The following is a 143,523-nucleotide window of genomic DNA, read 5'->3' on the forward strand; positions in this document are numbered from 1 at the left end:
GCGCCCAGCTCCCTTGCTGGAAGAACAGGAAAGTTTGGCTTTTTTATGTGCCCATAACATGGAAGAATCATGCTCTTAAAAATGAGGTCGTTTCTCCCCCACGGGGTGTTTGTCATGGGGTGCGGTGCGATGTGGTACGGAGGGAGTGGAGGTGCAGGTGGCGGTGTTATGGGGTGGAGGTGTGTGTGTGTGTGTGTGTGTGTGTGTGTGTGTGTGTGTGTGTGTGTGTGTGTGTGTGTGTGTGTGTGTACTGTGTGTGTGTGTGTGTGTGTGTGTGTGCGTGCGTGCGTGCGTGCACGTGTGGATGGAGGTGTGTGTAGGGTGGAGGTATGAGGTGGAGGGGGAGGCTGGGCCAGGGAGTCCATCAGCAGCTAATAACAGTGTGACAGTAAAACAGCGCGAGTAAGACAAAGTGCCCCTGAACGCGCTGACAGCAGCCAGGTTGATGAGGAGGGAGAGGGAGGTGAGCCGGAGAGCAGGGACTGCCCTGCCCAAGACCATCGCTCCTCACTGCCACACACGCACACACTCATACACACACACACGCACACACACAGACACACACACACATATAGACATGCACGCATGCAGGCACATAGACTCTCTCTGTCTCTCTCTCTGTCTCTCTCTCTCTCTCTCTCTCTCTCTCTGTATCTCTCTCTCTCTCTCTCTCTCTCACACACACACACACACACACACACACACACACACACACACACACACACACACACACACACACACACACACACACACACACACACACACACACACACACACACACACACACACACACAGTACATAGTCTATGCTTTTTGAGCTAGATATGTGTTTATCTATGTGCATTTGTGCACGTGTAGGTATTTGTGTATATATTTTTACGCTCCTCTGCGTGCGTGCGTGCGTGCGTGCGTGCGTGCGTGTGTGTGTGTGTTTGTGTGTGTGTGTGTGTGTGTGTGTGTGCGTGCGTGTGTGTCCTACCTGTGTTTGAGTGTGTGTGTTTGTGAGCATGTAGGTGATCTGAGCACATGCCTGTGTGCCAAACGCAACATAAACCATGAACACACATACGTACATGTTAACATGCAGCGGAGAAAAGCAGGTTGGCGAGAGTGAGCTGTCGGATGCATACCGGACACCAGTGTCCACCATCTTGCCAGTCTACCCTACACACACACACACACACACACACACACACACACACACACACACACACACACACACACACACACACACACACACACACACACACACACACACACACACACACACACACACGTTCAGAGAGAGAGAGAGAGAGAGAGAGAGAAAGAGAGATGGAGAGAGAGAAGGGGTATGAATCACGGCGGTGGCGTCTGGCCGACTTGTCACCGTCACGGCAGATCAATGGTAATTACCGGGCTGACACGGGTTCCGTTATTACTTTACAGGATCAGGGGCCAGGGGAGAGAGTGCTGGGGGGCACCCGCTATGCTAGCAACACAGCACAGCACAACACAACACAACACAACACACAACACCGGCAGCCTCCTCCGCCACCACCACCACCACTGTAGCTATAGCTATGCCTGGCTGGCTGACTGGCTGGCTGGGGCCAATCGATAGCACCTGAATTATGGGTCCGCTGCTTCCCAAATTGGCCTCTGCCACTAAACAAGCCATTTACAGCCGGGGCCGCGTGACAGCTAAGCTGAGGATATGCGCTCTAACTCAGCGGTGAGGAGTTGGTTGGGATTGGGAGGGGCCCTGACTACTGGTGTGGACTGGAGTCTCACACGTACACAGTGGCTAGCGGAATTACCAAGTTAGAAATGGATTGTGGTTATACTTTGTGCTCACACTTTACATTAGGGTACACTGTTACACTGTACTTAGCTCAATAGGTACAGTGGACTAGCTGCATAATAATATGTAATTGTATGGTACGTAGTGTTGCATTTAGTTGTCCACTTCAACATTAGAGAGCCTTGGGCCTCAGTCCAGCCAATTTCCTCCCTGCATGGGAGAATTCAGCACTTATTATGCAAAAGCCATTCATATTACATTTTAATTATGCTATGTAGATGCACAAGAATAGGCCTACATAGATATAAGTACAACACTAGCACATGTTATTACATGTTATTATAAGAAGTAAGTACTCTGTAACGGTGTGGCCTTCAAATAAAGGAATTAAGTGTTACCGCCATTAGTTTACTGTCCCTGTTGCAGTATATATACAGTCTAACAACGTGTATAATAACATGTACCATTACTTGCACTAACTTAAGGTTAGGGGTAGAGGTAGGTAGATATGTACATTATAAATTCAGTACATAATCTAGTAAATCTTGATACATTACACTCCACTTCACCAGTTCACTATCTGAAATTGGGATTAAGCAAGTATGCATACATCTTCGTTCTCGCCGGAGTTCTCGTAGGAGAGCTTTCGCAGGAGAGCAGCTGCCCACGCGGTGGACCGATCATCAAAGTGCTTCACGCGGTCTGCGTGGACCACTGCACTCAAGAAGCTGAGATACAAACGTAGTTGGATTACACTGCGTATTGGGCAAGATCGCTGGCCGTGGTGCTGAAGTACTGCCACGGCCGCTAAATGTTTACGCAGTAGACATTCTCGAGCTCGGGAGTACCGGGCGCCACTGACAGCTCTCCTTCCACGTTACATTGGGGCCGGGTGTTCTAGGAGGGCTTTAGTCTTGTTTCCAGACAAGCAGCCAATCAACAAATGAGGGCTGCATTGGGGGACGCACATTTTAAACTCCAACAGAGTTTAGCCCTCCCACAAGTCATTGTTTTTTATGTCACAAGCCGATGTCAGCAATTGGTTAAAATAAAATGTGCATTTAAATTTGTAATCCTTCCAGTAAATATTTCTCAATTCTGCTGTTCCAGACTCTCTGTACAGATGAAATGAGTGTGACGGTATGGTAAGGCCAGGCTATTGTTCGGTGTTGATGTGCTAACTGAGTCCATCCAAAGCCAGTTCCAAATGGTAATCGAAGCCATGATGAACACAGGAAGAAGTGAAGATACCATGCTCTGGGTACCTCAGTTATGGAGGAGGATGGGGGAGAGCACTGGTTAATTACTTCCCCCCACCAACCTGGCGGGTCGGGAGTTGAACCGGCAACCTTTGGGCTACAAGTCTGACACCCTAACCGCTTTCCCATGACTGCTCCAAGACCTCCAGTAAATGTATTCTCTCTATACACTCCCTAACACTTACATGTATGGCAGTCCAGTGGTGGTGCTGTGTCTTGATGCTCAGTGTTTGTACCCACCTGTCAGTGTCAATGGGGGGTGTTGACAGGCACCCTGTAGGCTTGGAGACAGTAACGTGGTGGGGGAGAGAGATAAAGATGCACGCATGACTGACTAACTTGTGCTGAGACTGTCATCTCATACACAGGCTATATGCAGTATACTGTGAAGGCATATGCACACAGGTGAAGACACTAATATGTTCTCACACATTCACATATGCACACACATTCACATACAAACACACACCTATCCACACACGTGAAGACATTGATATGTTCACACCTGTCTACGCACACGTGCACGCACACACACACATACACACACACACACATACACATACACATACACATACACATACACATACACACACACACACACACACACACACACACACACACACACACACACACACACACACACACACACACACACACACACACACACAAAAACACACTTACACACACACACTTCCCCTACGGCAGGTGTGTGTCGTCTCCCCAATCCCTACGTGGCAGGACTCATCTCCTCAGCTTTGAATACTTTACATCTCTTAACCTGGATCCGTGTTTTCCCTTCTCTCTCTCTCTCTCTCTCTCTCTCTCTCTCTCTCTCTCTCTCTCTCTCTGCCTCTCTGCCTCCCTCTCTCATCGTTTTCTTAATCCAGACATACCTGTAATCGCAACCCGGCGGGGGAAACAGGAAACTTTGAGAGAATCAATTAGGCCGCCGCCTCATCCCGCGAGCGCAAGAGACGATTCCCCTCGACTTGAGCCGCAAACACCTTCTATCACGAGTCATTCTGCCTCCCTAACACCCGACTTTGCCTCTCCTGAGCCTGGATAGGTTTGACTCTAAGCCTCTAAAACGTTGACAGCCAAAAGCGCCTTTCTGGTGGGGTGCTCTCTGTCGCCTGCCTCGCCCTGCCTTTCCTTGCCTTGCGTTGCCTTCTACTTCCCTTGCCTGCCTGCCTGCCACACCCGGGCACCACACCGCACTCTACTCCCCTTTCAAGCCGTCGCTGAAGGAAAGAAAGCTGGAAAGCTGGATTTGTTTCCCAGCCGCAGTCGATAATAGCAGCGCGTTATGGCACTTCATCCGCAATTAAATAAACAGTCCTTTAGAACCCTGACACCCCCCACCCCAACTCTACTCTCCTACTCACTTGCTCTCGCTCGAACACTTGCTTGCTCACACTCACACACACACACACACATGCACATTCATGCACACACTTCCCTCTACCCTCTCTGTCACCTTCTCTTCCCTTCTCTTCTCTTCTCTTCTCTTCTCTTCTCTTCTCTTCTCTTCTCTTCTCTTCTCTTCTCTTCTCTTCTCTTCTCTTCTCTTCTCTTCTCTTCTCTTCTCTTCTCTTCTGCCACATCCCTCCACCCATCCACCCCTGCCTCTCCATCTCACGACCCCCATAAGTCGCAGGCCTGGTTGGGAGAGGGTTTGGAGTTCCAGGGTTTAGGGGTTTGGCATCCGCAGGGGTGTGTGTATGTGTCTGTGTGCATGTGTGTGTGAAAGAGGGAAGGTGTGTATGTATGTGTGTGTGTGTATGTGAGAGAGAAGGAGGGGGTGAGGTGTACGGATGGGACGGGGGGTGTTGAGTGACGAAGCCAACGGCTCAAGGTTTCCTTTTGTCCCGCAGGAAAATTAGCAAGAAAGAAGAAGAAGAGGCCTCATTGTGAGCCGTTTGTTTTTTAAACGCTGCCGCCGCGGCGCTGGGCACAATGGAGGCAAAGCGTAAACCTGGCTCTCTCATCGCCCGCTAGAGCGGGGCCCTCGGCAGCCACAAACACCGCATTCAGGGGTCAAATTTAATCTCCTCCGCCCCCTACCTTTTGTATTCAGATTAGAGACTAAGGAGGATTTGCCAGAGCCTGAAGCCTCTTGTTAAAGGGCTGTGTTCTCCACTTAACTTGCAATTTACCTGTCACTTAAGCCCCGCGCAAGCAATCAGGCACACCTTCGTCGTTGGGAGAGAGTGGGTGAGTTTTCTCTCGCTCTCTCTCTCATACACTCTGTTTCCTCAGTCTCTCTTTCTGTCTCTCTCTCCCTCTCTCTCTCTCTCTCTCTCTCTCTCTGCTGGGATTGTCAATGACTGCTTTGTGTGCACTGTACAAGAGGAGAGGGAAATGGATTAACCAACAAATCCGATCTGTCTCTGAATGCAATCAAAAAACAGCATCGTCGCAAAGGCCCTCCTAAGACAAATGAAGGAATGCACATGAGTGGGTATTTTACATAAATCTCCCCCCAAAACGCAAGCCGTCGCCGCCACTGCTGCGACTGAACAGTGGGCGAAATGAAATGCTTATAATTGTTCCATGGTTTTGCGCATTGTGCTCGATCACATGTGTAACTGTCTCCTGTGTTCTGCATCCCTTTCACCAGCCTAAGCCCTCCCAAATGTGGCCCGGCTACACCATGCTTTCCTTTGTCACTCCATTTTGCAAGGTGTGTTATTTCCTTGTGATCTGTGGTGCATAGGACAGTGTGCAGTTCTTTTTTATGGTACTGTTGTCATCAGCACATTCTCAATACGGTGTACAAGAGAGAGAGAGAGAGGGAGAGAGAGAGAGAGGCAGGGAGAGAGGCAAGGCCAAGAATTTGGGGGAACAAAAAAAAACATTCTTCACGTCAGTCTTTACAGACACAAAGTGATGTTTGATGACTTAATGACTTGTTCATAATCTGTTTGCCATTGTTACTCCATACTCCTAATTATTTCCAGGATGTAATGCAATGTTTCACTGTACTGTTTAAACATTTGTGAAGCCTGAATTGATTTGTTCAGAGTTGTATAAAAGTAGACGTGTGGTTGTAAGTGTAATTACAAAGCAAGTAGTATGATATTACAAAGTTGTAACTGCGTAATATCATACTGTTAGTGTTGTAATTGCACCCATAATAGTACTTTTACTGCTACTTTATACACCCCTGAATAGAGGCTTTTTTTATGACAATATTGCATGAAATATATCATTTGACTTGCTGACACGTCTGAGAGTTGATTACGAATTTTATGGGACAGTGAAAATGTCAAGTAGACATTAACTTGACTAAGTGATGCCAAATAAGGCTGGCAAGTCAAGCCAAGTCAATGCACACCAGTCCAACACATGTTTACTGACCGTTTCAATTAGTCCTCAGTACATCACTCTTAGTAGTTGCCTTTACGTACCTATAATCCACTTTGTGTTCTTGTTACATATATTTTACCATTGTTATATGCCGGTGAGTAATAATGCAATTTTTTTGTGTCTAGAAATTTTTATAGGCGTCTTTTGTTGCCCGTGTTTAGCCGGGGGGGTGTAGACTTCGTCTTCACGTCGCAGCGCTTTATGGGATGATTTGTGCGGCTGACGGCCAAGTGATCTCCGCAGAGCAGAGCAGCGGTAAACAAGGCCATGCATCGCCCTCGTAAGCGGCTCCTGGAGTCAGGACTCCTCCTTATTTCAGGGGCCGTCCGCCACACTGCCTGAATGAATGGGCGATTCCATCTCCCACAGCACAGACCCACCTCCTCCAGTCCAGACGACCATCTCGGCTGTCAGACTATACCTTTTCATGGGAGTGTCAGGAGGGCCGTTAGCAGAGCCTTTGGTTTTAATGGGGAATCAGGCGAGTTTGTTGGGGTGAACTATGTCTCCCTCTGCAAGAGCTGGCAGGCTGGCGGGAGGAGGAAGAGGAGGAGGAGGAGGAGGAGGTGGAGGAGGATGCTGGCTACTGGCTGAAAGCCCAGATGGAGAAAGAAACGAGAAACAATGGTCCCGGCTTTAAGATTTAACTCATGGACTAGGCCTACACATGTGAATATCCTGGCCTGAACTTGAACGAAAGCTATTGTTTCTCTCCTTCTTTCCTCTTTGTTTCCTCTTACTTTTCAAATTACTCGCCAGCCTATATATCATTGCATGGTTATTTTCCCAGTCCCATGGCACACTATATTACAAAGAATTTTTGATCTGATTTTGCTGTTTTAAACTCTGCTCTTGACTGATCCGGACTGCACGAAGAAGAATGAGGCTGCATGGCGTTCTTCTATGGGACTGTAACTTCGCCTACGAGAGGGATTCCCTCCACTGTCAGGTCACTCGAGTTCCTCCCCAAAGCCCCAATCCTCTTAACTATCTCCCACTTCCCCACCACCACCACCACCACCACCACCCCCCTTTCCACAATTATCCATTCCCAGTTTTTAATGACACACAAACCGTGCAACCAACTCAACAACTCAATTTTTAAAAAGGCTCTCCGCATTTCAGGATTTTTTTTGCCAGTTTCCGTAAACAGACTCATCATCCCCATGGTCACGGCCCCCCCAATGGATGGAGTCATTCAGCATAGCATAACACCGGCTCTTAAGGAAAACGATTCGACCCAGTCCCATAACATCGCACAGGGGGCGTCGGTGGTCTGCAGGGCCACTGAGAGCTTTGGGCTGGGCCCGGGACAAAGTCATATGAAGGGCCCACCCCACCCAATGCATATAATAATGTCACAAGGACCCTATTCTGCGCCTCCCCCTATCTCCGTAGGCTGGGACAACTGACCCCTTTGTCCCCCCCCCTCTGTCAGTTTCCCTAGCAGTGTGAAAGGTCAAGATAATGAGGTCATTCATCTGCTCAAAGAACTTTCCAAGGCTTTAGCAACCAGGTTGGGGGGGGGTGTTGTAGACTTTGAGGTAGGGTAGGGGTGGGGGTGTGGGGGGGGGGGGGGGGATCTAGCCGCCTGTTTCCTTGCCGCTTTATTTTTAGAGCCATGTCCTCTCTCCTCTCCTCTCTCCTCTCCTCTCTCCTCTCTCCTCTGCTCTTGCTCTCCTCCCTTGCTCCGCTCTCCTCTCTTGCTCCTCTCCTCTCCTCTTTTTCGCCTCTTCACCTCCTCTGCCTTGTCTCCCTGCGGCGCTCTCGCCTTGGCGAGCCCAGGAGAGTTCCCGCCTTTTATTCTGCGAGCGAGGAGACCTGTCTTGCCCGCGCATCAAGCCCTGTCCCCGGTGGGCTCCCATGTTAAATTCCAGCATTAAAACCCATTACGGAACCATCAAAACCCCCTGTAATTCTGCCTAATGACCTCATTTCCTTAAGTGTCAGCCACGTCAGTCAGTGGAGGGGCCACGGCCCCCATCCCACACCTTCCTGCACACCCACGCACACACACACACATATACATACGCGCACACACGCACACACACACATATACACACGCACACACACACACACACACACACACACACACACACACACACACACACACACACACACACACACACACACACACACACACACACGCACACACACACACACACACACACGCACACTTTATACACACCCATCAGTGGTGCTTGTCAGTAAAGGCCAGGCAGGCAACTCCGACCGGCATATAGCCACTTGGCCTGTGTGATATGAGAGGGTAGACGGAGAAAAAAAAGTTTGGAGGGGAAGAAAAAAAAGAGAAGAGAAGCGAAAAAAAAAAGAACAGGGCAATAACGGGAGAAGAAAATGACAAGGCAAGGTAACTGGGGACTCTGGGAAAAGAGGCTAAAAAAGGCTATTCGATATTCCATTTGCCATCCACTCCATTAGCCGGGCCGCAGTCAATCAGAGAGCCCCCATTTTGATTTGATGGAAAGCAGAGGGGAGAATTGGGACGTGGCAAAATGGCTGCCAGTCACGGCCGGCCCCCCTATTCCTCAGCTCAGCCGAATCAGTCAGACGGGTAGGTGTGTATAAAAATGGATTATTAACTGAGAAGTTCAAAACGTACCTCCTGCCCTGGTTAGGCTGTGTGGAGAGAGGAGGAGAAGGCCACACCGTTTTCATGTGTGTGTGTGTGTGTGTGTGTGTGTGTGTGTGTGTGTGTGTGTGTGTGTGTGTGTGTGTGTGTGTGTGTGTGTGTGTGTGTGTGTGTGTGTGTGTGTGCGTGTGTGTGTGTGCGTGCATGTGTGTAAGTGTTTGTGTATGCGTGTGTGTGTGTGTGTGTGTGTATGCTCCCTCCCTCCCCTTCCCCCATACTCCCTGAGTTCCTATGCACGCCTTCTCCATGAAATGATTTTGTAAATTCAGGAAGGGCCCCCTAGGCCACCCAAGCCCAGACCTCCTTTTTAGGAGTGGATAATTGACTCCTTTGCCTTGATAATTCATTGCTTGCATATGCCAACTAATACATCAGCCAGAGAGCCTATCCAGCCTCTCTTTACCCCCCCAGCCCCCCCCCCTCCTTCGCCCTCCTCCTTCTCCTCAACAACCACCCTCCCCACCCATCCACCTACACATACACACACACACACGTGCACACGCACAACTCGCCCATCTCCACATCAGCCTCCTGGACCCTTCTGACCACCATCCCCACCACCCCCCACCTCAACCCCACAATACCACTATTTCCCCAGCCCACTTCTGAATTCCCACCTCCCTACTTGGACCACCCCCCCCTCAAACTCCCCAGACCCTCCGTCCGCTCCCCACCACCTCACCCGGAGGAGCCAGAGAGTGTGAAAGGAGAGGACAGGAAAAATGGAGGTGACAAATGAGCGCATTTCTGGCGTTATGAATGAATTATGTCTCTGAAATACCTTGAGCAGAGGCAACTGTCACTCCGTATCTATACTAATCGGGGACAACATATTACTAGTTTCACATTAAGAGGAGGCGGGGGACAGGCCCAGGCGGACAAAAAAAGAAATTAATAGAGCAATCAGCCATTAGAAACAGAATGTCGGATTCGGGTTTTGGTGAGCGCGCGCGCATTTATCAAAGAGCTGGCAGAATCCACCCCCGTATACGATTTAATATCCCTTCTTTTCCAGAGATAAATTAGGATTATATTGTGACAAGACAAAGGTGTCATTTGTTTTTTCGCCACCCACATGTCAGTGCTTTCTGTAGCAAATACCTTTGGAAAAAAAAAACATTCAGAGGTTCAGTTCCACTATGCACCAAAACTCATCCTCCTTCTTAAATTTGTCTCAGTCACAATTAATAAATTAAATTACACAGACAGCACCATCACAATTAAAGGCAATTACACAAGTACTTGATCCTGAATAAATTAAGAGATTTGCATAAATGTGCCATAAAATATCTATTATTCTATAATTACACACTACTTGTGGAAGTACAACCAGTCAACCAGTCGGCTTAAATAGAACATTGCCTTGAAAATGGTTAGGAAAATGTGAACAGTATAAAATGCGCACAGCTAAAACGTTACGTTTTAAAGGTCTCTTCTAAAACAAATGTAAGAATTTGGAAAACAGACAATGGCTTTCCATGATTTGTTATTTTTGCAATTGTACATCATTTTTGTATTTTGTTTGTTCTCTCTTTTTTATTATAAAATGTGCATGTTATTGTAGGTCTTGGGTGGTGGTGGTGGTGATGGAGGTGGAGGGAATTGGTGCTTTGGTTTTTAACACTAAAGAGATTTTACGCCTTTTCATGCCTTTCAAACATATGGCCCCACAGCAGATAAGATCTGTGGATCCCACTAATTTCCTGCCTGGCAGACGCATCCTTTAATATCGCTGTGATTAGTCTGATTTTAATTTACACCATATTCTTTAAGTACAAGCTCTGTTCAGTATTCACGCACCAATTCATGCATGCCAATTGAATAAGGTTAGCTAACTATGTTATTAAAAAAAAAAACGTTTCCTGTACTTAATTTACCATGGAATTAATTAGAAGAAAAATTCTTTTGCTAATTTTACGATCCAGGATCCCCCTGGCACCACTTATACCAAAGGCCCCCCAGGAGAGGACTGGCCCCGGAAAAGCCTATTAGAGGTAAATACAAATGCAAGAGACTCCATGGGTTAAAACTGGCGGCAGCTCTGATCCACGCCACCTCAGTGTAGTGTGTGTAGTGTAGTGCGGTGTGGTGTGTGACGGCTGAAGCCTTGCCGTTTAGGTTACACCCTCAACCATAAAAGACATTAGGGGACCTTAATGGACACTGTTTTAGCTCATCTGCGCCGCTGATTGTGTCCACGCCGCCGCCGCCGCTGTCGCTGTTCGGAGATGACGCTCGGCCTTCACCTTGCCATCTCTCCGGCGCCACACTCCTCCGTTCCGTTCCAGCGCCTCAGTCATGTATTTCCCATGGGAAGGAAGGAGACTGTGTGTGTGTGTGTGTGTGTGTGTGTGTGTGTGTGTGTGTGTGTGTGTGTGTGTGTGTGTGTGTGTGTGTGTGTGTGTGTGTGTGAGAGAGAGAGAGAGAGAGAGAGAGAGAGAGAGAGAGAGAGAGAGAGAGAGAGAGAGAGAGAGAGAGAGAGAGAGAGAGAGAGAGAGAGAGAAACAAAGCTGGAAGCTTGTCGTTCGTCGAACCCTTTCAGATTGCTGATGGGCAGACGGCTATTTGTGTGGATGTCCATGGGTCAAACGCCACATAATCCGTAGACATGAGACTGTTCTGGACAGTCTCAGGAAAAAAAGACACCGAAACTAATATTTGGTATTAAGAAAACTATTGTGATTCACACTGAATAGAGAAGACGAGGAAATAAATGAATATGATATAATGTAAATTATAAGTAGCCTATGGGTCTGAAGAGCAAGTAGGGCCTACAGAGTGTGGTGTGAAAATGTATGCATGTGTGCATGTGTGTGTGCGTGCGTGTGTGCGTGTGTGCGTGCGTGCATTCGTGCATGTGTGTGTGTTTGTGTAGAGTGTGTGTGTGTAAAGTGCGGTGTGAGAATGTATGCGTGTGTGTGTGTGTGTGTGTGTGTGTGTGTGTGTGTGCGCGTGTGTGTGTGTGTGTGTGTGTGTGTGTGTGTGTGTGTGTGTGTGTGTGTGTGTGTGTGTGTGTGTGTGCGTGCGTGCGTGTGTGTGTGTGTGTGTGTGTGTGTGTGTGTGTGTGTGTGCGTGTGTGTGTGTGTGCGTGTGTGTGTGTGCGTGAGTTTGTATGTGTGTGTGTGTGTATGGGGCAGGGGCCACACAGGGGTATGTGTGGGGGCCCCGGGCCTTTAATACAGCCACAGAGGCCTCCAAAGGACGTGGAGCAGTGAAAGGAGAAATACACGTGGCCCCAAGGCAAGAGCATGCAGGCGGGGGAAGCGCACGGCACCTCTGTAATGCATTTCATACATACACCAAGGCAGTTCAGTGTGCTGAACAAAAACATAAAGGCAAAGGATAATAGATAAGGGTATGAAAGGACAAGAGTAGAATTAGTTAAAAAAAGAAAGAAAGAAAGTTAATAAATAAAAGCATATCATAAGTAAGACATGGTCACTGTTGTAAATTTGCGGTTAAAAGCCATAACCATGGTGTAATGCATGACTTAACAGTCTTTGTGTAATATTGTAATAGTGTAGTAGTACTATGGTAGTATTCAGTCACAAGGTTAAACTTTGATCGAGTAAAAATTAACAGGCAGAATTGGAGGACGGTTTAGTCCCAAGTCTAGATTTGAAATAGCAGTGGTATTTTTCTCGAGTCGATGATAATATATATAATATATATATATGAGCAGCGTAATGGGTGAAAGCTGCTTCTCCACACTCTGTTCTGACAGCAAAATGAGGACTCCAGGCTCTTCCATTAGATGATTCCATAACCTGGTTTACTCCTGAACAAGCTTTAGGCCCCAGGTTATGTGGCATGAATGCCTCTGAGGTCAGAGCACACACTACACCAGCACTGACCGCAGAGAGATGTTGGCCTACAGCCCAGGCTTCTCCCATACACGCAGCGCATGACGCCACCATCGGCTCCATACATACTGTCCTCCTCTGACTAGACCATGCAACATTCTATATGATCTGTTTTTATGTTTAGAGACAACAACAACAACAACAACAAAAACAACACCAACAGTAATAATAATAATAATAATACATGTATATAGCACAGTTCATATACATAGGCTGCATGCAGCTCAAAATGCAGAGGTTAGTGGCAGTGAATAGATCCCACTCAGAAAGGGAAAGCGAGGACACATTTTTTTTGCTTTCCGTTTTTTATGCATTAACTTGGATGCTTGTAGATGGGCAGACCTAAACATTTCCAGAAGTTATACAGGGAGTGATTGAGGACTCTGTCTTGGTGTAGGTCTATTTGAAAACTGTCTAACCCAGCCGTTTCAGCAGACAAAAGAAAGGATGCACTGCACTCTAGTGGCAATGTACTATTACTACTACATCAAGCTTGAGGAATTTTGCACGATAAGGTCTGTCTGTCTGTCAGTGAGCATTTATTTGTATTCATTCATTTAACAGTGTGTCAGCCTTAAGTTACATATTCATCAAGCATATGCTTTTATATTGGGTAGCCTACAGTAAGATATATTTGAGTGCCTTCTGAAAACCATTAGTTAATATTGTTCAAGGGAAATTCAGGAAGCATACTCATCTGGCTTTGTCTCACACTTTCTCTCACATTCTATTTTTCTCACTCTGTTTCTCACCAAAGCATTTGCGCAAGTCACACCTTTTCAGGCAGAACTCTAATTTTGACTTGCTTGCACTAAATAGAGAAGACGAGGAAATAAATGAATATGATATAATGTAAATTATAAGTAGCCTATGGGTCTGAAGAGCAAGTAGGGCCTACAGAGTGTGGTGTGAAAATGTATGCATGTGTGTGTGCGTGCGTGCATGCGTGCGTGCGTGCGTGCGTGCGCGCGTGCGTGCATGTGTGTGTGTTTGTGTAGAGTGTGTGTGTGTGTAAAGTGCGGTGTGAGAATGTATGCGTGTGTGTGTGTGTGTGTGTGTGTGTGTGTGTGTGTGTGTGTGTGTGTGTGTGTGTGTGTGTGTGTGTGTGTGTGTGTGTGTGTGTGTGCGTGTGTGCGTGCGTGAGTGTGTATGTGTGTATGTGTGTGTGTGTGTGTGTTTTCAGGCAGAACTCTAATTTTGACTTGCTTGCTGCTATCTGCCTGAACCTATAGAGACCATGAACAGATTCTAGCCAGCCTTGCTTTTGCATGCTTTGAAAAGCTTGTCAATTTAAAATGACACTGATTTGGCATGGCTTGATCGAGACAGAGAATAAACAAACTGGTCTACACTCAATATATATCACATGCAGGAACTATTTTAATTGAGTAGCTTTTATACGAGTCATTTGTAACTTTCATTATTTTTTTAAATGGGTGATTTTACTTTTAGACATTTTGAGTCTACATTGGAACCTGCCCAAAATACTGAGTAAATCGAGATTGGTGGAGGAAAGAAAACTGCTGGACATGAAAGAGAATTGTGTGGGCTTGTGAACAGACAGCCTTCTCATAGTTAAACCCATAAATATTTGGCCATCAGCACATTTTTCATCATTTTGTTTACCCCACCCCAATGAATTTGAATGAAACAAACAAGATGTAGGGTAATATAACGGCAGACTTTCTGCCTATATGAGGGTATTTATGAGGGTATTTACAGGTTATTTGAGGGTATTTAGATCCAAATCCGGCAAACTGAGGGATTACAACAGCTTCTACGGTATGTGGCTCCCAATTTTTAAGGGACCAAAAGTAATTGGCCAAACTAACACATCAACCTTTCACTTTTCATTATTGAGTTGCAAATCCTTTCCAGTCAATTACAAACTGAAATCTAGACACCATTAGACACTGGGTTTTATTCCTGGTGATGCTATGTTGAGCCCTCTGCTGCAATGGTCTTCAGTTTTTGCTTGTTCTCTGGGTATTTTCCCTTCAGTTTTGCTTCAGAAAAGTGAAATGCTTGCTCAATCGTACTCAGGTGAGGTGATTGGTGATGGTTGATGGTTTGGTGGCTTTTGCATGAAGCTTTGGTTCATTGTCCATCTGCACTGTGAAGCGTTGACCAGTGATTTCTGAAGCATTTGGTTTAATATAATATAGATTTTGTAGAAGAAGGTACCGCACACTCTTGTCCTTTGTGCTGCAATTTATTGACAAACAACGTTTCGGCCCGTATGGCCTTTCTCAAGTTTTTTTGAAAAAACTCGACCGACATTGAAGGAGAGATCAGGGTTAAGTGTTATCTGCCAAACTGCACAGAGATGCGGATTGGGCTGAATGATCAATTTTGTAGAAGAAGGTACCGCACACTCTTGTCCATCGTGCTGCAATTTATTGACAAACAACGTTTCGGCCCGTATGGCCTTTCTCAAGTTTTTTTGAAAAAACTTGAGAAAGGCCATACGGGCCGAACAACAACAACAACAAACAACGTTTCGGCCCGTATGGCCTTTCTCAAGTTTTTTCAAAAAAACTTGAGAAAGGCCATACGGGCCGAAACGTTGTTTGTCAATAAATTGCAGCACGATGGACAAGAGTGTGCGGTACCTTCTTCTACAAAATTGATCTTGCACCCGCTACCTGCACCTCGAAACCTGGTGTGCGTTGGTTTCCTCTCTCAATTAATATAATATAGCCCAAAACACTTCAAAATCCATCCGGCAGCTTTTGTCAGTGATCAGTATCGTCAATAAATTCAAAATTATTGGTATTTATTGGGAACCAATTCTATTGACAGCCATGCATGTCCACACCATGCCGCTACCAGCAACATGATTCACGAATAAGGTGTTATGCTTCGAATTTCCTTCCCTTCTCTGTACTCTTTTTTTCCCATTACTCTTGCGCGAGCTGATTTTTGTTTTATCTTAGGATCTTGTTCCAGATCTACAAAGTCTTTTTAAAAAATTGTTTGGCAAAGTCGAATCTGGTATTGCTGTGATGCTCAACAATTGTTTACATCTGGTAGTGAACCATCTGTATTTCCTATTGATAAGTGTTCTTGATTGTTCTTGATCTTGTACTTGGTTGTTGATATGGACTCACATCCATGGACACTGTTTTGAATCTGGCCAACTGTTGGGAAATGGGCTTTTATTCAACAGATACGGAATGCTTGTTTAAATCCACATTTGTTTTCCTTGTTTGCCAGGTATTTTAGTGTTGCTCTGGTATTGCTTTTTAACAATCTTCTCAAAAATTAATTAGTCACATTCAGTGTTTCTCCATCTCTCGGATGGGTTTGTTTTGATTTTCAATCTAATGATGGCTCGAATCACTGATGGTGACAGGACAACTTTGGATCTTGTGGAGATTTTGTAACAATATATGGACATGCAAATATTGCAATTCAAATGATCTTTAAGATCTTTTATTTACATATTGTTGATGGGGTAATAAGAGAATAACACACACCCGGACAGGGGAATAGCTGCACAGCCCACTGTCCAATTACTTTTGGTCCCTCTAAAAGTGGAGAGCGCATATAGGCCTACTATATTACCAAAAGCATTCGCTCACCTGCCTTGACTCACATATTGAAAGTGAAAGTGAAAGAAAGTGAAAGCCCAACTGGGAAACTCCAACTCCCACTGTCATTGTGACACAGCACTCCACAGCACACACAAGTGTTCACTGCACACTGCACACAACGAAATTACATGTATGCCTTAGCCGTGCAAGGGGGCAGCCCCCAATGGTGCCCCAAGGGCACGAGACGTACCATCAGAGGTTCTAGGAGTATCCAGTCTCTCTGGTACCTTGCTCAGGGTACCTCAGTCATGGAAGAGGATGGGGAGAGCACTGGTTCATTACTCCCCCCACCACTTAACTACCACCTCATTCATAGCCCATAGGGTTCAATATGATATTGGCCCACCTTTTGCAGCTATAGAGCTCCAACTCATATGGAAAAGCTGTCCACAAGGTTGAGGAGTGTGTTAACAGGAATTTTACCATTCTTCCAAAACCGCATTGGTGAGCTCACACACTGATGTTGATCGAGAAGGCCTGGATCTCAGTCTCCGCTCTAATTCATCCCAAAGGTTTTCTATCGGGTTCAGGTTCAGACTCTGTGCAGGTCAGTCAAGTTCATCCACACCAGACTCTGTCATCCATGTCTTAACCCTATGACGCCTAAGGTACCTGCAAAAAAGGGTGCTGAATGCCTGAGCCCTTTTAAAGAAAAGCTGCCCTCAGCCTATAAAAACCTAAATATCTCAGCTTCTGAAGCACATGAAAATATACACTAAGTTGCATTTAAATGCTAAGACCCTCATATTTCATTAGAAAGTGTTCATTCATCTCAAACAAACAGTGATTTTTAATAAAGTTGTCTCAAATCTCATGAGCCTGAATGTTGCATAATGCAGCTCCAGGCGCCAGGGTCAATGTGCAACGCAATATCCAGCATCAATGGGTTAATGGACATTGCTTTGTGTACTGGTGCACAGTCAGGTTGGAAGAGGAAAGTTCCCACAAGGTTGGGGCATGGGATTGTGCAAAATGCGTCGGTATCCTGAGCCATTCAAAGTTCCTTTCACTGGAACTAAGGCATTGGACCATGCAGAAAGTCGGCCACCTCTTTGCACTACGCGCCTCAGCATCCGCTAACCCCTCTCCATCAGTTTTTACGTGACCTACCACTTTGTGGCTGAGTTGTTCCCAACAAGTGGCATTCTATGACAGTTCCATGCTTGAATTCACGTTTGGAGCTCCTGAGATGTAGGAGATCTCAAATCCACTGTGGTGAATAGCACTGAACGGATTCAAATTGTCAAAATACTTATGGGCCTAACTGCATATAACCCACCTATCATAGATCAATGTGTTGGATTATTAGCTTGGGTCAGTCCATTCTGTGACACTACACGTTGCCCTCTATTTTTAAACTTCTTTAATGAGACGTGTGTAGGTGATGACGCACTAGTGCTGTCACTGACTCACAGGCAGCTAAGTCAGAGAAATTATCGGACTGATTGTAGTTTCAAGCAGCATTTGCCAGACCAATGCTGCCAGAGCTTTGTCACAATAGCCAGGCTATTAGTAGAGAGCGATAGGCAAAACGAATCCACATATTCCAAATGACTTGGTTTTTCCTGTCCAATGCAGCCAGGTGATTGACTGGTTGAATGATCTCCTGGTTCAATTGGACAAGTAATACAAGATCACTTGGAATTTGTGGCCATAGATTATATCTAATGAATCCATTTGTCATTACTGTTGGCTGGTGCCAGGCCAGAGATAGAGGTCACATAGGGTGATATTCAAGAATATAGTAAAAATATAGGCCTATTAACATATCTCGAGAGAAAAGACTGCCAATTGACAGTAACTAAGTGATTATTACATTTTAAATCACGTACTGTACTTTTCACTTTTACTTGAGTAGGAATTTAGATTTGTGTATAGCCTACTTTTAGTTATAATAGAGTACAGACACTTTTACTTAATTACAAATTTTCAGTAATTCTTTTACCTCTGATGGCATGTCTGTAGTTGTATTCCAGCACATTCTTTGCCAAGAGTCCAGACGAGCCTTTTTCATTGAGGCCTGCATGCTGTTATTAAAGCCACCAATCACTGCTTTGTAAATAAGCCAAATAACATCAGGCTCCGGGGGTCACGCCACAGCCTCCTGAATTTATTACAGGCAATCACAATTCATTGTGGCGGCGTATGCAAATGGCGTGCTCCTTTCTCTCGAGGTAAACACATTTATTTGCCGTCATTAGAGCGCTCACCACAACAGATTCATTATCCCCATCATTTTCCCTTCTTTTCATCTCTGAGCACGACTGGCTTTAGCCACAGGGGCTCTGAACAAAAGCCATCCATGCCGAGAGATCCCTGACTACTACTGCTGCAGGAGTGCAGTGGCAGTAGAAGACAAGCAGAGAGAGAGAGAGAGGGGGGGGGGGGAATGACCTATCTAATAATATTAATAATAATGCCAAAACCTTTGTTTTTTTTCTAAATATAGCCAATGTTCTGACTTCCTTCTCAGACCTATGACGGTGGAAAACATCTGAAGTTCAGAGAGTGAAAGGCCATAACACATATCTGTTCTGACGACCACCAACATCCACCTACTTATAAATAGCTCAGCTCCATCACAAGGTACCTAGAGGTAGTAAAGGAAACCACCTGCCTCAGACAAATAGGAACAGCTAGAGTAGGCCTATTATATTATGTATTTTAAGTTGTTTGCTGCCATTCACAGATGCTATCTTTTTTCTCGAATACCGTACACCACCACCATCACTTTCTAAGTATTCATTGTGACTTGGAAATGTACACCACCGTACCGTACACCACCACCATCACTTTCTAAGTATTCATTGTGACTTGGAAATGTACACTTTTCATACATGCATAGGTGGATCATCTCCACGTGTGCCATTTTGAATTAACAGTCATGGGCTTCTTTGTTTGCAAAACGTACTGTGCTTTGGTTAGACCAGTAAATATAAGTTAATTACTTAGTAAATATTTATGAAAAGATCACATTTGTGAATGGGCAGCATAGATTTTGAAAAAGAAATGGCTAAAATGACATACTCTACTTTTAACCTATGACGTGGTGGTTCCCCACCTGTTAAACTGATTGAATTGCCATATGATGACCTACTACATAATGACACTCAAATGTGTCTCATGACATGTTTTGTTTTTAGATGGCAGCAATGTCCCCCTTGCCCTCACCGTGCTGTTACACTTCTGCATGATTCCTATTCATGCTTTAGCATTGGAACATCTGCCCCCCTGGCTAACATTTCTCTACATATTCATAATCAGCTGACTACTACACGGAAATTGAAGCAATTACCCCCGTCAGTGGAAACATAAACACAGCTATTTATATAACACTATAGTTCATATTAATCTGACATGATAATCACTGGTGATTAAATTGGAATTGTTGACCGTGTACTGTGCGCTCTGCTGGGTCCATACAAAGCTGAGTGTTTTGATGACATGCATGCGGTGGGTGGGTGGCGAGGCAGTTGGGGAGGCAATGGTGGATCAGAGGCCTAGTAGCCAGGGTAAAAAATCGGCCCGGGCATTTTCAGCCAAGACCAGTTCACCAGGCATTGAGAGAGTCAAAGACGCCTTTGACAATGAAGACAAGCTGGGCTACTTCACAGTGACTAGACCCAGAGATGACTGGAGCACTCAGCAACTTTTTTAGAGGTTTTTTATTTTGGTGCACAAAATGACTGACGTTTCGGCGCACCTGCGCCTTCCTCTCTCCACTCTGAGGAAGGCGCAGGTGCGCCGAAACGTCAGTCATTTTGTGCACCAAAATAAAAAACCTCTAAAAAAGTTGCTGAGTGCTCCAGTCATCTCTGGGTCTAGTCACTGTGAAGTAGCCCAGCTTGTCTTCATACTGCTGTCCTCGACGGTGAGCACCACCAGGGCTGAAGCGCAGACATCCCCTCTTTGACGCCTTTGACAATCTTTTAGTCGTCAAAATCAGCCAAATCCTTTATCTAAATCTGGCCCTTTCGGAGAGGTCTGCTGTAGTGACATGACAATTGATACTTTGGAGGGGAGGGCCAGGCCAAAATCATCTACACTCCACCGGCTAAATGCCCCGTATGCCCTATAGGCCAACCCAGCCATGCCAGTAGCTTTTCCCCTGTCTCTCAGGCACCGGTGCTTGGTTGCCTAACAGTGTTTGCAGATGGGGGGCTTCGCTCTGCGTAATTGAAGGTAAACACGTCCCTGTGTTTGCTATTCCTGCTGCAGAGGTCTGACAACGATAAGATGAGACTGGTGTAACAACGCTGCTTGCTCTTCTATCCCCACACCACACAATATTCTTGCAACCAAAGCATGATGATAAATGGGCTCTTTTCATTGCTGACAAATTTGATCAGGCAGCATTTTTTTTTGACTGGGCGGAAAATCTGTGTGTGTGTGTGTGCGTGTGTGTGCTTGTGTGTGGATGGCAGAGCCACCTGTGTGTGTGTGTGTGTGTGTGTGTGTGTGTGTGTGTGTGTGTGTGTGTGTGTGTGTGTGTGTGTGTGTGTTTGTGTGTGTTGTGTGTGTGTGTGTGTGTGTGTGTGTGTGTTTGTGTGTGTGTGTGTGTGTGTGTGTGTGTGTGTGTGTGTGTGTGTCTGCGTGTTTGTGTGTGTGTATGTGTGTGTGTGAGTGGGTGGCAGTGCCTCCATTCTGATTTCATTTATACCATCATTCAATTAAGAAATTGTCCATAACACATTTTTTTCATTTCCCCCCATTATTACCTTTCAATATTGACTAGAGATGAGTTCATCTAGTTATGCCAGTCTCATCATGCCAAGAAGCTAGAGTAGTGTTTCTGAACGGGGGCGGTACAGCCCCCCAGGGGGGCGTTGAGAAGGATACAGCTGAGAGGGGGAGGTGGTTAGTTGCCATTGGGGGCATTAGTCTATATATTTTTTTAATACTAAGGGGGGCGTTGTCAGGCTTATTATGAGGTCAAAGGGGTGTTGGGAGGCTTGTGATGAGGCAAAGGGGGCGTTTGCTGCACACTGCACAACAATAGTGGCCAGGCTGCGCCCCCCTAGTGACGCAACACCTTCGCCATTGCTTCTAGTCAGGCCAGGAGCAATACAAATATCATTTCACTCCGGAGAAATCCAGAACTCCACCCGCTTTGTCAGGAAGCAATCAACTTTGAGCAGCTCCAACGGCCCTGGGAAGAAGCGCGTTCAAGGCAGTTACGTGGTTTAAGCAGAGTCGTTGTATTTGGGACTAAGAAAATGTTTGGTTTAAACTTCGACACAGCCTTTTGTGGCCTCGACCAGCAGCAAACCAAGGGAGGCGGGTCAGCCATGCAGTTTGGGAAACGTTAATTGTTATGCTCTAGGTCAGACCAATGCTGAATCTCAAATGGTGCACTTGTGCACTTCGGGCACCATGTTTCAGTGCGTAACTAATACGCCATGCGCACTGAAACATGAACACTGAAGTGCACAAGTGCACCATTTGAGATCCAGCACAAGTCTTTAAGCGATTTGAAAGTTGATGATAATCAGGCTACAACAATAGGGGGGTATTCCAAGAACCTGGCTTAGTAATAAAACAAGTTAACTGAACCAAGAGGTAGTGGTAAATCATAATAGAAGAGCCTGATGCCTCATTTTATTAACTAAATCACATCTGTGGACTATTTTAGCAGATTTACCACTTCCTGTAGGTCAACTTAGTCAAGTTTAGGCCCTACCGCGGTGCTAACGGTAGGGCACTCGTCAGCTATGCGGCCGACCCATGTTCGATTCCCAGCACGGGTCCTTTGCCGGCCCCTCCCCATCTTTCTATCCCAACTCACTTCCTGTCTCTCCTCCACTGTCCTGTCTGATAATATACAAGAAAGGCTTGAAACCACCCCCCACCCACCCCCCAAAAAAAACACTTAAAAAAAATTAGTTAGGTCTATCATGACTGGAATATCTGCCTGGCCTGTCTGATACAATAATCGGTGCTGTTTTTTAATTATTATTATTATTTATTCAAATGTTAAACAAAGACTTCAGCAAACACATTGACATTGCATGCTAAATGTACTTCCTATAAGACATGTTGATATTACTCAATGCATAATTAATAAGAGAAACAGAAGTGCATACGTATGACCATCAAACAATTACAAATACTTGGCAGTACCAGTCAATATACTGTATGTAAAAAAATAACCAAATAAAACGTGACAATAAATAAATAATTCAAGACGAACACAAATATTTTAAGGCAAACAAATGACAAGAAGGAAAACAGTTTCTCACAACAGCAGGCCACTACATCACAACAAATACAAAACAGCAACGATTTTAGAGGAAAGTGTTCAGCTAAAAATAAGCTCTGTTTTAAAATAGGGTTACATTGAACTTTTTTTAAGAATATTTTTTTTTCAGCTGAGAACAGTTTATTTTTTAAAATAGACTTATATTTTTCATTTTTGCCTTCAGACATACAGTATCTGTACGTTATAGCCTTTGCGTCTTTGAGCTTCATTTGTAGTATTGTGTTCATACAGTCGTGTTTTTTTCCAGTTCCTTTCTAAGCAGTGCACTTGCCTTCTTCTGAGCCTATCAGACAGATAATAACATGTCTTCTCAGCAGCCACCTGAACAGCAGCCTAATTTCACTACCCCAATTGCCATCAAGAGAGGCACAGAGGAACCATTCTCTCTCTCTCTCTCTCTCTCTCTCTCTCTCTCTCTCTCTCTCTCTCTCTCTCTCTCTCTCTCTCTCTCTCCCCACACCTTTTTGTTTCCAAGGCGCTCGTGTGTGTTAGATTCAATCACAGCCTAAAAAGTCCATAAGATATCATTTCTGAGGGGTTATTTTCTCCCGAGCTGTGTTGTTCTCTCTCTCCTCCACATTGGGGTCAGGTTGACATGGGGAGCCAATGACTCCCACACAAGAAAATGTCACCGCTCTCTCCAGTGACTTGGTTCCAGTAGCAGCATCAGCAGCAGCACAAAAGATGAAAATGGGCACGTTAAGGCAGATCTGAAAGAGTCTGAAGGTAATTCAAGCAACACCGTCACGTCAACACACTGTCTCTCAGTTGTTTTGCTTTCAAGCAACTTCTGTTTCTTTCCATTTCACCCTGGCCATTTCCACACTGAAAGACTGAATCACAACTGATAGTTAATTCCATGCCATTTTTCCCTTCTTTATTTTACACTTCTACGTATGTGTACTCCCTCACACCTCTCCAAACTACTACTGCTCCTAACCATCACGATGTCCAAAGGCCCACTACAGGGACTTAGCAGAAGGCTCTCAGTTTAAGTTAGACAGCTTAATAGAAGGACAGCTTAATAGAAGACAGGTGTGATCAGGTGCATTGGGACCAGGCTATGTATCTGAGGAGCCGTGCTCATCCTCAGCATGATGATCCTGACACAGTGGCACCAAGGTTGAGTGGCAGTTGTCTCCACCATTCATGCCATCCGATTCCGTTGGCGAACCAATCAGCTCTGGCTCTGAGGGCACCAGCTGGCGGGTCAGGTCGTCGGTACCGGTGGGCAGCTCGTGGGCGGGGCTCGTGGACTTGTGGGAGGAGCTGAAGGAGTTGGTGGGGCTGAGCTGGACGGCGGTGGTGTCCTGCAGCGTGTGCTCGCTGGTCTCCATCTCGAAGGCGGCCGTGCCCATGCGCATCAGGCCCCAGCTGTCTCCGCCGCCACCGCCCCCGCCACCGCCCGATTTGCCGCGGGACGCGTGTGCCGGGGGCCTGCGGCTGCACACACAGCACGCCGCGAAGAACGACAGAGCCACCACCAGCAGCAGGGGCCCGATGATGATGGGCGGGTTCTCGGCGGGCACGAACTTGCCGAAGGCGAAGGCCCCTACCAGGGTGATGTTGATGCCAGCCAGCATGATGCACAGGCCGCAGGCGCAGCAGAGGGCAGGGGAGGGCAGACCCTGGGGACGGAGCTTACGTTTCCGGCTGGAGGCCTTCTTGGAGCCAGACGCCCTGGCTGTCTTGTCCGGGAGGACCATGGCGGACCGTGACGGCAGTAGTCTGCGGCGACCTGTGTCAGAGCCTGCGTCGTGGCAATGTCAGCTACCTGTCGAGCTGAGCTACCAAGCCATTGTAACTTGGCTTGGGTTCAGGCTACGTTAACAGTCTATTGGTAGCTCATCTTGACAAGGCAGCTCATCCCCACAAGAACACCAGGTAGCTTTTCCTCCAGAGGCACTCAGCATGCGGTGATGCAGCCTGTGGCTGTTCCTGAGAGAGACACAAGACAGGACAGTGATGTACGTGAGTGAAATGGCATCCTGCTGGAGACAGATGTGGCAGAGATTTCAACAGCCAACTTCTCTTGACTAAATTATTCTCGAGAGGCTCTCTCTGAGAAGCAGGCATGTGTTGTACTTAAAGTATGCGATATTAAAAGCTGGCAAAGAGAAATCATGATATCATATAACGTTGCAATTTGACACTGAATAAATAGATAAGGATATTGGGAGCCTGACAGACAGGTGTCATATTAGACTGTTTTGGCTGGGTCTGAATGGCAATATCACTTTGGTAACTAAACAAGTTCATATGCAAACAATAGGCTACTATAATTGACAGCTGCCTCAGGTCAAAGTCCTAGATTGGAAAGTGTGTGCTCAACGAGTTGCTTAATTATTGAAGTAGCCTATACTGTAGGCCTATTTCATAGACATAGCTGTATGGTATGTCTATATTGTTGTCACTTTTGTCCAAACAAAAGAAAATAATTGAGTAACCATTCTGTCAGCAAAGACTATCAAAGATAATAGTAAAACGTGAATCCATCGTAGGCTATATGATTTATGTGTCATAAATTTGGGTACTCATTTCACGTCAAAATGATCAGTCGTCCAAAAGTTGTAGGCTACATCGGATGCCAGTTTACATTAGTTATCGCACACCACGAGGACGACAGCCCATTGAATATGTGACTGGCTACTCGTAAATCAATATTTTTATGAACCAACCTGTTATCGTAAACGTCCGTGGTAGTGATAATGAAATTGACAAACTGGCATTTTTACGCATAGTCGTTACGCATTCAATTGAAGGCATGTAGACATCACGGCCCAGTTGAAAAATATCGAATCGCCCTTACCATATAAATATATTCAGCTTACGATTTGATTTCATGAAGCAACAGTTTTCTACCCATTTGTCCACTAGAAGCTCATGAGAGAGAAAAAAACAATCAATCACTGACTTACCATGGAATGGCAAAATGATGCAACCAAGTCGAAGACGGCGCACCGTTTGGCTACTTGAGGTTCGGTCTACAGCATGGCCATCACATTTCTTAGCATGAAGGGGATGGTCACGGCTCCCAATCGTCTACTACTCAACAGATCCTCCGGAATACGGTACGCGCGCTCGCTCGCTGCCTCTGTGAGTGCGCTGGTGCCTTATCAATGCAACGTAGCTGACATCCGCTAGAGGCGCGCAATCTCACAGGCTCAGTCTGCTATGGCATTGGATATCCGATCACCAAAATGATGATAGTCGGACCATAAATTAAGACTTGATTGCGAAAATTGGGTCGCACTTTAAAAAAAGGCATACATAGCATAGACTATAACTCATTTCTCATTAACACCGAGCGTCCAAATCGGGATATTTTAAAGGTAGGCTATGTGATAGTGATAATTCTGTGCAATGTTGTTGGACACTTGAGACTGAACGGACCTACCTATACATAGAGAATATATACCTGCACTGTAAACTGAACAAAGCAACAGTGGTTATATCACCAGTTATAGTGGTCTGTGTGCCTTCAAGGCCAGCGCAAATGTGTCTGTATTTCATTCTGCGTCGTTCTCCGGAAGATTGCAGTCTCGCTGCCCCATCCTCGTGTAGGCAGGTGAGTCATTTCGTGTTCTGGTCCATTCACTACTCACTCATCAGTCATTCATCGCAGTGTGGGCCTACACAACTATCATAGAGTGGATGCGGCTTACTGAAATAGCCACATTCAACAAGTAGGCTAGCCTATACTGAAGTTGGACATTGCTCTACCTGGTAGGCCTTTTGTCCTTAGGTATGACATGGTAGGCTATGGGCCTCTCTTCTTCGACGCTTTTTTAACGCTCACTGCAGTGGCTGCACTTAAGAGTCCATGGGCACATTTTGTTTGCTTGGTATTGGGTGGTAGCTCATTTGGACACGGTGGTTCCATGGAACGTTCCGAGAGAAGATGGTGTGTACCACGCGCGCGCTCATGGTACCCAGGATGTAGCATGCGCGTGCCTGCTCCATCGGCTGCTGTTTTTTTGTTTATTTATTTTTAAACATTACACTGTTTCATTCAACGCGGTGTTTGTTGGAAAGCCTCATGCGCCATAGTGACATCCTAGCTGATAATGCAAGGCTGACACAGCCTTCTCTCGCTGGATTGTGGCTGGCCTGACCATGAACGCCGCCTAGTTGCTATAGGGATTCCGTCTCCATGGCAACTGCGGGAGACATCCGCGTACACACATTTGACATTAGTGGGTAGGCTAATACATGAAAATTAATTGTGTATGGGAAATGAGATTTCCAATCAGTGGCTTGGACAATTCAATCTCAAATGAGGATTTTCCTAAACTTTGCCAAGTCACTCCATCTTTATTTTTTTCCACTGAGGAAAGGATGGCAAACAAAACATTCAACAACACAACAATCCCAAAATATGTGATTTATTGTCATTCCTTTTTGAAGTGCAATACAAGTTCTCATGCCAGCATCTTTCCGTAAGGACGAAGCATTTGTAAGTGGTTTGCCACACTTTCAAACAAGGATGACCTCACTTTTAACTCCCATTCAAAACAACATAGCTTGCCGGAGGCATAAGACTGGACCAGGAAACAAACAAACAAACAAAAAATATATAAAAATGAACAGGTTCAATAAATATCACTTGACCTAATCATTCTAGCACCATCTAGAAAAACTGCTCCTAGTAAGCCATATGCATTTGAGTGACACCGGAGGATGATGTTGTTCACATTGTGAAGCAGAGGGCATAATAACTGACTGAGGCAACATAATAAGACTTGTCTGATTAGGGTGGGTTGAGGGGAGAGCGGACATCCGTGTTTAGCGTAGGGGTTCCTGTTAATAACGTCAGCCTGTCAAAACACTGAATATATGCAAGAGGCAAACTGTTCTTGTTCAAACAGCTTTGACTGCCCCTGCCGCTTCACAAGTGCAAGTAACTCCTGGGTGATGTAAGATGCAGGGGGGCTAACACAAGAAGTCAGAGAAAAAGAAGAGTAAAATGATGTAGGCCTACACTTTATGTAGTCATCATCCTAACTTTGGCACATGTTGGATTTGTGCAACCTGCACTTAAATAATAATTTTTAAAACTCATGTCACAGATATGACTAATGCAGTAGACATACAGACACAGGGAATACTTAACTAGGTGATGACTCAAAGGGACAAAACAGAAAAAAGGGAAAGTAAAACCGTTTAACAGCTTTACACAAGGCTCATATCACATCCATAACTAAAAAAAAACTAAAAACATACGAAACATATAAAACATATACCATCATCTAATAAAAACCCAACATTCCATCAAAAGTGGCAGTCATAGGATCAAGTGTATAGCATCTATTCTGTTTCAAAATAATGTGGTCAAGTCCTTCTTCACAAATATAACCCATTCAGAAAAACAGAAGGCCTGCCTTTCTATGGTGAGCTGAATATCAAAAGGCGTGTGCAAAAACAATTTGTGCAATTTCATTCTGAGGTAATGATTTTTGATTTGCTTGTTTTTCAGCTAGTAAAGCAGATTGGTTATTATGTTAGTTCTGCAACAACAATCTTCAAGTTGCCAAGATAGCTGGTTCTCATCCCACTAACGCCAGGGACACATACACACGAATTTGGCAGAGCAAAGCTAACTTCACCATTCATTCCTATGAGGGAGGCGAAGGCAAGCGAAAATATTCGACCAAGTTTAATATTATGCAAATGATTTCGCCAGCGTCGGCCAATCACATCAACAAGATAAATGTTTCATTCAATTTGATTCACCACGACATCCTGTTGAGCTGTCAGAATGGAACACTGAATTTCGCCTCTCTTCGCTTCGCTGGTTTCGCCTGCGTGTGTCCCTAGCGTAAGGTTTAGGTGATATGACTATGACAAAAGGATATGGACCAGAAACATGGGGTGCTACAGATGGTTTTCAGTAACACAAAGACAACTTAAAACAACTACCTACATACGCAAGTAACAAAATACAAAAAAAAGCTCCATGTTAAAACTGTGCAATTACAATGACCTTCTTTCCTTAGAATTCTAATAAAATTGGCAAAAAAGCTTCAATTTTGTAAATGAATAGCCTGATAAATACTGACCGTATGAAGAATTAGAGCGCTGCTTCAACAGTATGTAGCTTATACACAGACCGATATCAGGTCCTAATACATGGAATTGGCCTTACAGTACGCATTACTGCAGATCGTTTCAGTAAATAATTCCTTTCAGTAACTAATGACAATGCTTGTAAAATAACCCTCAATGGGTATTTTTTAAAATTTTGCTTACGTAGCAGGGAAAGACAATTTCAGAACCTGAGATGAGTGATGGTGGAGATATGAGGTCCTGCGGTCTTTAAAATCGAGCACCTGTTGCTTTAGTCTGTCTGGTACATAACAAAACAAAGAAAAGTCTTTGATTGCCACCTGAGCTCAGCATCAGAGAGGGCATGCAGGGAATTGAGGCAGAGGGCGTCTGAGGGGGTCATTTGGCAGATATAAAAGGAAACGAATGCAGCTGGAGATAGGAGTGGTGAGGCTAGGACTGGGGATGGGGATGAGGATGGACATCAATCAGAAGCCAAAGAGGAGTTCGGTGCTGTGGATGGGGATGGCAATGGATCTGGGGTACTGAGGCTGAAGCTGGAGATGGACATTAAACTGGGAATGGGACTGAAGATGAGTCTGAGGTGCTGAGTTTGAGGCTGGGGGTGGAGGATGAAACTGGGGGATGGCACCAGAGCGGGTGGGCTTCAGGGCTCAGGCTTGTGGTTGTTGTGGAGGATAGGATGATATTTCCATGGGGGTGGGCATTAGGACAGGCTGCTGAGGATGAGGATGGGGGTGAAGGATGATACTGGGGAAGGGGACAGAGCAGGTGGGCTTCAGGCTCAGGTTTGTGGTTCTTGTTGCATTGGAAGATAGCATGGGGATGGGCTTTAAGACGGGGGCTGCTGGGGCTGGGGCTGGGGCTGAGGCATCAGGCTGAGGGCGAGGGCAGGAAGCCTTGGGCGCGGAGGGCGTTGGACTGGGCTCTGCGGCGGGCCAGCCTGGAGTTGGAGGGCGGCGAGAGCTTCATGGAGCACACCACCGTGGCCATGTCCGCACAGTCTTCATCCTCCTCTTCCTCGTGCTGAGACAGCTGGCGGTTGAAGGCGATGGCATCTGCGGCAAACTGCGTCAGGTCTTTGGCGCTGCTGTTCTTCCTGTGAAACGAACAGGCAGACAAAAACGGCAAACCGCAGTGTCAAGGACAAGCCGTTATCTCCCCTTTAATATGTCACACAATGGCTTTTTTTCAGCATGGGTTGGGATTAGTGGAATGTGTCATGTGTTACATTGCTATTGAGATTCCTGTGGAAGTCTACCACCGGGGCCAGATAAAGGTCATGCATGAGATATGTTTGACACATTTGTTCATGCCATTCTTCAGATTTTTCTCTCTTTTTTACACTTATATAGCACTTTGTGGTTAAAAATACCTTTGGAGAATTCTCGGGGTTGGGAGTCCTCTCTCTGGAGCGTTCTAAAAATGAAAAAAGTGACACGTTTTTTTCAAATGAACACATGGACTTAATCTCTGGTGACAGTTATATTTAATGAACACATGGCCAATATGGCTTGCATAAAGCTCCTCCAAATCCACCCTTATAAGCATGTTCATATTCTATGTACATTATAGCAGCTGATCTGGGACCAAATTGATTTACTGATCTCAAAATAAAAACGTAAGATTTCCTGCACATATGCGCGCGCACACACACACACACACACAAAGAAGTGTTTTACTCACCCCCTGCACCCAGGGGTGCTGTAGGACCTGCGCTGCGCTGAGGCGCATGGTGGCCTCTCGCACCAGCAGTTTGGAGATGAGGTCTTTGGCCTCCTCGGAGATGTGGGCCCAGTCCCTGTCTGGAAACTCATACTTCCCCTCCTGGATGCTCTCAAACAGGTTGTTCTGGAAGGGGACACACCAAAACTTGTATAAGGTAATGTTCATTGGGTCTTCGATGACAATACATTCGTTTTCATTTTTAAATTCATGAGACTATTTATTAGCTTCTACCTGTCATGTTTCGAGGGTGACTAAAATCCCCATAAAAGAATAAACATTTTGTCTGAAATGAAAGAAAGCTAAGCTATTATAGGGGACACGGCAGTTTAGTATCAGCACACAGCACTTGAGCAGTTTATAGTGTACAGCTGTACACTTTTGGGCCCCAGGCCTCGCGAGCACCATTTAGGAGATTTTAGTTTGTTTTGCCACTGATTGAAATTGAGAAAAAAAATATATATATTTTGACTGAGGAAAGGCAATTTGCGCCGGATTCACAGCTGCATGTTCTGATGAAACAGTCAAGAGCGCTGGCAAGAGGGGTGTTTGTGGAACCAGATGAGACTAGAGGGAGAAACGCACTCAGCCAGCCTCAGCTCTGTGTCATTTAGTCCAAATGAAGACCAAACAAGGCTGCCTGGTTAACTTCTATTCCTGAATGCCTTCAGTAAGACACACTGCCACCTCATTTCACCTTGGCATTTAGTAAGTAAGTTTAGTAAGTAAGTTTAATTTATAAAGCACATTTAAACAGCAGGAACTGACCAAAGTGCTGTACAGTGTCAGACTAAAATTAAAGCAATACTAAGAATTTGATTAAAAACAAGACAAAGTCAGCAGTAAGAAAAAAACACATAAGATACAAAAGGCCTTCCACAGTGAATAAGATAAAATTACATGGATAAAGAAAAATAAGTAAATAAAAATAAGAGGAAAAAAACAGAAAAAAAGATGAAACTAGGGAACAAAGGCCAATATGTAGAAATTTAGGTAGCGTTACAAATGATAAAAAGGAAAATATGAAAATCTCATTAACCTGATAGCATTCTATCTGCACTTAAAAGTCAAGGTTTTCACTTTTTTGTAAAACTGACTTGTTTACCACCACACATACTTGACACCATCTAAAGTAAATTTGTTTATCTTGGTCTCTTCAGATCACACGACATGGTTCCAGTGACCCTTACCCTTGGTCTGTTCATCTCTCTTGAGACCAAGATAAGCAAATTTGCTTAGATGGTGTCAAGCATGTTTGGTGGCAAACAAGTCAGTTTTACAAAAAAGTGAATCCTCGCAATAGCCAAGCATGGTAGTGGGACTGACATGGTTTGGGGGTGCATGAATGCTGTCAACATTGGCAATCTGAAATATACCTAAAAGAAACATGCATGTCAACATGCACTGTGACTACTGAGGCAGATCATGATATTCTCCATAGGATTGCATTCAAATCTCACACCAATCTATTTAAGCCAGGTGCACACTCAAAATGTAAAAGTTCAATGAAAAGAAAGGTTGAAACGCACACCGATGACCTCCCTTTTAATCCCTTTTCATTTCGAGACGATTCGAGCCAACACTTCCCCTTCTCTACCGAATTTCAATCTGGGGTGTACTCACTTTTGTGGTTCAAACATTAATGGCTGTATTTTTTTTTTTTTGATTGAACAAGAAATTTAAGCGGTTAAATATGTTGTTAAAAGGTCACTAAACATTGTGTCAAAGTGAAACAATTTTTTGACGCTTTCCCATGAAAAGATATACTCACAAATCTGCCAAAACTGTAAGGGGTGTACTCACTTTCGTGATATACTGTAATTAACAACACTGACGTGGATTGCAATAGCAAGAGTGGCTGTGGTGCCTGGAACCTTCACATTTAAATAAACATCAGCTTTCAGCCCTACATCTACATCTATGCGTAACAACCTCATAAAGGGTGGATCACGTTCTCCTCTATTAAACAGTCTGTGCCGGTACCTGGCAGGTGAGACAGGTTACTCCAAGGTGATAGAACACTAGATGTAACCTAGCAACAATGAACAAACCTTGACAACAAACCTTTTGGCAGGTGATATATTTACAAATATCAGTAATGCTCCTCACTCTTTGGAGGCAGAAAAAAAACATTCCAGTTTGAACGCCACCTTATTCTATATCAATAGCCGTACCTGGCAGGCGCGACAGGTCTCCCCGCGGTCCCAGCCGCAGTCCGTCCCACAGTGGCCGGTGAAGGGCGGGCTGCCGCTGAGCAGGATGTAGAGGATGACCCCCAGGCTCCAGAGGTCGCAGCGCTTGTCGTAGAAGGAGGCCTCGTCCGTGAAGACCTCCACCACCTCAGGAGCCATGTACTCTGCAGAGCCACACTGAGGGAGGAGGGAAACAGGAGTAGAATTATGAAATAAGGAAATGGTTGAGCAAGAGTGTGGTTCCCTCCAAATTCATATGCACATTTATATAACAGAGAAATTACTGATATGTATCAAGGTTCTTTGCTTGAACATTTCGGTAAACTCTGCTAGTTTAACTCTCAGTACAAATGTTACCTGTAATTACTCTGATACATAGCTATTTCAACATTTGTAAAAAAAAAAAAAAAAAAATGCTACGTGCAAGGCAATGTATTAAAGGCCTCCTCATTTTATTAAGCACTAATGTTCTTATTATCAGTTTACACCATTATAATTACAGATTACATCACTTAATATATATAGCTGCTCAGCTGTATATCAACTCTTCAAGTCACCTCGGAAGTGTGATATGAAACAACCAATAGTAAAAGAGAGTGTGTAGCCACAGTGAGACTCTTACAGGCGTGGTGAGTTCCGGGGTGGTGATGGGGGTGCAGGCGCTGCTGAGCTTGACGCCGCTGCCCAGATCAAAGTCACAGATCTTGACGGGTGACACCTGCGGGTGAGGGGGGGGGGGGGTGCCACACAGAGGTGAGTTGCATCACTCCAGCTTGCACTGCACTTGCACTTGCATAGCATTACAACGCACTGCACAGCGTTGCATGCTGATCAAGGTCTTGAGCATGTGTGCAAGAGCGAGCATCTGGTTGCAAATGAGGATGCAGCACTTTGTCTGTGATGTGGCGACTGTGGTCAGCCAAAAGAGGAAACCGAAACTCTGACGGCTCTAGAAAGTTCCTCCCCAGCGCAAATAGCAACCTACACAGCCAACCTTGAATGAAAATGTGTCACACCCAGCAGTGTCACACTTAGCACAAACTGATTGGCATCATGATCAAAATGACATCAAAGAGCAACAGTTACAGTATGGATATAGATAACAAATATACACTGATCACTGATTTAGGAATGTAAAGCACCTTACCTGATCAGGATATTCACACAGAATGTTCTCTGGCTTTAAGTCACGGTGAGCGATGCCTGTGTGCAAGACAGAAAGAAGATACAAAGCGGTTGAATTAGTGATTTTCCATGTTTTCTATTCCACGAATGAATGCACCCAAATCTGTAGGATGGCATTTTCTACGACCCTATCCCAACTAGGCTACGTGATTGTGCAAATATACTGCATCTTGTGCCCTGAGGACAATTCTGTCCCATCTGTCGAAAGATTAACAGTGGGGAAGCCTATGGCCGAATCTGAGTTAGGCAAGATGCTGGGTCTAGTTGCAACACACCGACTGTGTCCAGTTCACACGGGAAACTTGGCAGCATGTAGTTGCGTGTTGGGTTCTTAACTTCTTTACTGAAAATGATTTTGTTGTGATCCAACACACAGACTATAGTGAGGTATTATAATCATAGACAAAATGAGGAGATAGAGGAGGTGGGTTCCTACCTTTGGTGTGAAGAAAGTCAAGAGCCTGAGCTATATCTCTGACCACTCGACTGGCCTCCAGTTCATCAAAGTGCTTACGGTTTTGGATGTGGGTCAGAATAGAACCTTGACAGAGTAAAAATAAAAAAAATAAAAATGTTTTACACTAGTTAACAATAATATAAACAACAACAGTCCAAAATGCTCCGAAATAACTCCTGCTGTCTGCTGCATTCAGTTTACATTCAGACATATGGTGTTTGTTTTCTGGGTGAATTGAGGGTTTCTCAACAGGATACAAATGTAAAGCCTACGAGGGTCAATACATGATTAACCCCTCCATGCAGAGCCTCCATTATAAGCCTGTTTTTGCCAAAATCACGGTGACCACGTCTTAATCCAGTGCTTGCCAACCTTTTTTGTCCTGCGTACCCCCTTAGCAACTTTTTCATATGACGAGTACCCCCTCGCCCTCATTCAGGCTCTGTTCCTCTATCCCAATGTGACTACACTCAATATATTTGTTATTATTACATTTTTCCGCGTACCCCTTCAGGTGTGCTCACGTACCCCTAGTGGTACACGTACCCCTGGTTGGGAAACACTGTCTTAATCTGTGACTTAACACTCCAAGTAATGTCATAGCAATGTTGTTGTGATGTAGTGTGCTTACTATCTTACTATCCCATCTTCATGCATCTACACCAAGCTTACCTCCTTTCAACTTCTCAAAGACCAGGTAGAAGCAATTATCGTCCTCGAAGAACTGATTTAGTTCCAAAATGTTCCTGTAATGGGACCACAAAAAAAACACATGAGCAAACACTCAAGAAGTGTCGCCGTTAGCAACACCTTCAAGGGCAGCTTTATCTGGGTAACCAATTAAAAAGCCCTTACTTGTTTCCCTGGCACTGGTACAGCGTCTCCACTTCCCTGAAGACTCGGCTGCGACTGTGGCCGGCCTTCTTCTCAATGATCTACCGGGAAGGCAGCGATCGCACACTGATTAGTAACCGGATCGAGGGTCAACTACAGTTTTTAGTGTGCTGCTCACAGGCACAAACACTGACACAGACACACACACATGCACACACACACACGCACACGGCAGGTGTTAATTTTGAGCCCTGCACTTGTGAGTGCACGTACACATACTGTACGGACGATCACATTTTATCAGACCAGACAGGCTTTCCAAAACAAACTCACCTTCACTGCGTACTCGTTTCCATTCCTCAGACTAATACAGCCCTGGACCTTTGCATAGGCTCCCTGTCCCAGCAGCTCATCTGTCAGCTTATAAAGATCTACAAGAAAATCAACATAGAAAAACTCTTAGAAAAAGCCGCACGCGCACGCACGCACACGCATACACTTAACTTTTGTAAATATGTGCCTGCCTGCCTGCCTGCCAATTCAGTTGGTATCTAGGTCATTTTGGACATGTGTAAACCTTGTGTCCACTTCGGGCTAAACAGTGTCTCTCTGTGCGTGTTCTAAGCCCGGTGTTTGCATTGCAATGAGTAAGCTTACCAGTAAAAGATCCCGCGAAGCCATCTGTGGCCCTGGTCCTCCTCTTCTTCTTCCTCCTCATGGGGTGTTCTGCGATGGCCACCGGCTTACTCACCTCCATGGCTGTCAGGCAACATGGTAAGACAACACCATTAGCTTTTTGCCTGAGATGTGTCTGGGCATGTCAGAGATGAGATGTTATTTTTATGACAGGTGTTCTTGGATACCCTACAGCTATAGAACATAGGGTATTAAATACAAAGACTGCTGTATGCATATTGCCATCCCCTTGCCCAAATACTTGATACTTGACACTTAATAATAAACTTGTCTTCGCCACTTTGTGGCCTTGCTAGTTTGGTGTTGTTGTATAGGAAACATTAAAGGTGTTTTGTGGTCAGGTTGTACTGCAGTGTTCTACGTATATAGGCATCTATGGGGATTGGCTACCTGTGGAGGCCTGGGGGTAGCAGTGGGAATCCTGTGAGGAGGGTGTGTTGGCCTGCGGATCACCTACTGAGCCTGACGATAAGGAGTCGCTCTGAGGATACAGAAACACCAGCACACGTTACACACACATAGGGTTTAAAAATAAACACCATTCACAAAGTATAAAAGTCAGCAAGCAGAGTGGAAACAATTGTGAGTGATAATGTGAAAACAGATAGTAAACCCTAACTGTACATGAAGAGCACTGTGCAGTGGCACACAAATTAAAATAAAACAAAACAAAAGGGACAAAGTTCCAGTGCTCTACCCCAGGAATCTAACTATATTCAGGATACAAACAGCAGCCAGTCAACTGTGTAATTTACAAAGAGCGGCCCAGTTCAGGCCAGGCCATGGTGTCAAAAGGAGACCTGCTATTTACATGGCAGTTGGCCAAGTGCAGGAGCATGGCCAAGGGGAAACAAACTGATATATCAGCCGAGAGGACAGTGAGTCAGCTGAGCGTGGGAGATTCCGGGCAGTATTTGCACTTTGAAAGTTTCCCGACTAAGGTAGTGTGATTACACCTTTGCACCGATATGGCAATGACCTCTGCTATGCTTGTTCCTCTCATTTATGTTATCTGTGGTTTACTACAGGAAGCAACAAGCAAGTCAGACGTAGGCCTTTTTTGAGAGAAAACAGCCTTTTCTCTCTCTCTTAGAAAGTGACTGTCCCCTAAGGTTATACTCTTTGCACAAAAAGGCAGGTCTATTTAAGTTTTACCAAGACTGACAACACGTTTAACTGGCTTCGTTTTGAGTCCTGCCATTAAATATATCCTTTAAACCTAGCTGACCAACAATTAAGTGTGATATACTATAGGCATGTCAAAAATGCACAACATGAGAGAGGATGTAACTTATTACCTGAAAGGAACACTGGAACACCTGCAGGTCTGCAATTTGGCTGTGTCTCACCATGTCTGCTAACTGAAATATAGAGAGAAGAACAGTCTGGAATCAGCCACAGGCAGTGGGAGATGTGAAGATAAGATATGACGCTGAAAGGCATTTGCTTGCACGGTATTTCACATCTACCGGTACTTCTTTTTTTTAACCCGTTCACGCCCCCTTCTCTTGGAGAAACGCTACAACTTCAAAACAGTATAAAATAGGTCATACTTGCATACAGTGGGCTATGGTGTCCTGCTATGGTTTTTCTTCCACTTAAGGCAAACTGACCTGTGTGTTTCACATTACTGAGAAGTGACACAGGAACTGCAACACATCTTAGCAAGTAACGTTAGCTCAATATTTATTAATAGCCACGTTAGCAAACATATCGTTAGGGTTGGCCCTGTCAAAGCCACAGTTAGCTCACATAGCGTTGAGGATTGCTACAGTAGCGAAATTACATGTGTATCATCCTGTTGTTGGAAAAATGCGGAACTATAATCGAGAGAAAACAGCCACTTTGGTGATCCCGAAAGGCTTTACCCTTACCAGTCAGTCACTTTGCTTCAGTGCACAGTCCTATTGGCTAACATATAACTCTACAACCATCCTGTTTACTTTTATTTAAAAGGGGGGAGGGTTCAACCCAATTCAATGTCTAGTTTCTTCATCTAATCCCCCATTTGAACTAAAATTAATCTGTCGTGATCTGATGATAGAAGCAAAACCTCTTAACGGACCCTAGAATAACAAAGCTTATCAGAGCAACACAGATATCAGTCGCCCATCGTGCTGTAAACAATGATACAATAGAGAGTACTGTTAATCATTTAACGACTATTTAGATAACATAATAAAAACAAACCTGAGATATTGAATGTCCATATGAATCGACTCTGAGCCCCGCTGCCATTCCCTTTGCATAGCGCCTCTCTGCTGTTGGTGATTCTCCGCGCGCTCTCGCAGATGAATGACAAAATCATAAACACTGCTTAGTCCCGCCCAATGTGCTAAATGCTTGATGTCTATTGGTTCAACACAAGGAATGATTCTGCGTCATCAAGTTTTGGAAAGTCCACCACCTCGCTGTCACTCGATGTCACTAGAAGGTTGCAAGCTGAGCCTACATTACATCACACAGTTTTTGGGAGGCATGTATTCAGACAGAATGCGACGCCGTCACTACTACACAAAAGGTAAAGGTGTGCACGTATCGCACGTAATTGATGCCGTGCAAATTATCCTAGGTAGTAAATTTGTTCTATTTTTGGCTTATTTTCTAAGCAAAGGAGCAAACCCTGTGCCTCAGTTGTCAGAGGATGCTTTCAGTTTGCTGACTGCTGCACCTGCAATGGCCAGTAACTGACTATTGACAACTATATCAATAGGCTATTCAAAAATAATAATAATATACACACTCTCTCACACACACACACACACACACGCGCGCGCGCGCGCGCACGCACGCACACACACACGCGCACGCACGCACGCACGCACGCACACACACACAACACACACACACACGGCTACACAACACAGACTCTCTCTCTCTCTCTCTCTCTCTCTCTCTCTCTCTCTCTCTCTCTCTCTCTCTCTCTCTCTCTCTCTCTCTCTCTCTCTCTCTCTCTCTCTCTCTCCTTGAAGCCTATCCTCTTACATTTCTGTCTTTAAGATGTTAATCACCTGCAGTGACTACAGTGGAAACTAAAATAATGATAAGGATTACACCCTGTGGTGAAATTGTTTTTCCATGGCCTCCATTTTCCATGGCCTCCCCTTTTTGTCTCGTGTCAGATGTGGTGATATGTGCTGTTGTTGTTTTTTCATGTATTTACTATTTTATAATTAACAAAAATATCTCAAACTTTAATCATAATTAACAAATATATAACTCAAATTGGATGCGAGGCAGCCTAACTTCTGGTGGTGCGTTATATCTGGAGACAGGCCTACATTACGTCAAGAACCTGGCTAAGTAATCCAGTTAAGGATTAACTGGAAGGTTAACCTAGCCAGGTTTATCACTAAACCATGTGGATGCTCCCCTTATGTGTGCTATCAGAGGAAAGTGTGTAGGCCTAAATATCTTTCAGCACTGTCTTACAGCAGTGCTGTTTCCTAATATGATATGGATTTAGCCAGATAGATGATAGCCATATAAAAGCCAGATCAAAGAGCTTTTGTTACTGCATATTCAACTCTACATGTGAAGAGGATATATACCGGTAACACATTTTAACATTTTATAGTAAAATTCTGCTGGAGGTTGATATGATATGAATGATGAGACAAGCAGCGGCTAAGAGGGATAAGAATCTATTACCAATCAGCGTGCTCTTTTGGGCAAGAACCATATATGATATATAGTCTATGGGAGGAACAGGACAAGTGCTGCTCGAGTTCTGTGTCTTTTTGTGTGTGTCTTTCTCACCATTACAGTATGTACAATACACTTAGTTTACGGGTTCATCCACAGGGACTTACACTTAGGGTATTGGTTACAGTGAGCAATGTGAGTTTGGTGGCGCTTCAACATATGGATGTGATTGAGTGCAGTCCAGCAGTTCATTCAGACTTCCTATATGACATGGTATAGATAGAGAAATGTAATTGAATTTACCTTGTATGACCTGTGCACATGGGTGCCGCTATGGGGGGGAAGGTGTTACATATTCTAAGGGCCCAAGCACTGACAACACTGACAGGGGCCCTTAAGGGGGCCCAAACTGTGAATCTTTCATGGGGCCCAACATTTCTGGCGGAGCCCCTGTCTGTGCATATGAAGAAAGTGACAATAAAAGCTTACTTGACTTGACTTGACTCAAGCCTCAGCTGCCACAAACAGGTGGCATGAAAGCCCAGCTTCCCATAAGTGTGTGTCTGCCCAGTATACCAGCTGGGTTTGCATGAACAAGACAATATCTGCACATAGCCTACGTCATCAGCTACCTGTTTTCTTAAAGAGATAAGAAACGCTCATACGTAAGCTACACTGAGCACATGGGCATGACAACAAAGGGTGTGGACCTGTCACTGCGGATCTTATGTCACTGGTGGCCACAATATCCAGTGTGACCGGTTTGTTTGGGTGTGGGTCCAGTAATGTGTCCCGAGGAGTCATTGTTGTAGAGGGGACAGGTCTAGGATGGTGGTCGCCAAAGGCTTCCATGGCGTGGCGAAAAAAACATTATGGCTACCTTTAGGCATCATTCAAAATGCTCTTGGCATTTATCTGCTAATGGGACTTTTCTGACTCCTGCTGAGATAAAATGTGGTTTAAGTGTCGGGTCTGGATTAAGGCATTAATATGTTAAAAGGTTATCACTGCCTACTTGATTACAGTGTGTCCTTGTTACTGTGTAGAAATGGCTCCATATTGTATGCTTTTGATTGCATATGTGTTTCTTCATAATGCACTGATTATGGGTTGAGTACAGGGGCAGGTGTTGAGAACTGTGGTAAAGGAAATTGTGGTAGTAATCAGGAAAAATGTTTTATAATCAGCTTTTAATCAACTACCAGTCCACCCTCTTAACTCTTTAGGGTCTGAAGCCTCTCAGGGACTTTGAGGCCATCTGTTAAGCCTAACCATTTTTTTTTTCATTTTCAGCGAACGCTTTTTATTTAACACATACAGTGTTCACATTCCGTAAGACAGTTTCAATAAAGTTCAATAATAATATGCAAGCAGAGTAAAGATTTTTTTCCTGTAAAATTTTGTAAATACAACCTTATTTAATAATTAATTATTTTCAAATGGGTCCGTAAACCTCAGAGACACTGAGTCGTTTTTTCAAGCTTCAAATAACATTTTCAGAGTTGTTCCAGTGACTCATGAGTCATTTGTAACAGGGTGAAATGCTTCTCAAATGCTTCTCTGCTATGTTGCCCTCCATGGGTTACAGTGTTGCCAGATAGAAAATGCTGAATTATTGTACCAAAACGTAAAACAAAGTAGGCCTGTCGTACAAGACCCAAATTGTTGTTTAAAGGCATCTAAATGAACTGAATGACAACTCTGAAATTATCGTACATATTGTTTTTTGATCGTACAGAGGACAAATTGGACAAAATTATGGTACAAAAACGATAATAATCGTACATCTGGCAACACTGATGGGTTATAACCTGAGCACATTCAGCAGTGCAGATCCCATAACAAACACAGCATTCATGATAGCACAAAAGTGATCAAAGCTCTGCATGTGTGCAGCACACATGCATACCAAAAAATGACAACATATTCTGGAGATAATAGACATTATGGAGGATAACAATTTTCCAAACATACAGTCAAACACTTTATTTATTGTATTACTGTAAAAACATCCATGTCAAGACAATGTCAACAATACACTTTTTTGAAACATGCTACCAATATGTACTTAGAGTGGTTGAGATCTATTATGATCAATAAATAAACTTTTTTTTCTAGACAACGGTCACCTCTAGAACAAGGATTGTTTTTCTTTATTAAATATGTCAAACGTGTTGTGGCGTGTCAGCATTTGACTGTGCCTACTATCTCAAATTGCGTCTAGAGTTCAGTCATATTTCCCCCCCAAAAAAACACAATACTGGTCCTCATGCTGGTTCAAGTGAACAAAGAAAAAAAAAACATCTGGCTCATTTTTTCCCTGCTATGCAAGTCATGCAGGGAAACAAGGGAATGTAGAAGCAACAACAACAACAAAAAACATCTTGCCCGAAACTGTATTGAAACTTGGCATGCATAATATACATTTTTTAAAAGAGAGAGCGAGAGCATGGGTATCAAACATGGCTACTGTTCATCACAGAGCAGTGATGGGCAGCCTGGAATCATTAGCTATAATCCAGTGTCACATATTCCAAATGACCTGGTGTTACCAGTCCAATTCAGCCAGGTGATAATTTAAGCAGGCAGTCACCTGGTTGAATTGGACAGGCAACACCAGGTCATTTGGAATATGTGACATGTGAATCTGGGTTGTCTATCACTGTGAATTAGGGTCTCTTAAAATAGGCTACAGTCCTCTGAGTCTGCGTAGCACCAATGTGTCATCGGTGTGATGTTGGTGGTCAATTGGTCCTTTAGGGCTCCACCAATAAGCTCTTCAGTTACAGATCTTCTCTGTCATTTCTTTCTGTTATTGGGAAAGAAAGCATTAGATGACATTACACTTAGCAGATACTTTAATCCGAATTGACTTACAATTATAAGATGCAGAGTCCCTGAAACAGTGTGGGATCAGGTCCCTTGCTCAAGGGCACTTCAGCCATGGATGAGGATGTTTCGGGATTCAAAACTACAGTGTAACCTACTCTCGAGACCAACTCCCTAGTCATTTGCCATCAAACCACAAGTCCACATTATTACATTTTAAAGACAATACAACAACTAACTTAATAAACTTAATAAACTGGTTGTAGATGTTGTGATGTTTTGTCAACTATGAAATGACCTGCCAACCTCCCCACTGCCGTCAGAATCCCTTCTTCACACAGACACAACATAGTTACCCATCCCTTCGGCTATTGCTGACTTCATGGACATTCATCACCTTACATTCTCCCAAATCCTCATGTATCACACTGTCAAATATCACACACATCCAAATTGGAAAAGACCTAAGACAAAGTCATCTGAAAGGTACCTCTACTTAATACATAATTGAGGACCCAATTCTGCCCACTCACCCCCCACTCCCAACCCGCTGCATGGGCCCTGGACAAGACCCAATCGGGTGCCCAGTTCCCAATCCCCGTGGCCAATAGCTCACCAGAGGCTCGAGCTCGGAGTGTTCGATGAGGCTGAACTCGGAGATGAAGAAGAAATAGTGTTTGTAGCAGGTGTTGATGTGTGCCTCCGCCCCCATGCTGCAGATAACATCGAAGTGGTGGATGTAGACGTGGACGAAGACGCGGAACAGCCGGCTTAAGATCTTCTTACACACCTGCTGGAAGTTCTTTGGAAATGGAACACCTGAAACAAACAAACAAACAAAAATGACACTATGAATATGATGGCAGTATACATTCATAACTTGCTTTGGATAAGCAGGCTACTTGAATCTTCTTTAAAAAATGTTTTTGTTTATTGGATAGGATAGGCGAGATTAGACAGGAAACAAGTGCATGGGAGAGAGAGAAGATTGGTAGTGCAGGGAAACGACCCACACTGCAACCTCAACGGACACCATTTGATGTCTTTTTGGTTTTCCTTGAGTTATAGGTGAGGTGACCAGTAAAAAGCTGTTTAGAGGTACATGGATATTTTTTGAAAATGCATCGGTTTTGACCTCTCACTTATATGCAAAGATTTTTCAATCTGCTTTTGAACAATATCCCTCTTAGGTGGCCAAAGTACACCTGTCACTATGGTATTTTTATTGTCATCCACATGCTGTGTTTATGCGTAAAGAAGGGATACAAATCTGCATTAAAAATATCCTCATGTATAACCATGGCCTAAGAATTACCAGGTAGACTATTAGCTTCAGTGCCACCATAGCCAGGGTAGTAATATATATTGTGTATGATGACAAAAACATGTTTGAGGGACAGTTTTGAACCATACTGGTCTAACATCTTTCAAAGGATCAGCGACAGCATCCGCCATGAAATCACATTTGTGATAATGAAACGAGACACTGCCACTGTAGACAGAGAAAAACAGCTTTAACACCAAGGGATTTTCTGGCTAATACAGGTTAAGTAAGGTGAAGATCTCTTTTGTCTGTGCTAATGGCCTCTTTTATATCTGTAATCAATGTTGCAGGTAGGCTATGATCTTTGTGAAAAAAAGACTGATGTTTGCTTGACAGCAAAGTGGCCCATATTTTGCCACACAATTAGTTTCAAATGTCATTTGAACACTGTGTAATTAACCTTTGTGTGACTCCTCTTTGACATGCAGACGCTAGCCATTTACCCTGCCTCCCACCCACGCACCCACACAACACACACACACACACACACACACACACACACACACACACACACACACACACACACACACACGCGCGCACACACACACGCACGCACGCACGCACGCACGCACGCACGCATGCACACACACACACACACACACGCGCGCGCGCGTGCACAAACACACACGCGTGCACAAACACACACACACACACACACACAAACATACACACACACACACACACACACACACACACACACACACACACACACACACACACACACACACACGCACGCACGCATGCACACACACACACACACACGCACGCACGTGCACAAACACACACGCACACATGCACGCACACATACACACACGCAATACAATATGACTGTCAGTCTCAATTCCTTCGTTGCGTGGCCGTCACTGTTGGTCCGAGCAATGGAAGTAATTTACATAAGCAATCTGGTGTGCTGCTACCCTCTCTCTCTCTCTGGACTGACGTGACGTCAAGCTCCTCAGAGCTGTGAGCCTGAGAGTGGGGTCTGCCTCCAGGGCTTTGGCCCTACAGCAGTTGATTTGCCGGCCCCGCTTGTCAAGTGCTATGATACGCGTCCAGCCCCAACCAACGCAGCCCTCCAATCCCCCGTGTTAATTGGTAATTTCAGACAACACTGTAGATGACAGATACTCACATGCATATGTGCACGCACACGCACACACACACACACACACACACACACACACACACACACACACACACACACACACACACACACACACACACATGTCTACATGTACCCATACATGTTCACATGCACCCAAACACACACACACACATACACACACACACACACACACACACACACACACACACACACACACACACACACACACACACACACACACACACACACACACACACGCCCCTGCAGCACGCACGCATGCATGCACGCACACGCGCATGCACACACACACACACACACATACACAAACAGTAAATGCACCCAATGACACACTTGTACATACATGTACATGCACATAAACCCACCCACAAACGCACAAACAGTCCATACCCATCCATCCACCTACGTACACACTAACCTATCATTGTGGGGAAGATCTCCCCATTGGTGATAAGTGTCTCAATCCAGTCCATGAACAGTTTCACACACACACACACACACACACACACACACACACACACACACACACACACACACACACACACACACACACACACACACACACACACACACAACACACACACACACCTATTCTGGTGGGGAAGATATCCTTGTCTTGCAGTTTATGAGCAGGTTCATGTACACGCAGGCACACACACACATCCACCCACCCGCCCCCATTCACACACACACCAACACATCCACCCACCCGCCCCCATGCCCACAGACACCCACCTATCCTGGTGGGGAAGATGTCCTCGTTGTTGATGAGCGTCTCGATCCAGTCCATCATCAGGTTCATGTACATGAGGGCGGGCAGCTTGGTGGGCCGCTTGTAGTGCTCGCCGTCCTGCCAGCGGTACTCGTAGCGCGGGCCGCCCGACATGATGGGGCACGTGCGCTCCGAGCAGAACTCGCTCACCGTGCCATAGATGAGGTTGATGCGGTTGAAGAAGTCCACCACATGCACCGCGAACCAGTCGTTGATGTTCTCGCCCTCGGGGAGCTGGACCACCTTGCGCAGGTCGAGGCCGGACTTGAGCGAGGCCTGGGCCTTCTTATACAGCTCGAACCTCTGAGTGCCCGGCTCGAAGCGCTTGCGCGGCCTAAAGGTCTTGTCCTTGCTGAAGACTTGCCCCAGACAGAAGTTCATCTTGGGGTGTTTTTTATTGTTGTTGTGTGTTTTGCTTTGTTTTGTTTTGTTTGGGTGTTTATATTTGTTTGGGACAAAGTACTGTAGACCAAGAAGGTGGTTGTCAAAAGAGCTTTTTGAGAGGTGTCATTTCATTCATGCTGGAGGATGTGTGAATACAGCAGGGCCCTCCCTAGAGAGGAAACAGACACATCATGATACTGTTTAGATGAGAACAGTTACATTCAAATGGAGTGCATTCTGTCTGTATCACAATGTGTTTGTGTTGCCATTACTTCTCATTCCAAACAGCACAAAAATCTGAAAACATGAATGGATGCATTGCAACTTCAAGAAGGCAAGAAAATACTAAATGGTACAGATAGTTAGGACTGTGGATAATAGTGAAAGCCCAACAGGGAAACTCCATCTCCCATTGCCATTGTGACACAGCACTCCACGGCACACAAGTGCACACTGCACACAACGACATTGCATTTATGCCTCAGCCGTGCAAGGGGGCAGCCCCCAATGGCGCCCGAAAGGGAACAGGTCGGCGGGGCGGTACCATGCTCAGGATACTTCAGTCAAGGAGGAGGATGGTGGAGAGCACTGGTTTATTACTCCCCCCACCAACCTGGCGGGTCAGGAGTCAAACCGGCAACCTTTGCCCTAATCGCTTACCCATGACTGCCCTAATACAGGTAAAATTCACCTCAACATTTTTGTCAAACAGTCTCTTAGGTAACTTAGGGCACAAATAGGCATAGCCTAGTAGCAGACAAAGAGCCAAAGACTCTTCTCCAAAAGGTTTTGTGCGTAACATCGCAAATTAGAGACACACTGCCGTCTGTGAATAGTCATCGTGAAGTAAGCTGCTTAACCTTCTGTATCTTTTGCACACAATGCACCCTTTGTTTGCGTTGACCTCCCTCCTTCAGCGTTGGACTGTCAGATCGCACACATCACATAGCAGAGAAGTGGCAAGACCTTGGATAGTATCATATATAGCTTTCCCCGTCCATGCTCCCATACTGTAAAATCACATCACAAGCGTGCGTACTCTACATGATTTTACAGGGAGCACAGCTTTGCAGTTACTGTAATTCATGCAAATGTATGTTGGAAAATTAGCGTAGTGTTTAAATAATTAACTGCACTTTCATCTGGGAATAACAGGGGGGCCGTCACTGACTGATATTAAACACTTTCATTTGCACTGCAGATCTCAGCAAAATGAAAACCCGGCAGTGCCATCGATGCCAAGTGGCACGGGAAAGAAATTAGAAAAGCATGGTGATGCGCTACAATGTAGAGGCCCTTTCTCTATGACAGCAATTAGGCAGAAGTCCATCGGAAAGATAATGGGAAAACATTAGCCTTCCCCAGGGATCAACGGCAATCAAATCGAATGGGGAGCGGCCCTGACATTTCTGCATGGCAAAGCAAAGCAAACGCTCAGGATGAAAGTGACTCTGTGATGATGATGATGATGATGATGATGATGCTGCTGCTGCTGCTGCTGATGATGATGATGATGGCAATGGGTAGAGGGGAAGGGAGAGATGAAGAATAATCTAATTGTTTTGGAAAGAAAATTAGCGTGATTCTAGAGGGGCTACATTTAATTGCCCATTTTGGTTTGCTGGGTGAACACGAACACACTAATAGACAGTAAATGTGAGAGTTTAAATTTAACACTTAGAGAGTCAAATTGAACACTTTTCTAGTTGATTCTACAAGTGTTTAACAAACACTACAAAAGAGTGCACAATTAAACGTATGTAGGCCCGTCAGGCAGATAGTATAAAATTGCATGACATAACATTGGACTAGCGTGATAATAAACAAGCAGGCAGGATGTCACTAATCTCAGTGTAAACAAGCTACTGTCTTACATCCCGACAATTGGAGAGTCAAAGTTAACACTACTAGTGTACCACTGGTCCTACTAATGTTGAATGGAAACTTAATGTACACTACACTTTATATGGAGGGGGGGTTGGGGGGGCTTTTAGATGACTTTGTCTCAGGCCCCCCACCAACGGTGTCAGCTGCCCTGTCACCAAGATATTAAATAAACAAGCAGGCACAATGGCACTAATCACTGTGTAAACGAGCTAACCACATCCTGACAGTCTGACTGTGACCTGACATGTTCCCATGGTGCTTTGCTAGAGTTACATCCCTGTGTGGGACCCATGTCCTGTTTTACACTGACACTTCCTGTGTTTGTTCTCCCACCGCCCAAGTGTGCGAGGCGAGCACTACCACCACCACATTTCTCAGGAGGGTCTTGCAGACACTGCTCAGTATTGACAGCAATATACACTTCCCCTCTGCTCCAGTAGCAGGAAGTAATCTGACGCAGGTCTGCAAACCAGACGTGTCATACGCATGCAAACAACAGCACAGCAGCATCAGACATGCTTGTGCAATACAAGAAAAACTTCATTAGACACTTTAGCCTACCATATGGTATCACTTTAAGGTTTGGAAAAGAAAATGGTGTCTCCCTTTGTCTGTTCTTAAAAAAAAAGTTTACACACATGTGAACTTGGGGCTCTCTTCTCATCTGTGCAATCCATCTGTGCTCTCCAGCTCCATGCAGGAATGTTTTTTTCCCCTTGACTTGAACTTTGTCTGCAACCCTGCACTTCAACTCAGACTCCTTCATGAAGAAAGGACAGCCTTCATTCCTAATGCTGGAATCTCCAGATATAAGAAACTCGAATAAACCGCAAGCCAGAGAATGATACTTCCTTTTAGATGAGAACTCTCCCTATTCGGTTCCAATGCTTTGTGCTTCTTCTGCATATGAGGATAAAGACGATTCCTGTGACGGGTAGCCACTGTTGCTGTCTTGGGCTGTACAAAAGAAAGTCTGATTGGACTCTGGTATGCCTTTCAAGTTCCCTTCTTTCTCTTTCACTTTCTTCAATAGTATCATAGTGTTCAGTCATTGCACTATTGACATCGACATCTAGTTAGCCATCTAAAAGAGTTGTATGAACTTTTTCTTTCATGCTGTTTGTTGCCATTGTCTCAAAAGTCGGCAACGTTAAAGAGGGGTGGAAAGGTTACGTGAAACAATCCCATCACAGAGAAAGTGAAAGAAGATGAAAGAAATAAGATTTTTTTCCCTACAGTACCTGGCTGGAGTCCCACTCCGACTGGCTTGGAATGTTATGGCGAGTCGTGGGAAGACTCCCAGAAGAATTCCAGAGTCAGTGGCTCAAATAGAACTCCCCTCCGAGAACGGAGTCTGATTTGATTTGTCCCCCCAGGGTCTCCACCGGTCACTCCCTCTCTCTCTCTCTCTCTCTCTCTCTCTCTCTCTCTCTCTCTCTCTCTCTCTCTCTCTTTCTCTATCTCTCCTTGGATACCAAGTCCACGCCACACTGCAACAGATCACACTAGACCGGGAGACTCCTAACTTGCCTAGTGCTACACAACACACACAGCAGAGAGAAAAAGGGGGAAAAAGATGAAGAAAAAGTTCAAGGGAAAAAAAGTTGTTTTGCCTTTCTTCCTGAGAATGATGTCACATCCTGATTCTGTCTGGTTGGCCCCCTTCTGCCTGTGTGTGTGTGTGTGTGTGTGTGTGTGTGTGTGTGTGTGTGTGTGTGTGTGTGTGTGTGTGTGTGTGTGTGTGTGTGTGTGTGTGTGTGTGCGTGTGCGTGTGCGTGTTTGTGTGTGCACATGTGTGCGCATGTGTGAGCGTGTGTGTGCGTGCAATGCATGCGTGTGTGTGTGTGTCTGTGTGTCTGTGTGTGTGTGGTGAGGTAATTTGAAGTTTAAAAGGAACCATGAAAGTTTTGGATAAGGGGGAGGAGGAAGAAGTCTTCAGTTGTGGTGAAGGAAACCAATAGGGTCGTCCCACTCCCACTCCCTCTCCTCTGCCCCTCCCTCTGTCTTCCCATTCCAGTGCCCCACTCAAGCACTCCTCCCCGCCCACCCTCCTCTTCTTGCATGCCCCACTGTTCCAAGAGAAGCCAACTTTCAGTTGCGGACTGCATATTTTAACTTCGCCTCAGGCTCTGACGGTTGTTCCCACAAGCTTCTTGGGCATACAGATAAAACAGATACAGAGTTGTTGTCACTCCTTGTTAGGTCTCTGAGCCAAGATAGGATACTAAAATCTTTCAACATCTAAATTGTATTTTAAATCTATTTTGGTAAGATTTGGTTGGTTTTGAACTGAACTGAGTTAAAGTGAATAGATTTGATTTGATTGTGTTTTTTTATTTCACATATAGAAACACATCCTGAGATAACATGCATTCAAATGGTGTCAAAGGACATGCCCTTGTACCAAGGTTCAAAACCCCATAGGCCTATTTTTTGTTTTCCATAGTTGCATGTGTGGGTTCCAGGAAAGCTTGTGTCCTGTTGATGGGTTTGGACAAACCAAGCCTATTCACAGCTATCACACTGGAGGCCTGCTAGGGGCTGATAACCGCTCTGTCAGAGCTGCAAATGAATGGAGCTGTGGGGAGATAAGAGGCTAACCGGATGCCTAATTTCAACTAAGTGGCCTGCATGCTAGCAGCTATACCGACATTTCATGACACGGACATGGTATCATATACAAACACATACATTAAGTTATATTTCAATATTATACATTCAAAAGAAAAGATAAGCCAGTGTTGTATGGATTTTTTGAGCATAACATCATTGGAAAAGAATGACTGTCAATCTGGCACTGATTGTTGCAAAGCCTGACATTTTCACTAGATGGCGCCCTTTTCTCATCGTGCACTTGATTGCATCAGTTTCAGGCACTTGTGGCTTCAAATGCTAATGATCATCCCTGAGGAGAGTGGCGCTTGGTGACTGTAAACAGGCCCGGCTGTATGTGCATGTACTATGAACTGGTCCATTTCTAACACTCTAATGACACTGTAGTTGTAACATAGCACACAAGCCGATTAGCCCGGATAAGTTTCTTGTTCTTTACTTATTTATTCTAGTAGCATTTATCATATACATTTTATATAAAAATGGAAATGCTTCTTTCATCAGTATAATCAGGGTCCCAGTGACTAGCCCATATGCCAAAAATCAACCATTTTTCTCCCTTAGTACTGCTAAATTGTACTTTCACATTCACAGGGGACAGTGGATACATTTCTCAACTGTCCAACAATACTGTTATGAACAAACTTACAGAATGGTGTGAACTGCCCTTCTCCCTGTGACCCCCCTGCAGTGCCACCACGATCCCTTGAGCCCCCAGTTTGGGAACCAATGGACTAACCCAGGGGTTCCCAAACTTTACCATGGCAAGGCCCCCAATATACCATTAGATTCCAGCCAAGGCCCCCTTACATGGGTCGTGCTATATCATTGTTTTTGTCCACCCCCTGTCACGATCATAGTGTGTCAGTGTCCCATTGGGATTTATAAAATAACTATAATGTTCATAGCTGCAATAGATAATTATGCCGTTTTTAACTAATTGGAATATCGTTTAGCTGATTGTGGTTTATTTTGGTGCACATTAATTAATAAATTATTTATTTTGATGTGCTATACTTTTTCTGCCAACCTTCCGCAGCCCCATTAGCATCCCTTCGCGGGCCCCCAGGGGTACCCGGCCCCCACTTTGAAAACCACTGGACTAACCCATACATTGGAATGACAATGCTGGTCTGTCTTTTCAGCTAGTGAGGAGCAGAGCATTGCCAAACCTAATTCTTGAATGAGCATACATTACAAAAAGAATATAAATATTTCATATGGATGTCACATTAGCAGAACCCACAGACTAGATGTCTACAATAGACATCTGTGTGTTTGTTTGCAGACTGTGCGTATACAGTATACACTGTATACAGTGTTGTTTGTGTTGTGCCTTTGCACACATGACTGCCTTTGCATGCTCTTTCTACCTGGCCCACATTGTTGCGTAACCTTTATTTGTGTGTACACCTGACCTGCGTCACATTACCTTTGGTCTAGATTTTTGTTTAGTTCATTTTTTTTGTCATGAGGAAGGCCCTTGGCATCTCAAGCCGCCACATCTCAATCCAGCTGTCTATGTCTCTCGCATACTCTCCCGCCAGCGATGCAGGAAGTGAAACCAGTCAGCCTTCTCTCTCTCTCTCTCTCTCTCTCTCTCTCTCTCTCTCTCTCTCTCTCTCTCTCTCCTCCTTGACTTAGTCTACGACCTCTGACCTTCAGCTTATCCCATCTGGTCCCACCCCCAGAGCAGCGTACCATGTGTGCCCACCTCGCTCGATTCCTACCATTGTTCACATTCCACTCCAACAGGGGCCGACACCCCCCACCCCCAACCTTCAGTCCATCTCCATCTCCAGGGCCTGCCACATCGGCAGAGAAGCTGACAGGATGGAGGCAAAGGGGTGATTTGCCCTGGGCTCAGGGAGAGAGGGGGCCCAACACTGGGTCCTCATTATATTGTATGTATATAGGTTTGGGGTGGGCAGTGGGGTTTTAGGTGACTTTGTCCCTGACCCAACCAAAGCTGTCAACGGCCCTGCACATTGTCACTTCTGGCATACACAAGATGCCGAGAGCAGAATAGCCTGGATACCTAGCAGTGTCTTAAAGGTGCGACATACTACTAGCAGGGTGCAATAATTCATATACGGTTGACATGGTAACTTCTATGGTATTTTTGGCCCACTCAAAAAAAGGCAAGGAAAGGGCGGGCCTAAATTGACAAATTGACTTCCGATGCTGCTGCTAGAATTCTAACTACATCAAAGAAGAGATCACATCACCCCAGTACTTCGGTCATTACACTGAACACCAGTGAGATTTAGAATTGAGTTAAAAACTCTTCTGATAGTCAGTAAGTCACTAAATGGCATAGGCCCTAAATATTTTGTAGATATGCTAGAGCAATTGTGTCCTAATAGATGTCTTAGGTCTTCAGTCTCCTCTACTGGTTGTGCCTGGGGTCCAACCCAGACAAGGTGAAATGGCATTAAGTCATTATGTTGCCAAATGCTGGAACCAGGATCCTGTCCAAATCAGAACTGCCCCAACAGTATCATGTTTTAAAGAAATAAATAAAAAACAGCTTCATTTTCATCTGCCTTTGGTGATAGTTATCTACAATATCCACAATAGCCTATCTTTTTCTTCTCTCTTCTCTGTCTTTAGCACATTGAATGGCACTTATGTATAAGAATGTGGTATATAAATACTATTGCTATTGCTATTGGGTGGGGACCCTTTCACCTGGACCTGTCTCCGGCCAAAGCAGTCAGCTCGGCGGCCCTGCCTTTAAGGTTGCATCTTACAGGCACACAGCCTCTGGGAATGCCTCATTCAGTCCTATTACAACACTCAACCACTTACACAATGAAGTGGCTTGAGGTTATTGTGCTTTTGAAATGGCACCTCACTCTTTAAGTGAGTGATGGTGACCTACTTCAAGAAGTTGTGGAAGTGATACAATTAAAGTACACAGTGTTGCTGCATGTGAAAAAAATCTCTACCGATTGCCAATTACTGTATGTATTAAGATAAATACATCACAATGAATTTCAAGCAGTCAAGCCGTGAAATTTCATTCATTGTGATAAACATTGCTTTCAGGGGGACAGTCGAAACATGTCTCAAAACTGTCTGCAGGGCCACTGACAGCTTTGGCCGGGCCTGGGACAAAGTCATCCGAAAGCCCCCCCCAAACCAATACACATGTAATGAGAACCCAATTCTCGGCCCCCTCTCTCCTTGGACCCGGGACAACAGACCCCTTTGTGCCCCCCCTCCCAGGGTATTAGGCCCTGAATACAAACACCACTTGTTGCTTTTCACAAAACACAGACTCAGTGGTTCTTAATTGATTGATTACAGTACGACTGAAACTAGAGTGCAGCAACTGCACACTTGTGACATTAAATTCGGAGGAAAAGGGCCCTACCGTGGCACTAATGGTAGGGCACTCATATACTACGTGGCCAACCCAGGTTCGATTCTGGTCTGGGTCCTATACAGCCCTTCCCCGCTTCTCTCTCCCAATTCGCTTCCTGTCTCTCCTCCACTCTACAGACTCCACTCTGCAGACATGTCTCATTAAAAAAACTAATAAAGGCTTGAAAAGCCTCAATAAATATAATATAAGAGGCTATTTAAAAAATCTGTGGAAAGGGTGAAAAGTTCCTCCACTGCTTCTGGGTCTGGGCAGTCGGTTGAAAACCAGCCAGATGAGAGCGTTAAGGTGATTTGTGACTGACAAACAAAGTCACTTTTGAGTTGTTTGTGTCAATAACCATGAAGAGCTTGTCACACTGGTTGTGAAATGGGCTTACACTTAAAAACATGTGACCCACACAAACATTAGGCATAATCAGAACTCAGAAGATCAAAGGCAAGAGCAGGGCCGCTTGCCATTTACCATCAATAAATAAATATAACAATACAAAAAAAAAATAGATCAATCAATCAATCAATCAATCAATCAATCAATCAATCAATCAATCAATCAATACTCCCTTCCTTCCTTCCCAGAAACTTGGATATCTGCATGTAGGCCTAGGCCAAGTGACACATCAACTCCTGAACAATTCACAGATGTGAAAACATTACAGATGTTAGGTAGCTTAAAGGTCCACATTGTTGTCACATTATGGAAAGGTGGTCCACTGAAATGAAGGGGTTAATGGCTGTTGCGTTTCCTGCTTTGACCGCCTTTTGCTGTCTCGAAGGGTTGAGTCAAAGAGGCAACGAAATGTAAATAGTGGTAGGGAGGGTTGAAAGGGGAATCAGGGGTGAGGAAGTGAGTGAGCCATTATCAACCTGTCGCTTCTGTTTCCCCTCTACCCACAATTGTGTTTTGGCGTGTTAAACAGGTACGTGTTTCACAATAAATGTTTTTCTTCTCGTTCTTTTTATTCGCAGAGTGAGGCTACATGACGTACCCTACCCTCAGCAATTGGTTAGATTATATTTTAGGACTGATGATAACTCCGTTTCTTCAGTGGCGTTGACATTCTGCTCTCTTTGATCCATGGCAGAATTGCTAAGCTTTCAAACACTTGCAGCAGAACAGAGTAGCTAGACGTACTTTGGTATTTTTTACTTCTTTGTCACAACCAGGTTACAGAATCAGATTTTCCACCTGCTGTGTTTCCACTGCACACACCGAGGTTTGGCCTTGAAAGAGGGAGCACCGCCGAAGTGACGAGGTAAGTACCACCACGCGCCACAAACAAACACTGCATAGATGCGCAACCTTGAGCTTCACCTGTCGCCTCGCCTCGCGCTTTTCGATAAGCAGCGGTAAAACCATATTTCTCCCAGGGATTAGTTTTTAAAACACTAGGCCTACGTTAAAGGGACAGTTTGGTCAATTTCAACATGCAGTTGTAATGCTCACACTACCCTGGACTTGTCATTGCCTGAGATTTTTTTTTTCTTCTTCTTCAACCGTTTCCAAGATCCAGGTCATTGTAATGGGGGCAGCTCTTTGTTTACATTCCAAAAAAACAGTTTTATTTATTCCCAAAAACATCCAAAAGGTTGTAAAACATCAGCAGACAACTAGCAAACAGCAGTACCTTTTGGGAAAATATTTGGAGTTGGCCTATGTTTCATTTTTAAAAAATGTAAACAAACGCTGCCCCCATTAGAATTGCTCATATCTCGGAAAGGGCTGAGCCAAAAAATGTGGCATCACCAGGTACTGACAAGTCAAGGGTAGCGTGAGCAATACAACTGCATGTTGAAATTGACCAAACTGTCCCTTTAAGTCACTGGCGGTGTAACAGGCTATCTGGGTCCCCCGTATCAACTGGCGACTCCAGGTGATTGAAACACAGCGACTGGTCAAAACGATCGTCTATCACTCTTAATTCAGGGCGCATTAATTCATACCAGGATTCACATTTACATTTCACATTTACTATTACGACCAATCACTATTGCTTCTAACATTGGCAGTCGCAGTTGTCACGGCTCAAGATTGTCTTTTACACCGGCATGTCGTTTATTTTACAACTGTCTACGAACAAATATTGTGAGTTCAGTGTTCTTTTGAAATTCAAAACACATGCAATTCATCTTTATCTCTATCTTTATCATGCCATGATCTCAATGTTTGTTTATCCTATAGGCCATCACTGAATGTGTGACTGTTATTTTTTTCCACCCTTTTTAACAATTTATTTAATCTGTGGCACAATGGTGAAGAGGATTGCTCGGGTAGGTAACACTTCACAATAAACTTCTGCGAAATGATTAACTAATGGTTAACTAATGTTAACTAATGGTAAGGTATTATTAGGTCACTGTGGAAAATTGGGGGTGGTAGGCATAAGCTCTGCTGCATAATCATGATGAATAATCGTGATCGTGATTTTGATCTAAATAATCGTGATTATATTTTTTTCCATAATTGTGCAGCCCTAAATGTGATTGGCAACAGCAAATGTTTAGTTAATGTTTTACAATTTATTTACTAATGATATATCAATGCTTATAATAGTATTATAGATGCACAACAAACCATTAGCTAGTTAACCATTTTTGCGGAATGTTATTGTGAAGTGTTGCCCTGGGGTAAATAATGGTAAATGTAGGCTATTCAATGTATTCTGTATGTTCAACACACTTGCATCTTGATGCTAAGTGTGCAATTGTGGAAATATTGACATCAAAGTGGTAAGACAAGTAGGCCTATCGTACTTTGGAAAGGTGCAGTATCTTAGGCTATAAAAAATGGAGACCACCTCGAAATTGGCAGTTGTTCTGGGCTTACTACTTATTTTGGCTACCCATGGAAAACCCCTGAAATGTGTTAAAAAGGAGGAAAGGTGGTCACAACAAGTAATCAAAGCTCAACAACTTCAATCTTTGCACTGGGGTGGAATTAAGTCATTCAAGACCCATGTGAAAGGTTGGTGGAGAGCATGCCAAGATGCATGACAGCTGTGACTAAAATTCAAGGTTATTCAACCAAATAGGCCTATGATTTCTGATCTCTTCCTAAATTAACACATTACTATTATTTTGTTTTAAAGTTAATATAATCTTGATTTATTTGGATTTTTTAGGTATAACATCATTGCATTGTGCATCCTTTGTGTTATTTTGACCATTTTTAAATAAATGCTCTAAACGACAATATTCCATTCGAAATTTGGAGGAAATGTTGTCAGTAGTTTATAACATGAAACAACGTTAATTTTACTGAAACACAGGCCAATAAGTAGTAAGACCAGAAAAACTGCCGATTTCGAGGTGGTCTCTCAATTTTTCCGCAGCTATTTGTTAGTTGAATCCTAAGTTCTTGTAAATCAGTTGTATTGTGTGCATTCTCTGCATCAGTAATGGTCATGGTATCTATAGGCCTACTTCCACAATTATGCCGAGGAACTTGGTTGTGGGTTAAAGTGACTCAATTTGGGCCACTCAAGACTTCTCTGTGTGTGATCATACCATCGCTGCAATTCAGCCAGCACATGTTCCTCAATCATGGGATGGAGAAATTGAATTGGCTCATTCCTCTAAACTCGTGAGGTGGAATTGGAGGTTGCACAAAATGGGCCAAGGACTGCCTGTCTTTTTTTTCAAGACATTGGGCTTATTTGAATGTGTTTTGAAATTGATTTGTTGAGGTTTTTTATTAAACCATCGCTATCCAACCTTCAGTGTGCCATATGGATACCTGAAAAATCTCCATTCGCTTCATGCTTCTCTCTCTCTCTCTCTCTCTCTCTCTCTCTCTCTCTCTCTCTCTCTCTCTCTCTCTCTCTCAGTGAAAAATCTTTGGTCTGTTGATGGTAGATGAATCGCCTGACTTACTTTGTAGTCTAGCCTAACGCCTCATTGGCTCCAAGAGGATTAGGATCACCACAGAGTTGAGCGGAGGCATGTACAAGTAGCTGCTCTTGTCTAACTGGGTTTGGATCATTGATGTTTTTTAGTAGCAGACGCCAGGTGGTACTTCCACAGCTAATGCCCATGCCCCTTGTAAAAGCAAAAAAAAATGTAATGCATACAATACCACCCTGATGTCTGATGCTTAAAAAAAGTCAATGACCTGTTTATATTCGACTTATCTCTTATATGGTTTTGTAGAATATGACATGCTTGCTTTTAATCCAGAGATTTGTTGGATTCATGGGATTGGGTGCCCAAGGTATTGTAAAAGAAGAGACAAATGAGAGAGAGATGGGGGGAGGATCGACAAATGACCTGGGCCGGAATCGAAACCGGGTCGCCGGCTTGGTAACCTAGTGCCCTACCATTAGGCCACGGCAGTGCCATTGTTTGTTTTAAACTAGTTGACATGTTTCATTTTCTTCTGTTTTTTTTGTGATGAAAGTTGCGTGTGTTATGAAATCAAAGGATTCACTAATTTCACGGGAATTGCAGGGTAATGTTAGCCTACATGAGGAGTTGTGTGTACTAGTGTATCTTTAGTTCCATTGGTTGAGAAGAATGAACAATGTGAGCAGGGAAGCTGACAGGGGGGGTGAGGAATTGGAATCCAGAATTGGATCCACATTACATTGTTGTATGTATTGGGTTTGGGGCCGTTTCAGATGTCTTCGTCCCGGGCCCAGCCAAAGCTGTGAGCGGCCCTGAATGTGAGTAATAACGAACTTGAATCAATTCCAAAACAAAGATGATGCTGGAATGAGGAACACTTATCCATGACATGAGAAATGTGTCACTTGACCTATCACTGGTAGATCTCAAATACTTCAGCATTGGGTTTGTTTTTCTTTATATTTGTTTTTTTTCCCTTCTAAATTGACCGTAGTAGGTAAATCAGAACAGCCTTGCAATTGGACAAAGGTTCACACAGTGACACACAAGTATACTGAACATGTCATACTCATAGCTGCTGACCTCAAGGTCTGAGTATACAGGGCCGCTGACAGCATTGGACTGACTGGGCCCAGGACAAAGACATCTGAATGGGCCCCAAACCCAATCAATATAATGTAATGAGGATCCAATTCTGGGCCCCCCTCTCTCTCTCTCTGGGCCTGGCAAAAGTGACCCCTTTGTCCCCCCCTGTCGACTTCCCTGACTGGGACAATGGCATAAAAGCTGGGTTGCGATTTGGTGGCAAAAGCCATAGACTCAGTCATCCCACATGATGCTGTTTGGTGCTGATGCTCCTTTAGCTACTGCAAGATGGTCAAGTTAGTCCTCCTACTTGTGTTCAAATTGTTGCAGGGTTTGTAATGTAGACCTACTGTATATGGCTGGAGGGAAATCAAACGCTTAACCTCTAAATGTTTTATAATGCCCGTGTGTGACTAGGTTTGTGTACAAGAGAGTGTGTGAGCAAGCATGCAGTGAATTGGGTAGCAGCACAATTTTAGTTTAAAAAAAATGAAATGCTGTATTTCCGTCATCATTTTTTGATGCACCTTTCTTCTTGCATCAACATCTTGTATTATGATCTGTGTTTTATAGTTAGCACTTGGATTGAGATGAATCTATTAAGGGTAATTATAAAATGCTATTACGAATTCACATTGTGTTATTATTAGTTGAAGCACTTTATTGTGCTGGGCCCACTGGCTCAGCTTGGCTGCCGTGAAGGAATTTAAAATATCCTGCAAGAGTTATTGAGTGTTCCTTCCTCTTTGTTTGCTGAAAGCATGATTCACCTCTCAAAGTGACACTATTGTGTTGTGGCTCTAATGCTTTTCATACCACAGGCAAGACATTCTTCTTGACAGACATGGTATCATTGCCTGCATTGTGCATGTCGTGTTAAGCAACACCTGATGTGCACTTACCTGACATGTTAAGTTTGCCTCTTCAGCAGCTTGTTGTAGTCATTGGCCTGTTTGAAGAGATGTAGATTTCTATCTACATTTAGTTTTGTGTCTAGTCTGTGCTTATCAGATGAGCAAAGCATTCTTCTTTTTCGTCCGGATGAGTTCTGGTGTAGATAAGATGTAGGCTAATTACTATTAGAGCCAGCTCTATACTTAGCTCAATGCTGCTTGCTATCCTCATGCTAACCTTGGACTTGACTTGAATTTGTTCAGATGTGGGGAAAGGTGTATGCTTTTCTTCATTGAGAAAAATTACTTCTACTACTGGTGGCTTGCAGTTTGTACGTGCATTCACAGGGACGTAGCACCAAATTCCATGCCGTATGTACAATCCACTCCAATGGAGCCCTTTGTGTGATGTATGTAAAAAAAGAACCCTGACTTTATGGGGCGCTCTTATTTGTGGGGCTCTTTTTTATGGCAAGGTGGGAGGTTGGTGTTGACAAAATATTGTAATTCTATTATTTATGAGAAGGAGCTTAGTGGATAATCTTCATTTGTTCTTCACAAAAAACAGTATAAAATAATTTAAAAGGGGATGAAGTCATGCCATAGGTTACTGTGTGTTGTATACTGTATTTTTAGATCTTGAGCTTGCGTCACTGCGGCATTTTTATTATAATCATTTTTGCGGAAATCCCCTCACCCTCTTTCCATTTTTCTACAACTTTCTCAGGTGAACTTCTGCCACACCTATAACCCGATAACTCTAAACCACCCAGGTGCTCTTTTGTTGTCCAACGTTTAAAGCATGAATATGTTTACCATCTCCCACCCACCCATAGAAACCTTTTTTGGAAACCTGACCTAGGAAACTTGTTGACTGACGTAGCGAGCAGGGTCGAATAGGAGCGTGCAGACGGCGGAGTGTGTGTTTGTGTTTGCTAGGCATGCGTTTTACACCTGTTTTGCACCAGGAGCCCTGAAAGAAAACAAACGCCCTCCCCCACCACCAACTCTCCTCCACACCTCATCCTCCCGTCTAACCAGCACTACCTGTCCCGGCCTGCAGGGGTTTGGCAGCCACAGTTTCATTCTCAGCATTGTTGCATATCTGTCAGTCAGCAGTTTTGCGTAGTTGTGAATTTACATGCGTGCTCTGCAATTACAATGTAAAGCTTTGGCTTTGACTTCAATTCAAAGTCTTGTGACTTCTTCCTTGAGGGGGGCCCTGAAGTCCATGGCAGAAGCAAGCATACTGTATGTGTTGGTCATTTGTCAACCACGTAGACAGGTCTGGTTCCCAAACAGATTTCTTGCAAAACATAACTGCAACATCTAGATAAAGATTATGAATGGCTTGACTTTGTAATTGTTGTAAAGACTTTCAATACTTTTATTCTGAAAGGATAGTGAAGATGTGACCTGGGAAGTGGTGGGGGAGGATGATGAGGGAAGGGTTGGGAAATGACCCAGGCGGTACTGCAACCTGAATCCCCATGTAGGCCTATGGGTGCCCTAGTACGCAGTGTGCCACAGCATCTCCCCCATGACTGGACTTTGACAGGGTGTGTGTATATGAATGTGTTTCACCATCTTGTCGCCTGTCTGAAGAGTTAGTTGCGTGCACATACAAACCTTGCCCTGTCTATTGATTGACTGTAAATAAACATGGGTGGGATGGTTAACCATAATGTTGTTGTGGGTGGGATGTGGGTTATAAGGACTTTGAGGAGAGTGTAACATTACTGTGCCATACATCTCTCTTTTTTTTCGTACATTTCTTTTTGAAATAATTCAATTTATGTATTGAAAAAGGATTGACTGATTTGGGCAAGTTTGAGTCATTGCATAAGATGCATAAAAGGATGTGCTAATTAAAGTAGAGTAACTTTATTAATCGATGAGGGACGGTAGAAAGGAGACGGTGAGAAACATAGTATTAAGTACTGTATATTGAAGTCCTAATCATTCCTGTGCAAAAATTCCTGTGGATTGGTACCTTTTTGCCACTTGACTTTTCTTTAATTGCAGACCATGGGATTAAGATCATCCTGATCTGTGAGGCTCAGGGGCACGTCTTGTCACCAGCCTAGGCAGGCAGCCACTTTGGGGCCCACAAGTCTATAGATGGTGAATAACAGCTAAGACTTAAGGCCCTGCCGTGGCCAAACGGTAGGGCACTCGTCTGCCATGCGCCCGGGTCATTTGCCGACCCCTCCCCGTCTCTCTCCCCATACACTTCCTGTCCACCTCTCAAACTGTCCTATCAATGAAGTCGAAAAGATACCAAAGAAATGTAAAAAAAAGTCTTAAAACTACAGTAGTGGCGATTTGTTGCATATGTTCATTCTTTTGAATTTGAATATTTCATTTGGGGCCCCAACGTACCCTAGAATCACCTCTGCCCCTGCTCTATACATTAGTCACACAAGTGATGAGTGGCTGTCAGATGGTTACACAAGTCGGAAATTGACTTGACTGACAGATCTGCCTCAGTCAAGCAAGTTTTTCCATCCTTGTGAACTGCTTGGAATGAGGTGTTTTTTTTTTTCTTTCACTTCTCACTGACACATTATTCATTTACGTAATATTTTAACACCGCAATGGCATGGAGGAGTACTGTTGGAGATTGCATATGTCAATAATGTTGTTATGCTTTTGGCTGTGTAAACCACTGTCACTTCAACTACGCAGTATGTTGGGTTCAAACAAATGTACTATTCTGTGTATAGCAACGTTATGTAGCATGTTTCTGTGGGTGTTTCATCCCGCGTATCTCTCTAGTGCAATCCTCACTTGATTTACTACCCAGCATGTCTTCCATTCAGATACTGTTTCATATTTTTGTACTACAAGGGCTCTAAATTCACTAAATTAACTTTTTTCATCACTATCCAAACACACGCTCACTAATGGGTCATCAGCCAAACAGAAATTTCACCAGCATTTGGCCGGTTGGCCTGAGTTCATTTAGAGCCCTGGGTACCACAAACACTTTTGCACTTTTTGATTAAGCTAACAGCCTGGCTTCCAAGGTGGAAACACTAGCCTCTCATATGAAACTTGATGTGGCATTCTGTGCAGCGATCAGCAGTTTGCAAGGCTATGCCATAGCAATGGGCTTGCACTACTCTCACTGTAGTGTGAGTGGATAAATGCCAAGCCTATGAAATGCATTAGATTTGACAGGTGTTTGCACTACTTCAACAATAAATGACTTAAATGGAGGTTTGTCCATGTAGTGGGCTTGTTAAAAGTGATTTGCCATATGCTGGTTCTGCATTGGATTCTTCTGAGCTGTCTTGAAACAATATTGGAATAGGCCTATTTTTTTCTTAAGCCTGTGGTAGATTTATAAATTGGCTGTCTGTGAACTGTGAGTGTTAATTGCAAGAGTCTGTGGGCTTTACAGGTAGGTACTGGCTTTCAGCAAAAAGGATTTTTCTGGGATTATTCTGGAACGTTTTCTTTGTGTACCCAATGTATTTAGTTCCTTAAAAGTATAAGAACAAATATTTAATATAATTTTTGAAATATTTCCCATCCTCATTTTCTATCTATGAATGCTGTCCATAGAATACCCACGATAGATCAGTCAAAGCCTTTGACTGTGTGAACAACTATTTAAAAGCATAATTCACACTTTCTTGCTTTCATTTTTTCCCACTTAAAACAGCATTTCTGACAATAATGATTGACATATTTCAGAGCTGTGCTGTCACTGATGTGGAGTATCCAGTTTAAAAAACAGATGAGACCAAAGATGAGAGAGAGTGAGTGAGTAAGTGAGTGGGCGAGCGAGCGAGAGAGTGACACTGAGACTGAAACGGAGACGGTGATTGAGACGGTGTGTGGCAACCCCCACCCGTAATAACCCTCTCCACCCACGCTTTTGGTCTCATCCGCTTGTCCCCCTCCTCCTCTTATGCCCTGCTGAACTAGTCAGACAGGCTCTACACAGGCTGACGGCATTACGACCTTGGAACAAGTTCGATTGTGTTTCTGCACAAAGTTGTAAAGCATGCATGCATGCTAATCTCTGTACAGAAGCAAATGTAAACTTCCGCGCCACACAGTCTGATCTCGATATACATAAAGGTTGAGGAGCACCTTGTATGGTGGATAACACTGGTCTATTTGCCTTGTTCTTCTGGGGACAAACATGCATGTCTGTGTGTACATTTAAAGGTGCACTGTGCAGGAGATAGTCAAAAAAGGTTCTGCAACTATGCTGCTCATTGAAACTGGGTTGCCTATTGCCAAATTTGATCTTTCATGAAAGTTTACCAAGTAATAAACTATTATTTTCTAGTGTGGCCCAAGTACAGTCATTTTTGCAGCTAAATGTAGGAAAAGTGCAATTTTCCCAGTCATAATGAATACTTAGAATAGTGGTAAGTATTCATGAAAAAGGTAACATTAGTGAATGGGTAGCATGAATTCTGGAAATAAATGGAAATAATGGAAATAAAAATAATAAAAATGGAAATAAACAACTACAAATCTTACACAGGGCACCTTTTAAAGCTAAGTAATGGCAAGTTTATGAGCGTAACTAGTGTTTATGCTGTGTCAACAATTTTTAAAACCCTCCCTACTATACCCGTGGAGTTTTGGGAATTTACCTAGACATCTCACATCTAGTCTAGCTCCCTTTGACATTTGGTTGGCAGGATGTAGATTCCAGACGAAATAGCATATTTGCACAGGAGGCATGGCAGCAAGGCCATAACTTGGTTACTAGCACACTGCAGGGTGTGGTGTGTGTGTGTGTGTGTGTGTGTGCGTGTGTGTGTGTGCGTGCGCGCGCTGTGTGTGTGTGTGTGTGTAAACACCAATTCAGGTTTGAGTCAGTGTTTATATGTCTACAGTGGTAGAGGCGAGGTTGGGTTTGTCAAATGTAATGACCAGCCTTGAGTAAACAGCACATTATAACGTTTTATTGAGCTAATGGCCTTTTACACAGATAAAGACATTACCCCTATCTTGCTTGTTTTTCAGTTGTTAGGAGTGGGGGGTTTGTTTTACATAGAATAATATTGCCACACCGTGCCACACCTTTTTAAAGGAGATTTTAATATGGTTCTTAGGTCAATGCAATATTATGGTAGCACTTCTTGGTACTGTTCCATGTGGGTTGGGGTGTTTTTATTATCGAAAGAAGAGTAAGGCTAACCAAGGTGATGATGAGAGCGAGAGATGGAGAGAGCGAGAACGAGAGGGAGGGAGGGAAGGAGAGGGAGAGAGAGTGGTGGGTGGGGGTGAAGGAAGGGGAAGGGGGGTAGAGAGAAAGATGGAGACAAAGACAAAGGGAAGAGGGCAAGAGGGGCAGTGAGAGGGTGGCACCACAATGGCTCCCTTCATGATAACAGAGTCGCTACTGATTTCTCGCCCTCTGCCTGTGAACAGTATAATGAGGCTGAGGAGAAACTGGGGTGGGGGTGGGGTGTTTCTGTGTATAGTTGCAGTGTGTATGCAAGAGGTGAGGGGGGGGGTTGCTGCTAGTCCACACTCAACTCACCTGACACCGCCCACCCACCGACTACAGCCACACCCGAAGTCGGTGGAGGGTGTTTACTCTACCTGCCTGCAGCCAATCACTGTGTGCCTTTTTTGTTGTCACTCGGCAACTTTAAATTCAGAGTCTGCTGCATGGCACATTGTTCCACCGACGGCAGTCAGCGGGGATACTGTACCCGTCAGTCTCTGTCTGTTTGCTAGCGCTTTGGCTCCCTATCAGGGCTTGCTTGCCCTGTTGGCTGACCCTCTCTCTCTCCCTCTCTCTTTCCCCCTCTCTCTCTCCCTCTCTCCCTCCATTCTGTATCTGACCAGTTATTCATCTCAGTCTGGTGTGAGTCAGGGAGGGTGGGGCACCGGAGGACAGCAGTACCAGTCACACTTCACTCAGTGTGTTCTCTCTCTCCCTCTCTCTCCCTCTCCTGCACTCTCCCTCTCCTGCACTCTTGCTCTCCCCCTTCTTGTGTGTGTGTGTGTGTGTGTATGTGTTTCTCCTTTCCCCTCTCCCTCTCTCCCTCCCTCCTTTCTCTCTCACTTTAGCTCCCCCTCCTTTCCTCCCTGTGCCGGCTACCGCTCTGGCCTCTCCTCTCGTCAAGGTTTTGCGAGAGTTTGGTCGTCCTTTTGGCAAGCCAGACTTTTTGACTTGCACAGCAACCGTTGGAGCTCACCTCACCTCAGTCCACCGTGGAAGAAGTGTGGAGGGAAGGGAAACTCGAGAAGGCAAGAAAGGTAAGTTTTAAAAAATTTCACTTACAGCACTTGCCTCTCTCTCTGCCTACTGGGGATCTATGTGATGAAACTTGTTCCTGACTGAGTGTTAGGTGGTTTGTGTGAGGTGTATTTTTTTCCTTCTTTTTCCAGAAACTTTTCCACTCTTGAGGTCTGTGCCAAGTCGGTGTCAGTTTAAGACTTGCTGGGCCTGTATAACACAAAACTGTTTTGCCCCCATCCTTTTTCACGGCAGTTTCCCAGGGATGGTGGTGTTGGGTTTCTGTGTTGTGAGGAGTAGGGCTTCTTACCTTACAGTTCACATGAGTACCTTTTAACACTGAGGCAGTCAGTCTTTTCTGTTTTTGCAAAGAAATGGTTAAAATGGATGACAGGCTGCTGTGTTTGCCTAATGGAATACAACAACCAAAGGGTGGAATGTCTCTTTCTCTCCTCTTGTGAAAATAAATATTTTCCGTTTCCTTCCTCACCCACCTCGCCTCACTTTGCTCTGCGTTCATGATTAACTCCTACCTCGTGAACGTGTTCCCTATTCTCTATGATTCATTTACAGGACGCGGGTCTTTACAAATTCACACTCACACACACATACCTCTCGTTTCCATTCATTCACTGCGGGCCCTCCCCCTCGTACCTCTGTCGCAGTCGCACTGTTACTTCTAGCTAACATTTTATATTTTGGAAATGTATAGCATGTTAGCAGTTCATTTTCCACAGCCCTATCGATTACAAGCCATAAAGTTGAACAATATTTGCATCAGTCAGATATGCGCTCTTTTTTTCTCCCAGATACTTTTGATGACACAAGGTGTGTGTGTGTGTGTGTGTGTGTGTGTGTGTGTGTGTGTGTGTGTGTGTGTGTGTGTGTGTGTGTGTGTGTGTGTGTGTGTGTGTGTGTGTGTGTGTGTGTGTGTGTGTGTGTGTGTGTGTGTGTGTGTGTGTGTGTGTGTGTGTGTCTGTGTCTGTGTCTGTGTCTGTGTCTGTGTCTGTGTCTAGTATACACTGTGCCATGCCCTTATTTTTTTTCCTATTAAGACTGCTGACCAAGTGCAGATGAGGGGCTGAGCACAGGCAGTGTTTAATCACATGACTCACATGGTCTATGCCTGAGGAGTGCTGTGAGCATTCCCTACAGCCCCGTCAGCTCAGCTCAGCTCATCTGATCCCTGCTCAGCTGTGTGGGGTAGCCACAACACTCAAGTGTGTGTTTAGGGAGATTTTTTGAAGCATGCCATTTCAGGGTGTCTACGGGTTGGGAAGTGTCTTTGTTTCGCAAGCAACATCCCCCTACACAACAGACATAATGGACAACCCCACCCATAGACGGGATTGCTGAAATGTGTGGTCGTGCATGTCTTGTGAGAGATGGCTCATTTTAAAGGGATGTTGAGTAATTCAGACGTGGAGATGTGTGGCGAGGCGTGGTTTTGGTAACATGATTAGACATCACAGCATTTTTAATTGTGAAAGATGATTTATGTAAAAGCTGTAATAGTTTTGGAATAAGTCAGATACTCCTGCGTTTGGTCCTTTACTTGATGTCTAACTGAGCCTTGTGGAATGATAACGGGCCTCAAGCGGCTAGGTGGCATTCCCTGGCACTTCAAGCAGACTGGTTGGCATTTTGATTGGTGGTGCCTAATGATTGCTTTGATTTGCACAATAACTAATCGCTTACTTGAGAATGGCTGTTGCCATTGTATGACTCTTGGCTCTTAAGGCACAAAAAATATTTGCGATGAACCTATGAAAATGTAATAATTTGCATGCTAAATGAAGAAATCGTACTGTAGACCGTTTATTGAAATGCTGTGCAGGCAAATTATTAGAGCGTTATGCAAACCGTTACTGTGACTGCTTGGGGTTTTGCTCCCAGGTGAGTGCTCTGGCATATGGTGTTTTTTCCCTGAATCGGTTCCACACTCGGGTCTTGTTGCCTCTCTCTTGCGTGAGGGCTGGGTTTTGGCCATGCCCTCTAGCTGACAGCGTTGGCCAGGCCCAGGACAGTCATCCAAAAGGGCCCCCTAACCCGATAACATACCATATGAACCCAGGGCTGGACGGATAATCTGGCATACAGGGCATTTTCACAGTGGGCCGATAGTCCTCCGGGACGGATGCTATTGTTGTTTTCCAGGGGATTGGTCCTCAAATAAGAGGGGGAGGCCCATTGTTCCATCGTCAATGTAGACCGTGGATTCAGCCAGGCAGGATATGATGAAAGTAGCCTGTGGATGTGTTAGGGCTCAGTCTATGCCAAAAAAATGCCTGGGTCATTTGTTTCATCCCAGATGTACCACATATCCTCTGTTCCTGTCCAATCCCCCCTCCCCATCAGCTTTACCCTCTTGATAGTTTACTGAGGGCACTCTGTAAGGAGAGAAAACTCCCAACAAACAAACAAGAACACATTTCTATTTCCTGGTGAACCCCATACCTAACTTTCCACCCTGCATCATTATATTCTTGCTACTTTAACACAAGTCTTCTATGACTTATTCTTTTGGGTTGTGGATTTATTAAGGAACCGTTGAATGTATTTTTGTGTGTGCCGATCTGTCTCTCTGGTGTCATGGGTACAGCCACCAGGCCACATTTGATGCAGTGTAGAGACCACAAAGATCTCCTCTGTTCTCAAACTCCAGGTGTACGTAACATGCTGCACTGTACAAGGCAGCGACAACTCCGAGTGGAAAATATATGATTGGCAAAATGCAAATCCTGCGTGGATATTATTTGCTCTATTTGGGACAGACAGGGAATCTGAATTTGTAACATGATTCTCTTTCTCTTCAAAAAAAAAATGTATGCACAAGAATGGGCTCAAGATTTTAGTCTCTACTTTTTCGTATGCATTTTGTTTTTGAGACTGCCACACTGGATGTTTTTACTGAGCTTTTTATATCCTTTTTCTTCCTCACTGAAATTACTCACCCATTCTCACCTCTCACCCCCACCCCTCCAAAGTGAAACTGTGGCGTGTGCCAGCCATTTCACCTTGACATGGAAGTGCAGACAGGTGAATGGAACGTACTGGTGTTATCTAATCTGTTTAGTGATGTCTCTCCTCAGAACAAGATTGCTACCGTGGTGGCACACTCAATGCCTGTATGATTGTGCCACTGGCTGCCGGGCACCGCCCGGGGCTGGGGCTGAGGCGGCCGCTGAGGCGAGGCAAGGGAGGCAGCCTGCTCCCGCGCCCTCCCGCCAAGCATGATGGCGGTGCTGGGCTTCAAGTGGGACGGGCAGCGCCATCCCATCCGCCTGCTTGCCTGCTTGCCTGCCTGCATGCCTGCTTGCCTGCATGCCTGCTTGCCAAGCTCAATGGGCCCATTCTCTAGTTGCCCTGGATCTGCGAGCTGTTTGTGTAAGAGCTTTCTGTTTGGGGTGTCATGCACACAGTGCACTTGTGGGTTTGTCTTGTGTGTGTGAGGTGTTAAGGTGGTATTTTATTCTGTGTTTATTGTTTTCATTTTCTTTGTTGTACATGTGGTGGTTGGAATATGGAATTAATTGTGGTTAGATTCATAGGCATTTCTATGATTATCGTGTTAACCTGTATTCTCCATAGCCATTTTGTCAGCACACCATCAAGGCGGATCTCTGTGTTTGACCTTGGTGATGTCAATGGAATGCAAAGCCAGTGGATGCCCCTACAGATCCTATCCAAACACGTTTCACGAAAGTCACACGTGGCTGTGTATCCGCTTAGTTTGCGCATGTACATCTAGGAATGTTCAACATCTCTACTCAATCACATATAGGATCTCAATGGAGCCGTAGAGGAGCAAAGCAGTTCAACCTGATGACCCTGTCATTGTAGAATGTCCTTATGTCGAGGAGATTTCAAGGAACTGGCCAGTGTAGCATGTTGCGTTTGGCAGTAGGTTTGTCTTCGTGTTTTGCCTTGGATAGTTCACATGTGGGATATTTTGGAGTTGTCTTTTCATTACCCAGGTGTGTAAATGTTTTGTTTCATTTTTGTTGGTTTCAATGAGTATAAGGTGTCCTGTGGATATTTAAAAGTCATGTTTTTATGTCAGTAAAGCTTTACTTTGTGTTGCAAGGGTGCCGTCTGTATGAACAACAGCTCAGGGTGTTGAAGTTGACAAGAAAAGGCACAGGCTTGAGGCTCAATAAACTGATCTCTAGCTCAGTAGATTAACTGGCTTTTGTGACTTGGCAATGATTGGCCTGCTATTAGATGATTGGACAGAAATAATTGTTCTGTATTCCTCTGGTGGTGTTTATTCCAAATATGAATGCACTGTGACAGTCAGATGGATTTGGTTTTTGTCCTTGCTGCTCTCAGAACCTGTTGTGTGATGCTCTTGGAAATTAGCCTGCCCAGTGCCTAGGGCTATGTTGTTTAAACACGGTCACCTTGGCAGAGCATTGTTCTTGTGTTTTGACGCCCATGGCAGTGTTGAATGAGTGCGGTACTCCGTGTGAGATTCCTACTGACTGATGATTGGAGCCACCCGTGACCTGACTGATGTACCCATTTTCTTTTTTTCCACCAAATGTTTTACTCCAGTTGCCATATACTTACACACACACACACACACACACACACACACACACACACACACACACACACACACACACACACACACACACACACACACAGAGCCGCTGACAGCTTTGGCTAGGCCCAGGACAAAGTTCTCTTAAAGGGCCCCGAGCTCAATACATACAGTGTAATAAGGACCCAATTCTGCCCCCCCCCTCTCCCTGGGCCCGGGACATCTGTCCCCTTTGTCCCCCTGGTCGGCACCCCTGCACACACATACACCCACTTGCACACATACACACCCTCATATGGAGGGTTGCCCTTATGCCCTCTGGCCTGGTTTTCCAGTGGGCCACACCTGAACCCCTCCTCTGTTTGCTAGCAATTAGCAACTCTGTGACTCACTCAACTGATGCAGAACCCAGTAGGTGATAAGTGGTCCCTTTCACCAGCCGCAAAGCCTGGTCTTATCAGGACATTTTTTTGTCCCCTCCCTTCTTGGCATTGTGCCCAGTGTTGAAGAGCGTCAGTGTGAAAGGGTGCTGAACTGAGTTTATGTTGATAACCGATCAGCCCGTGTGTCCCTGACCCTGATATTCTACTCCTGCTTCTTAGGATTGTTCCTAGGTGGACTTTTTGACTGTGATTGTGTAGCTGACTGGACAATTATACAGTCACTGAACAATCATATAGTCACTTCCTCTCTTTCATTCAAGATATTTCCACTCCAATGCTAAAAAAACAGATGTAGTAACATTCACCTTTTTTCATATTTTAAAGGCTAAATGTATCAGGGCAGTTCAGGGCACAACCCTCCTCTAAAGCTTAAGAAGCAAGTGTAGCAATATACTGTATACAGCTGCCTTTGCAAGTCTGTGGTTGAAAAATGCTTAGTTGGTCTTTAATGTGGGCTTCGCCACACCCAACACCTACTCACTTTGCTGTGCATCATCAACATAATTGCTTGCAGTTAAAGTTTAGATTCCCCCCCCCCCCTGTCTGGCTGACCCAATGTGTTGTGTGAGTGCTTGAGTGTGTTGTGCCCCGTTGCATCTGGAGGAAAGCCCCTCCCTGTGGCCCTAGACCCCGCCCACCCATCATCAGGCCATGTCTGTCGAGGAACCAGCTGACCTGGAGCTGAGGAGAGGAGAGGAGAGGAGAGGAGAGGGCTGAGACAAGAAGGAAGACTATCCCACTCCTCCTCCTCTTCCACTCCTCCTCTCCCAGGGGTCATACGGGGGTGGCCCCTCATCCTCAGCAGCAGCGTTTATGACTCATAAACATGGGTGACATCACATGGTCTTACCGCGGTCTCGAGACTTTTTACCCAGAGTCGCTTCAGGAACTCCCAGAACGGTCTCTTGTTTGTGCATCGCCCAACACACACACACGGTCATTGTCCTTTTTTTGTGCTCGTACCGAGGCCTTCTCCATTCAATATGTACAGTACATTGATGCAACTACTACTGCCAATAAAACTAAAACGAAAGTGGTGCACCGTTGGCCTATACTACAAAGCTGGTTCAGGATAAGGTAAATCTTCTAATAGAAGAGTCTGGAGTCCTCATTTTCTTAAGAAAAGCCCTTCTATTAGATGATTTGCCTCTCAACTTAACCTTAACTTATCCTGGACCAGCTTTGTAGTATAGGCCCCGTGCCTGTATCTGAAGCAAAACAGGTGTTGATGTCAATGTTGTGTCTGCAGGTGCTGCTGCTGACGTGAGGGCAGATCAACATGCTTGATGCAGCGAGGACGAGGATCATGGAGGTCTACGATGCCCTCTTGGCGGGAGCAGGTAAGGACGCGGCTGTTACTCAATATCCCTCTTCCAGTTGCTTCCTACAGCCTCTTGCCTTGGTGTTTCCCCATGGCTCTTCCATAGAGAAATTAATGAAGAAATCAAGGGAGGATTCATGGTTTGAGATGACCTTGATGACTTCAAGGCACCAGGCTTGAGGAAGCAACTGGAGTAGGGATGTTGGCACAGTATATTTACCCTCTGTTGTGAGGTGAGAGGCTATCAAGGCCTCTAGCATGGACTTGGTACATTTTACTCAGCACAAGTTACTATCAATCTTTACTGTAGGATTTTTACTGACTACATCAAGTTATGCCTGCCTTAAGTTCTATAAAAATCCACAGTAGTAGCAGGCTGGGTCTGACCAAAGTTGAGTTTGACACTAACTTTCTGGCTGTTCCTGGAATTAAAAAATCTTCAATAAAAACCAACACTATACATCCAGTACGTTATGGGAATCAGTGATCTGGTTGATTTTATCTTGGTACACTAGAACATGTAGACATGTACACACCCGATAAATTTGCGACAAATGAAAGAAAATTGTCTGCACATTTGGATCGTATTTGTGTTCTTTAATTTGCCAAGCTTTCGGTTGACTGACCTTCCTTCCTGGACTGAAAATTGAAGAAAACAAAAGGCTCTTTTCCACTACCAGTTTTCTGGAAGGCCTACAGCTCGACACAGCGTGACTTGGCCGCAACTTTTTGCTTTTCGATTGGGCATGATTCAGCTCAATCGCAAAGCAAAATGTGGTGGCCTAGTCCCACTGTGTCGAGCTGTAGGCCTACCAGAAAACTGGCAGTGGAAAAGAGCCTAAACAGGATCTAAGCATCACAGTTTTTGTTTGTTTGGCACCTTTTAATCAAGACTGCGGTGTAACCCGGCTGAATCTAGGAGCTTGGTGCACAAGTTTTGCTAACTAATAGTCTTCTGAGTGGAAGTTCATGTGCTGCAGAAGTTTACCATTGTCTGCTGAAGTTCATCATTGTTTGACCTTTCTTCTCCTTGTGTCTCCCTGTGTTCCTCAGACCCCCGGGTGAACTCCTACCCCCTGATGGGGAGCCCTGTGAACATGTCGGCCATCTTACTTGCCTACCTCGCCTTCGTACTGTACATCGGGCCGCGCTACATGGCCAACCGCAAACCCTACCAGCTCAAGGAGGCCATGATCATCTACAACTTCTCCTTGGTCGCCCTGTCCATATACATTGTCTATGAGGTGAGCACTGAGCATCCCAACAGCCATAGCCTGATAAACCAGCCTAAATGTGAGATTGGATGTGTAATTTACTCTGGCCCCGATGAATAGTACATCCGAAGATTGTTGATGAGAACAACCTGTTGTCTTTCAAACCGTGCCTGTGCCTATAGGCTGGCGCTGGTGGCTGGTGTCCAGCGGGTGGCGCTGATTTATTAGGCTACAACAGCCACACACTCCTCAAGTCATGCAAACTGAGGTGGAGATGTTAGTGCTTCAGTGGCAGAAAATACATGATTAGTATGTTTTTAGACAGTTTACAAATTAGACTTCCCATTAGAGATGAAAAGGAGCCATGACTAGGTTGATTTCCAAGCTTCGTCTTAAACCGTGTTTGGAAACATGTGGATGTAAAAATGTGATCGTTTGGAAGCCAGTGAATTGGAGCATGTATGCACAGTAGTACACGCACTGTAAATACAGTATGCAGCAATACATTGATAATTAGTGAGGGACGTTGGAACACTCCCTACCGTGTTTGTGTGAATTTGTAATGACTAATAATAATAATAATACCTACATGGGCAGACTAACACTTTGCTTAGCGCTTGGCTATGGAGAGTGCCAGTCTGGCTTTTCCCATGGTGGTGGGGGCACATGGTGATCCTCTCAGCGGGGAATGTGGCATCTCCCTCTAAATGGGTCAGTAATGTGGAACAGCTACTAGACAAGGCCAGGACACAGGCAATGAACCCTCTGAAATGTCCCATGAATTGCTCTGGAGAGTTTAAAGTCTCTTATTATGCAGTTATGATTAGGTGATTTGATACAGGTGTTTTTGTTTAAAGGTGCATTGTGTAGGATGGTGGCCAGAGTAGGTATTGCAACTATGCAGCTCGCTGAAACTCTGCTGTCCATTGCCAAATGTAATCTTTTATTGATTATTTACTAAACTCATTTTAACTAGTATAGGGTTTCTCAAGGGGGGCGATACAGCCTCCCAGGGGGCGTTGGGGAGCCCCAAGGGGGCGTTGAGAAGGATACTGTTGAGTGGGGGCGGGGATTAGTTCCCATTGGGGGGTACTAGACCATTTTAATTTTTAAAACTAAGGGGGGCATTGGCAGGCTTATGATTAGGTCAAGGGGGCGCCGGCAGGTTTATGATGAGGTTAAGGGGGCACTGAACTGGTATGACCAAAGTATGGTAAGTTTTGCAGCCAAAAACGTCTATTTCTGGAAATTCAAAATGGCAGACCATGGAGAAGATACCCCTTTTCATGTATGAAAAGTGCAATTTTCCCACTCATAATGAATACTTGGATGGTTATTTGATGGTGGTGGTAAGTATTCATGAAAAAGGTAACATTTGTGAATTGGCAGCTGCGCACCTTTTAACTATAATGGTGTTGCATTCTTCTGTAGTTAATGATGGCGGGCTGTATTCATGAAAAAGGTAACATTCGTGAATTGGCAGCTGGCAACATGAAGTTTGGGAAGAAACTGCTAAAAATATTACACAGTGCACCTTTAACTATATGGTGTTGCATACCTCTGTAGTTCCTGATGTCAGGCTGGGCAACCACATACACCTGGAGATGCGACCTGGTCGACTACTCTGACAGTCCTCAGGGAAATAGGGTAAGTCTAACAGCCTGATCAATAAGACGTTACAATGAACCAAATTGCTGGTAATTAAAAATATATATGGTCTGACTCTAAACTAAGTTTGTAACATCCTTTTAAAACCCTCTTTACCCCATCAAAGATGGTGCAAGTCGCCTGGCTATTTCTTTTTTCCAAGTTCATCGAGCTGATGGACACGGTAAGATCTCTCACCCTTCTAATTTGTGGCCTTCAGCCATTTAATTTTAAAACACTCAGGAGCTGTGGATGTCTATCGACCCATTTGAACACCCTGCTTTGTTTCCTGTGTTCTTTAGGTGTTCTTTGTGCTGCGTAAGAAGCACGGCCAGATCACCTTCCTGCACATCTTCCACCACTCCTTCATGCCCTGGAGCTGGTGGTGGGGAGTCAGCTATGCCCCCGGTAAGTTTAGCGTCCATATTTAAAGGTACACTGTGTAAGATTTTTATTTCCAGAATTCATGCTACCCATTCACTACTGTGACCCTTTTCATGAATACTTACCACCACCAAATTCCAAGTATTCATTATGACTGGGAAAATTGCACTTTTCATACATGACAAGGGGGATCTTCTCCATGGTCCGCCATTTTGAATTTCCAGAAATAGACATTTTTAGCTGCAAAAAGGACTGTTCGTGGGTCATACTAAAAAAATATTTCTTTATTACTTAGTTAGTACGCTTTCATGAAAAGATCAAATTTGCCAATAGGCAATCCAGTTTCAATGAGCAGCATAGTTGCAGTACCTTTTTTGACCATTTCCTGCACAGTGGGGTGCACGGTTTTAAGGGTGCATTGTGTAGGGTGGTGTCCAGAGTAGGTACTGCAACTATGCTGCTCATTGAAACTGTGCTGCCTATTGCCAACTTTGTTCTTTTCATGAATATGTACTAAATAATAAGCTAATATTTACTAGTATGACCAAAGTACAGTTGCAGCTAAAAATATCTATTTCTGGAAATTCAAAATGTCGGATGTGGAGAAGATCTCCTTTTTACATTTGAAAAGTGCATTTTTCCCAGTCATCATGAATACTGGGAATGATGGTTGTGGCAAGTATTTGTGAAAGGTAACGTTGGGCAACATGAATTCTGGAAATAAACTACTACAAATACTACACAGTGCACCTTTTAAGCACTGGACTACACAAACATGCACTTCCTTGTAAAGTTACCACACGTAGTTGATGTATAGCTGGTCCACATGTTGAAAACAAAAGAACGTTGTGCAGCCACCTGAGAGGAGTGCTCTACTGTCCCATTTAAGATGTTGATCTACATTCTATTGGTCTGCATTTATGAGTATTGTGAAATGAATACAAACACTGTGGCAAGTGGAATAGCTGAACTAGAAAAAGAGGCATTGTTTGACGATAAGTCATTGGCTATTTGGACAGAACTCAAGTTTTCACTGGCAGGCTACCATGAAGAACCCTAGGTATTTACAACTACATTAAGAAGACATTCCTTCAGAGACCTTTTTGAAGTAAACACCGACGTGTGTTGAAGGAAATACTTGTGAGTGACTGACACGCTCAACTTATTTTCCCCTCAGGTGGAATGGGCTCCTTCCATGCTATGGTGAACTCCGGCGTTCACATCATCATGTATTTCTACTATGGCCTGTCTGCTTCCGGACCACGCTTCCAGAAGTTCCTCTGGTGGAAAAAGTACATGACTGCCATCCAGCTGGTATGGAAGTACATTTAATGAATATGGGCACTCATTTATGACTTGACGCAATTGTCATAATTGAATGATACAAGTAATGCTACAAGTAATTCTTTTTTGTGTGCCAAATGACTTGAAATATCATTGTACACTGTATACTTGGTTGAAACTCAAAGTACCTGGGATTTGAACGATTATCTATAAATATTGTATCCAATAGAAGTACTGCATTTCAGAAATCACCCACATTAAGCACACAGCTAGAACCAAGCTATTTAGAATATGTGGCATTGGAGTGTATTTTGTTACCCCAGGTTGTATACGCCTACAAAACGTAGGCCTTGGAACCTTGGTTCTCTTTTCTCCGCCCAGGCCCAGTTTGTGATGGGTGTCACACAGCTAGAAGAAAACTATTTGGAATATGTAGCCTTGGATTAGCTTCTTTATTCATTGTTGCTAATCACAGTACGGTACAGGATTTTGATGTGTTCTCCGTGTCTGCCCCCACCCCCAGGTCCAGTTTGTGCTGGTGTCTGTGCACGCCACCCAGTATTACTTCATGAGCAGCTGTGGCTACCAGGTTCCCATCATTCTGCACCTCATCTGGGTGTACGGCACCTTCTTCTTCGTGCTCTTCTCCAACTTCTGGTACCAGGCCTACACAAAGGGCAGGAGGCTGCCCAAGAACACGCCAGAGCTCAACGGCAAGACCAAGGCCAACGGCACGCTGCTCGCCAACGGTGCCACAACGACGGTCTCAAACGGCAGCCACAAGCGTATGGAGAACGGCACGGCTCACCACGAGAACGGCATCACCCACCACGAGAACGGCAGCAGCCACGGTAGCAAGATGAAGAAGGCTTGAAGAAGATCCCTCACCTCACCACACACTGACAAAGAAGGAACACCCCAAAACGCATGAAAATGAGAGCCTACACAACCATCCGTGGATTCCAAAGAAATGTTTTGGTCGTGTCTCTTTTATATGGAAAAAAAAAATATTTTTGTTTAATTGTTTTATTTGTGCACAGAGAAAAAAAAATGTGTGGAGATGAGTATGGGACCCCACTTTTTGTATATTTATGTTTCTATTATTAATCTAATTATCCTTTTTTAATTTGGAGGGCATATATAGAGCACAACACATGAAGAGACGGTGGGTTTAAATGTTCACTGAAGTTGCCACGGCCCTGTTCTTTTCACATACCCTCCTTTTCTTCTATGCCCTGCTCAGTCTCCCCCCACCCTTTGCCACGCCCACCTCTCTGCTTTGGGCAAACTACACTGTACAGTCAGATAAACTTGAAGACATCCTGTAAATAGTTTTACTCTTCATGACTAATGGAGATTCAAGTCCTGCAGATTTTTTTGTTTTGTTACAGTATCTATGCTAAATTAAGTTTGATGAATAAAAGTTCAGTTTAAATTAAATGTAACTGCTTGGTGATTTGAAGTGAATTGAAATGGTGGGACAGTTCCACAAGCATATTGGAGTAGCTTTTGGGATTGGGAAATAAGTCTTTGGCAATTCATTTAATCTCATAATATACTGTGCTTTAAGACAATACCCATTTTTTTGACAAAGGTTATTGAAATCTTATGCGAGTCACAGCCTTTTACAGTTTTTCTCAATTGGTTTTGTACATTTCTCACAACATAATAATAATCCTCAAAACTTTTTGTTCAATTGTCACTTCCTGCCGTTACCTGTGCACATGATAAAATCAATTTTTCATAGTTTTTAGCATATAGCAAATGCTTTTGTCCACCATGCAATGGTTGTGCACAATTCTCAGTTTTTTCGTACATTATCAATTGCTTTTGCCATATCACTCAAAAAGCTTTGTCACTGAATGCACTGAACTATCTCACACCCTGAAAAGGTGACCTAAGGTGACCTAGGCCCTAGGTCATAATTTAAGTCTTGACATGCAAAATGATTTACCAAGCTGTCATAATGTGTTAAGCACTGTATAATTTCCATCGTATTTTTGTCTATAAATGTGATCTGAATTGGTAAATTGCTCGTAAATTGACTCTCTCTAATCAAAACCAGTAGAAGGGAAAGAGAAAACAAGCATGCAATGCAACAATAGGCACTGTACTGCATTACATTACTCTATGCCTCATGTGCCCTTTATAATTACGCTCCAAGCTAAATGACAATATTTCCCTTGAATTTCACAAGACAGTAGGTGCACTTTATACAGTATCAGTGTATTGTTTCAAATGTATTTTACAGATCTATATTTTTTCACATGGTCCTGCAAGACAAGTGAAAAGGGGTGGTAGAGGGCGCATTTTGACTCCTCAACCGAGTTGGCTATTTTTTCCATTTTGCAAAGAGAAAACCTGTCAATAAATAGTTCATACTCTGAATGTACATCTAGTGCAATTTCATCTGAACAATAATATAAAGTCGAAGTTACAACATTTCCCATCCAATCTAAACAACATTTCGCTTCAGAAAAGATCCTCTAGAGTGTACTAGTCAATAGACAACATGACAAATCGATTTGACGAGTTTGTCCATACACTGACACAATGACTAACCATTCTGCTGGCACTGACACGTTCATTGACACAAAAAAGACAAACCAAGGGTTTTGAGCAAGAGACTTGGTTTTGCAGGTCATCCACAGTGTTTTGCCATTTGTTAAAGCTGTTGTGAGAATGAATATTATGTTTTACAAATTGCAAGAGATTCGAGAAATGTACAAAACTAATTGAGAAATACTGTAAACATAATAGCTGAAGATAATTAGCCTATTACACATGCCGCAAATTCCGTCATGAGTAACTCCCGTTGTGTGCATAACCATAGGAATTTAGACACCCAAAAGTGTAAAACATCCCTCACTGAAAAACTGCAAGAAGGCTTTCACTTAATGTTCCGAGTTTGTGCAAAGCGTGGCCCGTGGGTATTTATGCATACTGTGCAGTGTTGGGGACGTTGCGATCCGAAAAATGCAGAGCATGTTGGACGCAAACAAGGACCCTATTCTGCCTTTGTCAGAGGAAGACAGGCCGGGGCTACAGAGAGACGAGCCAGAGAACAAGCATCCTGTAGATCCGCTCTCCCCCTTCACCCTCCTCACCCCCCAGCCCTCCGCCACTCGCACTGGCCTACACCCGGGAGCGTGCGCGTGGGTGACAACCACCACTGACAGGGTTGCATAAGGTCAGTAACAAAACCAACTTGTGAGTCAAAGTTATTTTCTTTGCAGATTTTCTTGTTTTGTTTCCCCCCCCCCCGCCGCCACCATCCAGAGGTGTTTGAAAGAGACATTGTTTGTTCATGGCCTGTATCAGTATAGGCTGATGGGTTTGACAGTAGATGTGTTTTCTTTGCCCTACTGTGCAAGCACGAGTTGGCAGGTCAAGCCACACCTACGTATTTCCATTGCAGGCACTTACAATAATTCATTTACATACCCACCACATGCATGGGATTTAAGACATGCGCTCAAGTCCGCAGCTTATAAGTCACATGCACAAACTGGTGCCTATGATTCACGGCCATTTATTTCGTCTTTGTTTCACCCATGGCCTAAAGTGTGCAATATAATCCTCCAAATTTCACAGTCAAGAAAGTTGTACTTCAGCATGAGATGTTACAATACATGGATAACAGACAGACACAGACTGTATTGCATCTGAAGTCCGTTTTTTTTTTCTTTTCAAGGAACTTGGTTAAATCGAAGCTGTTTTTTTTCTTATGTGTTCCCTTCAAAAAAATGACCATGTCTCTTTCACTTTTCTCAGAGAAAAGAATGGAATCCCCCATTTCTCCCCGCCCGCCCACCTACCCACCCAACCCTTTATTATTATTATTTTTTTTTAAAGGTTGAGTACTGCAGCTGGAAGGTCTATTCAAAATACTGGCAATCGTGTATCAAAATAAAAATCAAAGGATGGCCACCAGTCATGCGGCATCTAACATCATGGGAGTAATAATTGTCGGGGATCAGGGGGGGGGAGAATGACACCATGCTTGCGATGTTCTCTGCCACCATGGGCAGGGTGGTTGCCATCGATGAGGCAGTTGGCACTAATTTTTAGTTCTATGGGAGTAGGAGGGTACAAATGAAACAAAGGGTCCAACTCAATATCTAACCTCCTGTCCTCTCCTTTTGCTTGTAGCCTAGTGATGCAAGACAAGACGTCATTAAAAATAAATGTCTTCTCTTATTCAATATCTCACAAAAACAAAATTCAAAGGTCGTTTTCTCATTTTCAATCGGGATGTTAAATGGGGAAAAGTCCTCAAAAGGTTGTCCCCCAAGGTTGACAGTCGGGAAACTTTCTTGTTTTCTCCACGAAGGTGGGGTATCAGCAAAGCACCAGGTTACAAGCAAATGGAGAGGACGGGAAGTTAGATATTGAGTTGGATCCAAGGAGGAGGGGGAAAAAAGAGACGTGCAGGATTACAGAGTGGGGAGGTCCCTTTTTAGGAGCTGCTCTCCTGGATGCAGATGATGGCCTTATCTGTTAGGAGCGTTTCTCCTAAATGCAGAAGATTGCTTTATTTTAATCCATAGGTGCTGCTCTGCTGCATGTAGGAGATAGGAGTGCGTGTGCGTGTGTGTGTGTGTGTGTGTGGAGTGAACCTTCTAGAATGTCCAGGAGATGAACCTTCTAGAATGTCCCGGAGATGAACCTTCTAGAATGTCCCGGAGATGAACCTTCTAGAATGTCCCGGAGATGAACCTTCTAGAATGTCTAGGAGATGTTCTCTTGTATGTAGAAGATGAACTCCATCTCCAGGGGCCCCTCGCCCTGCTGTGGTGTGCCAGCCTGGATGACTGGCGTCAGGGCACTGTCCAGGATCTTCATGTACTGAGTGGGGAGCGGCTGCCCATTGCTGCCTGCCAGGTAATGTGTCTGAGATGGGGCCATATAACAAGTCAAATTAGTTCAGCATTACAAAGAGGGGCAGATATGTTGCTCTTAGAGGACATCACAATGGATGCTCTCTAATGACAACTGAAACTCTTTACATGATTCATGATCTTCTTATTCCATTATTGGACTGTTGTAAGTGACTGTACACCTGTTTATAATTAACAGATTTGACTTTTCTGGATAAAGTATTGTCGTCTGATTACACAAACCTCGCTGCCTGGATCTGCTAAAGACATGAATGTTAAGTACAAATAACGTAAAATAAATAATAATTTAATTCTACATACTATACGCTTGACTGGCAAGTAAAACAATGGAGAGACATTTGATTATCTGCACATTTCAAATAGCAGGACTGTAGAGTACACTTTAAAATTGATGGCAACCCAAAGAAACCTCAGCTGGTTTGTGGGGTTCCCTGAAGAACCCCAAGGTTCCACAGAGAATCCTTAGGGCATCCGCACATCGGTCCCAACAGTCTCTGTCTCCTCCGACACAATTCCAACCCAAGCACCCAATCTCACCGCCGCAGAGAATGGATAGTCAATGGGTGGCTCCGACAAAAATAGAACTCCATGGACATTGGCGCCAGTGTGTGGGGTTCTATTGAAAACAATGGAATCTAACTTTTGCAGAGCAGTGCTCTGCACTTTGTCGGAGTGGGTGTGCGGAGGCCCTGAGTGGAAACGGAAATGGAAATGGAAGGGTTCCTCATAGAACCTTTAGAGGTTCTTCAGTTTGCCAACACTAATGCTTTTCTGGAGACCCTTCAAAAACCTTGGGGGTCTTCCAAGCACATGTGGGTTCATAGGGGAGCGGTTAGGGCTTCCCCCATGATGATGGCAACTGGGTGTTCTTAGAGGACCCTTTAGTTTCAGTGTATGTGTAGCTAAATATCAGGGAGTCTCTTACCCTCTGTGCCTCCAGGGTGACGCGCAGCCCCAGCTTGGCCATGCCATCCTCCTTCAGCAGCTTGAGATAGGGGCACAGTGCCAGGCAGAAGGCCCGCGCGAGCCTCTCTGTCAGCCGGCTATAGCTGGTGGGGTTTGCTGGTCTGTTGGCCTGCTTGTCCCGCTGCAGAAAGAACACCTGAAACGAGACCGGTTTCACACTGAGACCAAGTAAGCAAACGCAATAAAATGCTGGCCCTGCTGTGACCTAACAGTAGGGCACTGGGTTACTGCGCCGTTGACCCAAGTTTGATTCATTGGGTCATTTCCTGATCCTTCCCCGTCTCTCTCTGCCCACTCATGTCCTGTCTCTCCTCCACTATCCTGTCAAAAAATAAAGGCAAAAAGCCCTAAAAAAGCAATGAAGTGCTAGGTCCTATGAGAGGATACACTTATATAAGGATGATGGAGGCCTCGTAAGCCGAAACACGTAGGCATAAAGGGTTTTCTACCGAAAGAATAAAATATTGTCAATCTTAAGTGCCTTGGATAATTCTCTCTTATAATCTGGAATCCCCAAACCAAGGCGCATTAAGACAAGGGTTTACACCCATGCAGCACTCCAAAATGCCTGTTACTTTTTTTCCACCAACAATTTTCGAGATCTCTACTTTTCATATTTTGATATTGACAGTGGGCACAAGGGGCCATCTGCTAAAAACAAACCCTTAGAATGATCCAAATAACAATTTCTACACCCCCCTCTCATTGAGTCACTGGGACAAACTGCGCCACAGTGGACAAGGTCATTTCAAATAGAGCATGGCAAGAGAACAAAAACAAAGTGGTTGGGGTTGGCTGAGGCTGCCTCACGTGCACAAGGTACATGAGGGCATGGCACGGGTAAGATGTGTAGGAGAGAGCATGGCACACCGCTGTAACAAGACCTGAGTGAGGCCAGGTCACGCCTGTGAGCACAGGAGGGTCACACCTGCTACGCCACACAAAAGAGTGCAAGGATAAACATCCTGCTAGCTAGCGCTAATAGCCTTCTGCTGACAGATGCTACACGCCTGTATGATGACCTTCTACCGGTGACACGCAGTCTTAAATTCAGAATGACGAAGTGAATGATGCCACCGGAACACCTTAACCACAGCAAAAACATCAAATGGGAATTTTAGTAGTATTAGCATAGGTGCACTAATGTCATTGTCATCAAAAGGAGCTTCCTGCCTCCATGAGGTAACACATTTTACAACAATAAATGTTAGAACTATAGCATGCAGTGTGACTTTGCATCTGTTGAACCTCAATTCAAATCAAATCAATTCTACGATCTCCACAGTATTGCATATTGTGACTGCTGAAAAGGGTCAAAAGGTCAAGTCACCTCTGTCCAGCGGATGACCTTGCCGTTGGCTCTGTACTCGGAGCGCTGGAACATCTTGATGCTGGTGATGGACTCCATGGATTTGCCATCGATGGGGCTGGAGATTCTGGAGAAGAGCACAGCAGTCAGACAAATACAGTATGGAGAACAGAGAGGGATGCAGCTGAAAGTGCTATATGCTGATGTATTAGTGTGTTATTACTGCGATTATTAGTATTGTTGCCAGATTTTTAAAATTATGTGATGATTATGATGATGCTGATGAGGAGGAAGAGGAGAATAATGATGATGATTATCACTATTATGAAAAGCGTCTGCCATGGGTCTGCCATAACCTTTCTGAACGAGACTCCTCACCGACATAACGGACTGTTTGTGAGTCACTGTTAGGAGCTGCTCACCCTTTGTTGAAGCGTGGCTCCTGGTCTAGCCACTGAATGTAGACGCACTCCTGGTTGTCGGACTGGTCCAGTTTGCCGCAGCTGATGGTGAAGTCCTTCATCTCGCGCAGGGCACGCCGCAGCTCTACCATGCTCTCCATGGTGATCTGAACCATCAGGCCATCTGGATGACAGGTGGATCAGGGCTTAGAAATATCACACTTATACCAGAGATTCTTTAAGTATAGAGATATGCCAACATCATAGGTTTCTATGGGCACCTAACATGACCAAGTTCCGGTCTGCCTAAAGGGGCGTGCCATAATGCTCCTAGCATTGAATAGAACAGTCCTCAGGTCTGCCTAGGTCTGCCTAAAGGGGGATTTCCCCCCCAATAATAGAACCCGGAAACAATGGGCCAATGGAACCTCTCTCTCTCTACTCTCTCTGCTTATACCTGTGGATACACTTGTTTTGTTTACGCTGTGATTCTGATGCAATGTAAGATTTGCATTTGTAAAATAAAAATAAAAACAAGATCCAGAAAAAAATAATAACATCACAGAAGAATACGCCTCCATAAAGTCAGTTAAAGATGAAAAAATAGAAAAATGAAAATCAAGGAAGACCTTAGGGCATACTATGTAATTCACAATGATGGTGACAGGGAACTTGAACGTCTACTTGATCTGGAGACAGGAATGGAGACAATAAAAGACACATCACACAATATTACCTTCCACGATGCTTGATTTGGCAAGATATCCAGAGGATATTTTCAGAGCTCCACTAAACACAAAGAAGCAGGCACCAGTAACTGGAATAAATGAAAAACACATTAAATAAATCACAATAATGTTGAAGTCAAGCTGACCCCCAACACCTCTACTAGACTACTAGTCATGTATAAAGATCACTACATGCAGTTGCTGCCCTCTGGTGACTGCAGCTGGTAACAGCATTCGCTAAACATTGTGTTCAAAAGGGCTTTTTCAGACAGATGTGAAAATACAAAGCAAAAGAATACAAACATAAGAAGGGAAAAGGCTTTCAGGAAAATTAAACAGAGAAAATGAAAATGCCTTTCATGATGTACTACAAAGGCAAAAATGTACAATTAATAGTGGTGAACAATGCTTTTCATTTGCTCTCTTATTAGCAACAAGTAACACATTTCAATGAGCCACAGCACAAAGCAGGTGTTATGAAGTCAATTAACAGTCTAATCTCAATTTGAAAAAATAATGTAGCTAATGTCTTTTGCCTTGTGTAGTGCCGTTGCTGTATTTCAACATGCACTGTGATTAAATCTATTCACGAGTGGATATATCATTTTCTCTGGGGCTGTTGAGTCACTCTGTGTGTGAAAAGTGTGTGGGAGTGCAATGTAGTGCGTACTGTAGCATACCTCTTCGTGGCTTATTGTGGATGCTAATCGCTTGCGTCTGGTACTGGCCATTCTCGCTCTGGACACAGATCAGGTGGGAGTCTGCATTCTCATTAAAACATGCGCCCATGGCCAACACATGCTCATTGGACTTGTTCAAAGCCTTTAACAGCTGTGGATAAAGGCAAAAAAAAAGAAAAAACAGAATTAGGCAATTGAACATACTGTACTTTTTTTCTCTCATTTTAATACATTATACAGTAAGCATAACTGTATCAACTCATCAATAAGCAGAATTACAATGTTGGCACAATCAATGTTATCTTTATACACTAGTCTCACTGTTGTCACTTTTGAATACTGTAGAATGCCAGCATAATAATGACCGAGTTATGGTAATAACTTCAGACAACTGACTACGTCACCGACTGCCACCAACTTGGCATGTTTTGGTCAGAACAATGCCATCAGGTGAACGCAATCTACAGCATATAACACTTGATATTCAAATAATGACTGAGTAATAATGAATGCATTAATAAACAAACAAGTAATAAACAAAAATACATTAAATTAATTCAATTCAATTAATACAATTAATAATGACTGAGTAATTATTACTGCATATGAACATGTGCATCCATTTTATAGTAAGTATAAAGTGTATTTGTAGCATGGTAAGTGCTGATGTGTCGTACCTCGCTGTGGCGGGCTTTGGGTATTTTGATGCAGGTGCTACGAGCCTCCATGTCCACCATCAGTCCGGTCACCACCGGCAACGTGTAGCGGTAGAAACGGAAGTCCTTCAAGCCATACAGGGGACCAGGACACAAGGAACAAGACGCAGCCATACAGGGGACAAGGACACAGGGAACAAGACACAGCCATCTGATTTACAACTTCCCTCTTGCAGACACACTCAGGGACGCGCACACACACACACACACACGCATGCTCATGCAAACGCACACACACACACTCTCTCGCTCACACACACACAGACACAATCACACATACAAAGAGGATCTCTCTCTCTCTCTCTCTCTCTCTCTCTCTCTCTCTCTCTCTCTCTCTCTCTCTCTCTCTCTCTCTCTCTCTCTCTCTCTCTCTCTCTCCCACACACACTGAAGTTCAAAGACGGTCAAGATCAACGCAATGTCTCACCACAAGCAATCTCATGATGGTGTGGCTGGTCTCCCCGAACAGAGCCTTACGGAAGCGGACGCTGAACAGAGGACAAGGGTAAACTGCAGACAGGAGACAGTAAAATAAAGGGTCAGCTTGCAGGTGACTTTCCATCTAGCGAAGAGCTCCATTTAAGATTTGTTGTTTCAATCATAGTGAACACCATCGGGAGATTATAATGGAACTGGGGGAAATTTTTTTACGATTTAACTGAACCTACTGTCGCATGGACTGGTAGGATTAATATGACTACTGACTAAAGACAAGGATTGTCCAACAGCACAGCTCAGGTGAGGGGGGGCGCGGGGGCTCAGTGGGCTAAGGCAACATGCCACTAAACCAGGGACTTGGGTTCGAATACATTTCCAGATCCTTCCAATCTGTCTCCCATTCATTTCCCATAACATTCAATGTGCTATCCAAATAAAGTCATAAAAAGTCGGCCCTACCGTGGCTATAACGGTAGGGCCCTTTGCTACTACGCAGGCGACCCGGGTTCGATTCCACCCCGGGTCATTTGCAGACCCCTCCCCACCTCTCTCCCCATTCGCTTCCTGTCCACCTTTCATACTGTCCTATCATTTTTATTAAAAAGCAAAAACATTATAAAAAAAAACCCTGTTCAGGTGGTTTGTGTTGCCATTAATAACCCCTGACTCATCTATCTACATTAAACATCCTGGTCAAACACAGTCCTCTGACCACCATGATCTGGATAAATGACAAATCCTCACTGACACATTACACGCATTATTTGTTATGCAGCAGATATTTCTCCCCCAGAAGAGCAGAGAATCTGCAAACAGTGCAGATAACACACTGCACCAGAAGCCATTTTATGCTGCCAGGCAATAAGTGATCTGGCTCTGACACCAGCACCACCTGGACACCTAGGCTCAATCTGAAATATTCATTTGCTCACAGCATAGTGCACCAAACAACGCAGCTCCTGCTCTTTGCAGTGAACACGCCAACATTTTCGACACAACCCTGGATCTCTTAGTACCACAGTGCTAGACATGTAAGGAATCCAAATCATGTTTCTTACTGCCTCAGACAGGACAAACTTTTTAACAACAAACAAATTAGTCAAGCAAGCTGTTTGCCACTAAAGCTGGGCTTACACTGTGCGACTTTTGCCCCGATTTTGCCCCGATTTGGCACTCGCACGACTTTTTGAGAGTCGGGCCGATTTCTTGCTCAATCGCAGGTCAATCGTGAGTCTCTCATCGTGCAGTGTACATGGGGTAAGGACAAGCGATTTCGCCTCACGGTCGTGTAATCGCAGGGTCGCAAGAAAATCAAAACGGTTTGAAATTCTGGTCGTGGCTCGTGCGTAAATCGCACAGTTAAAGCAGTGCTACGACCCGATTTGACACTTCATATGTACAAATAAATAGGGCCGTGCGATTCGCTGTTGAGCGCGACCTCATCTCCACCTCAAGTGCGCATGTTACCTCCTCTGCAGACCGGGGAAACATGCCTGTCGCGTCGTACGGTGGAAGCATTTCGCTCGCATCCGACTGTCGGCTCGTATAGTGTGAGGACGTGAGTCGTGAGTTGTGAACTTTTAAACAGTGAAATTCCATCGTGCAGTGTGAGCAGAAGCTTAAGACCCACGAGTGAAAATATCGCACAGTGTATGCCCGGCTTTAGTGACCTGTCCCCTAAATGTCATTTCAGCAGATGTGTGAGGCAAACAACAAATTGTTCCTAACAAATGACTACCAGCGAAATCACCAAGAAGGAAAACAGAAACATTTACACCTGACCACATTGAAAAAACATGAAAACAGAGAGGCACTTACACCAGACCACATAATAAAAACGAAACCAAAGAGGAACTTACACCTGTACTCGGCCCCCAGGCGCAGCATGAGGCGCAGGGGGAAGGCGCGGGCCCAGGGGGTCTCGGCCCGCAGGATGAGCAGGCCGAAGAGGAAGGGCTGGCTGGGTAGCGGCAGGCCGTCCAGGGACTGGAAGGTGGGCCGCACGTACAGGAAGCCCGCGTGCTCCTTGCTGCCCAGCAGGCCGCGGCTGGCTGTGGAGTGGCTCAGGTGGCTGAGGACTTTGCCTACAGTCACGGAGGAGGAGAAAGGACATGCTGAGGAGTCCAGGAAAGACCAGGGCCCAACCAAGATGTCGTGGGTGACACTATAGGGTCTTTTCCACTGCCGGTTTCCTGGTAGGACTACAGCTCGACACAGCACGACTCGGCTGCCACTTTTTGCTTTTCGATTGGGCACAACACAGCTCAATCATAAAGCAGAAAGTGGTGGCCGAGTTGTGCTGTGTCAAGCTGTAGGCCTACCAGGAAACCGGCAGTGGAAAAGAGGCATATGAGGCCAAATGAACAGCTGAATTTAATTTTGAAAAACTAAAGGTTAATGTATCCATTATTTGTTTAAAATGAGATAAGAGTTAATGAAGGTAAAACTGCATTACTTATCGTAACTGCATTACTTATTATATCACTGAATCAACAGTACAACAACAGAGGTACTGTACATGTAAAGGTTAATGTAGTTAATGTACACACAAAGTATCCACTCCACTGTGCAGCAGTTACCAGTAAGTTACCATACGTTCATCACAGTAAAAGACCAATCTCCATCCACTCTCTGCTCCAATGTACAGTAGTTACCAGTGAGGGCGTCTCGGTAGAGCTGGATGAAGTGGCTGAAGATGTCCCGGGGAAAGGTCTTCTCGTCAGGCAGGCACTGCAGCAGCACCACCACCTCCGCCTGGCCCACTGCATGCATCCCCTTGGACATGATGCACCAGCACCTCCTGTTCACATCTGAACACACAACAGCCTCCAGTTGAAGTTGGTCTCAGGGCCGATGAAATGGTCACCATAAGAGCCCTACAATATAGCAGTAATCGGTAACGCTTTATTTTACGGTACAGTATTTACTATGTACTTTCTGGGTAACAACTGGGTAACAGAGAGAAATTACATGGTACCTAGAATGTAAAAAGGTGGTAATTATGATGTAAATACTATGTAATTACAGGGGAAAAGCTCAAAACTTACCATGAAACTACACTGTGTATTTTCTGGGTAACAATTGGGTAACAGAGAGAAATTACCCAATTGTTATCCAGAAAATACACAGTGTAGTTTCTGGGTAACAATTGGGTAACAGAGAGGAATTAGATGGTGTATAAAATTTAAAAGGGGGGTTACTACAAAGTAAATGCTATGTAATTAAGAAGAAAATATCTCATGAATTACTATGAAAGTACGGTGTATTTTCTGGGTAATTATTGTTTGATGGCAATTTAAAAAAGGATGAAAGTACTACCTATTTACCTGTTTGTTTTACAGCAATACCACATTTCTGGATGGTAATTACACAACTCCAAAGTCAGAACTTACAAGGGAATTGCCCCAGTATTTCATTGTAGTTACTGTGTTTATCACCATACATACCCATGTATTGCATGGGTAAATGTGGTACTTACCTGACAAAACAATTGCTGGTGTCACACATTGCCATTGGGCTTTATCTTCATTCTTGTAGACATTGAGTCAAAAGTGTTTGGTAAGTACATGGTAGGTTTCTGCACTGTTACCAAGTAACATATATTTATTTACAAGGTAAAGAAGGGGAAACTGTACTGTAAAGTAAAGCGAATGCTCTTACCAAAGTATTACCAATTTCTTACCAAGTAATTAAACTTGTTTCATAAATCATGTAAGTACATGGTAAGTTTCTGCACTGTAACCGAGTTACAAATATTCAGCTACCAGGTAAAGAAGGGGAAACTGTACTGTAAAGTAAAGCGAATGCTCTTACCAAAGTATTACCAATTTCTTACCAAGAAAATAAACTTGCTATGGTAAGTATCTGCACTGTTACCAAGTAACAGATATTCAGTTACTAGGTAAAAAAGGGGAAACTGTACTGTAAAGTAAAGCGAACGCTCTTACCAAAGTATTACCAATTTCTTACCAAGAAAATAAACTTGTTAGGCCTATATATCATGTAAGTACATGGTAAGTATCTGCACTGTTACCAAGTAACAGATATTCAGTTACCAGGTAAAGAAGGGGAAACTGTACTGTAAAGTAAAGCGAACGCTCTTACCAAAGTATTACCAATTTCTTACCACACAATTAAACTTGTTTCATATCATATAGGCCTAAGTACATGGTAAGTATCAGCACTGTTACCAAATTACAGATATTCAGTTACCAGGTAAAGAAGGGGAAACTGTTCTCATAGGACTCTGTGTTAATTGCTAGCATGGAGGTAACATTTGCACTGATGTAGTCAGAGAACGGCAGGAAGTACAGGAGAAAGGTATAACCCAATAACTTAACTCAAGGGGAAATGTAATATGAGCTCATTTCCAAACATGGGACAGTATCACTTTAACATCCGAGTTGGCAGCAGATATAAAGACTCATCAGACCAGGCCTACATTTTTTACAATACAAGACTAGAGAAAGTATTGCCTGGACTGTTTCTGCTGCCAACTCGGATGGCTGCCTTGTTCCACACACACACAGGTGCATATATTTTATTATTATTATTATTATTATTTCATTCCAGAATTCCTGCTGCCCGTTCTTCATTTCCATTTTCATGAATATCACTTTCCAATTTCTAGGTATTATGACAGCACACATTGCAATTTTCATCAATGAAAAAAAATGAAAAGGGGGATTTTCTCCATGATCCTCAATTTTTAATTTAGAAACAGTCATTTTTAGCTGCAAAACTTACTATGTTCATGTAACCCAGTTGACAAATGCATATTAAAAACGTATTAGTTGATTAAATAGCATAAATAGTAAAATGGGATAATAAATAGTGATAATACTGATAAGGCAATTCATGAATGAAGGTTTGGTATCCTTAAAAACACGATTAACATAGCAGGACTTTTACTGTGACAGTTACGTTATGGGACTTTTATTTTGACATGCGTTTCCACGCATTCAGCTTTCCCTGGAGCCGTTCCAGTCAGTTGAGCTGAGAAGAGGTAGAAAGCTGAAGGAAAGACTTCGTTTCTTCGGCTCCACCTTGGAGCTTGATATTGATAGAAAATTAATTCTAAGTTAAAGATACCTACTTCTAAGTTTCATTTTGGACCACCGAGCGACCTGCTCTGTAAATCTTTTGTGTTTTGAAGAGCAAGAAGCTGCGCTTCGTCGTGTATTGTTTCTGTTGAATCGTCTCGGTAAGGCAACCACCTGTATTTTCCCTACGGATGTAACTTGAGTGTTATTGCTTATCACTGTGAAATACTTAGGTGAAACCTCAGAATTGTATTTTGTTTTGTTAATACTTGTTGTGTTTAGTGTGAAAAGGGTATATTTTGGTTGAATTGAGTATAAGTTTAAAGCTTGGAATGAGCGGCCTGTAATTCACATGCTTGTGATCACGCACCCAGCAAGTGCGAGGGGAGAGGTCTGAACAAGTCCTCCTGATCATTACTGTGCTCGGCAATATCTGTGTGTAATTCCCGCGGTTTCAGTACCGAGTGATGTTTTTCATAGTATTCATCCTGTTATTTGATAATGGTTATGTAACTGAATGGTATGCAATGCTTTTCAGTATAAGTGAAGTGTATGCGGTTTGCATATATTTTCCTTTGAGAAGATTGATATTGTTGTACAACCAGAGGTGGAAAGAGTACCGAAAATTGTAGGCCTACTCAAGTAAAAGTAGGCTATCTTTAGGCTACTTTGCCTAAATCCTGCTCGAGTAAAAGTAAAAGTAGGCCTACCTATCTAAAAATCTACTCAAGTAAAAGTAAAAAGTACTTCACTTAAAAATGCAATTTGAGTAAAAATACTTAGTTACATTTAATTAGCTTTTCTAGACAATGTAATGTTTTATTTTTCTTGAATATCGTCCTCCATAACCTCTATCTCTTGCTTGGCACCAGCCATCATCCAATACATTGATCCAAGATAGTACAATAGTGAAAATGCTGTGTGCCATCCTGCATCATCTTTCATTTCCGGCAGATTGTGGCATTATTTTGCGTGGCATTTTGTCTATTTTTTTACTCAGTACTCAGGCCAGGTTCCAGTGTAATTGAGTTAACAACTTGGGTCAAAATGTACTCAAGTACTAGTAAAAGTATTAATTTTAAAAACTACTTAAAAAGTTCAAAGTACTCATAAATGCTACTCAAGTACAATACTTGAGTAAATGTAATTAGTTACTTTCCACCCCTGTGTAGGCCTACAACTAATTTAAGTTTAAACTGTTTGAACTGATATTTGATAAGAAATGTGAACATTGTCCTGTGTACATGTGTAGCTTAACTAAGGGTATGGTTACACAGGTGAAGTTTTTTGGACCTGGATTCCGCTGTGGATTGATGACTGCGTTTGATGGCGAGCCACCCACCCCATTGAGTCGGATCCTGTCCTGTGTCATTGTACGTGGCGCATATGTGGTAGGGTTGTGACCTGCCTGTGTCACAACAACACTGACTGACTGACTTGAGTTGTTACTTTAACGGTTTACAAACTGAACTAAGGCCTTGAACTGAACGGAACTACTATAAAGGAACTACTTTTTCTTTTTTTTTCTTGAACAACTGAAAGGAACTCTTTTCTCTTTGAGGATTTAAAGGACTGATTTAAAGATGGCCTCTCAACGTCATTTGATTAATATTGCTGTGTTCCCCATTGTTATTGAATGTGTTACGCGTTGGTCCTGTTTTAAAAAACGTTCTGGTTGCTTTGTTTCAAGCCGTTTTTGAAAGCCAGCAAGGTGGCTTGTGGAGAAACGAGAGGGTGTTCCGTGTTTCTCGTGGAAATGCGTCTCTGATTGGCTCACTCTTCCAGCTCTCGTGGAAATGCGTCTCTGATTGGCTCAGTCCTCCTGTTCTTGGAGCGAATGTAATGGGAAACAGAGTCGCCACTTCCCCGGGTGGTACTGCACTATAGGGGCGCCAACGGAGGCGTGCATACTCCATTCAGGGCTGTGCTCTTTCGACAGCGACCCCTAGGCGAGCTGCAGGCACGGAGCAACCAGAGTGAACCTGCTCTATGGATGAGGCTTTGTGCTGTGTGTGTACCTGAGAGTAGCAGCCAGCTGATAGCTAAGCTAAGCTAGATTTCGGGCCACCAGACGTTGCTTGTATTGAAAACAAGCAGAAAAAAATTGCTCGACATGTTTTTAGAAAAATGGGTCGACATAAACCTTTGTGGCCAACGCCTTCTTTCGACGTGACGAAACACAGAAAGGCTTTCGTGATTCGCTCGTTTCTCTGCATTATTTATGTCAATTGGGAAACACCGGGAAACACAGCCAGGCGAGGTGACGCACCGCTATGAGAGCCTTGCAAGTGAGTTTAACTTGGGCTGACCGTCCGATCTTCAAAAGGAGTGAGTAAAATTGTGTTTAATCGGAAGTTGGCCTTTAAAGGACTGTTCCCAACTTTTGGAAAATAGACAATTACTCACTTTTGAAGGACAATTCATTTTATTTTATTTTAAAGGGTCAATTCTTTTCTTTTATTTTGGGAATATGTACATATTTTCTACCTTGCACCTTTTAATCGAGAGTGTGGTGTGATCCGGCTAAACCCACAATATACAATAAAAAAAATGATTTCCACAATAATGCTTTGATTTGCTTTTGATGTATTTTTTTCCCTTCTTTACCTGGTAAATGAATATCTGTAACTCGGTAACAGTGCAGAAACCTACCATGTACTTACATGATATATGAAACACGTTTACTTTCTTGGTAAGAAATTGGTAATACTTTGGTAAGAGCGTTCACTTTACTTTACAGTACAGTTTCCCCTTCTTTACCTGGTAACTGAATATCTGTAACTCGGTAACAGTGCAGAAACTTACCATGTACATGTACTTACATGATACATGAAATAAGTTTAATTGCTTGGGTAAGAAAATTGGTAATACTTTGGTAAGAGCGTTCGCTTTACTTTTACAGTACAGTTTCCCTTTCTTTACCTGGTACTGAATATCTGTTTACTTGGTACAGTGCAGAAACTACCATGATATACTTACCATGTACTTACAGAGATATATAACAAGTTTTTTTCTGGTAAGAAAATTGGTAATACTTTGGTAAGAGCGTTCGCTTTACTTTACAGTACAGTTTCCCCTTCTTTACCTAGTAACTGAATATCTGTAACTCGGTAACAGTGCAGAAACTTACCATGTACTTATACTTACATGATACATGAAATAAGTTTAATTGCTTGGTAAGAAATTGGTAATACTTTGGTAAGAGCGTTCGCTTTACTTTACAGTACAGTTTCCCTTTCTTTACCTGGTAACTGAATATCTGTTACTTGGTAACAGTGCAGATACTTACCATGTACTTACATGATATATAACAAGTTTATTTTCTTGGTAAGAAATTGGTAATAGTTTGGTAAGAGCGTTCGCTTTACTTTACAGTACAGTTTCCCCTTCTTTACCTAGTAACTGAATATCTGTAACTCGGTAACAGTGCAGAAACTTACCATGTACTTACATGATACATGAAATAAGTATAATTGCTTGGTAAGAAATTGGTAATACTTTGGTAAGAGCGTTCGCTTTACTTTACAGTACAGTTTCCCCTTCTTTACCTAGTAACTGAATATCTGTAACTCGGTAACAGTGCAGAAACTTACCATGTACTTACATGATACATGAAATAAGTATAATTGCTTGGTAAGAAATTGGTAATACTTTGGTAAGAGCGTTCGCTTTACTTTACAGTACAGTTTCCCCTTCTTTACCTGGTAACGGAATATCTGTTACTCGGTAACAGTGCAGAAACTTACCATGTACTTACATGATACATGAAATAAGTATAATTGCTTGGTAAGAAATTGGTAATACTTTGGTAAGAGCGTTCGCTTTACTTTACAGTACAGTTTCCCCTTTTTTACCTGGTAAATAAATATATGTTACATGGTATCAGTGCAGAAACCATGTACTTACCAAACACTTTTGACTCAACGGCTACAAGAATGAAGATAAAGCCCATGGCAATGTGTGACATCAGCAATTGTTTTGTCAGGTAAGTACCACATTTACCCATGCAATAAATGGGTATGTATGGTGATAAACACAGTAACTACAATGAAATACTGTTCCTTGTAAGTTCTGACTTTGGAGTTGTGTAATGACCATCCAGAGCAGCACATTAACCTAGTAATTAAATGTGGTATTGCTGTAAAACAAACAGGTAAATAGGTAGTACTTTCATCCTTTTTTAAATTGCCATCAAACAATAATTACCCAGAAAATACACAGTGTAGTGTCATGGTAAGTTTTGAGATTTTTCCCTCTAATTACATAGTATTTACATCGTAATTACCCCCCTTTTTAGATTCTAGGCAGGCCTACCATGTAACTTCTCTCTGTTACCCAGTTGTTACCCAGAAAGTACATAGTAAATACTGTACCGTAGAGAGAAGTTACATGGTACCTAGAATGGAAAAAAAGGGGGTAATTACGATGTAAATACTATGTAATTACAGGGGAAAACACAAAACTTACCAAGAAACTACACTGTGTATTTTCTGGATAACAATTGGGTAATTTCTCTCTGTTACCCAATTGTTACCCAGAAAATACACAGTGTAGTTTCACGGTAACTTTTCAGTTTTTTCCTCTATAATTACACAGTATTTACATCGTATTTACCCCCTTTTTACATTCTAGGTACCATGTAATTTCCCTCTGTTACCCAGAAAGTACATAGTAAATACTGTACCGTAAAATAAAGCGTTACCCAGTAATCCTATATGATTAGTAAGAATCTGGGTGGTGTCGCACGAATAGACCAAGCACAACATGAGCAATTCCAGCAACGGAAGTAATTGACTTTGTATTGAGTCAAAAGCTATTCGGGCGACTAGAGGTGATTCGCGCGGCAGTTTGTGGTTGGACTTGAGCTAATGTTATGCAAATTGGCTATGTAATAGCCACCACAGCCAATGGGAAATTTGGAATGCTTGCATTCCGCTTTTAACGGACATACTCTTTCGCTTCTATCGCTCGAATAGCTCTTACTGCACCGTCTAGCTATTCCCCGTCGCTTGATATTATTGCTGCCGGTGTAATCCCCCCTTTAGACTACTAGTGCTTTCTGGCATCCCCATTTCAGGTTAAATTGCTCTTAAGCAAGGCATCTAACCTCAGATTGCTCCATTGGGGTGGATCATGTACCTAAAATAACCTTAAATTGCTCCGGATGAGGGCACAAGCTATTTTCATGTCATAATGTAATACAATATTCAGGATGACTGAGGAATTTTACCTTGTAACAAGAAACTTAGCAATTTGTTACAATGTACAAATCACAACTGTAAAAATGTTTTTTCATTCACCTTTTGGTTGCATAAATATCTGCCAAGTCAGTAAGGTGTCTGAAATCACTTTTAGTCATCAATGAGAAGTCTAATCAAGGAAACTAAGTTTAAGTTTAAATGTACTGGTTAAAAATGACATGTTACGGTATTAGTGTTTAGAATAACACATCAAAAAGTGTGCTTGAATTGTTAACCTGGTTTGAAGTAATTGAATTTCTTCTAAGATGAAAGTTCAAATACACTGCACACTGCTTACTGATCTTTTTTTCTTTACAAAATAAGAAAAAAGAACAGTAAGCAGTGTGCAGTGTTTTCTGAACTTTCATCTTTGATCAACTTTTCCTGCCTCACACCTGCACCTGAAGGCTCTACACAAGGCCTCTTTTGAACTCTAAATGAATTTGGCAGTGGAAGATGGTGTGTTATGCAAGAAAGTGAATAATTCCATAGGTGCTAGACAGAGCCGTGACGTACAGTTGATGAGCTTGACCATGGCCAAGAGGTTGGCGTTGAGGACGAAGACCAGCGGCTCTGCCCTGCCCCCCTCCAGCTCCCCCATCAGGGCGGTCTCCGAGGGCCTCTCCTCCACCGTGTAGTCTGCAGCAGGGGGGAGGAGGAGGGGAAGAGGGAGAGAGGGAGAGAGGGAGGGGAAGAGAGGGGTGAAGGGAAGGAGACAGAGAGATCCAAGATTCAAGATTCAAGATTATTTTTATTTGTCCCGCAGGAAATTTGTCTTGGACATCACAAAGCTGCTGCATACAACACATAACACATAACTCCCAACACCTAACAAGAAACAACAAAACAAACAAAACACAAATAACAAAACATAGACTCAATAAATAAATCAAAGTTCAGTACTGAAGTGCATAATGGGTGTATCCATAGTATCCATATTAGCATTACTAGGCAGATGTTAGTTAGCGGCTTGAATTTAGTAGGCAGGACAAGGAATAGAGCAGAATTGAGCAGGGAAGTAAAGAAGGAGTTGAGAAAGAGTAGGAGAAGGAATGAAAGAGAAGAGAGGGAAGGGGAAGAGTACAGGAATAAGCCGACAGGACAGGACGTGAAGTTAAACATAGTAGTAGAAGAGTAGGACTGGAAGGGAAGAGAGGGGAAGAAAAGAGAAGGGGTTGACAAAAAAGGCTAAGGACAAGCTGGATGTCCAAGACTGCTTATATAACTGAGGTGTTACTGCGCAGTCCGCCACTCGGGGCTTGAACTCGCCACCAACCAGTCAACTTTACAGTTCGGGCATGGCAGGCACACTATGATACCGCTGAGCTAAAGGACCATTCCAATTGCTCAGCGCTACTCATACATGGATTTTGAATGTTTATCAACACGGTGTTATGAGGAGGGGCAAGACACTGGCAGCCAACCACGTGAGCTAATTTTTTGACCGACAGCGGTTTCCAACAATCAGAGGTCGAGTTGCGCAGTCAGGTTATAAACAAATTTTAGAACCTGTGTATACTGTGGGCTTCTGGATGGAGGTTTACTAACGTTCCATGCCACACACTGCTAGTTGGCCTCTGTTACACTTGGTTCATGAAAACAAATCTGCAGCATAGTCTAAGTGAACTAAACCCCTGGAACATAGCCTAAGACAGGAATTCTATTATAGTTAAGAAAACTCTATATAAAAAAAATATTCCAGAATAATTTCATGATCAACCCCTGTGTTTCTCTACCCTGCTTTCCCTGTGCGTGCCATGCTCATACTTACCTCCCTTGACTCCAGTGGATGTGAGGATGGGAGGAAGGCCCTCAGATGGAATGAGGTTGGAAGAACTGCCAATGGGGCTCCCCACCAGAGCACCCATACCCCAGCCAGACGGGCTATCCACCTCCTGGTAATGACAACAACAACAACAACAACAACAACAACGGAGGAAGGTGAATCTTTTTTTCATTACCGTAGTTTATTTATTGCTTTGGTGTAAGGTTCATTTATTGCTTTATTGTTCTTTAGAATGTGTGCTAATATTAAAATATGCAGTATCAGATAGTCAAGTCACATTAATTTTCTACTGTGCAGCAAAATCTAAACCAGCAGTGCCGTACAGGGGAGCTACTGTAAGAATTATGACGACTGACAAGGACCGCAGACAAAAAAAGTGTTGGCTAGGTAAAAGCTTGAGACAGAGAATGCCTAGAAAGAAATACAATGACGTGAAATAAATAATAACAATAAAAACAGGATAGGAGATAAAGTCTCCCCACCTCTACTCCTGTCCCCATCAATGAGGGCCTGCTGGACTGGGAGGAGTTGGGGGGTCTGTGATCTGGGGTCCCAGGAGAGTCTCTGACGTCCGGGTCGGGCAAGAGGCCATCCGCAAACCACACACGCCTCTGGTCTTTGGCTACCGGTCCTGTACGAGAAGAAGAAGAAGAAGAAGAAGAAGAAGAAGAAGAAGAAGAAGAAGAAGAAGAAGAAGAAGAAGAAGAAGAAGAAGAAGAAGAAGAAGAAGAAGAAGAAGAAGAAGAAATGGACAGACAAGCTGAAAAAATATGTAGAAAATTTGCAATACCTCTTTTATGTTTTTTAACCTTCCTTGGTTGGCTTGTTTGTTTGTTACCAACCTAACTCAAAATGTTATAGACAAATTATGCTGAAAATCGGGGTGGATCAGAATCTGCCTAACTGGTTCGTTTTTGTCAATGATCCAAGTAGAATTGAGCCGTCTATTGAGTTGTTTGATGGTGATCCATGGGGAACTGAGCTGAGCTGTCTTGAGCGGAGGGCATCTACACTCTGTTTGCCCTTAAAGTTTTTAACAGAATTTCAAATACAAAAAACTACAATGTTAACCTTGGAGGCAACAAATGCATGCTACATAATGGGTTTTTTTCCTAATGTATGTCACCAATGTTATCAAGGTTACCAATACTCACTGTTCATGAGAGTGAAGTGGCAGCTGACACAGACACGGCCCTCCTTCCCATCCAGGTGTGTCAATCGGCACCTCTGATCGCAGCACACCACACAGAACACCTGCAGGCCACAAACACAAGACAACAAAATATGTGATACACACATAATACACCCGCCGTACGTACACCCACACCAAAAACACAGGTTCACAACACACACACACAAGGACACACACGCACACATAAGTGCTTATGCTAATCCACAGGATTTAATAATACAAAAAGGAGCCACCAGCCCCAAGAGTATTTGAGCTGCATTGTTCTGCGTAATTAACTGGGCAAAGTGGGGCTTGTTATCGGGTGGCTTGTGGCTTGGTGACGTGTCACACAGCACTGACCTTCCCGCAGGCTCTGCAGTGGTGTCTCCTCTTGGTGAAAGTGAACTTGGCCCCGCACTTCATGCAGGCCGGGGCCTGGGAGTCCGGCACCCACACAGGGGCCACCTCTCCCAGGGAGCTGGGCGATGGAGTGCCCGTCTCGGGCCCCAGGCTCACGGCCGCCGGGTGGTCGTTGTCGGGGCTGGGAGTAGCCGAGTAGTTTGCTGCACCAACACCACCATCACCACCACCACCACCTGCATCGCCTCCGACGCCTCCTCTGAGACTGCTTCTTAGGTCTGCCGCTGCTTCCTTCTCAGCTTTGGTGACGAAGGGCAGCTTCAGGACTTTGGCCTGGGCCTCCAGCATCCGGGGGGGCCGGAGGTGGCTGTGGTGGTCGTGCTCTTGCTCACCTCCGGGCGGATTGTCCACGGGCAGCACCACGGAGGCCAGCCCCCCCACCACCACGGCCTCGTGCTCCTCCGAGGTGGGAGTCTGCTCCAGCCCGCTGTCGTGCTCTTGCTCTTCCACCTCCTTCTCCTCGATGACCGAGTCCTCCTTCAGGCGTGGGATCTGGGGCCAGCCGCCGCCGCCATCACGCTCCTCTCCCAGCGTCTCGCCCGAGTCCCGCAGGGTGGTGTATCCAAAGTGCCTCTCCCCCCACATCGACAGCGTGGTCACCGCTTGTCTCATGGTGTCGGCTCTGCTCAGCTTGGCTCGGGCAAGGGCAAAGGGCGAAAACAAACAACTCACATCCTCTTCTTCCCAAACTGCTCTTTACCTACCGCTCGCTCACCATTGGACCGCCTCACGCTTCAGTGTCAGGAGTGGTGGCCGATGGCGCGCTATGGGGAATTCATTGTGTTTTTTGCAGGCTTTTCAGGTGGATGTACAAGCTGAAGGTTTTCACGTTTATGAGTCTGGCGTCAGTGGGATCCATGTTGGTGTGGTGCATACAAGGGTAAATCAATTCACTTCTCCGAGTTAAATGTTGGACGTCACTTTTCCCCCATCAAATTCACCAGAATTCTGCCAACAACAAAAAAACACACAAAGTCCACATCACAATGGTGACATCACTGTTGATATTCCTGCAGACCAGATGGAAATCTCATCCCCCTCTTTCTTTCAGCAGACTCCCCCCTCTCTCCTCCAGCATCCTTTATCTCCCCACCCTAGAGACAGCCCATCACTTTTTTGCTCACTCATCTCTCAATCTCCCTAAGAGGCGTGCGTTAGCCTAGAAGCACTCGTCAAACATGCATACCACACACTATCCTACAACTGTCCGTGTTTGGTAATTCTGCTGAGTTTGCGAGTGTTCTTTCCCGCAGCTGCAGTAAAGCTGGGTGCTGCTACTCAGCCTCGGTGCCGTAAGACCAATCATGGGGTTGCTGTTGTAGCCTATACGGTCCATGATCCCACTGCAGTAACAACGACGGCGAACGGATGCCTTGTCATATTCAACATGTTTAATTACAATGTCGATACGAAACACACTACACTGCGTTCCTGTCTGTCTCCATTATGCTACAGAACGTAAGGGACACTCAAAGCATCCGCAAGGATTCATGACAATTTCATATGAAAACACTAAGGTAACATCATTAAGCTAAGATATCACGTCACTTCAGCTTTTCAGCTCGGCTCAGAGCTGGACGCCAAACCAGACAGACACGCACTATTCCAAGCCATAACCGCTATATTGCCCCATAACTACAATTAACTTCGGAATATGATTCCACCGATTAAAACTGCCGCCTCTTCATTTCATGAAATTAACTGAACTGCATTGCAGACTCCTTATTCTTCGTCCAGTCCCCTCCCGTGGTCACATTACCATGCCATTGTATTACAGCTCAATGTTGGGCACACAGCGTTGTCTTTATTAGAAGATCACAGGCAAATGCCAGCCAATTTTTTTACGCGCGTGTAATTAACTGGCGCACGTGTGGCGGCACCTCGCACCGTGATGGCAATTAATGGCCATATCGACCACTGAATACGGCAATGCGACAATTTGTCAGTCGTACCTCTTTGGGAAGCATTTCAATCGTAGTCGCATAGACCATGACATTTGACACCAAACAATTCCAAAATATTCGAGAAAAAAAGGCCTAGAGATTTCTAGTGATTTTTAAATAGGAGTGGCACGGTTTAGTGCATGCTAGTTCAAACCGTAGAACGCCATGTGGCAAAATAGCCTTTGGCATACTGAACATTTGCGAAACCATCTGTTAAAATCTCAAATAACGCATCTACTGCTTACCCGAGTCTCCTTCGTTTGTCCAGCAACCTAGCGCTTCAGAGCAGACGAATGAATTGTGCATTTGCAGTGGCGACAAACCAAAACACCTGACGGAGAACGTTCACATCACAAGCCCTCCCACCACATTTCGCAGGCTACGCTGAGCCGAGTCGTGCAGTGCCGTCTGAATTTCTACTTCTGCTGAATACCTCTCCTGCACCGCTTAGGTGAGACGGCAGATACTCCAGTGGTCGCTCTAATTGACAGTCCGCCTTGGGACATTGGTTTCATGTACTGGCCTGAAATGCATGGTCATGCCTACTCGCCACTTTGGTGGCAACATTTATAAAATCCTTAGGGAGTAATGTTTCATTAAGCATGGAAAAAAAGAAATCAAACCAATACCTAGTCACCTGTACATCCAATACTTTATTTAATCATCTCCATAATATTGACCACAGCACCATGTGAAAAAGGTTACTTCATTTTTATTTATTCATAAATCAAAACAAAAAAAAAGAAAAGAAAAAATATTTTAAGACTAGATTTCATAACCACTGCAATTCAAGACTGGCAATGTGGTAAAAGGTACTGAACCGTTAACTGGGCCAAGGAAGGGCAACCCTATTCCCGGACAACTGCAGCGCGTGCTGGTTTTCTGGGTAACCTTCAAGTCTCCAAGCAATTAAGGTCCACAATAGCCACGGCCCTCTTGCTCACCCAACTATTTCTACCGTCAAATAAGAGCGGTGCAAACAAACACCACATACTCCAGCTCTTCAGGAATAGCGTAACATCTCCCCGTTTGGCGGGTATATAGCTTGGTCTTTTTTTTAAGTGCCTATGACCATTATTTTTTTTGAAGAGGATGATCTGGGGTCAGACTCCTGGTTGTTGGTTTCGCAATACAAAAGTCTCTGGTTTCACTGTATAGTGTTGAAATGATGTCACGTTCCATCTAAATTAAAAACACTGATTCGACGGAGCCACGACTTCAGAACCGCAGTCCCATTCAAACCGTGGCGGGGAGTCAGTTTGCCTCGTTCTTCGATGCCTCGTCGAAGTTCTCCACGAGATCTGTTGGTTAGGGAGAGAAAAAAAACAAACCCATGTAAAAAAAACACGAAAATGACAACTAATTGGTGTGGAAAATGCACATTCAGATAAACACTCAATAAAAATGGGTAGTGGACATGGAATAGCATATTAGGACCCCTTTAAGAAAGGCCATCACCACTGTTCCAACATTTTGTTTCCATGAGAACACCACAGGAGCCTTTCATCGTATGAAAGCATCTCAAGCTTTTAATAAAAATAAATTAGAAAGTGAAACCCAAGTTAGTCTGTACCTGGGACGTCATCATCTTCCTCCTCAATGTCTTCTGCCTTTGGTGCCTTGGTGTCAAGGCCTGAAAACGAGAGCAAGAGCAAACGCTTGAGCTCATTTCCCACACTTCACAAAAACTTTAACCCAAAAGCACCGTCGTCATCCATGCACAAAATAATATCCCTCCTGTGACTGTACCCAGTGTCACACACTACCCCCCACCCCACCCCCTCTGCAGTCCATTTATAGTATTTGTGTGCCAGCGTGCCCTCTATCACGCACCTTGCCGCGGGTACTGTTCTGCCAGCTTGCGCAGGCTCGTGAGGCTGTCCGCTCCCAGCTGACTGAGGATGCCCGGCAGCATCTCCGTGAGCTGCTTGGTCTCAGCGTGGCCCGTGATGGCGAAGGTGTTGGCGGAAAGAGACGCTTGCACTTTGGGGTTGTTGAAGTGGATCACGGTGCCGTCGTCTTTGATCATGTTCACCTGAATGGGAGATGGGAGAGAGAGAAAAGACAGAAAAAAGGACAGAAAGAAAGTAAGAAATAGAAAAAAATAATAAAGAGAGAAAGAAAGAAAGAAAGACAGACAAAGAAAGAAAGAAAGGAAATAAAGAAAGAGGATTCGGGTGCAGTGAGTTTAAGGAAATTAAGCCACTGGCATGGTTCCTTTTTCAAGGGTAGGGGAGGCAGCATACTACTGTAGAAATGAGCGCTTGCTTCCTTAGAATTTATGAGCTTGTCTAGGACAATGCATTACACTATTTTCACCACATTCAAACAAAAATGTTTCCTTTCCAGTTTGAGGTAAGGAGAATCTCTCAGCCAGTCACACTGTAGTAATTTAATACAAAGTCTATTGAAAATTGTGGGGATTCTTGGGTGTATTGGTCATTCCACTCACACAATACTTACCTCCTCAATACCAGCTATGTTGTTGACTGCCAGCTTTTTTAGAGAACTCTGAAGTTTCTTATCATCAGCTGTTGCTGTTCTGTGCACCACCTTCTTCTTCCTACGTGCTGTGCCCTAAGCAGAAATACATATAGAAGTTTTTTAAAAAGATCAACAAATTTGGACACAATGCACACACAAAATATAAAAAAAAAAACTCTAAAATGGCCTCTTCTTTGGGTCAAGTAAATTAATACATTTAAGTGACCACAACTTGGATCAAGAAGGACGCATAAACCAATATGCTGCCTGTGGGAGACCATGATGGTTCGCAAAAAGAAGTCATCACCAAATGATTTTCATGGGCAGCTGAAATCCGAGACTGCTGGCATTATTTAAAAATGTTTCCACAAGAGGACGAATCATTGTGTGGGTGGGAGAGCATATGCTATAATCACTGATTAAACATACTGACATCACCATAATCAACATGACGAGTTGGACTCACCTTGCCTCCTATCCGAACCTGGGCTTGAAGTTTAGCCAATTTCTCTTGATTCATGATGTCACCTGTAATTTAGGAAGGCTGTTGGGTTAACGGGCACCGTCAACAATCAAACCCCCTGACATAAGCAACCAGGGGATTATCCAGCCAACATGTTAAGGTTAGCAAGCTAACTGAACTTGTCTGTTAGCAAGCTATACCGTTGCATCAGACCAGCTGCAATGGTCCTGAACTTAGCAAGTACTCGCTAGCTCAGTGGAATATACTGTGACACGATGTGTGCTGTGATAGAAACGCTACCACACACGTGATCCACACCGATTCTTCCAGGACATAAACCAAAATACAGAACACATGCAACGTAACGCACATACATTCATAGCAAGAATATTTACACACAACATGAATTTGTCAGACACAGAGATAGCCCGCTAGGTAGCGCAGCAGAGTCACTAGCTAGCCAAGTTATCTGCTTGAATAATACACATCAGCTACTAAATATTCGTCGACAGCACGTTTAACAGCTCGGACACTTTTAAGACGGAGACTAGAATTACGAAATAAGTGGTTGTCGTCATTAAAATACATCTTTTATAACATGTCATGGCATCAACAGATTTTGTTTTCACGAACCTGTACCACAGTCAAGCACGAAAGCATGCGGCGGAGGAAGATGGCGGATATGAGGAAATATTGACGTAGCAGATCACGTGAATTGTCTTTTTTTAGAAGCTTGGATGCAGGGCTTTAGATGCTTGGTGTAGGATGGGCCTGCCCATGTTGCAGTGAAATTATGATGTAATGAAATGTCTTTCATATGCCTGCACGTCGAGGCCAAATAATCAAAAACAAATGCTTTCCACGTCATGTGTTTATTCTTACTTTCATCAAAAGTACATACAATCCATCTGCAATATGCAAATAAAAACACATTTCCACAGGAATTGAAGCATGTGCAAAACTGCAAAATAATGACACAGAATACTGAAATATACACAACAGCACATTAAATTCAACACTGGCATAGGGACAGTAAAATCCATCTTTTGCAAACCACCATAGGATAACCCTGGAATTCGGGGTCTATAAGCCCTTGTCTGGACAAGCATTAAGCAAATTTGACCAAATGGCCCTGTCGTGGCCTAATGGTAGGACACTGGGTTAGGCCTACTGCGCCAACGACCTAGGTTTGAGTCTGTCCCGGGTCATTTGCCAATTCTTCCCTGTATCTCTCTCCCCTCTCATTTCCTGTCTCTCCTCCACTGTCCTGTAACAAAATGAAGGCAAAAAAGGAAATTTGGCCATGTGACCTCTACAAGCAAGGGGCTTGGGTTGGGGGGCTTGGGTCAAATAGGCTGTTTGTGTTATAAGCACAACAAAAGCTAGGGCATTGGTGTGGTTAAAATAAACACCTAAATGAATACAAATACACTACATTACCAAAAGTATTTGCTCACACATTCATATGAACAGAATTAGGTGTCCTAATAACTTGGTTTGGCCAAAGGTGTATAAAATAAAGCACCTAGGTAGACATTCAGATTGTTTTAATAAACATTTGTGAAAGAATGGGCCGTACAGAACTGTCATAGGATGCCACCTATGCTACAAATTCAGTCATGAAATTTCCTTGCTCCTAAATATTCCACATTCAACTGTCAACTTTAGTATAAGAAAATGGAAAAGTTTGGGAGCAACAGCAACTCGGCCACGAAGTGGTAAGCGTAGGCCTCGTAAAAACTGGCAGAAAGGGATCAGCGGATGCTGAAGCGCATAGTTCAAAGAGGTGGTCGACTTTCTGCACATTCAATAACCACAAAGATCAAAACTTCATGTGACCTTCAAATTAGCCAAAGTACAGTACGCAGAGAGCTTCATGCAATATGTTTCCATGGTCGAGCAGCTGCATCCAAGCCATACATCACCAAGTACAAAGCAAAGCATCAGATGCAACGGTGTAAAGCACGTCACCACTGGACTCGAGAACAGTGGAGACGTGTTCTATGGAGTGATGAATCACGCTTCTCCATCTGGAAATCTGATGGACAAGTCTGGGTTTGGAGGCTGCCAGGAGAATGTTATGTTTCGGACGGCATTGTTTAAAGCAAGGGATTGTTTTTCAGGAGTTGGGCAGGCCCCTTATTTCCAGTGAAAGGAACTTTGAATGCTTCATGATACCAAAGCATGTTGCACAATTCCATACTCGCAACCTTGTGGGAACAGTTTGGAGCGGGCCCCTTCCTTTTCAAATGTAACTGTGCACCAGTGCGCAAAGCAAGGTCCATTAAGAAGACATGGATGACAGAGTCTGGTACGGATGAACTTGACTGACCTGTACAGAGTCCTAACCTGAACCCGATAGAACACCTTTGGGATGAATTAGAACGGAGGCCAGCCAGATCAAGGCCTTCTCGATCAACATCAGTGTGTGAGCTCACCAATGTGCTTTTGGAAGGATGATCAAAAAATCCTTTAAACATACTCCTCAACCTTCACAGCTTTTCCATATGAGTTGGAGCTGTAATGGCTGTAAAAGGTCGACCAATATCATATGGTACCCTATGGGTTAGAAATGGGATGTGAGTTATGTTCATATGTGAGTCAAAGCAGGCGAGCAAATACTTATTGTAATATAGTGTAATTTCCCCTGAATTGTTTCTTGTCAGCTGACATACGCACAAAAAAGATATGCTGTCCTAAAGATGGGCAGAATGACAGCATATTAACCATGTGCTTTTCTCACATTTCACAATTGCATTGCAGCATCCTGGTTATGAAACATGTCTGTATGCATACATCACATTAAATCTTACACTGTGACACAGTAAGCTATACACAGATTGGTGACTGTCAAACAAAATGTTACAATACTGAACCATTCAGTCAATATCAGTATCGGCTGTACTGGAAAACAAAAGTACATTATCATTTTAAGATTTCACAATTTCACACTGTGCCCTGCATGTCGCAACACATAAGGACATTAATTATTTTGTAAATGTCAACACCAAGTCTGCCTCATGCACCTTGTTGTCAGACTTGACAACGGCAGCAAGCTGTGCAGGTGCATTGTGTGGCACAGCTATGGCGCCCCCTGCTGGGCCAAATGAGCCAGGTCTGCTGATGGCCGATGAGCTGATCTCTGTAGACCTCATCAGAGTCCCGCACCTCCAGGGGTACAGCTGCTCTGACTCTGAGCCGAAACAGTGGTGGCTGAAGAGGAAGAGCTTCCTCAGGACGGCCTTGCGCAGGAGGATGTAGACCCACGGGTCCAGGATCTGATTCCAAGTGGCCATACGCACCGTGAGGAGCATGCGGGTGTAGGCTCGCTGGTCGTGGTCATTGACGCTGAGGATGATGACGTTGATCTGAAGAACAACAGAGAGAGAGAGAGAGAGAGAGAGAGAGAGAGAGAGAGAGAGAGAGAGAGAGAGAGAGATGGAGGGGGTGGGGTATGGGGTAGAACATGTGAAGACGTCAAGACCTATGTTACATTTGTAGTCAGTCAGCATATAATTTCGACTAAAGACTAAAATCACTTTATGTAAAAACTAGGGCTGTCAATATTAACGCGTTAATCGCGATTAGATTAATAACATTCTTGATCGCGAATATTTTTTTTAATCGCGATCAGACTTCGCCAGAATCTCCCCACTTCTACCGTCCATATGCAGCTCCTCTGTTAGTAGTCGGCTTAGCACTGTCTGGGCAGTAAAATGGTTGATTATGGCACAGTCTAGCTCAGTGACTTCTACAGTTTGTCAGTTACATTTCACAAAACTAATGGGCAAACTGTCAACATAATGGGTATGACATCATAAGTATTATGTCCATAGTATTGTGTCCAACGTAATTAGGCTACGTTATAGCCTGACACCTGAAGCCGATCAGGAACACAATCCCTGCCCCCTCGCGTGGAGAGCGCAGCGCCCTTCCACCCTCTCCCCCAGTTGAGAGAAATATATCGCCACCTCTTTCGTCTTTATTTGCTGTTTTACTGATTTGTATAACTCTTACAAAGACAGTCAAAACACTGTGACCAGTCTGATTGCCAACAACGAGTCTAAAATATTAATGTAGTTTTAGGGTTGCCTATGCGCAGACGCTATGCGTCTTCTCTTCACGTTCTCTCCATACGGAGATATGGCCACGTTCGCCGCTGCCATCCACCCAGTAGAAGTCAGAAAGAGGGACAGAATGAGTGTGTGTTTGCTGCTTGGTGAACAGTGTTTGTCTGATCCCAGGATTATTGCGTTTGCGTCCGGATAGGTGGCTACCCACATCACCGGGGGCTGAATGGAGGGAGCGCAAGCTAACAAAGAGTGCTCGTCCGATCATTATCATCCTCGTGAGATAAAAACTGTCCTTCAGAGTCAGAATAGGCAAATAACATGCTCAGAACTTCGTCACGATTCAACTTCTCACTAGCCATGATGAAATAGCTCGCTGATAGTTCGCTGATAACAACACAAACTCAACTCGCACGCCTCGACACAAAGTGGCTACTTCCGCATTTTGTGGTCGCTTCACAGGTCGCGTCAAAAATACTGAATCAAACAAAGATATCGCAAACCACGCCCACTCAATACAAAAGCGTGTGCTTAAGTTGGGTCTCCTAAGGGGGCGTTGTCCCCTACTTCTTCTCTTTTTGAGGTGTTTGCGCAAGACATGCGCTACTGCCATTTAAAAAGTGGGGAAACTGTTTGGGGCAGTTCTGAAAATTGTAAAACATTATTACAGCTTTGCAATTATTTGACAGTTATGTGTCAGTTATTGGCAACTACTTGACTAAACTCTTATCCTTATAGGTGAAGAATTACTTTTATGTATGATTTTTTTTAATTAACATTAATGTTTAAGATGATATTGAGTTCTAAGAACTAAGAAGTATTGGAAAAAAATAAATGAATGGCCTGAAAGGCAAAACAAATCAGTCTTTGTCTCGATCCTTGTTTTATGCCAAAGAAGACATAGTGATCAGAAATACTGTGCATTAATGGTTTCAACTATCTTGAATTGCAAACTAACCATTTAAAAAATGTAAAATAAATAACGATTAATCGCGATTAACTTCCATATTTTTATGAGATTAATCGCGATCAAAAAAATTAATCGTTTGACAGCCCTAGTAAAAACTAAGGCAATGTTTTTATCCCATCAGATCAGACACGGTTTAAACCAGAGGTCTAAATACACTGGTTGATATTTTGAGATGTTGCTTCTATTGATGAATTGATGGTGCCATCTATTTTGTGATGTGTGCCAGTTCATCCTGCAGCAAAACAACCTTACAACATGATACTGCCACAATCATATTTCAAGGTTGGTGGTCTTTGGTTTGCAAGAGCTGTGTAAAGGCAGCCTACACACATGACCCAGCAATACCAGTTCTATGGGCCAACATTCCAGTCAAATATTCATGAAAGCTAGTAGGATTAAAAAATGTACCTACTTGATGAAGTTAGAATTCAAATTCTAATGAAGTGTATGAAAACTTTTTACTTTGATGTAAATACTTAAAACATTGTGTGGAATTTTCTGTCTCATTATTCTTGGATTTATAAATAATTTTGGCATTTGGAAATTATTTTGATGGTACATCTCCAGGTTTAATCTGATTTGAAGTCAGGGAATGAGAGAAAAAAACACGACTGTGTGTTTGCATTACATTCAGTGTACATAAACCTCTGGTTTCAACTGTATATTTTTTGGATGTGCACTGCACACCTCTTTCACCTCCATGAGAGAACCATCATAAATCATACCAAAAGCCTCATGATGGAGCAGTGACAGGTGATAAGATCTCAGACCTTGGTGATGAAGAGTGGTGCTCTTTATCCATTAAAATATTATCGATCAAATGATACAAAAACATAATGCTTTTAAGCAGAGTCAAACACATAGTGCGGCACTAATAGCTACCTTAGAGCAATAAGGAGCAGCACCTTATCTCTCAGCACGTACTGTATTTCGGGTAGCACAGTGCATTGCGCCTCTAACTCATCCAGTGGTCTTTTTCCATTAGAACCCCCCAGTCTCTCAGAAGGACACCCACAGTCTGCAGTGTATTACCGCAACACCGTAGAAAAACTGTGGATGCAACATTAACCCTGGAACTGAACCACTAGAGAGCAGAACATTACTGCCCAATTCTGTGACCTGTTCCTGTTACAAGGTAATAAATAGGAACAACCTGAACTATTATAGGAAATCATTATCTTATTTAAAAGACTAAATTGCATCTTCCATGAAATGCAGTGCCCTTACACCCAGCGAATACAGGATTGTCTCTTTGTTTTATTTTTTTATGGCATGATTCAGGGACATTGACATGTGCAGCCTGCTGTAAACTTGCATGAAAGAATTTTATTGTGGTCCAATTAGCTTTCAATCCCACAGCATAATGAGAAAATACATCATGTTACTACAAAGTCCAAACATTAAGCTCAAACAATTAGTTTCTGTATCTAAGGCCTCATATAATTTCAATGTGATAAATAATGTGGAAGCTTGTTACAATGTAACTCAACTAATTTTCTTTTTGTGCTCAGGTGAGATCAGCTCAGAGATGCTAGGCCTACTACTTTTATCTTACACTAACTGCACTACTACACCTACTACTACTACTACTACTACTACTACTACTACGTACTACTACTACTATCACTATGACTAATAACTTAATGATGATGATTATGATGATGAAGAGGATGGTAAGGAAGTGTACCCATTATGCCCACCAAAATCTAGATTATTTTTCAATCATATTCACATATTTTTTGTGAAATTATTTGTTAAATAAGATTTACCTCTCATTTATGTTTATACAGGAGTTGATGTATATTTCAACGTATAATGTGAAGAGTTTCTAGGGGAAAAGTCAAAAGTCTGAATGGGCTTAAAGGGTACAATATTTAGGCCTACACAATATTAATGTAATTTTAAAACATTTGACTGAAACGAGCTGAAATTCTATGATTTCTGACAAAACAGCAAAGTTTTGAGGCGTCTTCTTGTCAGTTGTCCTACGACTGCATTCATTTGGACGGGGATAACTCAACAATAAAACGTGTGATTTGTATGCAATAAAAAACACCATTCAATTCGATAGGGTGATGAACAACAAAATCCACATTTTCCCTTTTATTAAGTTGATCTCCAAGTTCAAAGTGGGCTTAATGGATACCTTATTACAAAATTCATCTTCACTTTGGCAGTAGAACTCAATACGTAATACTGTTGCAGCTCAAAGGTCATGGGGTGCATAGTGTGTCATGAAGGGTTCCAGGAATCCTTGCCGGAGAAAAAAATAAGTGTCTTACCAGAAATGGTCCCCAGCAGACACAGGACACGACCATAATGACCAGTAGCTGCAGTATCATCTCTGAGTGGTGTGCCGAGCTCCTGTGGTGGCGGTGATGACGGGGCCTCTCACGCTGGCTGCGCTGCCTGGAGGACTTCAGCAGGGCCAAACCGGTCATGGTGTTGCACACGATGGACACCAACAGCGCCAGCAGGCCCAGCGTGGCGAAGAGCACGGGCGAGAGGGCGTCGCGCCAGTCCCGCGCCGCTCCCACCAGTCGGAAGAAGCACCAGCTGCGGGAGCACTGCACCTGGTACGGGCGGCACAGCAGGATGGGCATCAGGGCCACCAGCAGCGCCAGCAGCCACGTGGAGCCCATGAGCGTCTTGGTGTGGCGCGACGCGATCACGGCGGAGTGGAAGAAGGGGTGCCGGACGCCCAGGTAGCGCTCCACGGCCATCACCCCGCCGAGGAGCAGGGGACTCAGCCCGAAGAACACCATGGAGGCTCCGAAGACGCCGCACAGGATGCGCTTGGGGTCGAAGGCCTCCCAGTCCTTGTGGTAGCTGTAGACGTAGAAGACCAGGGAGCCGTTGATGAGGTGCCCCAGGCAGTCGGTGATCACCAGGCCGCTGGCAAAGAGCAAGAAGCAGGCCTTGGACTTGAGGCGGAAGCGCTGGTAAGCCTTGACCAGGATGAAGAGGGCCAGCGTGTTGGAGAGGATGCCCACCGACATGGAGACCACGGAGGCTATGACGGACACCTCCGCCTGGCTCCTGGTGCTGTTGGAGGGGCTGCCTCCGGTCAGACACCCCGGCACCGAGCTCCTGTTTTGGGTCATGCTTTTAGGCGATGGCTTAACCTGCTGTGGACAATATGGATCATGCACAGACAGCATTGCAAAAAAATTGCTCTGTGACAAAAGTATGAAACTATAGGGATGTAGAAATATATTTACACAGTAACAGCCTCAGTTTGACTCACTACCTGTCTGTAATATAGGCCTAGGTATTACTTTGACAGCTGAAACAATACAAGTGAATAAGTGTTAAAACATTGTGCTTTCAAGGTTTGAAGGTGTAGCCTACTGAAAAGAGAGTAGATCATACTGCAATTATGGAATGCAACACAATATCAATCAACAACAGTGTTGTTCAAAGTAGCATTAAAATGTACTGTTACAGATGCACTTAGGCCTACATCACTAGTAGTGTGACATTACAATGTTGAATCTATGTAATACCATGCCACTAGTGTTGTAATTACATCTGTAAAGAACTTCTACCTCTACTTTATACAACTCTCAGCACCAAATAATAACACGACTAACACAATGCATTTTAATGTAGGTCATCCATGTCAATGCAGACAGTGTACCGTGGTCCATAGTCTATGACAAAATTTTGATGACCTACCTTTCAACCTGAAAAACATCTTTTTTCTCTTTGTCTTCCAGTCATTACAAGCAAAATGCTTCGAGATAAGTGTTATTTAATTTGCCATTTTAAAAAAATAGGCCTATGTACCCTCGAGAAAAAGATTAGTAGCCTATCATTCAAATTTAAGACACGCGTCAACGAGTGCCATTCTTGATGAAGAATAGCCTATCTACCTCTGTTACCTTGAATGACCGTATACGGAAAATGTGGCATGCAAATAAATATATAAAACGAATCGTCAGAGTTAATTACTCCAATGAGGAGATACACACATTTCATATCCTTCAAAAGTCTGACAACTCTTTTACTCACGCGTGGCACGGGGCTGTTGGAAAGTCGATGTCGTTTCTGGAATTCCAAAAGCAAGATCCATCGAACTTGTGAATGAAGAAATCTTGTGTGTCTTGAATGTTCATTTATCTTGCTTAAGGCTACATTTCTCCGTCTGCCGCACCCAGTGATGTTCCTCGTCTGGAGAAAATAAAACTTCTGTGTGTAGCCCTTGGAGCTCGCGCTGAGCCGTTGGTGAGTGCAACACTTTGCTGCTGCTCCTGAGCACAGGGACGCCACATCGCACAACTGGACGTGCTGATGCCCGTCCTTTGGCTGAACAGGTTCTCCTGTCAACAACTGTCAATGTTTGAGGCTACAAGGTGAGGTATATCCTGGTGTCTGAGTGAGCAAATAAAACCTGCTGCCAAAGGATAATTATTCCCTCGAGTAATGTTCTGGGATTGACCCTCATTATTGCCAAACCATATTTATTGCTTTCAGGGCTTGGTAGTAGGCTACTCAGGCTGACTTCAGATTGTGCTGTTTTGTTGAAAGTGGTTGATGGAAGGGAATTGTAAAAAGGCAAACAAAAAATGAAACTCAAAATAAATGTGAACTGAATTTTAAAATAAATAGCCCACATTTGCTATTCAAATTTGAATAGCCTATTGTGGCAGTAAAAACAACACAACAATTGAAATGAAAACTGAGTTCTTGTGGCTGCTGAAAACTCAATTAAATGTGTTTCACACAGTCATGTTTACTGACAGTGCCTGCCCTGCAGGTATAGGTTTCCCTGCCAGAATCCCCATTTGTCTTGTTTGTAAGAGAGGTAGTAATCAGTCAGTTTCTGGTATGTGGGCCACACCACATTACCCCTAGCAGCAAACCTGTTGTGTGTCGTCAGTATGTCGGTTATTCTCTTGACACTCCAAGTAGAGTCTTCCCTGGGATCGATGTCGGGCAGAGCAGAGTGCTGTTGTTGGCCATCTAGTCTTCAGCTTCATAAATGATGGGAAGAGGGGAGCGCTGCTCATTGATCCATGAGGAACAGTTACTCTCAGTCCTTTTCCATCAGGTATATAGCCAGCAAACTGTTTCCTTTGACCTTTTGTACAGACATTAACTGCCTTCCATTTACATAATCAATGTCAATTTCCATCTCTCAATGAGTGTTTGTTGTGCCAAAGGGTAAGTCTTAAGTCTTGGGCCCCTCCAACACCATAAATATAACTACAGGAAGTCATCTATGACAGTCCTAGGGCCACCCCTTCATAGCATCAGAACTTACATTGTTTAAATTGTCACCACACTGAAGCAATCTGCTTTCCTTTGGAATCATGTTTTTTTTAACGTATTTGTTTAGGCCTACTGGTGGTCAAGTCTGACAGGGAAATGACTGGATGTTATCTTGAACTGAACTTCAGAAATGATTTATTGGTTGTCACAAGTCACTGAAGCACTGAAGATCTGGAGAAGTGTATCTGGCTAAATGATCTCGTCAGCCAAGTGTTTTATGCACCAGCAACAGCAAAATGTCATTTTCTAACTGCCTCACAAAACACTGACATACATAGAGTACTTGTAAACATACTTGTATGCTATTAGTACATTACATTATATTTTGCAGACACGTTTACCCAAAGTGATATACAAAGAGGACATACCGTAGCACGTACAGAGTGTGGGGGGAATACAGAGTACAGCAATAGGCTACAAGTAGTGCAGAGCAAAACAAAGTGCAGCATATGAACTTTAGAGGACCCATATTGGCGGAACAATTGCACACAGGGCCCCAGGGCCAAACAGTAATAGCTGCCTTACAGCCTGCCAAGGTCATAATATGGCCCCCACCACCACTACGGAAGGGCCCTAGGCACAGGCACAAAGAAATAGCGTATTAGTATTTTTTCAAATTCATGGAGAGCTGTTTTGGGTCTCTAATTTGATGTGTTTCGGTGCAATTAGTGGGGACAACGGATTCATCAGTCATCGGAGAGTCCCATCTGTGACGCGAGTAGTTTGAAGCATGTGTGCCCCCTAATAGGCGTAAGTACTGCTGTCACAACCTCAAGTCACACTGTAACTATGGAGACAGCATGAAGTGGAGAGCTTCTGATGTCTTCCATGCAGATGGACTAATTGTGTTTGTGTGTTGTGTCTGCTTGCTCAAACAGGAGCCGGATACAGACATAACTGTTGAGAGAAGTTTCCTCCTGAGTATTAGGTCTGCCGTGCTCAATGGGTGCTCCAAATAAGGTAGGCTCTACATGGCATTTTTTTTTTTACCGTGTAGCATTTACAATGTCACTCTGCACTACTGAACAGAAGAGTTAATGTCAAGTGTTTAGATTCTGGTATAAGTAGTGGGCTGACATAGCATAATAGAGCACATGTTAAAAGCATACTGTAGTAACAGTAACCTACCATACCCTACCATAAAGCATTGATGTTTTCACTTACAGACAGAGCCCAAAATCAACACCTACTACAGTGTTATACAGTAATACAGTATAGTTATGCATGTTCGGATTTAGACTCCATGGGCCGCTGTGAAAGACAGCAAAAAGGTCCCCCTGCTTGGGCATTGCTAGTTTTCAAAAAGTTTCAGGGTTTTAGGCCAGAAATGAGAGACCCTAGGCTGTTTGGGGTTTTGAAAATGCAGTTGAAAATACAGTGCAATATTTAACGCAACGTGAGAATGAAAATATAGAGGCTTGAGCTTCAGGGCCCCCTTGGTTCTTGGGCCCCAGGGCCCGGGCCCGGTAGGCCTGTGCAGTGAACCATCTCTGTAGTTAAGTCTTTGTATCCTAATATGGCTATAGCAACATTCTTTGTGAAATTTGGTGCATCATCACAGGAAGTATGGGCAGGTACAGGCCAGTCAAGACACTGTTCGTAAATGAAATTAATTCGGCTAGTCAACCTTCATGGTTGATTTCTAAAATAAGCAACTGATTCTTTACAGATCATTACAAACTGATTAGCTGTGTTATGCAAGCCTTTGATTGCCCCTTTTCGTCTGCTGTGATGGTATCTGATTTGCTTGTTTCTGAGCTGTGAAAAATTAGAGCAAGTGTTTCAGAGTTTCAGTGATAAGCCGCTGTCACCAGTTCTAGTGCAGCGCTTAACTGTCAAAATAGCCCAGAATAGTTCACTTTGGTATGCAAGCATGGAAATTGGCACAGATGTTCATTAGAATGTACTCTATCAGCTCAGGGCGTTGGCCACGCAAAAATCCAAGATGGCCGCCATTTTTCAAGATGGCCACCTTCTCCACTTCTAAATAAGTCTAAGAATAGTTAAATTAGTGATGCAAGCATGTCATTTGGCAAAAATGTTCATTTGAATGTACTTTTTCAAAATATGGTGTTGGCCACGCAAAATCCAAGATGGCCACCATTTTTCAAGATGGCAACCCTCGCCACTTGCAAATAAGTCTAAGAATAGTTAAATTAGTGATGCAATCATGTAATTTTGGCAGAAATGTGTCTTTGTATGCATTTTTCAAAAAAATGATGTTGGATACACAAAATTCAAGATGGCCACCATTTTTCAAGATGGCCACCCTTTATGATGCAGAGAGAGAGAGAGAGAGAGCACTTTCGCTCGTAAACCCCAAACAATTGGTGCCTTCTTGGCAGCCTCCAGAGGTGGTCTGTGAATGTGAGAATGAGTAGGTGCTCCACAAAGGCAAACCGTTACGGAAGTGACAAAAGCACCAAACTTTGCATGGTGTGTCCTTAGGGTATATGCTGTAATTCTAGCCTAGGAGCCATCGGAAAAAAAAAACTTTCTACCATGTCATATACAATGTCATGTTGTGTTATGCATTACATTGTTAGTACATGACATTATACTTAGCTGACAATGTTAATATAGTCCCAAACACAGCAGAGATGAAGCAAGGGCAGTTGTAGCCTGCTTGACAGATTGATGAAACTACAAAAATGTACATACTGTGCTTACATGCTTGACAGCAAATGTAACATTGTGAACGATTTGAGAAGATTCTTGGTTTGAATTAAAATGAGCATTTCCCACACTAAAACTATGGTGAGAATAGACTGCTGCTAATGCTCGCTCAGCAGCATCTGAATGGGGAAGTGTCAGTGCAAGATGATGTCCAAGGTAGCAGGTTCTCCATCCTCTAATTTCCAGATATTTTGTATTTATATGAGAGAGGGTAAAGGACAGGATCTCTCCATATGTATGAAGAACCCATAAGATCACCTAATTCAACATTTTCACAAGTAGCATTGTGCACATACTGAGTGCACTTCAGTCGTCTTTAGAATGGCATTACAGATTACTCAATATACATGTAGGCCACAGTATGTCTTCAGTTCAAATTAAATGGAAATGTTTTCTAAGTAGGTGTTGAGTAAGTAGGCAGAGGTAAAAAGTCCTCACCTAGTATTTGTGTCACAAGTTGTATTACAGTTAGCTCAATAATCATTGAGTACTTCAATTGTTACTTCACAACTGACAGCTGATGGACAACATGTACCATAGGTCTTTGCCACCCTTACCCATAGGAGAAATATCTATATAAAACAACAGTTCTCATATGGTATATACTATAAAAGTAAATCATTACTGGTACTCATTACTCATTTTCTTGATATACAAGGCACACAAATAGTCTGGGAGGAAGGATAGTCTACCATAGATTGTGAGTGGTAATAGTAACACAACTCATTCCCACTACACCATTTTGCATCATATTGTACATGACCTCAGAAGGCTCCACATGTTTCAGTTCTACTATGTAGTTGTACAGTACAGTGCAGTGCAGTACAGTACAGTACAGTACAGTACAGTAGCATACAGTACGGTGCAGAATAGTAAAGTACAGTACAGTCGCATGCAGTACGGTGCAGTACAGTACAATAGCATACAGTACAGTGCAGTACAGTACAGTACAGTATTGTATATCACATTACAGTACAGTACAGTACGGTGCAATACAGTACAGTATGGTGTATTACAGTACAGTACAGTACAGTAGCATACAGTATGGTACAGTACAGTACGGTATGGTATATCACATACAGTACAGCACAGTACAGTACGGTCCAGTACAGTACAGTACAGAACAGTACAGTATATCACATTACAGTACAGTAGAGTACAGTACAGTACAGTAGCATACAGTACGGTGCAGTAGAGTACAGTACCGTACAGTATATTACAGTACAGTACAGTATAGCAGAGTACACTACACAGTACAGTAGAGTACAGTATCTTGATGACGTTTGGGCTAATTTGACTGGTGTATCCCTCCAAAGCCAATGAGATTTCCACATGTTGTTGTTTAAAGTTTCTGAAAGACTTTTTGAGAGTGTGAGAGAGGGAACATGTTTTAAACAAAGGACCACACGCACAAATACAAAATCATTAAATCAAGTGGTTAGGTAGCCAATATATAATCTAGGTTAAAGGCCAAAGTAGAACATAAAACAGGCATGTTACCATTTTGCATATGTCAATATACTGTATGTATGGTGTATTGATATTGATTATTCATAATTTCCTAAGCATAAAGGATATACATATCTGAACACAAATCAGCATACATTTTAATTTGTAATGGCCTTATAGAGATAGATCATCCAAGCTGTCACTGACACTTGATATGTACATGTATTCACTTGATTGATATGAAAATTGAATATTTCAGTTGGGCTCCTAGGCTTAAATCATTGATCAAAGATCAAAGAGTGCTTTCTGGTGAACATTTGTGCCAAATTATATGATTCTATCCCTAATTTAACTCTTCTTGGCCTTATTTACAAGTTGAGAGGTGGCCATCTTGAAAAATGGCGGCCATCTTGGATTTTGAGTGGCCAATGCTCTTTTGTGAAAGAGTGCATTCTAATTAACATTTATGATTGTATCATTAATTTAAGTATTCTTAGCCTTATTTACAAGTGAACAGGGTGGCCATCTTGAAAAATGGCGGCCATCTTGGATTTTGAGTGGCCAATGCTCTTTTGTGAAAGAGTGCATTCTAATGAACATTTGTGCCTAATTGTATGATTGTATCATTAATTTAACTATTCTTAGCCTTATTTACAAGTGAACAGGGTGGCCATCTTGAAAAAATGGCCGCCATGTTGAATTTTTGCGTGGCCAACGCCCTTAGCTGAAAGAGTACATTCTAATGAACCTCTGTGCCAATTTCTATGCTTGCATACCAAAGTGAACTATTTTTGGTCTTATTTGCTCCGCTATTCTTGCACATTATTGGTTTGTCTTTGTACTTCAGGCCTTTGTTTGTTTGAGTTCAAAAGTTCGAAATGTAATAAAACTATTCAATGCAATATTATGTATTACATGTATGTAGTACTATACAGTATGTATAGTAAGCCTATTTATTGTAAAACTTCATTCAATCACAGAACCTATTGTTTTAGGAGGATGTCACTTTTTCCCCTGTAATATCAGACAGCCTTACGTGGAGGTGTCTTGTGCTGGCCTCATGAGAATAATACCCCTGAACCTGAATGTTCGACACGTGTGGTGTTTGTATTTGCCATAGTATTTGCCATAGAGAGTTGGTCTTTCAATCTAGGGGTTGCCGGTTCGAATCCCCCACGACCTCTCCCTACACCTCCATCCATGGCTGAAGTGCCCTTGAGCAAGGCACCTAACCCCACATTGCTCCAGGGACTGTAACCAATATCCTGAAAAATAGAAGTTGTAAGTCGCTTTGAACAAATGAAAGCGTCAGCTAAGTGAAATGTAATGTACATTTAATGTAATATTTGTGTGTGTGTGTGTGTGTGTGTGTGTGTGTGTGTGTGTGTGTGTGTGTGTGTGTGTGTGTGTGTGTGTGTGTGTGTGTGTGTGTGTGTGTGTGTGTGTGTGTGTAGTGCACAGAGTCTGTCTTCTGCTTTTTGTTTGGCAGTCAAAGAGCACTCAATCACTCTTCCTATTTGTTACTTTGTTACAGTTTTGGAGCGATCAAAATGTATTATTATTGAAAGTGAAGAACACATGATGGCTCCTCACTGTCAGTTTTGTATGACAATGATCTGTGCCTTCATGTCCCTGCAGGTTTGGGTGGCGGTAGTTTCAGCGTGTCTTATCCCATTAGGCCACCTGTCACTTACACACAACAGCCATCATCATCTTGTTCAGGGGGAAAGTGTTGAAGATCATAGATGGCAGCAAATTTAGGTGTGTGTGGTGTGTGTGTGTGTGTGTGTGTGTGTGTGTGTGTGTGTGTGTGTGTGTGTGTGTGTGTGTGTGTGTGTGTGTGTGTGTGTGTGTGTGTGGTGTGGTGTGTGTGTGTGTGGTGTGTGTGTGTGTGTGTGTGTCTTGGGGAGGGGGGTGTCTGGCTGCAGCAAAACTGTCAGAAACATAAAGCTCCTTACCAGAGTGAAGAACACACTTTCCTCAGAGCGGCCCTAATTTCGCCCCACTCTGGAGAGGCTGATAGCATCCGCATCTGTGGCGCAGGACTGGGTGATGATAGCATATTATCTCTTTCTAGCCCTTTATCTCTCTCTGCCTGTCTCTGTCTCGGTTTCTCTCCAGCTTCTCTCGTGTCTCATCTCTTGTCTTTCTCTCCTTCTCTCCTCTCTCTCTCTCTCTCTCTCTCTCTCTCTCTCTCTCTCTTTCTCTCCCATCTCTCCATTTCTCTAGGCTTATGTCTCCCCCCCAATCCATTTCTGTCTTCCTTTTCTCCCTCTCTCTCCTCTTTTCCTTGTTTTTTTGGTCTTATTTTGTGAAACCAAGGGCTTTGAAGCAGTGAGCCTCTTTCAGCGGGTAATGTGGCAGCTAGCGGGAAAGGAGAGGGAAAAAACCTGTGTCTGTCTGGAGAGAGACGATAGGTGTGAGGTCACGGTAACCGGCGGCGACTGGGTTGAGGCGGCTGTCACTAGCACTTCTCTGCGTCACTAAATGGGGTCTACAGTAATGCTCCTGGACATGCTGGAATTGGAGACTAGGGGAGAAGTAGTAGGATATCCCCCTCTCCACCACCACCATCAGTAATTTGGGCCTTTTCGTTACTGCGACTGCGACTGCCAAAGCCCCTGCCAAAGCCCATCATGTCTGAACTGGTCTCAGCTGTTGTCTGGTCTCTTCTCATTTTGTGGATGTGATCATCTGTGAGTTTCATGTAGCCTACAAGTACATGTAACATGTTGTTTTTTACTATGCATGCTCTTTGACTAACTACGTAACAAGATTATCAAAGATGAGAGGGAAAATGCACATTGTAGAAAAGCTGTGAGCCCAATGGAGGACTGCAGTGTCGTTTACTTGCAGCTCACTGATTCTTGAGAGAGCGGCTAAAACATGTCTCTGCAATAAACTGCCAATTCTGTTGAAAATAAACTACATTTTCATGAACAAAATGAATCCAGGTAAAGACCCAGGGGTCTGTTACACAAATGTACAGTCGTTTGAAATATTTAAGTGTAATTTTATTACTTTTCATGGCTATAAAGCTGCCCACACCCTGTAAAAACAGCTGTCCCAAGGACAGACATCATCATTTCAATTGACTTAAAATGTAAAAATCACTGATATTATTGAATAATATCACCATGATGTGAAAGTCCATATTGAAGTGGTTCTGCAGATATGCACATAGTGCGTGTAAAACAATATTTACTATTATTTTCTGATTGCTCAAAGTGTGTCCAGCATATTGGTCACCACCGTCAGATTTTTTTTTAAAGACAATAAAATCAGGGATGGACAAGGTCATTGTCATTACTTAGGACCCCTTTTCAAACCTTCAGCTCTACTGAACACTTCACCATCACTGAAGCTCTTGTAAATTTACTAATTTCTCCTCAATTTGTTAATTTGTTTGGACACTGGTACTGTCCCAACCATAAACTGTCAACACCGTCAGGGGTTTTAATAGTATTATGTTACATTAATGTTAATTATATATACTTTTTCAGAAGCGGCATGAAGCCTCTAAGAAACAGAGCAAAAACGAAGTGGCTAATGTGAGCAAAAAATGCACAATATGTAAAAGAGGTTTTTTTTGTCTCACACCGTCAGATGTCACCACCGACAGATTTTGTTCCGCTCATCATCTTGTTCTATATTTTACTAAATTGTACTGGTTAATGAAACATTACCAGACATGTTAGTAATAATTGTGAGCCAAACTTATACTCTAGCCTCCACTGAGGTGCATTTGGAGGGTTTTTTGTCACAAAACCTGACGGTGGTGACATCTGATGTAGTTCACAAAAAAGCATGTGTTTTACATGTTTTTGAAAAGTTTTAAGAATATGCTTCCAATAAGTATCTACAATTATGTTGAATTGTAAAAGTAATTCACTTAAATACAGTAAACATGTTTTTTTTTACTTCTAATTCTGTCTGACGCTGGTGACAAAACCAAGAAAGAGGCCATTTTCTGAAAAATGTAAAACATGGGGAGCTTGGCCAATACATTCACTGCACAGCCAAGACCTTAATCTATGATAATACACCTCTATATTTTGGATTTGAACAACTTAAAACCTGTTTATGCCACATTTTCAATAATCTAGGCCTACTTCCTATAGTATCTAACAAATGAAGAAAAAACACATGCACAAGCATACTGTGCACACAGAAAAATAAAGTGCTAGATGTCATTGACTTGAGAGGGCTATTTATTTTGCTAAATGTAGGTAATAATTAGGTAACTTTCACCACCTTCAGATTACTGTCACCACCGTCAGTTCTTAAGTCACCACCGTAAGAAGGAGTTTTGGACATTTTAAATGAATGTGCTTACAAAATTTTCCTTTGGAGTTGTTGAATTATCAAAGTAATAGCAAATTTAAGCCTACACGAATATTTGTGAAATTACAAAAAAATGTTTGATCTATTTAGGCATTAAGTAAGCATTGTCTGACAGCACATATTTTTAAATTAGAACACATGAAGCAGTATTAAAATAGAATGTAAGTGAATTTTCAACATTTAAAGGCGTATGTGTGAACCAAAAAACACACACAATCACTTAAAAACTCCAGATACATATGCAACCAAATCAATACACTTTTTATTGCTTTTAATTGTGTCTGACGGTGTTGACAAAAAACAAGGTATGATCGGAGAAAAACCTGATTTCTGAAAAAAAATCAAAATGGGGAGATAGGCCTTGTGCATTTCTGAAAAGTTAAGACCTTTGTTTACGAGGATATACCATATTATTTTGTAATTCACTTCGTTTTTTTCTTTCAAGATTACAACCTGTTTTAGCCACTTTCTCAAGAATCAGTGAGCTACATCTGCTCATTTGTTCACTTAATTCTTAATCATAATGCACACTTGCTGTTTAACCTGTCAGTCCACTGGATGGTGCTCCCACAAAAGGTTTGCAGAAGCTACAGTCATAATGGTGATGCCAATGATAGTGGTGCTGCTGAGTTAATTTAGGTGATTCCTGGTTCCGCATGCATCCTTGCTTGACCCAGCACTCCCAGTAGACTATTTAAGTTCCAGGATGTGCATCATCGACATTACAATTTGCTGGAAAACATTGAACAGCCCCATTACCTTCTAGGATCTGTGACAATAAACTAGATGTCACTTTGCCTGGTTTACCTACTAATTTCTTGGTGGCTGAGAATTACTCGTACTCGTTGCCCCCAGTGATTTTATATGTCAGCAACACATAGTGAACAAGCACAAATCCTCACGTTCACATCACCTACCTCTTATTAAACCATCAGGGACTGTGTGAGGCCAACATTGTGTGAATGTGCCAGTGATCTTCTAAGAACAGTACATGACTTTACAGCCTGTAATTAGAACACTCTATGTGCCATTCCTTAAACCAAACAAACACTCTGACTGCCTGTGCCTACTTTTAAGGAGACAGTAACGTGTCGTGAACATTTTAAGGGGGGGTGGGGGGTGGATGGGTGTATTTAAGCTGACAAAACATTTTTTTCTCCCGAATTTCTCTTTCATTTGGTCTGTTTGCTCTAGACAGGTGTCATGCTCAAAATCGACTGACTGCCAGAAAACGACTGACTTCATGGACTGCCACCCTGTGACTCTGGACTACAGAGGGTCAGCTGCATCAAATTCACTGTACATACACCTGGCACCCTCCACTGTCACTCCAGATTTTTTTGTGAGTATTGCCCTTTGCAATCCTGACTTACAGGGGGCAGTCACATTCTTGCAACCGCTTGCCGTTGTCCCCTGTAAATCAGGATTGCAAAGGGCAAAAAACACCAACATGTATGGGGTGATAGTGGAGGGTGCCAGTGTATACATGTACAGTGAATTTGATGCAGCTGACCCTCTGTAGTCCAGAGTTACAGGGGGGCAGTGCATGAAGTCAGTCGTTTTCTGGCAGGCAGTCGCTTTTGAGCACGACACTGGCACCATCCAATTAAATCATTGTGATGCTATGATTTGCCACTAGATGGGGGAATGAGTTCAGTTTTTCTGTGTGTTTGCATAATTGTTCTGTTAGGTACATACATACATAACAATAGAAATACTGTGCAGTGCAAGTTATTCAAATACAGTTTACTTCAGATAACTACAAACTCAACTCATTAGTTTACCTGTCATTGTCCAGTGAAGCTGTTTGTCACATAAACCCCATTTGGTAACATGGACCACATAAAGCGATCAGATTGCCACAATCTGACTGCCTTGAATGCCTATATTTGTGTTTCTATAAATTTTCGCATATATAAACACTTAGTGGTTTCTTTTGCCTTAAGACATGTAAAAGTTTTCATCTTTTACCTGACATGTTTCGACGGTGTTACTTCCGTCTTCATCAGAGGGTCACTGTGATGTTGATGAGTGACGTGCTTTAAAAACAGCTGATGTTGTTGTGGAGGTGTGACCTCCCTGTCAATAATGACAGGTTGGTCACACCTCCTGCTGTTAGAGTTGTCCTCTTAGGATGGTGGTCCAGGTGTGTGAGAGCATGTATGCCCCCTCATCCCTGTTCATGGTACTTGGGCTACGCTTTCTGATCTCCATAGACTCCTTAATCCAGCGGTGGTATCTGTTGTTCAAATCAGCCATAACTGACCACTGTAGGAGGGAAAATCATATCATGGACTGGGACAAGGCAAAAGTCATACAGCAAGAGAACAACAGATACCACCGCTGGATTAAGGAGTCTATGGAGATCAGAAAGCGTAGCCCAAGTACCATGAACAGGGATGAGGGGGCATACATGCTCTCACACACCTGGACCACCATCCTAAGAGGACAACTCTAACAGCAGGAGGTGTGACCAACCTGTCATTATTGACAGGGAGGTCACACCTCCACAACAACATCAGCTGTTTTTAAAGCACGTCACTCATCAACATCACAGTGACCCTCTGATGAAGACGGAAGTAACACCGTCGAAACATGTCAGGTAAAAGATGAAAACTTTTACATGTCTTAAGGCAAAAGAAACCACTAAGTGTTTAAGTTAAACAGTTAGACATAATGAACTTAATTCATATGATTTCGCATATATAGTTATACTATTACATTAATGGTATTTTTAAGTTCATTTTGTGCTCTGTTCTGTTCAACACCTGCTCAAACCTCCCACACTGAATATCTTTATACCTTGAAACAGCCTCAGGCCTGGCAGGGACTACAGCAGGGAGAGGTCTGAATGTAAAAAAATTCAATTCCAAAGAGAACATGAAAACCAGCCTGGTTAAGAAGAGTGAGATGAATAAAATGAATCAGACAGAAATGATGAAACATATCTCTGCTTTAATGTGTTCAGCGGCACAAAATACCGCAATTTTTGCAGCTCTGCTGGGAGAGATGGGACTGAAAGACGCAGGACACAGCAAGACTGAAAAGATAAAAGCCAGCAGAATGACAGTCCGCAAAGGCTTGAAGAAGAAAAAAATATTCTGATTCTCACCATACTCCACCGGCGGTTTCGGTTTTGGTTTCCATAACAACATTCTATTTATCTCCAAAAATAAAAACAAAAAACAATTCTAATATTTCAGATTGGGAGTTATTTCCCCTTAAAGGTGCACCGTGTAAGATAGTGACCAGAGTAGGTATTGCAACTGCTGCTCATTGAAACTGTGATGTCTACTGCCAAATTGTATCTTTTCATTAATATTTACTTAATTATGAACTAATATTTACTAGTATGATCAAAGTACAGTAAGCAGCTAAAAATGTCTATTTCTGGGAATTCAAAATGGCAGACAATGGAGAAGATTCCTCTTTACATGTATGAAAAGTACATTTTTCCCAGTCATAATGTTAGAATTTGATGTTCGTGATAACTATTCATGGAAAAGGTAACATTTGTGAATGGGCAACATGAATTCTGTAATTAAACTACTAAAAATATTACACAGTGCGCCTTTAACAAAGTTTTGAAGTATCAGAAGGCCACAGAGTGAGGACTTATGAGGGTGAAGCTGATGTGACTGACACAACTCATATAAACACATTCAAGAGAAGCCATGACTCATTTTAATTGTTGATTACACCATTTACCATAATCTTCCTGGCTTCCCAGAGCACAGACAAGGGTTTGTATGTTAACCCACAGCAATGTTCAAATCACCCTTGGAATGACTGAACTGTAACCACAATATGGCCAAGCACAGTCCTGGGCAAATAGGCACTCTCTAGTGTGTCACCCTGTCCTTCACACAGCAATCTCCCCAATTTCTGAGGTAAAATTGGTCCAGACATTACAACATTACAAGCCAGTCAGGGTGTGGCAGCAACAAACTATAGCCCTACACCACACAGACATGTGAGGACAGCCAAGAGACACTTTCTCACGTTTGTTTGTCAGGAGTCAGCAACAGACAACCCTATATCGCTTATCACAAAGATTCAGAAGAGGCGGAATGAGCCCGAGGGTGGGTGTCTCCCTCTTTTTGCTGAAATGTGTTTTTTTCCCCTCCTGATATCATACAGTGTAAGGAGTGAGGGACTGCACTGACATGATCTGAAGAAGCGTCTGTGGCTTTGGTTACACATTGTGCTGACCTATAGTATTGATCTTACAAAGTTTGTGTGTTGACTAAGACCCCACACCCATGATGCCCTGGTACTAAAATAAGTTATTGATCCGTTTCTGAAGTGTGATATCTGATATTCATGTTCTTGATCGTTGTGGTATGCTGCTCTCAACTTTCATTACTCTTCAATGAAATGAGAATGTGTGCCTGCCATTTTGAAGAAAGAATAAACTGAACAAAATCAATTCAAGTCAGTCAATTATACCATGCTGCTTTCAACACAGAACACACATACTAAATGAAAGTCATGTTCTTGCCAGCCCTGCAAAATTCTGGGCAAATGGTACAACCATAGGGCCTAATTCACAAGGTTTTTATGAGTCCATGACCACATGCAAGTCAGACATCTACAGCCCGCCAGCAGTATCTCTGTCCAAACTCCCAAAATTCAACTCTGCATGAGATTATTGCCAAAGTGGATCACAGGGTGCGTTCTCTCTCAGCATAGAGATATGCACAGTGATAATGCTGGCAAATGTCATTTTGGAATAATGCGTTCATTAAACTGAACTTTTCCTACTGAGCCTTCAGATTCTAGCTTAAAAGACTCACCAGGCTCGAAGAATCTGGCATTTCAGTTGCATTTCTTGAACAAACAAAAAAAATGGATTCCAGGCTCCACTCTACTGACCCATCAACAGGAGCCGTCCTGTTAAGGTGTCCAATGGACCATAGCCCCCACCCCTCACTTTTGACTGTGTGGGAAGGTCAGCGGTAATCATAGCGCCACCCTGGGGTGGTGAGATGGCAGGGGAACCGGGCAGCGGACTCAGATGCCAGTCCCCAGTGACCGTCTCTTGACCTTTGAGTATGCCCCACTGATTACCCAGGCAGCCAGACATTCATAAAGGCACTGCCAAGCGAAGCAGTTGAGCTCCAGAGAGACCCATTGCACTCAGCATGGTGCTGTTTTTTTCCACGGAGTCACGGAGAGGGATGAGCGACAACACATTTGTATTCTACGTAGTGCTCTGGGCTTTGGTCTCTATGCTCCTCTTAAGTAGCCAGTGGGCCCGGAACTGATCTGCCCCAAAAAGCAAGGACTGGGACTGGGGGTGGGGAGGGGAAGCAGACAGAGGGGTATCAAACAAGGTCAGTTGTCCCGGGCCCAGGGAGAGAGGGGCCCAGAGTTGGGTCCTCATTACATTGTATGTATTGTGTGGGGGGGCCCTTTCAAATGACGTTGTCCTGGGCCCAGCCAAATCTGTCAGCGGCCCTGCTGGGGGAGGTTGTGACCCAAGCTGTAACAGATGCTACGACAAGATTAGCACCAGCTCCAGAGGCTTCCTACAGTACGTGAGTGGGAATGGAAATTATGCAAACGTTCTGGTGACGTGCTAGCAGCTGCAGACAAACAAACTACGTACATACTGATATCTAGGTGTGTGATCATCACAGGGGGAAAAGAAAACGAATGGCATCACTTCCTTTGGTTTTGGAATACAGGAAAATGATGAGAATAGTGGTGGTAAACATCCCAAGAAGTACTTCAAAAGAATACAATGGCACAGGAAACATCAGTCAGTTTTCCACAAAGCATTTTACGTGTCACGAGAAGGCAGCACAGTAAAGGCTTTTCTGGCTCTCAGTGTTTTAAAAAAAATCACAAAGACAAGTATCAAAGCTGTAAACATCATTCAGTGCAATAAAGAACAATGTGACCCAAATATCCTTTTAACCATTGCTTTGAGCAGAGAGTATTAAATGATTTAACAGGAGCAGTAGCACTGGTGGAATGCCCCGAGGGATTTCAAAAACATTACCAATCATCGATAACACACATCAGTACCCCATTTTTTGCTCCAGATTTGGCTCACCCGCTTTTTGTCTGCTTCCAATCATGAAGTCATGAAGGCACATGAAAACTTCTCAGTTGTTTTCAGAATCTTAACATTCTGCCTCTCTGTTGGGTCATATGACCCATATCCCAATACGACCCCAAATCTCTCCCCCTCATTTCCTGTCCAACTCTTTTAACGGCCCAAAAATTTACTTTTCTACATTGTGTGCACTGTGTGTGCACTGCTGTGCCTTTTCATAACACTCACAATCTATAGACCTGTAGACAAGAGAATACAGACTCTCCGCCACTATGACAGGTGTTGGTTGGATCAGACACTTTTTGTAATCGTCAATGTCCTCATTTTTGATCCTGTAGTACCTTCAATGATATGGTAGGTCCATTGTGGCAAAAATGTGGATTCAGGTAGCCTTGCTGCTACTCCTGTGCCTTGCACAACATGAGCCACAAAGCTTCCGGTAAACAAGCTGTGACAGCGCATCCATAACGAAATTGTTTCAGATAAGAGACTAATGTAAACAACAGGGCCTCAGTCTCAAGCCCAGGCACACTTTGTATGCTGTGCGAGCCATTGTCTATCAGCTCCTTCATAGGGTGGAAAGACCAGCACATGACGTCCTCTCCATGAGACATTTTCCATGCGTCGGGAGGACGGCACCGTCTCTGCAACATCAACCATGAGACATCTCCAACTGGCATCAGGACCCACGAGAAGCTGTGCCATTGGATTGGTTCTGCACAGGCAACTCAGGTTCCCAGTCTGGTTGGTGGAAGTGGATGTCAAAGGTCTGTGCCCATTTGGCGTACACTCTTTTCTCTGTGATGAAGCGATGGTGGCCTCCGTGCTTGCCTCGTTCATGGGACAGGTACATGGCACACTCAGGGATCCGCTTTGAAGCCCCGTAATAGTGGTAGGGCACAGCTGGGGTGGTTGCGGGCTGCCTATGTGGGAGAAAAAACATAACAGAAGACGTTATAACCAAACGTCCTTGATGCCATTTATTCCTGACATCTGTGCACTTCTGTCTGTGCAATGAGGTTTTATTAGACTTTACTAAACCTTATTCAGGTTAAGACTGACTGAAGAAGATTTTCTGATGGAAAGCTGGTGTAGTTCTAGTAAAGATAAAAAATCTTTCCACAAAGGTGAAAAGAAAAAAGGACAAAGGTGTGCAAATTGCTTTTATCTGTTAAAATCAGCTGACATTTTTACACAAATTTGTAGAGATGACCCAAGGCTCAAAAAATTATGATTTGAAATGACTGCTAATAGCCGTCAATGGCAGTGAATAAGTTTGCATAAGGATAGGAATTTGATTTCTTACAGTAGCTAAATTCCCAATGTACAATCTTACTCAAGGAACTATGTACCTTGGGTTTGATTGCTAGATATATGCACTAAAAACAAATTTGTTAGGTTTGTTAATAACTGTCAAAACATTAACTACTGTACTTTAAGGCAAATTAGACGTAAAAGGTAACTTACTGGCAGAAATCAGGTGACACCATGCCATAAACTTCGATCGTATCACAAAGCTCAATGGTAAGAATCATTGTGAACCATCCGGTGCTCAGCCAAGATTGAGACATTTTTCTGCAGAGTGGAATAGGACAAAATGAATGCCTAAAAAACGTTGAAGGGACACAACTGACCAAGCACAAGACACATTCTTCTGAAAGCCCCCCGCTTCCCCAATACATACAATGTAGGAACCGATTTCTGGGCCCTAACCTCCCCCTAGGCCTGGGACAACAGACTCATCGATGAACCTGATTTAGGCAAACACTCAATGATTTAGGCAAACACACAATGTTTGCAAATCCTATTTCTATTTAACTTCAGTGAACATTTATAAACATAGGAAACAGTCCAATAAGGTCAATCTTGGGCATATGGGTGATGGTGAAAGTCAAGGTGTTTGCTGTAGTTAACTGTACGGTAAATGTTAAGTCAAGACACATACACCTTATTTGACTGCATCTCTATTGTACTCTGAGTGTGCAGCGTTGGGTTACACTGACAGGTGTTGCATATGTCTCCTACACTGGATAGTGTGTGAGAACTGGGTGAGTGCATAGGGAGAGCAGGCCTACCACAACAAGACAAGCAAACTAGGCAATTACCTAGGGCCCCCTGCTGAAAGGGCCCCCTTGAGAATGGCAGGTTATGTACTGGTATGACAGGGATGAGTGAGTGTTCATGAGTGTGGCACCACCTCCCTAAATTCCATGACTGAAAAGGGCAATGATGACCCTACTCTCTAAATGTCTCTTAAAGGGGCCCCTACATAATAGTTTGACTAGAAGAGGGCCCCAAGTCCCTCTTTTGCCTCGGCCCCCAAATACCTTGACACGGCCCTGAGGGAGAGATCATCTGCAGATCTGCTCAGTAGAGCATGGTAGTGGTCGGATGACCTTTGGACATTCCAGCTTGCATATGAGCCTCCACATTGACACAGCTCTTAAAATACACTCTGCAACCCTGTCGGAGGAACCACTATACAGCCCTGGTATAGACCAGCCAAGCTGAAACAGGAGAATTTCCAGTTACATGTCTTAATATATGTTGTTTATTTGTTTTCTTCATTTTCGCCATTTTCATTTTGTAGAAATATGACTACTTCCAAATTGTGTGATCTGAGGATTTTCAGCTAACTGAGGGGAATGTGCGGGGAAGGGAGGAGTTGTTGCTATGTTGTGTTTCTTGTTGATGCACACTATTTCCAATATTCAAAAATAAAACAAGTTACAAAAACCACAACGGAAACACGGATTTTCCTTCCTCCTTTTGCGGTGGCTACATGAAATAATCTGTACTGCAATCTGACTTTGTGCAACCAAGTATTCGGTGTGTGTATGAGTGAGAGTTTCACCATCACCAAACAGTGCAGTTGGTGGAGATTAAATATTTATTGGCATTTGAGAACCACGCAGCTAATGGCCTCTCTGGGGATTGTGTAGTCCACTTTTGGGATCTTAAAGTTTCATAAATAGCACAGGAACCAGCAGGCCTATGACTTGCATAGGCATACACTGACTGAGGCACCATGTGCAAGGTAGGTATCTTCTGTAATACTGTAATCTCCCACAATGTACTACTAAAGTACAGTTGCACATCCTTCCTCACATGTCACAAAAGTATGAACTGTAAACATTTATTGCCTCCATTTTTATTGCTTATCCAGCTGCAAACGTGTATTGTCCCCGTGTGAATCCCCCATCTTTACAAACAACCTCAACACCTAGAAACAACAGGATGGTAGGTCTACCATCTGAAACATTGCACTGTATTGTAAACACAAATGGAATCTATTGGAAATATCATCATCCGGAAAGGTCACAAATGCATAATAAGCTCTAGAAACCAAAACGTTGTGTGAGGAATTTAATATTTAATAAGCGGTCAGCTTGAATTGATTGGGGCTGTAGTTATCAGCTATGCACACTGTCAGTTTGACAGCTCACTGATTCTTGAGAAAGTGGCTAAAACAGGTTGTAATGTTGACAGAAAAAAACAAAGTGAATTACAAAATTATATGGTATATCCTCGTAGACTAAGGTCTTGGCTTTTCAGAAATGCACAAGGCCAATCTCCCCATTATGTATTTTTTTCAGAAATCAGGCTTTTCTCCGATCATACCTTGTTTTTTGTCAACACCGTCAGACACAATTAAAAGTTATTAAAATTGTATTGATTTGGTTGCATATGTATCTGGAGTTTTTAAGTGATTATGTGTATTTTTTGGTTCACACATATGCCTTTAAATGTTGAAAATTCACTTTTGTTCTATTTTAATACTGTTTCATGTGTTCTAATTTTAAAATATGTACCGTCATACGATGCTTACTTAACGCCTAAATACAACAAACATTTTTTTGTAATTTCACAAATATTCGAGTAGGCTTAAATTGGCTATTACTTTGATATTTCAACAACTCCTAAGGAAAATGTTGTAAGCACATTCCTTTAAAATGTCCAAAACTCCTTCTTACGGTGGTGACTTAAGAACTGACAGTGGTGACAGTAATCTGAGAGTGGTGAAAGTGGTCTAATTAGTACCTGCATTTAGCAAAATAAATAGCCCTCTCAAGTCAATGGCATCTTGCATAAACACTTTATTTTTGTGTGTGCACAGTATGAGCATGTGTTTTTACTTCATTAGTTAGATTATCTAGGAAGTAAGCCACTGGTTGTTGAAAATGTGGTAAAAACAGCTTTTAAGTTGTTCAAATCCAAAATATAGAGGTGTATTATCATAGATGTAGGTCTTGGCTGTGCAGTGAATGCATTGGCCAAGCTCCCCATGTTTAACATTTTTCATAAAATGGGCTCTTTCTTGTTTTGTCAACAGCGGCAGACAGAATTAGAAGTAAAAACACATGTTTACTGTATTAAAGTGAATTACTTTAACAATTCAACATAACTGTAGATACTTATTGTATGCATATTCTTAAAACATGTCAAAAACACGTAAAACATGTGTTTTTTGGTGAACTCCATCAGATGTCACCACCGTCAGGTTTTCTGACAAAAAAACCTCCAAATGCACCTCAGTGGTGGCTAGAGTATCATTTTGGATCACAATTATTACTAACATGCCTAGTAATGTTTCATTAACCAGCACAATTTAGTAAAATATGGAACAACATGATGAGCAGAACAAAATCTGATGGTGGTGACATCTGACGGTGTGAGACAAAAAAGCACTCTTTTAAATATTATGCATTGTTTGTTCACATTAGCCATTTCATTTTCGCTCTGTTTCTTGGGTGCTTCATACCTTTTCTGAAAAAAATTATATTTATTAACATTAATGTAATACAATACTATTAAAACCCCCGACGGTGTTGACAGTTTATGGTTGGGACAGTACCAGTGTCCAAACAAATTAACAAATTGAGGACAAAATAATAAACTTACAGGAGCTTCAGTGATGGTGAAGTAGGCAGTAGAGCTAAAGGTTTGAAAAGGGGTCCTCAGTAATGAAAATTACCTTGTGCATACCTGATTTTATTGTCTTTTAGAAAAAATCTGACGGTGGTGACCAATATGCTGGACACATTTTGAGCAATCAGTAAATAATAGTAAATATTGTTTTACATCCACTATGTGCACATCTGTAGAACCACTTTAATATGGTCTTCCACATCATGGTGATATTGTTCAATTCTGTTAGTGATTTTTGTATTTTAAGTCAATTGAAATGATGATGCCAGTCCTTGGGACAGGCGTTTTTACAGGGTGTGGACAGGTTTATAGCCATGAAAAGTAATAAAATTACACTTAAATATTTCAAACAACTGTGTATTTGTGTGACAGACCCCTTGGCCATTACCTGGGTTCATTTTGTTTGTGAAAATTAAGTTGATTTTCAACAGAATTAATATTTTACTGCAGGGACATGTTTTTGCCAAACTTTCAAGAATCAGTGAGCTGATAGACGGTCAGCATAACTAACAAGGTGTTAGACTAGTCTAACACCTTGTTATGCTGACCATACAATATTAACCTTGCAAAGGCGAGCCACATGCTGCTTGAGAGCTGCGCAATGAGGGCTGTACCGAAAATGTGCAATCAGAAGTTGACGTCCTTCTGTAGGCTATGCCTATTTGGTTTTGCCAACTTTTCTAGACCCTGTACTTTTTTCTGTCAGCAGTCACTGGAACCAGCAACAGTCACGAACGACGGTCATAAAAGGCTAAAAAAAAACACCACACAAAAAAACCCCTGCTGCGTTACAAAATTGTCGGGCGATTCTGACCTCAATAGTTAACGCATCGTTAACACGTTAACGTTGCCCAGCCCTAATAATAACTAAGAGAAATTGAAGCTTTTGATAATGAAGTACTGAAAGACATAGAGACGTAACACACATGTGACTCACCTGTCCATGCCAGTCTCTTCCTTAAAGATGGTGTCCAGCTCCGCCATTTTCGCCTGTGATATGGTGTAGACCTTCAGCTTAGGGATGGCCCTCTTGATGCCCACAAGCTTCTTATACACCCCACCTTTGGGGCTCATGAGGATGCTGGGTCCCCAGAAAACGAAGACCGTATCTGGGCTGGCCTGGAGCAGCGGCTGGCGGTTGCGCAGGACGTGGTCCAGGCTGGAGTGGGCGATCACCCTCAGGGTGGTGCGCTGTCCCACGTCGCGCTCATGGCCCTGGGAGGGGGCGTCGTTCATGCGGATCACGCAATCCGACTGGTCAATCTGCCCCCCCCGCTCCCCGCCCATCAGATGGCCCGAGCTGGTGACCAGGGAACAGGAGTTGCAGTGCATCCTCAGAGGCTGGATGGAGAGAGGAGGGAGAAAATGTTCACGTTTAAGTGTGAACAGCCACATGAAGAGGCAAACACATAGAAACGTACTTTCAACACACACACTCTCTCTCTCTCTCTCTCTCTCTCTCTCTCACTAACACACACACACACACACACACACACACACACACACACACACACACACACACACACACACACACACACACACACACACACACACACACACACACACACACACACACACACAAGTTTGTGCAATTTAAAATGTGTCCGAAAGTGATCAGACACTAATCAGACTTTTTTATACTAAGCAGCAACTTTCTTATTTATCCATTCATGCTCAGCTATGAGGAGAACATGTATTGAATTGATCATTGCTACTTGGAGGAAAAGCCACAGAACTCTACAGGCAAAAAAAAAAATCAAACCGGAAACCTTTTAACAGTTCTAAACGTGTTATCTGCTTAAATGAACAGCTGGGTCTTGGCATGAAATGGTGAAAATGTCACTCACAAGATGGTGAATTGCCACTTGCTGCGCTCCATTAGTATCGGATCTTACGTCATTCAAAAAGGGCCCTATTATCCTTTATTAAAGTTATTATCTTCAAGACCTGCAGACCTTTGCAGTAAGACAGTGCGGAAGCTCATGGATGAGTCAGCGCAGGAAATGAAATATTAAGTTAAGACTTCCTTGCTCGTATAATTGCTCTGTTATAGTTGAATGAATTCAGTTACTCTGAAAATTAAAGGCTCACTCCTGCCAATTTCAATATGCTGTTGCATTGCTCACGCTACCCTTGACTTGTCAGTACCTGGTGATGCTGCATTTTTTTGCTCATCCCTTTCCGAGATATGAGCTATTCTAATGGGGGCAGCTTTTGTTTACATTTAAAATAGCCTAATCTTAACATAGGCCTACTCCAAATATTTTCCCAAAAGGTATCGCTGTTTGCTAGTTTGTTTCGCGTGTATGAAAGCACTTTTAAGTGCTGTCTATCATCAATTCGTGGAGAAGTTTGATTAATTTCACCGGTGTCTAGTTCAGTTGATAGCGGTACTGGAATTACTATGGAGACGAAATGCGCATTCCGGAGGGGACTCGTTGGAGCAAGAAATGGATCCGACAGCACTTCTTTCCCATGTCAGCGGATATCATTTGCGGGACTTTGTACATCTTGGTGAACAGCAAGTGCGAGGATGCCGTTTTTGTGACCCTGCGAGCGAGTGCAACTCATCCAACCCGAGCGCTTCCCCCCTCCAGGCTGTCTGCGGTCGTTAGCTGTCTGCGTTGACGCCTCCATCTACTGTCACTGACGCCTCCACACAGGATTCCACCTTCTCAGCAATGGCCCTTCTCTATTTGTTTGTTTGTTAGTCTTTCTGCACTATGGAGTATGTGACAAATAATTTACTCTTACTCTTACTCTTACTCTTACTTAGTTGTCTGCTGATGTTGCATAACCTTTTGGATGTTTTTGGGGAATAAATACAACTTTTTTTGAAATGTAAACACACACCTGCCCCCATTACAATGACCAGGATCTCGTAAAAGGCTGAAGAAGAAAAAAACTCAGGTAGGCTACTGACAAGCACAGGGAAGTGTGAGCATTACAACTAGGCCTAGGCCTACAAGTTGAAATTGGCTGGAGTTATCCTTTAAGAGAATAGGAGTGAAGGGACTAATAACTTCACACATCATGCTGCCAATTGCATTGAGAGAGAAAAAAAATAATTGTTCTAATATTAATCATCATCATGTATATATGTTTTGTATAGCACTTTGCTTGATACTTGAAGATGCTTCATAACGAACAACTCTTGAAAAAAAAACCTAAAATCAGCTCAAGAGACAAGGAGAAACTTTTCTAAGTGATAGGCTTCAGACTTACAATCCACTGTTCCAAAAACACCTCCATCATACATACAGGAAAAGTGACAACAATAACACAGAGCATTTTTCACCTGTGACAGCTTAATAGACCCATCCAGAATGTTCTCCTTGAGTGGTAGAAAAAAAGAATGGCTTATCAAAATGTCATATTTTGTTGATGGGCTTGAGATGTAACATTCTTGGACAATACAGGAAGGTTTTGTAAGAAACAATAAAAACCCACTACCACTGAAGAACCCCTTTCACATACACCAAAAGCCAAATCTCACCTTGAAATTCAGGATAAATACATTTAAATCCCTTTGCGAGCCAATGTTATAACCTTATTGTCCTCAAAATTGTAATGACCAAGTATTAATCTGTTAATCTGACTCTTAATGTCATAGCAATGTTGTTATGATAATAGATAAGTCTTTCCCAGTGTGAATGGGCCTGCGGGCCATCTGCACAAAGAGGCTACGTTATGGACTTCTTTTAAGTATTCTTAGATGTGTAACAAGTGGAAATCACAAGAACAGAGTAGTCTCTGCTCTGACTTGCCATACCAATAAACCTTGCAATACCAGGTTCTTTGGAGCTGGATATTACGTTGAAAAAAAAATACACACATATTCTCCATAGGACTGAGGTTTTGATTCTGTGTGGGCCACTCTTGGATCATGGTTTTAGTATCCTTCGGGATCTTTTGGACTTATTTGGATGCATGCTTTGAGTTACCTTGTTGGAACATTCAGCGATGATCTCAGGTTAAACTTATTGTGCAATGTCCCCAAAGGGTAGCCTATTTCTTTCCAGAATAACAACAACACTGTTGTTAATAACACCTTTCAGGAGAAACCAAGAATTACAGTGCCATCAGAAAGTTTGGGCACCCTTTTGGAAAATCATTACATCGGTTTATTTCTCGTTGAGCTTTTAAAGTAGCAACTACCTTTTAACATATGTTAAACTGTAGGGAAAGAGAAACATTTTAGCAGTGGAAGAATGTTCATAGGTGTTATAGAAAGATTTTTATGTGGATTTAAACAAAAATATGTGTGTGCATAAATATGGGCACCCCAAAAAAAGGTATACCATTAATATGAAGTGGAGCTCACCTTTGCTGATCTAATGGCCTTTGGATACTTGCTATACAAGAAGACAAGTTCCAACTGCCTGGTGCTACTGAATAGTTGCCAATTATTCTATCCAGAACCCCTCTAATTCAGTCAGGTTACTCATATGTCCTTTAGACATCCTTGTTCAAATAAATTCATTCTTTTTCAATGATGGTGATATCTCAAGATTGGTATGCCCATTTCAAGACATTGTACTTGTTGTTTTGAATTAAGTCATTGTTGAATTCTTATCAGTGCAGTGCAAACACTGTCCTGCTGGAAAGTCCAAACTCTGCTCAGCTCTAATGTTGTGACTGACACTTGAACATTCTTTTGAAAAATGTGCTATTTGAAAAGAATTAGTGAGGCCCTTAACTGTAATAAGTTTTACAGTGTGTATACTATCCTATCCACGCAGGCCTATATTAGGGTGTGTTTTAGACCAGAGGTCATATAATTTATGGGTGCATTTTTTGCCATGTCCACCTACCATGGTTAAGGTCAAATAACTCTAATAACAGTCTCATCTGACCACACTATGATTTCCCAAATACTTTTAGATTGTCCAGATAAGCTTTCTGCATAAGTTTAACAACTTATTTCTGATGGATACACAGTCATGGGTGAGAGGTTAGGGCGTCAGACTTGCATCCCAGAGGTTGCCGGTTCGACTCCCGACCCGCCAGGTTGGTGGAAGGAGTAATCAACCAGTGTTCTGTCCCATCCTCCTCCATGACTGAGGTACCCTGAGCATGGTACCGTCCCACTGCACTGCTCCCCATGGGGCGCCACTGAGGGCTGCCCCCTTGCACGGGTGAGGCATAAATGCAATTTCGTTGTGTGCAGTGTGCAGTGTTCACTTGTGTGCTGTGGAGTGCTGTGTCACAATGACAATGGGAGTTGGAGTTTCCCAATGGGCTCTCACTTTTAATAATAATAAGGAAAGCCTTTTTATTCGTCACACATCCAATCAGCTTTTGCCTTGTGAAAAGTATATGTGGAAAGACCCATGTCTAAGTCTGCACTATCTGCAGCTATGGTCTTGTAATTAAATGGAGGTGTTCTGTAGTGTGCCTGGTACAATTCATACCATCATTTAGCCATGCCTATTACTATTTTTCAACAAACTACAGTTTGTTCAGAGCCCACCATATTCCACTCTCCAAGACAGAACTTAGGACAAGCCTCGTCTGTTATTTTGTATGATAAATAACATTTTAATTCAATCATGTCTGTCTTGATGACTGAAGGGATTCCAAAGTCATTAAAACCAGTTTGTGCGGCAAAGGTGAGCTCTACTTCATATTAATGGTAGGCTATACCTTCTTTGGGGTGCCCATATTTATGTGCACGCCTATTTTTGTTTAAATCCACATAGAATTCTTTCTATAACACCTATGAAAATTCTTCCACTGCTGAAATGTTTCTCTTTCCCTACAGTTCAACATATGCTAAAATGAAGTTGCTACTTTAAAAGTTCAACGAGAAATAAACTGATGTAATGATTTTCCAAAAGGATGCCCAAACTTTCTCATGGCACTGTATGTGTAATTTCATAAGCGAGGGGTAATTTCAGCCTCAACTGTATTCAGAACACCTAAGGCAGGTTATCACCACCACCGCCTTGTCAGTACAAACATGCTATAATTACAATCTTAAGAATTTACTAGAAAAGCAGAAATGTAATTGCCACTATACAGAATACATCTAACACGTCTTTTTAGAAGACACACACCCAGACAAGGATGCTATACAGTAGCTTTAAATACAGAAAGCATAATTACATTTGTTTTAATGTTTTCAGTTTTTTTCTGTGTATTGTCCTTTATAATATGATATGTGCTGCTACCTGGGCCAGGGTTCACTTGAAAAAGAGATATTTATCTTGATGTGATTTGTTTCCCTGGTTAAATAAAGGTAAAAAAATATATATAGTCAAGGCCCTTCACCTTGTCCAGCAAGAGAAAGCTATTCATTGTGATGTTGGAATTGGAGAGCCTAAGGAGCAGTACACTTGTTTTAATCTCTTTTTATTTAACAGTTTGCTGCTCTCTGGTTTAAACATAAATGAATGAGCTGCTTTGCCTCAGTGGAATCAATCACTTCTGAACTTTACCGAAGCTAAAAGTCAAACAAATCATTCTCTGTGTGACCTGCTCTTTCTGACTGGTTGTGATACACACGCCTACACCCACACCCACACACCCACACCCACACACCATTTTAATTAGTCTTTTAGTTGCGCTCACTCCATCAGTCTCGCAAGGTAACCAAACACTACATGTTTAATGTTGATTCATCACAAAAGCCGTTTTGAGCACAACTTTAAGGTAAAGCAACAGCTATTTCATTGTCATCCATGATGCATGTGTCCAACCAGCCACTGCCAGTACAGAGAGCTCCCTTCTGCAATCACTGGGCTAGAATACTGTATAAGCAGGACTTTAGCTTACTAACACCACAGACAGGTTTAGGCCACAATGATTTTAAATATGTATTTTATGGGGGATGCTGTGGCACAGTGCACTAAGACAATGTTTCAAGAAGGAGGCCGCACCTTACATAGTAGTGTTTTTTATTGCACAGACACGTTTCGGCATGTGCCTTCTTCAGTGTGCACACTGATGAAGGCACACGCCGAAACGCGTCTGTGCAATAAAAAACACTACTATGGAAGGTGCGGCCTCCTTCTTGAAACGTTGAATTTGAAATTTGGGCCAGCACCCTCAGAGATTTAAATAATTAAGAGTGACGCCTGCTCCAAGAAGAAAATTGACAGTGCACTAAGACACCATACCAGATGCGGGCAACCTCGGTTCAAGACTGGATCAGGTCATTTCCTGACCCTAACTCCATCTCTCTCCCCCACTCAATTCCTGTCATCTATATCCTATCTGCATTAAACCCCCAAAAAACATGTCCTTGATTACAGGAACAGACTTTGATTCTCACATATTTACAGTATTTCCCAGCATTATTCATGAATGTGCAGTTTTAAAAAACACAGGATGTGATGTTATTTTCCTTAAGTGCCTTGGGCTCTGCATGGCAGGGACGTCCTCCTCCCTGAGCCAGGCTTGTGCCTGACCGCATACCTGGGACTAGGTGTTACAGTCCTTGTTTACCTTAGAAAGGTGGGTGGGGCTGATAGTCATCACAGGGTGGGTAGGAGGGGGTAAGGGTGTCATTGGGGTCGTCAGGTAGGCATCCCCCCTCATCTATGGTGTTTCGTTGATGGGCCCACGGACACCTGAAGGGGGTTCAACAGCAACACCTGGCGTCCCAGGTGTGCTCCCCTCTACCATACCCCCTTCTAGACCGCACACCCCTTGCGTCATCTCATCTCGGAGCCCAGGTGTTGTCTCTCCTTCTTATCCAGAGCCACTGACTTGCTTTTTCAGCAGCCCTGGCCAGGGCTTTGATGGATTGCCGTTGGGCTTGGCCTCTGATCCCCATGTCCTTGAGGAGACTGGTCACAGATCTGCCCAAAAAACCTCTGCAGCCTACCTCTAGAGGAAGAACTATGGCCTTCCAGCCCTGTTGCTCAGCATCCGCTGCCAGTTCAGCATACCAAAGCTTCTTCCGCTCGAAGGCCTCACCAAGGTTGTCCTCCCAGGGCACTGTGAGCTCTACGATGTAGACTCTTCGAACTGACAGGAACCACAGCACAAGGTCTGGGCTGAGATTGGTCATGGCAATCTCCGCTGGGAAGCATAGCCTCTGCTCCAGGTCTACCAGGAGTCTCCAGTCTCGTGCTGCTGCCAGTTGTCCGGGCTCTGATTTTGGTGGGCGGATCTTTGGATGTTTCTCCCCTTCACAGACAAATTGCCCAGTAGGTGGAGGATGGGAGGAAGGTGGAGGCAGGGAATTGACAAACATTCGTCTACTCTCCAGGGAAGCTGCCAGGCACCTCAGTACCTGATTGTGCCGTCAGGTGTAACGACCCTGTGCCAG

The 143,523-nt window shown here is 43.4% G+C and overlaps 8 protein-coding genes across 16 annotated transcripts in view; 1 reads left to right on the plus strand and 7 right to left on the minus strand.

Annotated features, from left to right (window-relative positions):
* Positions 1-23,262: 23,262 nt before the first annotated feature.
* On the minus strand, positions 23,263-25,818 carry tmem275a (transmembrane protein 275a). The gene is made up of 2 exons (XM_063200213.1): positions 25,700-25,818; positions 23,263-24,719 (listed from the first exon to the last, which is right to left on the minus strand). The coding sequence occupies exon 2, from the start codon at positions 24,485-24,487 to the stop codon at positions 23,843-23,845; it is 645 nt and encodes a 214-aa protein (XP_063056283.1). The 5' UTR covers positions 24,488-24,719; positions 25,700-25,818; the 3' UTR covers positions 23,263-23,842.
* Positions 25,819-27,150: 1,332 nt separating this feature from the next.
* Positions 27,151-38,241, minus strand: mknk1 (MAPK interacting serine/threonine kinase 1). Of its 2 annotated transcripts, XM_063201428.1 has the most exons (14): positions 38,127-38,241; positions 37,235-37,297; positions 36,327-36,417; positions 35,898-35,999; positions 35,574-35,671; positions 35,262-35,341; positions 35,079-35,152; positions 34,386-34,490; positions 33,912-33,967; positions 33,387-33,482; positions 32,747-32,941; positions 30,534-30,698; positions 30,223-30,266; positions 27,151-29,946 (listed from the first exon to the last, which is right to left on the minus strand). In XM_063201428.1, exons 1-14 carry the CDS (start codon positions 38,172-38,174, stop codon positions 29,721-29,723), a joined length of 1,443 nt encoding a protein of 480 aa, XP_063057498.1. In that variant the 5' UTR covers positions 38,175-38,241; the 3' UTR covers positions 27,151-29,720. The 2 variants fall into 2 exon arrangements, with proteins under 2 accessions (XP_063057498.1, XP_063057499.1); XM_063201429.1 differs by lacking the exons at positions 37,235-37,297; positions 38,127-38,241 and having other exon boundaries at positions 35,898-36,051; positions 36,327-36,415.
* Positions 38,242-41,324: 3,083 nt separating this feature from the next.
* Positions 41,325-49,459, minus strand: mob3c (MOB kinase activator 3C). Of its 2 annotated transcripts, none has more exons than XM_063200214.1 (4): positions 49,142-49,459; positions 45,593-46,182; positions 43,027-43,229; positions 41,325-42,390 (listed from the first exon to the last, which is right to left on the minus strand). In XM_063200214.1, exons 2-4 carry the CDS (start codon positions 46,008-46,010, stop codon positions 42,361-42,363), a joined length of 651 nt encoding a protein of 216 aa, XP_063056284.1. In that variant the 5' UTR covers positions 46,011-46,182; positions 49,142-49,459; the 3' UTR covers positions 41,325-42,360. The 2 variants fall into 2 exon arrangements, with proteins under 2 accessions (XP_063056284.1, XP_063056285.1); XM_063200215.1 differs by having other exon boundaries at positions 48,539-49,459.
* Positions 49,460-54,706: 5,247 nt separating this feature from the next.
* Positions 54,707-78,470, plus strand: elovl1b (ELOVL fatty acid elongase 1b). 4 transcript variants are annotated; one of them, XM_063201430.1, is made up of 10 exons: positions 54,707-54,820; positions 55,068-55,156; positions 65,774-65,962; positions 72,181-72,271; positions 73,306-73,496; positions 75,033-75,113; positions 75,241-75,297; positions 75,416-75,521; positions 76,675-76,811; positions 77,305-78,470. In XM_063201430.1, exons 4-10 carry the CDS (start codon positions 72,211-72,213, stop codon positions 77,653-77,655), a joined length of 984 nt encoding a protein of 327 aa, XP_063057500.1. In that variant the 5' UTR covers positions 54,707-54,820; positions 55,068-55,156; positions 65,774-65,962; positions 72,181-72,210; the 3' UTR covers positions 77,656-78,470. The 4 variants fall into 4 exon arrangements, with proteins under 4 accessions (XP_063057500.1, XP_063057501.1, XP_063057504.1 ...); XM_063201431.1 differs by lacking the exons at positions 54,707-54,820; positions 55,068-55,156 and having other exon boundaries at positions 65,396-65,962; XM_063201434.1 differs by lacking the exons at positions 54,707-54,820; positions 55,068-55,156; positions 65,774-65,962 and adding an exon at positions 66,975-69,329.
* A 2,897-nt stretch (positions 78,471-81,367) lies between these two features.
* zfyve9b (zinc finger, FYVE domain containing 9b) lies at positions 81,368-103,038 on the minus strand. Its single transcript, XM_063201435.1, has 16 exons — positions 102,768-103,038; positions 100,520-101,527; positions 100,143-100,242; positions 99,471-99,619; positions 98,974-99,097; positions 97,719-97,841; positions 89,575-89,730; positions 88,780-89,004; positions 86,910-86,992; positions 86,444-86,548; positions 85,767-85,917; positions 85,095-85,175; positions 84,380-84,542; positions 83,979-84,084; positions 82,608-82,784; positions 81,368-81,674 (listed from the first exon to the last, which is right to left on the minus strand). The coding sequence occupies exons 2-16, from the start codon at positions 101,189-101,191 to the stop codon at positions 81,513-81,515; spliced, it is 2,577 nt and encodes an 858-aa protein (XP_063057505.1). The 5' UTR covers positions 101,192-101,527; positions 102,768-103,038; the 3' UTR covers positions 81,368-81,512.
* Positions 103,039-103,155: 117 nt separating this feature from the next.
* Positions 103,156-106,181, minus strand: btf3l4 (basic transcription factor 3-like 4). Its single transcript, XM_063201436.1, has 6 exons — positions 106,103-106,181; positions 105,473-105,534; positions 104,986-105,099; positions 104,356-104,557; positions 104,096-104,155; positions 103,156-103,823 (listed from the first exon to the last, which is right to left on the minus strand). The coding sequence occupies exons 2-6, from the start codon at positions 105,524-105,526 to the stop codon at positions 103,777-103,779; spliced, it is 477 nt and encodes a 158-aa protein (XP_063057506.1). The 5' UTR covers positions 105,527-105,534; positions 106,103-106,181; the 3' UTR covers positions 103,156-103,776.
* A 2,252-nt stretch (positions 106,182-108,433) lies between these two features.
* On the minus strand, positions 108,434-114,557 carry ptgfr (prostaglandin F receptor (FP)). Its single transcript, XM_063200216.1, has 3 exons — positions 114,524-114,557; positions 112,792-113,637; positions 108,434-108,837 (listed from the first exon to the last, which is right to left on the minus strand). The coding sequence occupies exons 2-3, from the start codon at positions 113,611-113,613 to the stop codon at positions 108,457-108,459; spliced, it is 1,203 nt and encodes a 400-aa protein (XP_063056286.1). The 5' UTR covers positions 113,614-113,637; positions 114,524-114,557; the 3' UTR covers positions 108,434-108,456.
* A 14,863-nt stretch (positions 114,558-129,420) lies between these two features.
* Positions 129,421-143,523, minus strand: part of st6galnac5b (ST6 (alpha-N-acetyl-neuraminyl-2,3-beta-galactosyl-1,3)-N-acetylgalactosaminide alpha-2,6-sialyltransferase 5b) — a 22,931-nt gene continuing 8,828 nt past the window's right edge. The window contains exons 1-4 of one of the 4 annotated variants that reach the window (XM_063201448.1): positions 137,394-139,270; positions 136,183-136,586; positions 131,784-131,891; positions 129,421-131,239 (exon numbers count right to left, since the gene is read on the minus strand). In XM_063201448.1, coding sequence (XP_063057518.1) covers positions 130,996-131,239; positions 131,784-131,891; positions 136,183-136,586; positions 137,394-137,420 — 783 coding nt within the window. In that variant the 5' untranslated portion in view covers positions 137,421-139,270 and the 3' untranslated portion in view covers positions 129,421-130,995. The other 3 variants (XM_063201449.1, XM_063201446.1, XM_063201447.1) reach the window with 3 other exon arrangements.

This window comes from Engraulis encrasicolus, chromosome 6 (assembly GCF_034702125.1).
Source record: "Engraulis encrasicolus isolate BLACKSEA-1 chromosome 6, IST_EnEncr_1.0, whole genome shotgun sequence".
Taxonomy (NCBI): Eukaryota; Metazoa; Chordata; class Actinopteri; order Clupeiformes; family Engraulidae; genus Engraulis; species Engraulis encrasicolus.

What these genes read in the sequence shown, in the direction of transcription:
- tmem275a (XM_063200213.1), bottom strand. Translation starts at nt 24,487, where the DNA reads ATGGTCCTCCCGGACAAGACAGCCAGGGCGTCTGGCTCCAAGAAGGCC.
- mknk1 (XM_063201428.1), bottom strand. Translation starts at nt 38,174, where the DNA reads ATGGCAGCGGGGCTCAGAGTCGATTCATATGGACATTCAATATCTCAG. An exon ending in TGACTTTCTTCACACCAAAG is followed by an intron (nt 33,968 to 34,385) that starts GTAGGAACCCAC and finishes TCTTGCACACAG; the next exon opens with GCATCGCTCACCGTGACTTA. An exon ending in AGCACCCCTGGGTGCAGGGG is followed by an intron (nt 30,267 to 30,533) that starts GTGAGTAAAACA and finishes TTTCATTTTTAG; the next exon opens with AACGCTCCAGAGAGAGGACT.
- mob3c (XM_063200214.1), bottom strand. Translation starts at nt 46,010, where the DNA reads ATGAACTTCTGTCTGGGGCAAGTCTTCAGCAAGGACAAGACCTTTAGG. An exon ending in CATCTTCCCCACCAGGATAG is followed by an intron (nt 43,230 to 45,592) that starts GTGGGTGTCTGT and finishes TGTTTGTTTCAG; the next exon opens with GTGTTCCATTTCCAAAGAAC. An exon ending in ACTCCGAGCTCGAGCCTCTG is followed by an intron (nt 42,391 to 43,026) that starts GTGAGCTATTGG and finishes TCCCAATAACAG; the next exon opens with AAAGAAATGACAGAGAAGAT.
- elovl1b (XM_063201430.1), top strand. Translation starts at nt 72,211, where the DNA reads ATGCTTGATGCAGCGAGGACGAGGATCATGGAGGTCTACGATGCCCTC. An exon ending in TCATCGAGCTGATGGACACG is followed by an intron (nt 75,298 to 75,415) that starts GTAAGATCTCTC and finishes TGTGTTCTTTAG; the next exon opens with GTGTTCTTTGTGCTGCGTAA. An exon ending in ACATGACTGCCATCCAGCTG is followed by an intron (nt 76,812 to 77,304) that starts GTATGGAAGTAC and finishes CCCCACCCCCAG; the next exon opens with GTCCAGTTTGTGCTGGTGTC.
- zfyve9b (XM_063201435.1), bottom strand. Translation starts at nt 101,191, where the DNA reads ATGAGACAAGCGGTGACCACGCTGTCGATGTGGGGGGAGAGGCACTTT. An exon ending in ATCCACTGGAGTCAAGGGAG is followed by an intron (nt 97,842 to 98,973) that starts GTAAGTATGAGC and finishes CCCCTGCTGCAG; the next exon opens with ACTACACGGTGGAGGAGAGG. An exon ending in CCTGGGGGCCGAGTACAGGT is followed by an intron (nt 86,993 to 88,779) that starts GTAAGTTCCTCT and finishes TCCTGTCTGCAG; the next exon opens with TTTACCCTTGTCCTCTGTTC.
- btf3l4 (XM_063201436.1), bottom strand. Translation starts at nt 105,526, where the DNA reads ATGAATCAAGAGAAATTGGCTAAACTTCAAGCCCAGGTTCGGATAGGA. An exon ending in ACATAGCTGGTATTGAGGAG is followed by an intron (nt 104,558 to 104,985) that starts GTAAGTATTGTG and finishes TCTCCCATTCAG; the next exon opens with GTGAACATGATCAAAGACGA. An exon ending in GGAAGATGATGACGTCCCAG is followed by an intron (nt 103,824 to 104,095) that starts GTACAGACTAAC and finishes CCTAACCAACAG; the next exon opens with ATCTCGTGGAGAACTTCGAC.
- ptgfr (XM_063200216.1), bottom strand. Translation starts at nt 113,613, where the DNA reads ATGACCCAAAACAGGAGCTCGGTGCCGGGGTGTCTGACCGGAGGCAGC. An exon ending in TCTGCTGGGGACCATTTCTG is followed by an intron (nt 108,838 to 112,791) that starts GTAAGACACTTA and finishes GTTGTTCTTCAG; the next exon opens with ATCAACGTCATCATCCTCAG.